This window comes from Pongo pygmaeus, chromosome 1 (assembly GCF_028885625.2).
Source record: "Pongo pygmaeus isolate AG05252 chromosome 1, NHGRI_mPonPyg2-v2.0_pri, whole genome shotgun sequence".
Lineage (NCBI taxonomy): Eukaryota > Metazoa > Chordata > Mammalia > Primates > Hominidae > Pongo > Pongo pygmaeus.
This window is the reverse complement of record NC_072373.2, coordinates 42,597,340-42,726,767: the sequence shown is the minus strand read 5'-3', so window position 1 is coordinate 42,726,767 and position 129,428 is coordinate 42,597,340. Positions and strand designations below refer to the sequence as shown.

Sequence of the window (129,428 nt, the reverse complement as noted above, 5' to 3'; positions counted from 1 at the left end):
CAGTGCACAAGATGAGAAGACTGAAGCCCAGAGCTGGGACTACGTGATGACTTGACCTGCAGCAGAGCCTAAAGTAGAAACTGGGCTACCTGCTCCGTTGCAGTCCCTCCGGGTCAGATGGGAAAATAGCACATCCTTCACTGTGTCAGCCGCATTTTCTTATGTGACCCTCAGAGCTGCCAGCAAGAGACAGTACAGGGCAGCAGCTGATTGCTGTTTAATGTGTGAGGAAAGTGACTGAGAAGGTGGGATGATGTGCCACAGTTGCATGGTGGGATTGGAACTCAGATCCCTCTCCCCGCTGGAGGAGAGACCTGCTTGTCCCCTTTGCTGCCAGAGGGACCATGTCTCCACCCTCAGCTCCTGGGAACAGCAGGCCCTGGACCTCCCCTTCATGACAGTGGGTTGCTGAGGTTGGTTTTCGCCTTGAGACACTACTCATCACTCTAAAATCACAGCTCAAAACAAACCAGCATGGGGGTTTGCTTTCAGAGAAATCCACTTATTTTGTCTGCACTTATGAAGGTGTTAGAAGCAATAACCCGAGAAGGAGGAATAAGGGGTGCAGGGAGAGAAGGAGAGGAAGTTGTCAGAGTTCTGCTATCTTTAGAAGCTGTATTAGTTTCCTGTTAACAAAGCATCTGCCATATTAATTTTATGGCTTAAAACAACACAAATTTATGATGTTCCTGTTCTGTAGGTCAGGAGTGTGATAGGGTCTCACTAGGCTGGCTGGAATCCAGGTCTCAGCAGGGCTGCATTCCTCTTTGGAGGGTGTTTCCTTGCCTTTTCCAATTCTGGGGACTTCCTGCATTCCTTGGGTCATGGCCCCCTTTCTCCATCTTCAACCACAACCTTGCATTTTTCTGATCCTTCTGTGGTCACATCTCTGACCCAGCTGGTGTGATAAGATTGAGCCCACCCAGATAATCCAGGATAATCTCCTCATTGCAGGGCCCTTAACCGTAATCCCATCTGCAAAGTCCCCTTTGCCATGTAAGGGAACATAGCCACAGTCTGGGGACCAAGACATGGGCATCACTGGGGGCCAGGATTCTGCCACAGAGGCCCGTCGCACAGCCTTCTTGTCCTCATGCCCAACATTGGCCCTTGTGTTTTGCTTCCTTCCCTGACTCAGCCCATTTCAGGAGGATGCTTTTGTGCTCAGCAAGGATTCAGGCTGGGGTTGGCTTTCAGGGAAAATGGCTGGGGCGAAGGGCCAGGAGGGGTCTGGCGTGGTTAGTGGGGTCTCACCACACCTTTTCACCCCCATGCCCATGTCCCTGACCTTCCATGCTGGCATGGCCCTGCGAGTCCCTGTCTCTAGGGAGAGCTTAACACCTCTGCTAAATGCCTGGGTGGGATGGCAATGGAAACTTTTGTCCCTAAGGGCAGATGCTGGCTTGCATGAGTTCAGGAGCAGGTGTGCTTCTTGAACACCCTTAAGTAGTGTGAGATGGAAAGAGGAGCATAGAGACACTCCTGGGCCCCTGCCAATCACCGATGCTGGGCTCTTCCCCTCCATCTCTTCATCAGAACCCTCTGAGGTAGTCAGTCTCGTCTCCAGCTTACCTGTAAGAAACTCCAGCTCGGAGGAATAAAGTGACTCTCCCAGCGTCACACAGCTAGTCAGGGATTCTCACCTGGATCTCCTGTTTCCAAGTTTAGAGCTTCTTTAAGAAAGCACGTGGACATCGTCTTGGTAAGGGAGTGCAGATGGGGCAGGGAGGAGAGGAGATATGAGGCTGGATTCCACTCCACTGAGGAAGGTCTAGTTTTCTTTGCTATGGAATGAGGGTGATAGTCCTAGGCCTGTGGCTGTTTTAAGGAATTCAGTGAGATGGTGGATTTATTTATCTGAGACAGAGTCTTACTCCATCACCTATGCTGGAGTGCAGTTGTGTGATCTTGGCTCACTGCAACCTCCGCCTCCCAGGTTCAAGTAATTCCCCTGCCTCGGCCTCCTGAGTAGCTGGAATTACAGGCGCATACCACCATGGCTAGCTAATTTTTGTATTTTTAGAAGAGATGGGATTTCACCATGTTGGCCAGGCTGGTCTCGAACTCCTGATCTCAAGTGATCCGGCCGCCTCAGCCTCTCAAAAAGTGCTGGGCTTACAGGCATGAGCCACTGTGCTCAGCCTAGATGGTGGATTTAAATGCTTCCTAAAATGCCAGCTGCCAGGTGGCCTTTGTCACCAGGAGGGTCCCACACCTCAGTGAGCTGCTCAGCAGTGGGAGCACAGGGAGCCCCAGGCTTGGAGTTGAGTCAGTGGCCTAGGCCTGGTCCATGCTCCTGCCCTGAGCTTCACGGCGGGTCTCTGTGCCTTGGGGTGAGCAGGCAGTTGGGTTGGTAAACAATAACAGTAAATTTGGGGTTTTCCTTTGACTGGGTTGGAGACAGGAAATGCAGGAGGCTGTGAGTGATGAGTGGGTAGAGTGGGTAGCAGGTAGGTCGGGTAGGTCGGGCCTGCTCAGGGTGTGAAGGAAATTCAGTTATTCAAGGGAGGAGGGTGAGGGCGGTGAGGCTGGGGAAAGTGGCTGGCCCACTTACTGGTGAATATAAACAAACCCTCTGGGCACTCTCCAGGTGGGGCAGAGTGGGGACAGGGGAGGCTTTGAGGGGCAGCCACCGCATCCTCAGCCCTGAGAATGCAGCTCCTTTCGGGCTGTGTCTCTGAAAGCCTACATTTAGGGGCTCCAGCCACCCCTGGGTCCTTTTGCTCACTTCATCTCCCTGTCATCTCCCTGCACTCAGTCAGAACAGTGTGGCTCCCCAGCATACTTGACCACTAGGTAATCCAGGCACTTGGTGTATGTCCTGTGCTTTGGGAGAAACAAATGAAGTGTAGGGCCCAGTTCCTGCCCTTGAGAACCTAGTTGGGGAGATACAAAATGCCGGTGCGCAGCAGCAAGTGGCTTTGTCTTTCCTTTCCCTGTACCCACAGGCCTGGACATATTAGTGGCTGTTCCAGACTGAGAACAATGTGTCATTCAAGCCCAGGTGGCATAGGGCAGCATCTTAGGGCCCCAGAGGTTTTCAGATGAGCATGAGTGAGGTGAAAAAACCAAAATGAAAAAATAAACCACGTCCTGGATCCTCATCCTCTGGACGAAGATCTCACATCCATGCCTTGTTGGGGAGGATTTCAGTCCTCCCCCACCCAGGCATGTGAAGATTAAATGAGGCTGTGCCAAGACTTGGAAAGGTGGGGGAAGCGCAACTCATGTGTGGAAAGATAGGACTGCCCCCTGGGCTCTGGGCCACCATTCAGACAGGTCAGTGCCTTGGCCTTTCCAGCCTAGGCTGTTCTTTAAAAAGAAGACCTTCAGCCACTATCCAAGAGTAAAAATGTCACATTTTCAACATTCAGCTCATCTTGAGCACCTCCTCTGTGTCATGCCCAGTGCTCAGAACTTTGGAGACAGACAGATGAGTCCAGAAGTGGGTCTAGCCTTTGTGGAGCTCAGCATAGAGAAGTGGCGGGCGTTGCTGTAACAAAAGGAGAACTGATGCTCTCCAAAACAAGAGCAGAGGTGGTTGGAGTGCATAAGGTGGAGCTATTCTGTTAGATACCCAGGAGAGCTTCCTAGCAGCCCTTCGAGCTGGCACCTGACTGACAGTTTTGATGGCAGAAAATGGAATAGCATGATGGAGATTTCCCCATTGCATTTCTGCTCTCACTTCTCTCTGCAAGAGCTAGATCCTTCCTTCTCCAACAGGTTCACCCCTCCTGTCTTTTGGTCTGAACTGCTGTCTGTCTGCTCATCTGGTTAGCTTGACCTTTGACCCCTCATGGGTTCTGCTTATGGAAATCTGATTTACTCCTCTCTGTGGGGTGCCCTTGGTGTTTTCTGTCCATTTTCCCTTTCCAGCCCCTCCAACTTGGATTCCCCTCATAAATGATGTTTGCTCCCTGAAAAACAAAATTTGGGGATGTGGTCTGATGGGGATTTTGCCACATTTCACTCAATTCATTAATTTTTTAAAAAGTGTTACAGTGGTACACTTTAAACTTAGATCTTTTGTAGTTAGGCACTTTATGAATCATCATGGAAAATGATGACATTACATGAAATTGAGAGCCCTCCTGGAAGAGCAGGATGAGCAATTGTTAGGGGCTTCCTTGCCCCTCTTCCCTCTGCCACTAAAAAGTCTTTCTCATCCCTTTGTCCTCATGGTTCTTACTCCACTCAGTTTGAAAGTGGAGCCCTTGGGAGCCTCCCTGGCACTCACACACAAAAATGTCAGTATACTTGGCGTCCACCCTTTCCATTTTTAACACACCACCATCTGGAACCCAGGATTACCTTGGAATTTACTTGTCTCCTCTAGAGGGAGTCATAATTGCCTGGAAGGTAAGTTACTGCCCAGAGCCTCTGGTCAGGAAGTCTTTCGGCTGTCAAGCCTGCAGGATTTCAGGTGGGGCTGCCAAGGTGGTGGAACCTGTGTTTGATAAGTCATTTTTAGGGACCAGGGCTGCCATGCAAATGTATTTGTTTGCATAACTTTCTTGCTCTGAGGGACAGTAAAGTTTCCTACTGCCATCCCACACCCCTGCCAGGATTTGCAAGTGAAATACCTGGACTGACTTTCCACTTTCCCCCTTCACGAGTCCTCCTCCCTTCTTAAGTCCTCCCCCACCCCTTGGTTTTGGTTTTGTCTCTGAGGTCCTGTGTGACCAAATACTAGTCTCAACCTCTCTGATCCTAGGGTAGTAGTGTTTCCAGGACCCTGATATGCAAAGTATCTGTACAAGTTATGCAAATGAGCATCCTGTCTGGGTGGCTCTGGTCCTAGCCCAGGGCAGTTACTAGCTCTGACTACTGCTGTCCGAGTGTGTGAAACGTGATCTTGCTCCTTCCTTTGTCAAGGCAGCTGTGGGTCTCTTGTTCCTCAAACAGCTACTGCCTCTTGGGGTAATAAGGCCTCAAGTTTCAGAATGAGCTGAGTTCTCCCAGCCCTTACCTTCTGATTTGGAGACATGTGGTTCTGAATTCACCAGTCAAAGGTTTACTTTTGAAAGAAACCATGATCTTATCTAAGTTTAAGACAGAGACCTTGGTTAGCTGGAGTCTGTGGTGCAGAGAGACCTGGTATTTGTAGTAAGACCTAGAGGGGCCTTTGGTTTTCTGGCACTCAGCTGTCTCCTTTTCTGGTCACAAACCTATTCTAAGGAAATGGTCCTCATAGTGAGACTCTAGCCCTACCCACCCACAGGAGGGTCGAGGACAGGAGGGGAAGGATGACAGCCAGGCATTCTTTGAGCCAGTGTGCAAGGAAGAGAAAGGGTAGAGGAGAAATTCAGTCTGATCGGCTTATTTCAGGCTCTGAAAATGACAGCTGACTCAGGGTAGGTGCTTAGTATCTGTTGGATGGATGACTGCATCTAAAGGAAAATTAACACAAGTAATTTTAGTAACTCAAACGAGACATTATATGTACATATACAGACATATAGAGTGAGGCGTGAACCTTTCTCTTTATAACGTCTCCACCTCAGTGATGCCAATTCTCTCTCCAGAAATAACTTCATTGAGCAGCTTTATTTTTTTTGAAATTTTTATCCAAAAAGTTTCTGTTAATTTATCTAGATACAAATATAGTTATAAGCACAACTGAGAAATTTCTTTGGCAGTTATAACAAGTATAAATGGAATCATTAGGCATATTGTTCTGCAACCTGCTTGCAAAAAATTGTGATAAAATACACTTAACTGAAAATTTACCGTCTTAAACATTTTTAACTGTAAACTTCACTAGTATGTTCACATTGTTGTGCAACTGACAGAACTTTTTCATACCCATTAAACAACATACAACTTGCTTTTTTCACTTAGCATATCTTGTGAATTTCCATGACCAAACTCATAGAACTATCATTCTTTTTTTAAATAGTTGCAGAGTATTTTATAGTATGATGTACCACAATTTATCTGCTGTGGATGGATATTTCCCACCTCCTTTCTTTTTTATTTGTCTTTTAACCTCATTTGCCCTAAAGGACTACCCTCCCCCCTTTTTCTGCTATTTATATAGATCTCACAAATATCTTGTACAATGTCTTTGAGCTTGCGTGTAAGGATTTCTGTAGTATAGATCCCTAGTAGTGGAATGGCGAGATCTAAGGGTATACACATTTTAGTTTTTGATAGGGACTGCCAAAAAGACCATATTGATTTGTGAATGAATGCACTTTGCATATTGCTTTCCAAGTGAGAGCTTTATGAAAGCGTTTGCTGTCAGCAGCAAATCTGGGGGTAGAGTCAGTCAGCCGAGAGTAAAAGGGCATTTGTAGCACTTCCCAAAACTGATAGATGTAGACCCTTGGCCACATTGTGGGGAGTGGAAAAGTCAGATGTAGAGGGGTTTAGGGGATTCCTTCAACATCTCCCCACGTCAGTGGCCCTGCTCACTCAATTATGGTTATTTGCATACATTTTGGGCATGTAGGCAGAATGGCTCAAAGACAAAAATCTGAGGTTCAGCCTTGTTCGGCCTCCTGGTGTTTGATCTTGACCGGGCTACCTGCTTCTCTGACTGGCATGCAAATGCCTGTGGGGGATGACAAGTGTGCACATAACATAAGTGACATAAGGCCGACTCTGGTGGGTGCTGTAAGAGAGGCCCAGAGTGCTGTGGGAAGTTACGGAGGAGGCACCCCTCTGGTTAGGAATAGCAGGGAGGAGGAGGCGGCTTTGACTCCGGTTCGTAGGTGTTGTGGGGCACACAGGACACATGCAGGTTCCACTATATAGGAGCTCACTAGACAGGAGCTCAACCACATTGCCTCCCAATGTGACACTGATTGTGTGCCCAGCCCTCTGCTGGGTACCGAATCTGAGGCGTCAGTCTTGGGGATGGCTTGGGATGTGGTGGTCAGTAGCTCAGTTGCATATGGCACAAGATAAATCTTTGGAGTTACTCTAAGCTGGGTCCCAACTATGAGCAGATGACTTGTCCTCTCTGAGCCTCAGCTTGTCAACCGGTAAAGTGGGAATTATTATTGAGGCACCCATGAACATGTGCCCCAGAGACCTCCTCTTATGGGGAGCTTAATTGTCCAAGGGCCCCAGCTACGGCACTCTGAAATTCATTGTCTCATTTGTGTGGAGGCCACACTTCCTTCCTCCTGCTCCCAGTCAATGACAGTACAACAAGGATGTGAAGACGCACCCATTCCTGGGAGAACCAGGACTCGAAGGATGGCCAGCTTTGCCCCTGGCAACTTCATAGACACTTGTGCCTGGGGCCCTTGTGCGCATCCTCCTCTCCCTCTTTCCTTAGTGGGGTCACACACTGGTGGTTCCCCAGCCTTGCTTCACACTCCCTATTTTCTCTCATAAAGAAATTTCCCCTAACTGAACCCTTGTATGTGTAATCCTGTTTTGGCATCTGCTTCTTGGAAAATCTAGACTACAATATTATCACCAACCTTAGAAGGTGGGGAGGACTAAATGAAAAATCAGGTAAAAAAATCATATGAAAGATTTAGCATAGTTAAATCATGTAAACAATTATGGAAAAGCCTCAGCCTGGCACATAGTTAGCACTCGTTATTATCATATATTCTCATGCATTATGTAGTGGGTACTGTAGCCATCATTGTACCGGTGTAAGCAGGTTAATTTAACTTAGGAGACTGCATTTAGGAGTCAAGAAGCCTGCTTTCCTGCCCCTTCCCTGCTCTATCTCCCAAGTTCTCTATCCCCTCACATGTGCCCTTTATATAAGAGTGGCAGTTGTTACTGTTAACTCCCTAGGCTGGCCCGGGACTCCTCTTTCTGGGATAAGGGTGATTAATGCTGTGTGGCTTTCGTTGAGAAGGGAGGCTGCTACAAGGATCTGCTGCAGGGACGTTCAGACCCAGTGGATTTGTAGCTCTTTAGCCCCTCAGAGAGGAGCCCCTGCCCTGCTGAGCCGTAGGCTTGCTGGGAGGTAGCAGGAGTAGGTGGGTGGGTCACTGAGGGGTGCTGGCAGCCGGGCAGTGTTGGCGGTGGGGGCCGAGGGAGGGTGATGGGAAGACAGTGAGCCTCCGAGTGAAACAGACCATGAGAGGCGAGGTGAGTCACAGGTTTCTCTCAAAACCCCCATGCCCATGGTCTCCAGAATGTGCTGAAAGTGGAGCCCGCCAGCCCCAGCCTAGGCCCCAGTTCTAAGAATGCCTCCCCTTCTCTCCCTCCCACAGTCGCCCAAATTAATCAGGCCCTCGGCTTTGGGGGGTATCGTTCTCTTATAAGAATGCGGCAGAGAAAACCGCTGGGTTGTATCCCAGCAAAGGAGGCCACAGAGATTAGGGCTGATTGGGAGGAAATGTGAGAACAGCAGTGTCTAGTTTAGGTTTTAGAACCTGGCTCTTCCTGCTCACACCACCAAAGAAAATTTGGCTTGAGAGATTCAAAAGAGGTTGTGTGGTGTGTAGGCTGGAACCCCAGATTCCTACAGATCTGGATTCATGGTCTTGCTCTAGCACTCAGCAGCTCAGAGCCCTCAGTGTTTGTATGCCTCAATTCCCCAATTAGTAAAAACAGTGATTTAAGAGCATCTTTGTCATAGCGCTGTTGTGAGAATGAGATAGCGAATCAGTGTTAACCTTTAGCCCAGTTCCTAAATTAAAGCCCTATGAAGAGCCTCTCAGCTCAGTTCAGAGACCGCCAGTTCCCCCTTGTGAGTCTTTCTTTTCGTTTGGATTTTTGATCTTCAATGACTCCATAAGGAAGTGAAAGAATTATCCCCATTTTATAGATTTGTAAACTGAGGCTCAGCTTGATTAAGTACCTAGGAAACAATCCTTTGTAGTACAGGACCCTGAGGTTCAACAGAGGTTTATCGCCTCCTTGGGACACCACCCAAAGGCAAAAGGGAAGCAGTGAAGGCATTTGAAGCTCAGAGAGGCTCAAGGCCAAGCCACAGCTTAGGGACCTGCAAAGTTCGCGGAGCTGCAGAGCTGGACGGGTGGGGCAGGGCAGAAGCCACTCTTTCCATCCTCCATGTCCTTGCAGTGGAACATTCCTCAGTTATCAGCAAAACTCATTTTGAGTTTTGTTCACATGTCACTTTTCTTTCTTTCTTTCTTTCTTTCTTTCTTTCTTTCTTTCTTTCTTTCTTTCTTTCTTTCTTTCTTTCTTTCTTTCTTTCTTTCTTTTCTTTCCCTTCCTTCCTTCCTTCCTTCCTTCCTTCCTTCCTTCCTTCCTTCCTTCCTTCCTTCCTTCCTTCCTTCCTTCCTTCTTCCTCCTCCTCCTCCTCCTCCTCCTCCTCCTCCTCCTCCTCCTCCTCCTCCTCCTCCTCTTCTTCTTCTTCTTCTTCTTTTTCTTCTTCTTCTTCTTCTTCTTCTTCTTCCTTCTTTCTTCTTCTTCTTCTTCTTCTTCTTCTTTTTTTTTTTTTAGAGGGAGTCTCGCTCTGTCTCCCAGGCTGGAGTGCAGTGGCGTGACCTTGGCTCACTGCAACCTCCGCCTCCTGGGTTCAAGTGACTCTTATGCCTCAGCCTCCCATGTAGCTGGATTACAGGCACCCGCCACCACACCCAGCTACTATTTGTATTTTTTAGTCGAGACAGAGTTTCACCATGTTGGCCAGGCTGGTCTCGAACTCCTGACCTCAAGTTACCCACCTGCTTCAGCCTCCCAAAGTGCTGGAATTACAGATGTGAGCCACTGCCCCCTGGCCACATGTCACTTTTTCAATGACACCTACCCTTATTGTCTGATTTAGAACTGCAATTTTCCCTCCCACCTTTGACTCCTCACTCTGGGCATTCTCCATAACCCTTCATGGCTCTATTTTAAAAAATCATTTTTATTGAATTACTCTGTACATACACACAGTTATCCTACTTAATTTTCCCCCATAGATCTGATCACCTTCTAAAAATCTGTATAACTTGTTTATAATGGCTGGCATGTAACCTCCACAAGGGCAGGGATTTGTGTCTGTTTTATCCATGGACACATCCCACTGCCTAGCATATAGCAGCTCTCAGCTACTTGTTGAAGGTTGGTGGGAAACTGCTGGCATCCAGTACTCTTTGCAGAGAATGAAGATGAACCTCCCTGACTTGACAGTTTTGTGGAGAACAACACAAGGCGCTGTATGAGTCAGTGCCAAGGGCTGTGGTAACGACAGCAGCACGTGCTGGGTGGGGCCAGGAGCAGGTCCCCAGAAGTCTGTGAGATCCAGGGAAGCCCTCCTAGAGGAGGTTAGTTGGCACTCCCATTTCTTTAGCTCCCCCATCAGCTGAGACAGCTCCCCCTGCCCTGATAGAGGGAAGGTTTCACTCTGTCAAACCCAGATCCCTCCTGCTCTTTCTGCCCATTTCCTCTTGTTCTGCCCTCAGTGGGTCCTGTGGTGGTAACCACACTAACCATTCCAGCCCATCTCATTCCTCACCCCACCGTCCCAGCAGGCTAAGTATGGGCTGCTGCAGACAAATTGCCCATAGGCTTGTGTAGCCTGGAAGGGGCAAGCAGCAGACAGCTTGCCCTTGGAGTAGGGTTGAACCCATGGATGCACATCCTGGCACTTGTCATGAAGCCGAACACATAGATGATGCTCAGTAAATATAGGATGAGTGGATGGATAAAGCTGAGAGTTAAAAGATGCCTGGAGGCCAGGTGCAGTGGCTCATTTCTGTAATCCCAGTGCTTTAGGAAGCAGAGGCAGGAGGATTGCTTGAGACCAAGAGTTCAAGGCTGCAGTAAGCTATGATAGTACCACTGCACTCCAGCCTGGGTGGCAGTGCCCTAAAAAAAAAAGAAGAAAAGAAAAATAAGATGCTCTGAGAAGACATTTAAACGACTCAGTCTCTGTCTAGACACAACAGTGGCATCATTTAAACAAATTTCTGGGGTTTTTTTTGTTTTTTTTTTTTACTTTACTATATGTTTGTATTTAGCATTTTATTTTATGCCACTTTTCCCAAATGGAAGCTTGCACTTGCATGATTGTATTCTGTGTGGCACAAAATCAAGGAAATAGGAAAATAACAATGAGAATGTAGGGAGAGGAGGATACATACCAAAAGCCCTCACTCAGTGGAGCCAGGTGGAGCTGAAACCCGGATAGTAAAGCCTGCTGTTGTCTAGATGTTCAGACCCCTGCTCCTCCAATGAGTCATTCTGAGGACAACCCTGGGCCACAACCCTATTGTGGGGGTAGGAGTATGTCCCTTGGTCCTCATGTTTATAGGAGAAGTGGAGTGTCACAATTCTTATGGGGTCCCAATTCCTCTCTGTGTTTATATTAATATCACATGTCCCTAAACAGGCATATTGAAGAGTAGGTTGAGACATGGGCATTCTGGGGTATTTCTGAGTCACAGAATCTCAGGGCTGAAGGCGCACAAAAGGATACTTTTGCTTATTTCTCAAACTTTCTAAAATCATAGATCACCAAATCATAATATTTGCCATGCTCCACCCCTGCAAACTTTTTACTTAAAAGATATACTGACTCCAAACCTCTGAACAGCCACATATAGAGCATAAACTAAGGGGATGGAATTGTTTTAGGTATTGTGGTTGCAAAGAGATAACATTTCATCAGTCTTCACTACCAGAACATAGAGAACTCTATTATTTTTCCCAATTCTAATAGCACACTTGCAATTGCTTTCATAGGAACTAGACTAGAGTTCCATGAACTCTATAACTGAAGTCACCAATCCCAGAATGTACTTACTCCTAAGAAGGAGTTCTGTAGCCACATTGGAAACCATACCCCTCTCTTCTTGATTTGTCCTCATAGGATATGAAGAGTCATTGGTGATGCCTCTTTAGATTCATTCTGTGATAACTTACAGCCCGAGGCTTTCATGGGGAAGCCAATGAATGCTGAACTTCAGAGCCTTGACTTGTGGCCGGATGCAGTGGCTCACACCTGTAATCCCAGCACTTTGGGAGGCGGAGGCGGGTGGATCACTTGAGGTCAGGAGTTTGAGACCAGCCTGGCTAACATGGTGAAACCCTGTCTCTACTAAAAATACAAAAATTAGCTGGGCATGCTGACATGTGCCTGTAATCCCAGCTACTCGGGTGGCTGAGGCAGGAGAATTGCTTGAACCTGGGAAGCGGAGGTTGCAGTGAGCTGAGATCGTGCTGCTGCACTCCAGCCTGGACAATAGAGTGAGATGCTGTCACAAACAAAAGAACAAAAACCAAACCAAAACAACAACAACAATAACAAAACAGAGCCTTGACTTGCAAGGACCCTTTGCTAATTTGGTATCTGTAATTTTTATTTTTTTCTTGAAGACAGCTTCCAAATTATTCAAGCTTTGGGCCCCAAAAAACCTGGATGAATTGCTGCTTGTATTCCATTGTGGAATAAGAGGCTGACTATACACTCAAGATTCCTTTCCCCTTTGGTAGTTGTTGCTGGGAAGTGACTGCCCAGCCAGTTACATTTCCCAGCCCCTTTTGCATCTAGGGGACTTGGTTCTAGCCAGTGGAATGTGGGCAGAAGGGACATGACCACCATTCCCAGGCCTGACTTAGGGAGACCTTCTGTGCAAACCTCCGTTGTCCCTCTTTTCTTATTGTCTGAATGTGTGCTGACATCTAGGGCAACCTTGGAAGCCATGCATTGATGGCAGCAAAGTATAGTGGAGTCTGACTCTGTTTTTGGTATTTGTTGACAGCTTTCAAGTCCACCACTCCTCTAACCCCATCTGCCCCATAAGCTGAAAAGAAGCCTGAGCACTTCCTTCTTTGGCACTGGCAGGATGTTCAAACCGTGCAAATCCAAGCCTGTACCCAGGGATCCTTAACCCTACCCCTTCCCCTAACCATCATAAAACCCAAGCCAGTTGCCCCCTCTCGTCTCTCTCTCAAGCCATTTTTGGACCTACCTGGGAACCTGCCCAGCTCTCCCTAGAAAGCCCCATTATGTGAGCAAAAAATCCTTTTATAACTTCTTGGTGCGTGCATAACATCATCTGTCTTGATGTTTGAAACACATTTGGGGTGTGTGCATCCATCCTGTTTCTGAAAGGTGACTAACCCAGAACCTCCATCAGCATGAGTGACTGTGTGGAGCAGAGCTCTTGCTCTTACCTCTCCCCACCTCCCCTCACTGCTGCCCTCTCCACATATATTCTTTCTGGGAATGAGAAATAAACTCCTGTGTGTTTACACTGCTGAGATTTCAGGGCTTATCTGTTATAGCATCTAGTGTTACCTTAACTAGCATACCTGATGACAAAGTTGTCTCTAGTTCTAATCATTTTCTGTCTAATTAATGCCAATATCCCCAGTAGCTTTTGGGAAATCAGAAAAAAACCACTGGGTATTTTCCTTTCTGGCTACAGAGAAGGTGCTGACTCTGTCTTGCCAAGAGATTGTGGATAGTGAAGACTTGTGATTTGGGACACAGGAAGAAAAGTGCCACAGTTCTGGAATGATGGATCATTTCTTTGGTTTATAGTAGTAATATGTCTTTATTCATTTGTAGTATTTTCCCATGGAAAAAAGAGGGGATGGAGGAGAGGGTTAGCATATGTTATGAAACAATAGGGGAAGGAAAGGAAGAACCCATTAGAGCAGAATCAACCATCAGATAAACATACTGCAGTGAGGGAGTCACCCAGGCCCAAGGGAGCTGCAAGTCAGGATGAAGGGAAGGGATGAATCCAAACAGGTGCACACTTCCCCACCCTCCTTCCTTCTATACTCAACATTTACACAAAGCTTTTGTTCCTGGCAATACACATGGAAATACATTTGTACCATCTTTGGCTTAACAAGCCTCAGCTTCTGTGACATGTTTCTCACATCAACAGAGTAGTTCCAATGCGCATGCACCTCTCCTTTCTCAGTCTCCCACTCACTCCCAGTTTCTTTGTGGAAGATTCCCTACTGCTTCTTTCTGTCATAGGAATGGAGTGGAGTGGACTGAAAGATTGTTAAACCAATGGCGTGTGAGCAAGCAGAAGAGAAGGCAACAGTTGTTAGGACCCAGTAAGCATTCACTGTTCGGGTTCTGCCTTTAAGGCTGTGAATGGTACCTGTTGGGACTGTGCTTAGCAGATACTGCTTCAGGAGGAGCCTGTAGATGTGGACACAGAGTCAGATTTCAGAGGATATGCAAAGTCATGCCTGGTGAGACAAAGCACCTCAAATGTGAAGGCTGAGGCAAGACCAGAACAAGTGGCATAGTTAGGGGGTCAGATTACGGAGGGTAGAGAAATTGAGGTTCACTCCAAATGAACAGATACTTTTGCCTGATACCTGACTTGTGTGGAGAGGGCAGACTTGAGGTCATTCTGGTCCAGACAAGTGGCTCATTTCATATGGTCACTGGACTGGTAGATGTGGATTTCCAGCAGACTTTTGATCACATAAGAGGTCATCAAGGTATAGCTGTCTTCTATTACTTCTGGTTAGGAGAAGGACTTTTTTTTTTTTTTTTTTTTGGGATGGAATTTCACTGTGTTGCCCAGGCTGGAGTGCAGTGGCGTGATCTTGGCTCACTGCAACCTCTGCCTCCCAGGTTCAAGTGATTCTCCTGCCTCAGCCTCCTGAGTAGCTGGGATTACAGGTGCATGCCACCACACCCAACTAATTTTTGTATTTTTAGTAGAGACCAGGTTTCACCATGTTGGCCAGGCTGGTCTCAAACTCCTAAGCTCAAGTGATCTGCCCATCTCGGCCTCCCAAAGTGCTAGGATTACAGGTGTGAGCCACTGCGCCTGGCCATCTAGCTAGGAGAAGGACTTTGATGTCTGATGTACTATGGCCTTGACCCACCATGTTTAATGTTTTGTCAACTTGGGCAAAGGTGTAGAAAACAAGTTTAAAAGCTAGATCAATTGTCCAAAATACCTAAGAGCAAAGCAAACATGGATGAGCATGTCATTAATTTAAAAAACTTCAGTGTGCAACACAGAATGAAAACGAGGCAAATAAATAAATAGTTCAAATAAAAAAGGCTTGAGATTTTAGCTGACCCCCAGGGTATTAGTTTCCTAGAGCTTCTGTAATAAACTACCACAAATTGGGTGGTTTAAAACAATAGAAATGGCTGGGCACGGTGACTCATGCCTGTGATCCCAATACTTTGGGAGGCCAAGGTGGGCGGATAACTTCAGGTCAGGAGTTTGAGACCAGCCTGGCCAACATGGTGAAACCTGTCTCTACTAAAAAATACCAAAATTTTACAGGCGTGGTGGTGCATGCCTGTAATCCCAGCTACTTGGGAGGCTGAGGCAGGAGAATTGCTTGAACCTGGGAGACAGAGTTTGCAGTGAGCCGAGATCAAGCCACTGCACTCCAGCCTGGACAACACAGTTAGAATCATCTCAAAAAAAAAAAAAAAAAAAGAAAGAAGTGTGCTCTGTCATAATTCTGGAGACTAGTGGTCCAACATCAAGGTACCTGCAGGCATGTTTCTTCTGAAGGCTCTGGAGAAGAATCCTCCTTACGTCTTTTAGTTTTTGGTGGTTGCTCGCAATCATTTGTTCATGGGAGTTTAATTCCAATCTCTGTCTCTGTCTTCATGTGGTTGTCTTTCCTGTGTGTGTATGCCTCTGTGTCCAAATTTTAGTCTTATAAGGCCTGGTCATCGGATTAGGGCTCACTCTAATCTAGTATGACCTTGTTTTAACTTGATCCCAACTGCAAAGACCCTTTTTACAAACAGGGTCACATTCACAGGTACTGGAGGGTTAGGACTTGAACATAATTTTGGGAGACACAGTTCAACCCACAACACCCAGTATGGTCAACAACATGGTGCAGCTTCCACTAAAGTATCAGCGATAGTAGTGAGGCTGCATCACAACAGATGATCCTGGAGAAGGAGGACGATCCTCCTAAGCTTCCTGGACCAGGCCAGCTCCAGGGGTGTCAGCAGGACTTGACTCCTCTGGCTTCCCTTGGCTCCATGACCTCACACTCTTATCTTCCCTTTCATCTTTCTGGCTGTTCCCCCTTGGTTTCCATTGCTGAGACCTCTTCCTCAACTCAACCATTAAATGACTGTGTTCCTCAGTGGCTTAAACTTTCTCTTCTTATTCTATATATATATATATTTTTTTTTTTTTTGAGTTGATATCCTCTCCCATGGCTTTAGTTATTTATATACTGATGACTCCAGAATCTTGTGGAGACATCTCCTGAAATCCAATTAGACATCTCTACTTAGGTATCTTAGAATAGCTCAGCTGAATACATTCCAAATTGGGCTCTTGTTTTTTTTTGAGATGGAGCCTCACTCTGTCACCCAGGCTGGAGTGCAGTGGTGTGATCTCAACTCACTGCAACCTCCGCCTCCTGAGTTCAAGCAATTCTCCTGCCTCAGCCTCCTGAGTAGCTGGGATTACAGGCACGCACCACCATGCCTGGCTAATTTTTGTATTTTTAGTAGAGACAGGGTTTCATCATGTTGGCCAGGCTGGTCTCAAACTCCTGACCTCAAGCGATTCATCTGCCTTAGCCTCCCAAAGTGCTGGAATTATAGGCGTGAGCCACCACGCCTGGCCTAAATTGGGCTCTTTATTGTAGTCCTTTTTAATTTAATCTGATTTAAATTTTGTTTTTTAAAGACTAGTCAAATGCAGTAGTGAGAAGCAGGGAAAGAGGATAACAAGGAGTTTGATCTGTACCTGATAGTGAACAATCAATCGAGATAATGCACTACCTTTGGACCAGCCAATTCCCACCCCCTCTGCCCCGACACTTTTTAATTTTTTTAACCTAGACTTCCTTCAAGATTTCCAGCCTCAGTAGGTGGCACCACCATCTGTCCATTTGCCTATGAAATCCTTGGTTTCTTCCTTTCCTTCACTCCTCACATCCAGCCAGTCACCAAGTCTAATTGACTTTACATTTGAACTAGCTCACAAATGTGTCTACATAATGTCCTGGTTATTTTGACTACCACTACCTTGGTTTCTGGCCACCCTCAGATTTTTTTTTTTTTTTTTTTTTGGTTTGGATTACTGTAACAGGTTTTGAAATGGTCTTGGTTTTATTCTCTTCAAATCCACTTTCCATACAGCTGCCTGAATGCAAATATGAACATATTATTTTCCTGCTTAAATCTCTCCAGTGGAATCCCACCCTCTTTAGGATATGAGTCAACCTCCCTAACATGGCCTGCTAGACACTGCAAACTCTGACCCCTACTTACTTCTCGAGCCTCATTTCTCTTTATTCCCTCTTCTTCCTGTCACTTCCCCTGCCCCCTGCTTTCTCCCCCACATTTTTCACATGCTGTTCTTTCAGCCCAGCACAATGTTCCTCCCTTGCTTTACATAATTAACTGACAGTCATAGTTCAGGTCTCAGCTTAAATGTCCTTTCTTCTAGGGAGGCCTTTCCTGACCCACAATTTGCTTGCTCCCATCAGTGCCCGGTCACCAAGTTGCACAACTCCAAGGGGTGAAATTTGCATTGTATTATGTGTGAATGGTGCCCCTGAAGTGGTGCAATGCACTAGCCAGTACACTTTGTTCCTCACTGTCACTGTTTAATTGTCTTCCCTCCTGGACTGCAAGCCCAAGTCAGATTCTCTGATGTAAGTCTTGTATAAAGTAAGAACTCAATTAATATTTATTGAATCAATAAATGAGATCTTAACAGAGAAATGGCTAATTGAAATGTGTACAAGAAATATGAAACAAATTTCTGGAACCCTCCCCTCTTGCAGAATAATTTAAGTAATTGAAGCTATTTAGTTTGGACAAATGAAGATTTAGAACAGATATAATAGCTGCTTTCAATATTTGTAGGGCTAGTATGTGAAAATAGAATACATTTATTCTTTTTTTATCCCAGAAAGATAAATAAAAGAGCTGAAGACAGGTTATAGGGAAGCAAATTGGGGCCTGATAATAAAATTGAAATAAACTTCCAATCCTGAGAGTTGTCCAGAAATGAAACAGATGGCACCGAAAGTAATGAGTTCTGCTTCACTGCAAAGATTGAAGTCTGTAGGATCGAACTCCATCTGTAGGATCATTGAGGGCAGCAGCCAGACAAGAGAGCTTTTGAGGCTCTAACTCAAAATTTTATCTGTGATTGTATGGCTGTGGGGAAAGTTTACTTTCTACTTAAACTCAAGCATTTATGTAATGCCTCTGTGTGCTGGGCACCACTGGAAACATGCAGAGGTCTGCACTCATCCCTGCGCTCAAAGGTGCACAGCCAGGTTGGAGGCACAGTGTCAAGTTCACAATCTGAAGGCAGAATCTTGCAGAGTATCATCGAGTGTCTAAAAGTTCAGTACAGAGTGTGGTCTGGCGTTATGCTGGAAGGCGTTACAGAAGAGGAGGGGCTTGAAAACGGTCACAGTGGACGGGGAAGAGCTGGAGAGGAGGGTCCACTTCAGGAGGAAGGGGCTGATGGTGGAGCCTGCTAGAGAAGCAGAGCCGGCGCGCCTCACAGCTTTCATTCACAGCCTCGGAGTCTGCAGTGGGCTTTGCAGCGCTCTGGTTTCCCTAGCTGAAACCAATGAGGAAGACGGGATGGGGCTGGCCTGAGAATTTGCTAAAATGCAGGAGTCATGTCCTGTGGTGAAAGGGAATGAACGCCTCGTCTATCCTGAACTCCTTTAAATATTTGGGGTTCACCGGATGAGTCGGAGATGACTTAGCTGCTCAGAAGAAGGAAGGGAGTAGGGGAAGCCCCGGATCGAAGGTGCCCAACAGTTTATAGCCTCAGACTTCACGTGTCTATTTTGTACATCTTTTGGCTGCAAGTAACTGAAAACCCAGTTATCAATGACTTAAAGGAAAAATTATTATCTTACATATTGAAAATGCTGATGTAGTTCTGATCTTGGATTGGTTAATTCATGGGTTTAACAAAAACATCAATGTCCTGCTTCTTTCTGTTATTTTGTTTGTTGCTTTCCACATGTTGATTTATCCTCTTTGGCTGAGTCCCCTCATGGTTCCCAGAAGACTTTGGCAATTCCAGGCTTCAAATGTGGACATTTAGAGGCAGAAAAAAAGTCTAGTTTCCTTGCTTTTAAGAGTAAGAAAATATTTCCTGATACTCCTTCGGTCCTGGAGAGACTCAGACCTCTCTCCATGTTTTATTATCCAGGTTATATCACAAACCCATTCCTAAATCAGTCACCGGACAGGCGAATTACCATGGAAGGGGCCCACTTCCCCTGAAGCACATGGATGCCTGATACCTGAACAAAATCAGGATTTGTTATCACGAGAGAGAAGGATGTCGTGTTTGCTCCTGAGTTAGGATGCTAAGTTCTTCAGGTATAATGGAGACCAGGGTAGCGATGACCTGGCCAGTACTATTTGCCTTACCTGAGCTGGGGGTCCCAGTCAGGATATGCTGGCTGTGCTGGGGTAGCTGTGGTTGGTTCCTTGGTGGGGACTGAGATTCTCACTGGAGCAGTAGGTTGTGGGTTCAACCAGATGACCTTTAAGGCAACTTACAATCCTTACCATGAGCCTCCTATTGTGCTAGGCCCACAGCACAGTATCTCTTACAATCTTCGTCTCAAATCTGCAAGTGAAGAATTATTATTCCTATCTTCAGGTAAGGGATTAAAATTATGTAACTTTGCCAAGGTCAATAGTAAGTGAGAGTGGGAATATGAAATCCGGTTAGTCCACGTATAACTAAGTGTTTGTCCAGTATATGTCTCACTATGTCTTTCTTCCAACTTAAAATCTTCCATGAGTCTGGAACAAGCTTGGGAGTGTGGCTTAGACCCGTACTTATCAAACTCTCTTTGGCTAAGAGCCAGATTTTAAAAAAATTTTAATCCATTATGGATCAACAGTTTTTGTAAAATATAAAAAAAGAAATACTGGGAAAATGAAATGAAAATATAATAAAGATATACAACATACAAGCCCTGTTTTAAATTATTTAGTGTAACACATACACACACACACACACACATGCACACACACACAGATAATCTGTCAAATTGCTATAAGATTTTCCAAACTCTTAATTTCTGTACTTACCTTGCCACAAGCTGGCAACAAACAGATCATGGACCAGCCCTGGTCTTCAGCCCATACTGAGTAGCACTGATTCAGACAGCTTTCTGCTTCCGTCCTCTTCCCTGGACTGCAGCTAAAGATATTCAACGATTGGATGCCTCTGCTGAGGTGACAGTGGGAGAATTACTGGTTGTAATGTTAAGGCAAACATCAGAGGAAGAGATTAGATATTGCCCTGTTGTTTTCATAGGGACTTCTGTTTTCTTTCTTCCTTTCTTTTTTTTTTTTTTTTAGAAGAAGAAGAAAATTTTTTTATTCAGTAAGCATTAACTAGAACGGGATGTTCGTCATAGGTAATTTGCACATAGATTGCAAAGTCAGAAAACAAAATCCACCCTTCTATACAGACAAGCCCATACAATCCTTTTTCCATACCCGTTCTCAAGATAAACATGACTAGTCCTCAACTTGACTAGTCCTCAAGTAAGAGGACTTGACTGCACTATTTGTTACACATTCTAGATTCACCTGGTAGCAGGGGTGACCGTCTGTGTTTGCTAATTGGATTTATGCAAAGGAAAAATAAATTTCTTCATATCTTTGTGACAAGAGGTGAGTTTTGGAGAGAGGTGCCTGCCCACGTTAGGCTCCTACTCTCCGGAAGAGATGGGAAATAGGGGCACTGTCTTCCTTAATGATTGCATTTCAAAGAGATGGCTCCCGGGTACTTGAGAAAGACGTTCCTGAAGGGAAGAAAGGTGGCAAGAGGCTTATTTACCTTTTAAAAAGATTTACATAATTTCAAACAGGTAGAGAAAGAACTTATAATTACAAGTTTTCTAAAGTAAATGCTCAGAGGGAAAGTTAAGCCTCTTTTTTGGAATTTTAAATTCAGAGGTACAAGTGCAGGTCTGTTACATGGGTAAACCTGTGTCGTGAGGGTCCACTGCACAGATTACTTCATCTCCCGGGTATTAAGCCTAGTGCCCATTAGTTATTTTTCCTGATCTTCTCCTTCCTCCCACCCTCCACCCTCCAGGACGTCTATTTTCTTCAAGAGGTTTATATTAGACTTGAGAAAACAATTTCTCCTTCCTTCCTTCCTTCGTTCCTTCCTTCCTCTCTCTTCTTTCTTTCTTTCTTCTTTCTTTGTTTCTTTCTCCTTCCTTCCTTCCTTTTCTTTCTTTCTCCCTTCCTTCCACTCTCTTTCTTCTTTCTTTCTTTCCTTCCTTCCTTCCTTCCTTCCTTCCTTTCTTTCTTTCTTTCTTTCTTTCTTTCTTTCTTTCTTTCTTTCTTTCTTTCTTTCTTTCTTTCTTTCTTCTTTCTGTCTTTCTTTCTTTCTTCTTTCTTTGTTTCTTTCTCCTTCCTTCCTTTTTATTTCTTTCTTCTTTCTTTCTCCCTCCCTCCCTTCCTACCTTCCTTCCTTCCTTCCCTCTTTCTTTCTTTTCTTTCTTCTTTTTTTTTTTCAGCGTCTTGGCTCTGTCACCCAGGCTGGAGTGCAGTGGCATGATCACGACTCACTGCAACCTCAAACTCCTGGGCTCAAGCGATCCTCCCACCTCAGCCGCTCAAGTAGCTGGGATTACAGGCATGTACCACCACACCTAGCTAATTTTTTGTATTTTTTTGTAGAGATGGGGTTTTGCCACATTGCTCAGGCTGGTCTTGAACTCTTGAACTCAAGTGATCCACCTGCCTTGGCCTCCCAAAGTGCTGGGACTACAGGCATGAGCCACTGTGCCCGGCCCCCTAGGAAATAATTTCTTGATGGTGATTTTCCATCTTTTTGCTGTGTAGGAAAGAGATTGAGCTCCATGGTAATATGTGAGAGAGAAGAGACTCAAGGGACTAAGAACCTGTGCCGCAAAAGGAAGGTCTGTTTTGGAGATTTGCTGGAGCTTCCCCATTGGATGTATCATTGAATGATGATTCATCCTGGCCAAAAATAAAAGCTTCTTAAGCTGAGTGACTCTAAGGTTGTGTGTGGTTTATGCTTGGAGATGCGTTACTTTTATGACATAAAAGTGACTTCAATCTGGTAAGATATATTTATAAACATAGAGGTCCTTTGATTTATTAGGAAATTCCAATTGTGTTAGGGTGTCTTCCCAAGAGATCTAAATCTATTCTCCTCTGAGATTTAGGAAATCTAAGCTGGGCATGGTGTCACTCCTGTAGTCCAAACACCTTGGAAGGCCGAGACAGGTGGATCACTCAAGGCCAGGAGTTTGAGGCCAGCCTGGCCAACGTGGTGAAAGCCTGTCTCTACTAAAAATAGAAAAATTAGCCAGATGTGGTGGCATGCACCTGTAATCCCAGCTACTTGGGAGGCTGAGACATGGGAATCACTTGAACCTGGGAGGCAGAGGTTGGAATGAACCACTACACTCCAGCCTGGGTGACAGAGTGAGACTGTCAAAAAAAAAAGTTTTAAGAAATCTGGAATGATCATTTGTCCAGTATATGAAACTCTGAGAATACTACACATGTGGAAACTAGAATCTATCAGAAACTCCAGGATGCTCAAATATCTTCTCCCTCTCTTCTTCATTCACAAATGATTTGAACACTTATATTTTTCCTTCTACTGCTTTCTACTGATTTCCCTTCTACTGCTGTGAGTCTGATGGGCTTCAGTACCATTGTGGTTGACTTATCCAAATGTGACTTTTCAATTCTGTGACTTTTATATTTCCAATGACCTTTTCTTTGCTTCTACACAGCAATTTGCTCTAATGGTTACAGCCTGGATTTTGTTATTCCTCAAAATGACACCACCTCCAAAAATCCCTTCATTTGGGCATTCCATTCTCTTGCCACAGCCTCCTCTCTTTAGTGATTCAGATACTCCCACTACAACTCTTCCTTGACCATGATCAACATGCTTCTTTTTCTTTTTTCAGCTCTCTCCTGCCTTTATTTCCTGCATTATTGAACTTAGACTGCTTGGTCCATCTTTTCATTCAAGCTCTTAGCTATACAGACATACCTTAGAGATATTGTGGATTTGGTTCCAGACCACTGCAAGACAGTGAATATCACAACAAAGCTAGTCCCACAAATTTTTTAGTTTCCAAGTGTATGTAAAAGTTATGTTTATACTAGACTGTAGTCTATTAAGTGTGCAATAGCAGTATGCCTAAAAAAGTACATCAATATACATATCCTATTTGAAAATACTTTATTGCTAAAAATGCTAATGATCACATGAACCTTCAGTGAGTTGTAATCTTTTTGCTGGTGGAGGGTCTCACCTTGGTGTTGATGGCTGCTGATTAAGGTGGTGGTTGCTGAAGGCTGAGGTGGATGTAACAATTTCTTAAAATAGACAGCAGTGAAGTTTGCTGGATTGATTGACTCTTTCACAACAGATTTCTCTGTAGCATGTGATGCTGTTTGATAGCATTTTACCTACAGTGGAACATCTTTCAAAAGTGGAGTCAGTTCTCTCAGGCCTGTCTGCTGCTTTACCAATTATGTTTATGGAGTACTCTAAATGTTTTGTTGTCATTTCAACAATATTCACAGCATCTTCCCCAGGAGTAGATTCCCTCTTAGAAACCACTTTCCTTGCTCATTCATAGAAGCAACTCTTCATCTGTTCAAGTTTGATCATCAGATTGCAGCAACTCAGTCACATTTTCAGTCTCCATTTCTAGTTCTCTTGCTATTTCCACCACATCTGCAGTGATTTCCTCCACTGAAGTCTTGAACTCCTCAAAGTCATTCATTAGGGTTGAAATTAACTTCTTCCAAACTTCTGCTAAAGTTGATATTTTGACCTTCTCCCGTGAATCATGAGTGTTCTTAATGGCATCTAGAATGGTGAATCTTTTCCAGAATGGTTTCAATTTACCTTTCCCAAACCCATCAAAGGAATCATTATGGCAGCTATAGTCTCACACAATGCATTTCTTAAATAATAAGACTTGAAAGCCAAAATTACTCCCTGATCCAGGGACTGCAGAGTAGATGATAGCAGGCAGGAAAACAACATTCACATTTTTGTAAATCTCCAGCTTTGTAAACCTCCACCAAGAGCTCCAAGACAAAGCTCTTGGGTGACCAGGAGCATTGTCAATGAGCAGTAATATTTTGAAAAACATCTTTTTTCTGAGCAGTAGATCTCAACAGTGGGCTTAAAATATTAAGTAAACCATGCTGTAAAGAGATGTGTTTTCATCCTGGCTTCATTGTTCCATTGATAGAGCATAGGCAGAGTAGAATTAGTATAATTATTAAGGGTCCTAGGATTTTTAGAATGGTAAATGCCCTCAAGGTGGGTGGATCACGAGGTCAAGAGATCAAGACCATCCTTGCCAACATGGTGAAACCCCATCTCTACTAAAAATACAAAAATTAGCTGGGCATGGTTACGCGTGCCTGTAGTCTCAGCTACTAGAGAGGCTGAGGCAGGAGAATCACTTGAACCTGGGAGACGGAGGTTACAGTGAGCCAAGTTTGCACCACTGCACTCCAGCCTGGTGACAGAGTGAGACTCCGTCTCAAAAAAAAAATAAAAATAATAAAAATAAAAAAGGACCTTGGCCTCAACTTAGAGTCACCAGCTGCATTAGCCCCTAACAAGACAGTAAGCCTGTCCTTGGAAGCTTTGAAGTTAGGCATTCACTTCTTTCTAGCTATGAAAGCCCTAGATGACATTTCCTTCCAATATAAGAATGTTTTATCTACATTGAAAATCCATTCTTTAATGTAGCCACTTTTATCCATGATCTTAGCTAGATCTTCTGGTTAATTTGCTGCAGCTTCTACGTTAGCACTTGCTGTTTCACCTTGTACTTTCACGTTAAGAAGATGGCTCTTTTTCCTTAAACCTCATGAACCAACTACTCATAGCTTCCAACTTTTCTTCTGCAGCTTCTTCTAATCCAGAGCAAGGACCTTGAATTGAAGAGAGTGAGGGCCTTACTCTGGATTATGCTTTGACTTAAGGGAGTGTTGTGGTGGATTTGATCTATCCAGACCCCTCAAACTTTCTCCGTATCAGCAATAAGGCTTTTCACTGACTTATCATCTGTGTATTCAGTGGAGTAGCACTTTTAATTTCCTTCAGAAACTTTTCCTTCACATTTACATCTTGGCTGTTTGGTACAAAAGCCCTAGCTTTTGGCCTGTCTCAGCTTTCAACATGCCTTCCTCACTAAGCTTAATCATCTCTAGGTTTTAATATGAAGTAAGAGATGTGTGAGTCTTCCTTCTCCTTGAACACTTAGAGACCATTGTAGGGTTATTAACTGGCCTAATTTCAATATTGTTACATCTCAAATAATAGAGAGGTCCTAGGAGAAGGAGAGAGATGGAAGAGCAGGCAGTTGGTGGAGCAGTCAGAGCACACACAACGTAAATGAAATGTGAAATTACTTGTCTAAACCCCCTGGAGGGAAATGAACAATTCCCTTTTTCCCTAAAATAATGCTACTAAAGCAATTAGACTTAGTCTAGACAAGACAGAAGATGTATAAGTGAAACATTACAAGATCCTTAAATGAAGAGTGAATTGTAGTTGTTGGTGAAAAACAAGATTAATTTTATATTTGCTACCATAAAGTTTTTGTGTATCACTTATATCAATAATGTTATCAAAAGCTTACAAAAACAAAAATAGATTCACTTTTTAAAATTTTGTTTTAATTTTAGAGAAAATTGACTATTTAAATTGAGTGAAACTGCATGCGACACATGAACAAAAGTGACAGCTCAATACAACATAAGAAAATCAGAGCAAGGAAAATATTTGCCTGAATTTGAAGGCAAAAATTCATGCACAAGTAATCCTCAAACTAATTTCAATAGAACCTATTTTCTTCTCATTATAGAACAAGCCATAATCTCAACTGTAGAGAGATTTGAACAAATTGGTAACTTTGAAATAATTTAAGATGTAGCGTATGGTTCTAGATATTGCTTTAAGAGATAAAAATTACAACATAAGTGATAGCAATTTATAGGATGAAATTAAAGCATTTTATATTTTGTGCAAGAAAATAGAATACACATGACATTGATCAGTTAAGTTCTCTGCCTTATATGGACACAGTTTGTGGTGCCCCAAAACAACTACAGTGTTAGCATCAAAGATCACTGATCACAGGACACCACAACAGACTGAATAATCATGAAAACTTTGGAATATTCTGAGAATTACCAAAATGTGACACAGAGACACAAAGTGAGCACATGCTGTTGGAAAAATAGTGTCGATAGACTTGCTTGTCATGGATTGCCACGAACCTTCAATTTATGAGAAAACCCTGCATTATCTACAAAGCACAATAAAGTGAAGTGTAATAAAATGAGGTACCCTTGTACTCTCAATTCCTCCTCCTTGTCTTTTTGTTATACTCATGGGGCAAAACAATTCTGCCTTCTATGTATTGCTCCTCAAGCTGCCAAAAGAATCCTGAGAAAAATAATACAGTCTGGCAGACCATTTCAATTCATGATCACCTACCTCAACTGGGCTCAACACTGCCTGGGAGTCTACTACATTTCTCTAGAGTCGTTTGTCTTCCGTATCTCTGCAAACATCATTTCAAACCTTTGTTTCTCTCCTTAAACTGCCCTGCATTCTCTCCTTATTCGTTCTCTTAAGAGTAAATATAAGTCATCTGATGAAATTAACCTCAACTTCCTGCCAACGATTCTTCAAACCAACCTGCTTCTGTACCCACCGTCTCTACTTTCTTCCTGTTATTATTCAGAGGAGGTGCCCTCTTCATTTCAAAGGTAGTTCTTTCCTCTGCTTGCATCCCACCCCGTCCTGCTTTCTGAGTAACCTGACTTCATCAGTTCTCCCATCTCACTCTTCTGTCTTCAACTTCTTCTCCTCCCCTGGCCCAATGTCTTGAAACCGTTGTCCACATTTGTCATCCCGTTATTATTATTTGAGATGGAGTCTTGCTCTGTCACCCAGGCTGGAGTGCAATGGCATGATCTTGGCTCACTGCAACCTCCGCCTCTCTGGTTCAAGTGATTCTCCCACCTCAGCCTCCTGAGTAGCTAGGATTACAGGCGTGCACCACCACGCCCGACTAAATTTTGTATTTTTAGTAGAGATGGGGTTTCTTCATGTTGGCCAGGCTGGCTGATCTTGAACTTCTGACCTCAGATGATCTGCCTGTCTTGGCCTCCCAAAGTGCTGGGATTGAAGGTGTAAGCCACCATGCTGGTATTGCAGGCATGAGCCACCCCATTTTTTCACCTCCTATTTCATGTGCAACCATCTGTCTTCCATCCCTACCGCTCTACATCCCTACAGCTCTACATCCTTACAGCTGTTCTTGATAAAATCAACAGTGCCTTCATGTGTTCCATGCACTAGGGGCTCTTTTGTCTTGATTTTACTTGACTTTTTGATAGCATTTGATCCAGCTCACCATTCTCTTTCTCGAAATGGTTTCTTTCCTTGTCCTCAGGGATGCCACTCTCTTCTGGTGTTTCTTTTTATCGCTCAGGCCACTCTTTAATGAGTTCCTTTGACAGCTTCTCCTGCTCTGGCTTATGAATATCTGGGTTCTTCGGAGCTTGGTTCTGGGCTCTCTTCTCTTCCATTCTGCACTGTTTTCCCTTGGTAATCTTACCCACTCCCATGATTTTACTCACCATCTTTGTATCAATGACCCCCACATAGTGATTTCCAGACTCAATCTTGATGTCCATCTGATCACTTGTATATTTTCACTTAAAGTCTCAGAGGCACCTCCAACTCAGCAGGGCCAGTGTAGACCAGATCACCTTCCCCTTCAAACCTGCTGCTTCTCAACCCAACTGCTCAGACCAGAGATGAGGTTCATCTTGGCCGTCGCCCACTCTCACCATTCTGACCTAAATAATTACAGACTATTTGAAACGTTGCACTTCTCTCAATTCCTGTTTATTACCACCTTAGTCCAGACCACAATTTCTTCCTGTCTGGACTGGAAGTAAATGGCTCCTAAATGGTCTCATACAGAAGGTATATATTATGTTCTCTGTTTAATAGCCTTCAATGGCTTCCCTTTGCTCTTAGAGTCTAAATTTTTGACCATGGCCTACCATCCCTGAATGATCAGACCCATGCCTGCTTCTTCAAGCTCATCTTAAATCTCTCCCCATCACATATAATGTCCCTTACTCTCTGTGATTCATCTTTTAGTTTCTCAAAGAGTTTAAGTTTCTTCTTGCCTCAGGGCCTCAGAACATGAGATGGGATAGAGAAGTCAGAGAGCTGTGAAGAGAGCCCAGGGTCCAGCTGGGTCGTGAATTGGTACAAATCTACTTTTGCTCCAGAGATAAACCCCTTCTCCCCCATTCTTTGCTGTTCTTAGTGGTCTTTAAATCTGCAAAATGCTCTGCTTCTTATCACCTCTCTCTTCATTGGGCCAGCTCCTGCTCATCCTTCATGTCCAGTTGAATGTTACCATCTCATGAAAGCATCCCCTAGCCCTGAGTCTAGGTTAGTTGCTTTCTTAAATCTCACACTTCTAATTAATAGAAATAATCATGATTATAATAACATTATATAGTTAACTTTATAGTATCTGTTTCCTCAACTAGCTATTAAATCCATGTAGCTGGATCCAGGATTGGTGGGAGGCTGAGGCAGGAGGATCACTTGCACCTAGGAGTTCAAATCCAGCCTAGGCAACATAGTGAGACCCCCATCTCTATTTAAAAAATTAAAAGAAATCCACAAGGGCAAGGATTATGTCTGTCTTATTCACTGCTTTTTCTTCGGCACCCAGCATAATACCTAGAGCATAATAGGTTGTGAGTGAATAAGTGTGTATCTTGTAAAACCTCTGACTTGGCTTGCCTCCAAGCCAGAGGTTTGGAGACTCCTTTCCAAAAAAAAAAAAGAAAAAGATGTAATAGATGACTGCCAAATAGAACTCTGATTGGCATGAGGCAAACTGTCTTTCCACACAAAGTGGATGGCTCCATCTTTGCAGACTATGGAGAAGCAATCTGCTTCTGTTTCGATTTGGGTGTCATGATCATCAGACATGAATGTGGAGATTATTATGTAGGGAGATTGAATTAGTTACTTAATGCCACATACTGACCAAAGTTACTAATTCAGCCTTGGTGAAGAGTATATAATAGGGTCAGTTTGCGGAAATAGCATCCCACTTCCCTGAGTAACGCAGGAAGCCTTCTTTAAATAGGCATAAGATTCTGGGTTGTATACTGGACACACAATGAGCTCTGTTATGCAATGGCTTCATGACCTTGGAAAATATTTTTTTCTTGAATAATAGTAAGGGAGAATAGAATAGTTGGCTGAATTCTCATATTTCATATTGCTAGCAGATCAGCAGCAATGATGGAGAAAGCATATTTGAGCAAAGTCCAGTGCTGTAATCAAATAAGCTTTCTACATGGTTAATCTAATCTATACTTAATAGTATGTGTAGCTATTATTGCTCTAAATGGCAGTTAGGCATGTATGCTAAGCTGTTCACTGGATTTATAGAACTCTAGGGGCTGTAATTCATAATGTGTATTTTTTTACTTCACCAAGCCAAGCATTTCTGAGGTCACCTTCAGGAAACTGAAAGTAGACACTCAAAAACGGTTGCTTCCTTTCTTTCCCTTCCAAGTGCAGGGACAAACCATTTACTCTTTCCACCCAGAAATGGTGGATAGGGAGGCAGAAGGCATTGTAAGGAAAAGCCCAGGTCTATGATTGGTACAAGCTCAAGGCATGTCCAGCTATTTTCCATGGTGTTGACACCTATTGTTCCATCTGGTTGGATGGGAGCATTTTCCCAAATGTCTACGATAGAGCTGCTTTTATTAAGTATTTACTTTGTGCCAGGAGACTTTTATGTATTCAAGCCTTTATTTTTTCTGACGACACCTTGAAAGAGTAATTACTCTCTCCATGTTACAGAGGAGAATACCAAGCTAGGGAATATCTCAAGGTCATGTAGCTGACAAGTAAGTGGAAGCCTGGGCTCAGACTCCAGAGGCTGTGCATGTCACCCTGTGCTGTAGAGTCAGAGGTACGCTGTGTCACTTTCCTTAGGTCTTTTATGTCTCCCTTGTCCTCTCCAGCCCGGGTGCCAAGGAGGCCTCTGGAAGCTAAAGGCTCAATGGCAGCTCAATTCTGCTGGGGGAGGGAGCTGTTGATAATACACAGATAAATGGGAACTGCCTGGAAAATTAGGAGTGCAGATGCTGTAGACACAGGAATGAGTCCTGGAGGAGAAGTCCAGTGGGAATAGGCCTGGTGGACTGGAGGAGTCAGTGGCTGGAATGAGGAACTACAGGTTCAAACAGAATTTAGAGGTCATCTAGTTTAGTGGTTTTGAAGCTTTTAATTGAAGGACTGCTGCTATTAAATTTCTCCAGAGACTCTCTGTTTTAAAATGTTTTGGCTGCTTAAAAACTTTTTAAATAAATAATTCCATTTTCTGATTGCCTTAATCGAAGATGTAATAGATGGGCTGGGCATGGTAGCTCATACCTGTAATCCTAGCACTTTGGGAGGCTGAGGCAGGTGGATCTCTGGAGGCCAGGAGTTCAAGACCAGCCTGGCCAACATGGTGAAACCACATCTCTACTAAAAATACAAAAATTAGCTGGGCGCAGTGGCGGGCACCTGTAATCTCAGCTACTCAGGAGGCTGAGGCATAAGAATTGCTTGAACCTGGGAGGCAGAGGTTACAGTGAGCCGAGATCGTGCCACTGCACACTCCAGCCTGAGCGACAGAGCGAGACTCCTTGGCAAAAAAAAAAAAAAAAAAAAAAAAAAAAAGGAAAGAAAAGAAAAAGATGTAATAGATAACGGCCTAATAGAACTCTGATTGTCATGGGGCAAACTGTCTTTCCACACAAAGTGGATGACTCCATCCAGACAGGGAGAAGTGCTTTTTAATGAGCTTGTGCAGACTTCTGAGAGGAGGTATTGTTAAATGCACAATTTCCATGAGGCTTTTTCAAATTTTGGAAATTGCTCAGACTACCCATCCCCTGCTATAAGCGCTGTCACTCTTGTGGCCCCAGGGGCGATTGGCTCCACTGTAGTGGCCACAGGGGTGAATGGTTTTCCCCAAGGGAAACCATTGATTCAGACCTATTTTCTTATTTATTGTTGAGGAAACTGAGTCCCAGACAAGTTAAGTAAAATCTTTGAAGTCACCAAGTGAGTTAATGCCTGGAAGGGGTATTGAATAATGGAACCCATGTGTCACCTGGGACCCACTAGCCCCTGAAGATGTGCAATTGACTGGTTCATTCTGTAGCCATTTCTGTCGCTTATGAAAGTTGAAAGATCTTCCTATCATTTAAAATTCTGGGTTTATGTTCTTACAATTCAGTTCCCATTTCCTTGGAGTGTTATGTATGGTTTTCCCTAAATCGCCCCAGGACTAAAGCTGGTTCCCACATTCCACAGTTAAAACTACTCATATAAGTGTTTTGAGGGGGACACATGTCACAGAATGGGAAGTTTTTGCCACTGAACTAACTTGCCTTTCTCCTTTCCTTTCCTTTCTCTTTCTTTTCTTCCTTCCTTCCTTCCTTTCTTTCTTTTTCTTTCTTTCTTTCTTCCTTTGTTTCTTTCTTTCTTTCTCTCTTTCTTTCTTTCTTTTTCTTTTTCTTTCTCTCTCTTTCTTTCTTTCTTTCTTTCTTTCTTTCTTTCTTTCTTTCTTTCTTTCTTTCTTTCTTTCTTTCTTTCTTTCTTCCTTCCTTCCTTCCTTCCTTCCTTCTCTTTCTTTCTTTCATTCTCTTTCTTTCGTTCTTTCTCTTTTTTCTTTTCTTTCTTTCTTTTTTTTTTTAAATTTCGCTTTTGTTGCCCAGGCTGGAGTGCAATGGCACGATCTTGGCTCACTGCAACCTCTGCCTCCCAGGTTCTAGCGATTCTCCTGTCTCAGCCTCATAAGTAGCTGGGACTACAGGCTCGCGCCTAACTATTTTTTTTTGTATTTTTAGTAGAGATGGGGTTTCATCACGTTGGCCAGACTGGTCTTGAACTCCTGAACTCAGGTGATCCACCCGCCTTGGCCTCCCAAAGTGCTGGGATTACAGGTGGGAGCCACGGCACCTGGCCTCTTCTTTCTTTTCATCTCTGATCTCTTCCCCTTCCTTCTGCCTTGTGCTTCACTCCCAGGTGGAAAAACCCATTCGCTTCTTCTCCAATTTCTGTCAGTGGCTGCATAGGTAACCACATTGTCATCACAGATTGCAGGGGCTTCTCACTGGTTCCACCTTCCTTACCTCCAAAGCCAGGATCACAGACAAACAGATTTTCATTCTCCACTGTTTTCCAAACTCAGGTGTAAGAGCACAGAGTAGACATGGAAGAGAGGAAATGGTTGCTTTTCTTAGAGAATAAAGGCTTGTTGAAAAAAAAATCCCATCAAAACCTCATCTCTGTGCTCCCTGTTCAAAACACATATGTACCTTCATACCTGAGATTTCATTTGGCAGTTATAGCAAACCTGGTATATTAGTCAGCTCAGGCTGCCATAGCAAAATACCACGGACTGGGTGGCTTAAACAACAGAATCTTGTTTTCTCACTGTTCTGGAGGCTGGGAAGTCCAAAATCAAGGTGCTGGCAAGGCAGGTTTCATTCTGAGTCCTCTTCTCTTGGCTTGGAGGTGGCCGTCATCTCACTGTGTGCTCACATGACCTCTTCTTTGAGCACACTTGGGGGTAGTGGGGGGAAGACAGCAAGCTCTCTAGTGTCTTTCTCATAAGGGCACTAATCTCATCCTGAGGGTCCTACCCTTATGACCTCATCTAACCCTACTCACCTTGAAAAGTTCCCCACTTCAAGTACCATCACATTGGGGGAAAGGGCTTTAAAATATGAATTTTGGTGAGACACAAACATTCAGGCCATAGCACCTGGGAAGACGTTTTGCTAGTATTCCAGATGAGAAACTAAGCCTTAGAGAAATAAATCTATTAGAGTGAGCCTATGAGAGAGGACTGAGGGTGGGAGTGTGCATGATGATGGCCTATCCAAGCACACTGAGGCCTACTCAACTCCTCCTCTTTTCCCTGCCAGCTCAAGAGCGCAAAACTATTTCTTCTAGATTCTTAGAAGGTTGTGATTGTTTTAAAATAGGTGCACAAATTCTTGGTCACTCCTTCCTTCAAAAGGCAGAATCTAATTCCTTTTCCCTTGAATGTGGGCTAGACTTACTGGTTCACTTCTAACAAACGGAATATAGCAGAAGTGATGGTGTGAGATTTCTGGAATTAGGTCATAAAATATACTGCAACTTTCTCCTTATTCTCTCTTGCATCATTGGGTCTGGTGAGGACAGCTGCCATGTTGTGAGGACACTCAAGAAGCCCTATGAAGAGGAACCAAGGCCATCTGCCAACAGCCCTGTGAGTGTGCCGTGTTACTTACGAATCCGCTAGCCCAGTCAGGCCATTAGGTGACTGCAGCCCTGGCTGTCCTTCTGACAAAGCCTCATTAGAAATCCTGAGATGGAATTCCTAGTTGTCACTCCCAGACTCCTGACTTACAGAAGCTGTGAGATAACAAATGAGTGTTGTTTTAAGCAGCTAAATTTTGAAGACAGCAATAGATAATTAATACAAAGAGAAAAGTATTTTATTCTATACTCAGTTCTCCATTCTCCATGTTACCCATGTGGCCAAGCCAGATTGACATTTCTCATGCTCCCAGACAGCCAGTGGGTCAAAGAAGAAATTAAAAGAGAAATTTAAAAACATCTTGAGACAAACAAAAGTGGATACACAACATACTATAAAACCTGTATCTTAATTTTTCATGATACAAACAGAATTATATTAGGAAAGAAGAATGATGCAGTAATTTACCTGTGAAAATCACTTTAGGAGTGTAGGATAATCATTAAGACCACGGACTGTCTTTTAATAGCTGGATGACCAAAGATAAATTATATAGCTTCTCTGGGTCTCATTTTCACTACATGAAAAAATGGAGATATTAATAGTGCCTTATAGTTTTACCTGATAATTAATGAGCTAATATATATCAAGTATTTAGCAAAGTAGCCAGCAAATGACTTTAGTCAATGTTCATATTGCCATTAACATAAATATCAGGTACACTGGAACAATTATACATACAAACAGATGATAAATTGGAAGTGCAGAGCCTATGTTTTCTCCCAGGTTAACCTGTGATCAACTCATGATTTAAAGAGCTGGGTTAATATGGTTGTTTAGAAACCCTGACTGTCAAATATGATCTACAGAACGTTAGATTATTAAATCCCAATAAAGCAAATGTAACAGAAAAAAATGACTATCAGCTTCCTCTTAGAGAAAACAGCAATAATGCCATCTTATTGCTACATAATACACACCAAATGGCTTAAAATAAGTGACTAGCTTAATAAACTGTAGTTGCTTAATAAATTGTAGCTATCATTAACATCTTATCAGCTGTACAGCTTTTTTTCAGCTTTTTTTCAGCTTTTTTTCAGGTGAGTTACTGTTTGTTTCAGATGCCCACTTCTCTCAAATGAAATGCCAGGCTCAAACTAAAGTCAGTATGCATTGCCTGGAAGGCTAATGGCCTAAGCTTTCCAGGCCAGGGGACTTGTGAACCCTGAAAATTTGAGACAGGTCTCAGTTAATTTAGAAAGTTTATTTTGCCAAGGTTGAGGACACATGCCCGTGACACAGCCTTGTGACACAGCCTCAGGAAATTCTGATGACATGTGCCCAAGGTGGTCGGGGCACAGTTTGGTTTTATACATTTTAGGGAGACATGAGACATCAATTAATATATGTAAGAAGTACATTGGTTCCATCCAGAAAGATGGGGACAACTCAAAGCAGGGAAGGGGCTTCCAGGTCACAGGTAGGTAAGAGACAAATGGTTGCATTCTTTTGAGTTTCTGATTCTTTTCCAAAGGAGGCTATCAGATATGCATCTATCTCAGGCAACAGAGGGATGACTTTGAATAGAATGGGAGGCAGGTTTGCCCTGAGTAGTTCCCAGCTTGACTTTTCCCTTTAGCTTGGTGATTTTGAGGCCCCAAGATTTTCCTTTCACAGACTCAGGATGTCTTCTTCAGTTCAGTATGGACAGCCTCAGAGTAGAGAGCTTCAGGCCCCCTCTCCTTATCTTCTGCTAACCTCCATTCTTACTCCTACCCTTTCATCTCAGAATTTTCGCTTTGATGTTTCCCACTTCCTTCCTATGGTTACTTTAACCGAAGTGAGTCAGGTCTTACTGAAAAACTGACCACAGCCTGTCCGCTCCCAGCCTTCCCCAGACAAGGGCTGCCCAGGCAGAGCGTGAGGGGGACTAGTGTTTACTCAGCCCATTTTTTCCCTCCTCTCTCCTCTAAGTCACGGGGCCTTGAGTAGGGCTTCCCCAGCCACCGTGCCCCTCCCAGCAGACCGCAGTCAGAAGCCAATCTCACATTTGTCTGGTGGCTCAGAGAGGGGACAGAAAGAGCAGCAGCTTATGTTCTTGGCTATCCTCTCAAGTGGACTAATTGGCTTATTTTCAACTCTGTTGGGTCCAGCCCTATTGCCTCTGATCTCAGCTCAGAGAGGATTTGGCGGGAGTTTTTGGTTGTGATGACCAATAACAACCAATTATATGCACTGCGACCATCTCCTAGTGCCAGAAGCCCTGTTAGCTCATTATCTTAATGCTCAGGATAACCCAGGCAATTCGTATTCACCCTAAAAACTTCCCCTGGCCGGGCGTGGTGGCTCACGCCTGTAATCCCAGCACTTTGAGAGGCTGAGGCGGGCGGATCACTTGAGGTGAGGAGTTCCTAACCAGCCTGGCCAACATGGTGAAACCCCATCTCTACTAAAAATGCAAAAAATTAGCCGGGCGTGGTGGCATGTGCCTGTAGTCCCAGCTACTTGGGAGGCTGAGGCAGGAGAATCACTTGAACCTGGGAGGTGGAAGTTGCAGTGAGCCAAGATCATGCCATTGCACTCCAGCCTGGAGACAGGGCAAGACTCCGTCTCGAAAAGCAAAAACAAAAACAAAAACAACCTCCAAAAAACCTTCCCCTGTTTACCTTTCTAATTTTGGTACCTACAGAATCTCCTCCTTAGCCTTGAAAATCAGCATGATCTTTAAGGATTTAGGAGCAAATCTTTAAAGGATTGAGTTGTGGGAAGACCATGGTGTCTTTGCTATTGGCTTTTGCAGTGAGAATAGCTTTTTCTCTGATCAGGTTTGGAGCCTTCCCTCTCTCCTGGGAGGGGGTAGCTGGCTTCCTTTCTCTGAAATGCAGAATTCATTCACCCACTCTTTTTTGTCTTGGGAGCTTTGAGAGAACAATTTTAGTCAGACAAGAGTCAACTGACACCAGAACATGATGTGAATAAGATACATTTATTTATTCAAAATTAAAATCTGCTATGAAGACAGACAAACAATGTAACATTCCCAGAGGAATTGAATAAATTCTAGTTAAAACTGAGTTCTATTAGAACCAAATTTATTTTTATTTTTATTTTTATTTTTTGAGACAGAGTCTTGCTCTGTCACCCAGGCTGGAGTACAGTGGCTTGATAGCAGCTCACTGCAACCTCCGCCTCCCGGGTTCAAGCAATTCTCTTGCCTCAGCCTCCCAAGTAGCTGGGATTACAGGTGTGCACCACCACGCCCAGCTAATTTTTGTATTTTTAGTAGAGACGGGGTTTCACCATGTTGACCAGGCTGGTTAGGAACTCCTGACCTCAAGTGATCCACCTGCCTCAGCCTCCCAAAGTGCTGGGATTACAGGCGTGAGCCACCGCGCCCAGCCTAGAACCAAATTTAGGTTGTTATAAATAACAAGCTGGCCACAGCTTTCAAGAATGAAGTGGCTGGGGAATGAGGTTAGGGGAATCCCTCCGAGCCACTGGAAGGTGAATTAATCATCAAAGGGGCTCCCTGGTTTCTCTTCCTAAGAGTATTTGTAGCAATTAGAAAGCCCCAAGCCCAGAGACAAGATAAATTAGAGGGAGGTCAGGGAAAACAGCTCAACAGCTAGAAAGCGTGGTCAGGCTTGGAATGGAAGCTTCTGTTGGCTCCCCAAAGAACAGTTTTTTTTCTCCCTTATGTAACTTATAATTTATCTTAAAACACTCAAATACCATAGTGTGTCACCCTATGGAAACAGCTTAAAAACAGGTGAAAATAATAAATATTGAAAAAAATTATAATATTGGGCTTCTTTCTAAATCGTTCACAGAGAAGCTCAGTAAATAAATAGAAATGGGGGTTGAGGTATCAGAGGTAATAAATATTCTATGAAAGAGGTACAATAAGGTTTCCCAAGGGGCTGGGTCAGCTATCCCAGAACCCCAGATCCGATTTTGGAGACCTCTAATTTATGTCCTAGAGTCTATAGAGTCGCCACCCTGATGTCTCAGTTTCGTATCTTCATTGTCATGTAGGCTTCTATGTAGTTGATGAAGATGTCAAACTCGCTCATGGCTTTGTAGATGCCTTTCTCTTGGAGCTGTGCAGAGAGATAAGAAACATTCAGTTAAAATCCCTTCTGGGGACTAAATAGGCTCCCCTCCCCCATGCTCATGGATGAGCATGACCTTGAGTGCAGAGGCTGCTTGTTCTCCCTCACGCTGGGAAGTAAAGCAGAGGATAAGCCTAGCTGCCTTGGGAAAGGCTGTGCATTGACCTTCATCTCCTCCAGGCCTCCCCCTAGCAAGGGGAGCATTCATTTTGCAAAGCACTGTCTTCAAAATGATGCCTTTTCAACAATTTTAAAGGTCACGTATTCACATGATGATTATGCAGAGTTTGATGAAAAGACATTAGAGGAAGCACTTCGACAGCAAGATGGTGAGAGGAGAGGAGGGAGCCTTTTAAATGTCTGTGTTCTCCCACCAACACACAGAGCAGGCCCTGCCCTGCCGCCCTGACCTACTATGAGAAATTCACACCCCCTGATGTTGGCACTCTGTGCAGTGTCTGTCCCCAGCCCACGAGGAGGACATAGGCCGCATGGTTTCTGGGAAATCAGACTGAAAAAGTTCATGCACAGTTGGAAGTGTGAAACCCCATTTCGTTTGGGAACTGACATTCTCAGGCACCTCGGCAGGTGCGAAGGGCAGATGGAAAGTGGGCTTGAACCAACTCCAGGTAAGTGAGAATCCAGCTTCCTGCTCATTCTGAGTTCTGGGGAGTCTGGGCTGAACCCCCAGGTGTATTTGTATGTGCACATTTATGTGCCAGCTTCCTGCACGTGTGGGTTCAGCCTAGATTCCCAACAAGCTACTTTCTGTACTTTCTGTTTCCTTTGTCACTCTCCCCAGCACACAGCTCACTGTGTTCACAGGCTGGCTGGCCAGCCTAACCCACAAGCCTGCAAAGGCAGTGAGCAGTCATTTAGAAACCCCCAAAGACACTTAACAGAAAACAAATACAATCAAGGCAGCAGCTCCTCACTGGTTGAGCAGGTCATACCATCTGTCAGGTTCCCACACTCTCTCCAATGAAGGATGGGGCCTATTGAGTCCCCACCACCTTCCACGCTTTGGCGTTGGGGAGTGGGCATGGGCTGTGCTCTGCAGACCCTCTCTGCCACCATCCAAGCTCACCTTATTAAAGGCATTCTTCACCTGCTGCACGGCCTTGCTCTTATTTTCACAGGGAAGAAATCGATGCTGTGGAAGAAAAGAGAAAGTGTTGGTGATCCTGGCTCCCAGCTCCATGTCCATCACACTTGGGGGACAAGCTGGTGGCATCATGAGGAGGCCAGATTTATCCAAATGCCTCGCCTCACAGCTCCCAGAGAGAACTGAGCCCTGCTTCCATGGCCCTGGGAGTTAAAAGTATTTCTCCAGGACTCACTTCAAGATGTTTGCAAGGCTTGGATGACAACCCAGGTCTTGGGATTCCTTCCTCCCCCAGAACTCTACAGTATCTCCTGCAGTGCTGAGCGAGGCATTCTTCAGCCTGTCCTTTTCTGCCTCTCTAACCTGTCCCTCCCCATCAGTCACAGCCACTGAGGACCACTTCTAAGCATCTGAGTAGGGAAGCTACTGGGACCAAACCCTTCACATAGCCCTGTCCTACAAATAGACACCAACTGATTTTCCAATATTGGTGACAGAACAGGGGAAACCATTAGTAGTGACGGCATCATTTCAGTTGGAGAAATAAATTACCTGGAAGAATTACTCATAGACACTAGCCTGGGGATGAATAGTCCCCTTGTCCCTTCTAAAATGCCAGGGGAAATCCTGTCAGTCAATTGGGCCCTTCTTAGAGCTTTGCTTTCAAAACATTGAGATTAAAAGAGGTGAATGATATTTCCTCTGCTTGGGAACCTTAGCTCCCGGCCCAGGGTCTAGTTACAAAGAGGCAGTGGAGGCCTGACTGAAGCTCTGGGCTCCTTTCATGAAGAGAGAGGGGAGTAGTTAATAACCCACAAATGACTCACAAATAACAGGAAAGCTGCCTTTTGCAAATTTCACATGTAAATGCCTAGCAGCCACCCCCAACGCCTGCTCAAAGAGAAATGAGCAAGAGATCTGACTCCAGGAGTCTTTCCTCATTTACAGCTAGCTCTGCCAGTCTGTGTCTTTGCTGTGTCTCTGAATGTGAGTGTCCCTGCTGGTCTGTAGGAGATGGTATTTTGGGGGCAGCTGCAAGGGAAAGAACTGATCTACTACTTACACAGCGCCGCAGCCTCAGCCTGAGGGTCTTCAGGTTCTCCCCCAGGGAGTTCACATGCTCCTTGATGTCTGGGTCTTGGTTCTCAGCTTGGGGCATCACCTCCTCCAGGTAAAACTGGATCATCTCAGACAAGGCTTGGCAACCCAGGTAACCCTAAGGGAAGGAGCCAAAGGTGAGTGAGAGATTGGTGGAGGTGGCTGGGAGGAGGGGCTGCTGCAACTAGCTTGAGAGGACAGCTTGGTTCCAGCGATCCTCCTTCACCAGAAGCCTCCCCCAAGGGACTGAGCCCTTTGTAAACCCTCTGGCTGCTGGATGTGCTGAGTTAACATCTTCCCACTTCTCCTTTTCAAAGCGAAGGAAACAGACCCAATTCCCTGCAATCAGGAAGCAGAGCCTCCCTTCCCTTAATCATGCTGCACACTCCCCCAGCACCCCACCCCTGCTCTCACCTTAAAGTCCTCCAGCAAGGACTCCTTTAACAACAAGTTGTCCAGCTGATCCTTCATTTGCTGCAGGAAGAACAAAAGGAGAATGAACTTGAGGTTTGGGGAAATAACTGAAATGCGGTCTTTTTGATGCCCTTTCATTTAGAGATTTTTTTTTTTTTTTAAATCAAATTGGCTCTGGCCCAAAAAATCAAAAGGGGAGTTTTAAAAACAGAGGATTCAACAGTGATGGGACCGTCACTTAAATCAGGTCCTCCTCCTCAGAGTCAAGTTATTTAAAAAATCTGGCCGATTTTGAAGGGAAAGCAGAAGCTTGACTCAGTCCTGGTCTTCTTTCTGCGGAGCTACATTTGGCTTTAAGGGGCACTTATGTCAACCCTTCGGTGCCTTGAGCCCCCTCTCATGTCCTGTTCTCTGATTTTCTTTCTCCCCACTGTAGACATCCAGTTTAGCTTGGAAAGATCCCAGGGATTAAGAAGCTCCTTCTGATGCAGGTTTCCCTCATGTAGAGTGCTTCCCCAAACCACTGGTCTTTCAGGTCTGGAAACGCTCTAAGCAGAGGCAATTTAAGTTTCCCTGCTGCAAGACATGGGGAGCATCTTCACCTCGAATCAGACCTTTCTTTACTTCTCCTAGCCAATAAAGTATAGAGCTCCAGCAGGATCTTATAAGTTTCTCAGCATGAGAGAGAACGCATTTACTTTATAAGGCAGCTTTTCCTGCACATTTACTGTATCATCTGGCTTAGCTTAACTCACCAAACCCATGGCTTGATCTAGGATTCTCTTAAGAATTTAAGTTTGGGGGAACAGGTGTTGGGGATGGAGGTAGAGGCACAGGAGGAGGGTTCTTATAGCTCCAGGAGAATGCCTAGTTCAGGCAGTCCCAGGAAGAGAGAAAGGACAGGAAGGAATCATACTCACAAAGAAAGTCTTCACTCTGCTGAAGGCATCTCGGAGATCTCGAAGCATGTTAGGCAGGTTGCCTGGGAAGTGGGTGCAGCTGTTCTCAGACTGGGTGCCCTGGCCTGAGCCGGCCCTCACGCCAGTCAGGAGGACCAGGCAACAGAGCAGTGCTGAGCTGTGCATGCCTTCTTTTGCAAGTCTGTCTTGTGGTTTGGTTTTGCAAGAGCAAGCCCCTGATGTGTAGACCTTCACCTCTCTGTCCCCCTTTTATATTGTAAGCTCGGGGAGGCCTCTTCATTCATTAAAAAGCCACAATCAAGGTTTCCCGGCACAGGATTTTTTCTGCTTAGAGCTCCTCCTTCTCTAACCTCTCTAATAAACTTAGTTTTCAATTTTTGCATCGTAAGCAAAAATGATTGGTTGAACATGAACTTCTGCATCACAGCTATTTTTAGGATGGGCTACCTCTCTTAGAATAATTTTTTAGCTTCTCAATTAAAAAAACTTGATTTCCTGGGGAGAACAGCTGTTCTGTGCGCAGAGGCCCACAGTTGTGGGTTCCCATTCGCGTGTTCCTAGGTCACAGTGACGTGGACAAATTGCCCATTCCAGAATACAATGGGATTGAGAAATAATTGGGTCCCCCCAACCTGGGATGAATACCCAAGACTTCTCCTTGCTAACTTAGGCAGTCACCTTAGGTCTCTGGGCCTTAGTTTCCCCAAGTAAAAATGAGGGGGTGGGCTAAATATCCTCAAAGTTCCCAAGCAGCCCTTCCATTTTACTTTCCAGAGACTGGCTTCCTACAGGACAGGCAGGGTCACAGGATATGTTCCAGGCTCCTTTACCCCGATTTCATTTGGATTCTCAGGCACATGTTTCCACCTCTTCAGCTGTCCCCCACCCCAACTGTGCTTGGGGGAAGTGGGTAAGAGTAGTCTGCACTTGCTGAAAGCTTCTTATATGCTAGTCAGGTAGTACTCACCATGACCCCTACCATCTCTATTTTATAGTAAGCAAACTGAGGCACAGAGATGTTACATCACCTGTACAAGGGTACACCAGTGCCAACTGAGAATTTGGTTCCCTCACCCTACTGTACACCATCTCTAGCACGTAGAATGAAACCTTGGATTAAATTGGCCTTACAGTTTCTTTTAGTTGTAAGCTTCCGTGGCTGGAGTCTAAAGTTTAAAAGATGGGGAGGAAGAAGTTGAAATAACAAGGAAAAGAAGTCAGGATTCCATGGAGGCTGGATAGGAGGTCCCTTACTTTCCTCTTACCTATCCCTACTTCCCCTTCCCAAAGAAGCTTTAGTAGTATTGTCTTGGATTTGTGTGTGTGTGTGTGTGTGTGTACAAGGTAAGGGGAGCCAGTTGGGTTGCGGTGAGGAGTGTTGCTCTACCTGGGGAAGGACCAGGGCAGTGACTTCAGGACTTCTTCAGATATCTGGAAAGTCTCTGGGGATCCTTTGATTGAGCCTTCACCTTTCCCTTCCACAGGGGCTTCGCCTGCCATTCCAGTTTAGACTGTAACTGGGAGGAACACTGGCCTAGGTGCAGGAGGCCTGGGCTCTGCCTTGGCCCTGTCACTCTATACTCAGGGAAAATCACTCATTCTCCCTGTGTCTGTTTTTCTTCTGTCCCAACAGGGCAATAGCACCTGTCCTCCTGCCTGCCAGGGAGCACTCAGCTTAAGTAGCCATGGACCCAAATGGAGGGCATTTCCAGTGTTCTGCTAGTTCTTCACCTTTCTGCATCAGCAATGGGACACCTCCAGTGGCAGCAGGTTCTGAGCTTGCTGCACTAGAGAAGGTCACTCACTGCAAGGGGTGCAAACACCTTGAGGCCCAGCCAGCGTGGAGTGAGTGGGAGGGAGGGATGAAAGGGCCCAGGCCCACCCTGTGGATGTCCCTGCTATGTGACCTATGGATCAGGGTCAGGGGACTGTGGTGTCTCTTCCCAACTCTTCAGGGAGTGTCAATGTAGAAACCTAAGAATCAGGAAGTGAGAAAGAGCCTGCTAGAAACTAGTATGGAGCTAACTCAGAACTTACTGGTCCCGCCAGACTTACACTGGCTTAAGGGTTCTGTCTGAGTTCTGCTGCCAGGAAGCAGAGAGGAGGGGACCAGGACCTGGGTTTCCCCTGCTTGCACCTTTCTCCTTCCTCCGTGGCTCCTGGGTTTTCTGGGCTGTGTCTGTGTTAGCCTGCAGGGCTAACCCCCTTTCTGAGCTGGGTGTTCCAGAAGTGGACTCAGCATAGACACCAGGCAGGCCAGGGGTTCTGAACTCTGGGTGAGGCTGTGAACCCCTCCTTCCTTTGTTTCCCATCATGCCCTGTGCTTACCTCACTAGGAAACCTACAACCCTACGTGGTTGTCATTCATGTACACACCATGCCTTGCCGAATCAGCTTTGAGCTCCCTGAAACAGGTCATTGTTTTATTAATCTTTGCGTACTTGGTACTTAGCACTGAGTCTGGCCCGTGGAAGGTATCAGCTATACTTGGGATGGGCACAGAAGAGTGCCCTGTGAGTCTGGAAGGTGCGAGGCTAAGGAGGTGGTCTGGGCACAGGTAAGCATTCAGAAGGAGAGGGAGAGCGACTCAGGGAGGCAGGCAGCCTCCCTTCAATTTTCCTATATGAGATGTGTGTGTAAATACATACACACACACACACACAAAATGTCAGGGAGAAGGGAGGTGTGTAAAAGCCATTTGTACCTTTCTTTCATCTATAATCTATTAAATAGGGTTGAGGTTAGGATCTGACTTCTTTTTTTTTTTTTTTGAGACGGAGTCTCGCTCTGTTGCCCAGGCTGGAGTGCAGTGGTATGATCTCAGCTCACTGTAAGCTCTGCCTCCTGAGTTCAAGCCATTCTCCTGCCTCAGCCTCCCAAGTAGCTGGGACTACAGGCGCCCACCACCACGTCCGGCTAATTTTTTATTTTTTTTATTTTTATTTTTGTATTTTTAGTAGAGATGGGGTTTTACCATGTTAACCAGGGTGGTCTCGATCTCCTGACCTCGTGATCCGCCCGCCTCAGCCTCCCAAAGTGCTGAGATTACAGGCGTGAGCCACTGTGCCTGGCCCAGATCTGACTTCTTTATTTGTTCTGAAATGTGTAGCTAATTATCTCAAGCCACTTGCTGAAGAGTTGATTCTTTCCCCATTGATTTGAAACTACTATCCACTCTCATTTCAAAATTTCAGAATTTAAGTGGTTGGAGAGAACCATAGGCAAGTTCCCTGGTGCAAGTCCTCATTTAGCATATGGAGATAACAGCTTCTCCATCAATATGTCTCATAGTATTGCTGTCAAGAGATAGATATGAACATTTGAATAAAGACCCTGTGCCCTTATATTGACAAAGCAACAAGAACAACAAACAAGACTCCTATTTCTCAAGTTTTTGAAGATATCTGTTCATCTGAAAAGTCACTGGGGTCCACGGGGAAAAGTTCCAAGCCCATAGGTCATGTCTGAGACATGAATGCCAACACTCACATGTGAGGAGATTTGGGTTTGGATTTTGGTACAAAGCAAGAGCCCATGCAGAGAGGGAAGTGAGAAGGCAGGCACCTATGGATGGTTAGAATGTCAGTCTGGGCACAATTTAGTCCTGTGAATTTCAAGAGGACACAAATGCCACTCTCACACTGTGAGCTTCTTGAGGCCAAAAGGCCTGGGTCCAGTTTGCCCTCAAGCCCAGATGCATAGTAGGCATCTAATCAATGCGTATTACACTGATTTTAAATGAATTTTTCCAGTGGGGGACATACTGGGAAATCAGAAGGTTGTGGGAAGGGGAATACCTCTCTTCTTCCATCCCTGCTCCAATATATTCTCTCATTTCTGTATTTAGCGGCTAATGAAGGAAAACCTGAGTAAGCATGGCTTTTAAAAAAGGGGATTTTATTTTATTTTCTGTCTCACTCATCAAGAAGCCCAAAGCAGGCACCTAGATGTCATCCAGGACCCGTTTTTTCTGCGTTCTTGTTCTCCTAACCTTTGTTGCAAGGAGATAGGAGAGATAGGGGGTGGTAAAGTCCAAAGTTTTAAAGGCACACCAACCCAGGAGACCCTAATAATCTTTTTAGGAAGCTGCGCCCAGTAAGTTTCACCACTTTAGCTGCAAAGGAATCTGGGCAGGCAAGAACTGCTGGGGTGTGTGTGTGTGTGTGTGTGTGTGCGCTTATGCAAATAGATTTTGGAGGGTGCTTTCTACAGTTCACAAGATCTTATGAAGAATCTGCCTCCTGTTAGAGCAGTCATTGGCCAACCTTCCCAACAGCACTTGGGCTTTCCCGTTGAGAGCGGGGACTGAGAGACAGGACTAGCTGGATTTCCTAGGCCAACTAAGAATCCCTAAGCCTAGCTGGGAAGGTGACCGCCTCCACCTTTAAACACGGGGCTTGCAACTTAGCTCACACCCGACCAATCAGGTAGTAAAGAGCGCTCACTAAAATGCTAATTAGGCAAAAACAGGAGGTAAAGAAATGGCCAATCATCTATTACCTGAGAGCACAGCGGGAGGGACAATGATCGGGACATAAACCCGGGCATTTCAGCCGGCAATGGCTACCCTCTTGGGGTCCCTTCCCTTTGTATGGGAGCTCTGTTTTCACTGTATTAAATCTTGCAACTACAAAAAAAAAAAAAAAAAAAAAATCTGCCTCCCTTGTCGGGCACGGTGGCTCAGGCCTGTAATCCCAACACTTTGGGAGGCCGAGGTGGGCGGATCACGAGGTCAGGAGATCAAGACCACCCTAGCTAACACGGTGAAACCCCGCCTCTACTAAAAATAGAAAAAATTAGCTGGCCGTGGTGGCAGGTGCCTGTAGTCCCAGCTACTCGGGAGGCTGAGGCAGGAGAATGGCGTGAACCTGGGAGGCGGAGCTTGCAGTGAGCCGAGATCGCGCCACTGCACTCCAGCCTGGGTGACAGAGCAAGACTCCGTCTCAAAAAAAAAAAAAAAAAAAAAATTTAGCCAGGTGTGGTGGTGGGCGCCTGTAGTCCCAGCTACTTGGGAGGCTGAGGCAGGAGAATGGCGTGAACCCGGGAGGCGGAGGTTGCAGTGAGCCGAGATCGCGCCACTGCACTCCAGCCTGGGCAACAGAGCGAGACTCCATCTCAAAAAAAAAAAAAAAAAAAAGAATCAGCCTCCCAGCTACTCTCATGCTAAGCAAAATGGCAGCCTTCTTGGTGTAGTTACCCCATGCCTTACTGCAATTCTGCAGCTCAAACCCAAGAGTGGGGAGCAGGCTAGGAGCCCTGTGAGGGTGGCTCTGGAGCTGCAGAGGGAAGGTTCAGGGATCCGGGCTTGCTGGACTCTGGGTTTAGACAGCTTGTTGGGCAATAGGGTCAGCCGGCAGAGAGCAGGCAGGCTGATGATGCAGGCAGAGAAGGTGAGACTGTTCCCATCTTGGGGATGGGTGACAATTGTCCTGATGAAGAAGCCCCTCCGGGCTTGACTCCTATTTGCCATTAGTAGTTATTTTTTAAGGCTGATAATGGGAGTTTCATTTCTTCTTATCCAGGACATTTAGTGTGTAAAATAGCTTTGCCAGCTTGAAATTTCTAGTATTCCCTTGAATAACCTTCCTCAGCTCCTAGGACAGAGGCTTCCTCGGAAGCTGTGCTGCAGCAGACCCCATGCATATCACACACCCAAAGTGTGGCCAGTTTGGGGTGCAAGGGGACAGGAGTCTGTGAGCACTGTATTCCTCTGGGCTCTCCTGACATTGGCTTTGATCGTGTCTGGGGTACTTCAGAATAAACGCCTGGTGGGCCAGAAGTTTAGGAGGAGCCCAGGCTGGGGCTGGCCCTTAGGTGGAATGGAACAAGGGTTATGCAAACCGGATTAAGCGCCCTTCCGAGGATCATGGCTGGCAGACACTGCAAACCACAGATGAGCGGAAGGGCTGATCTTTGGGCAGCCAATGTGGAATTCCCCTTTGTGCAACTGTGGCACCAAATCAGGCAATTTGGATTTTCCTTAGGGGATAGAAACTGTGCTCTGTAACTTGTCATATGAGAAATTTGGCTTATCAGGGACCAGGACACCAGGTGTTGGAGCCTTGGCCACCCAGAGGACCATAGTTGTTTCTGCTCTGTCTGCATGACTACCTAGGATAACTAGTGGGCTCCTGAGTGTGGGGCACAAATGGATTCTTTTAACTCCAGGACTGTCCCTCTGGTGGGATTTAGTTTGCTCCAGTCTCCACTGGATGGCTGGCACCTCCAACCCAACATATCCAAGCAGGGCTGGGTTTGTAGATAAGTGACTTCTGCAGTTACACAGGGTCCCATGACTAAAAAAGTCCTCCCCTTGCTCTGCTATCACCATCTTGAAATTCTCAATAACTGTTGAGCAGGGGATTCCACATTTTTATTTTGTACTGTCTTCCCCTGCCAATTTATGTAGTTGATTCTGTATCTGAGAGTAAAATCATCTCTCTCTGGTTTCACCTTCATCCAGTGCACCCTCGCTCAGTAAATGGAACTATCAATTAACTCTAGAAATGATTTGTTGGTCTCTCCCTCTTCCTTGCCAATCTATGTTCAATCTATCACCAGAACCTCCAGATTTTTCTTCATAAACATTTCTCTAATCTACTGATTTTTCTCCATTTCCATCATCACCAGCAATGACTGTCTGGTTCAAGCTACTATCTGTTGGTAGAAGAGCTGAGGCAGGACTGGCTTGTCTGTCGTAATATAAAAGAGTCTTGGGAGATGTCCGGGGTCCAGGGTCTAAAACCGCTCGTGGCCTTTGGAACACCAAGCTCTGTGCCAAAGGGTAGAAGGCTGCCCTGCTGCACCACAAATCTAAGCCCAGGGCATAAAATCCCTAGTGGCTTGGATGGAATGTGCACAGACTTGTTGGTTGCTCTCCCAGGCTCGTAAACATGCTCTCCATTATCTCGAGCAGCAGAGCATATTCTATATGTGTCAAAGAAAATGCTAAACCATTACAGCTATGCTTGATGCACCACTACCTTTCTATCCCCACATCCTCACGCCCTCACCTGTTTACCCCACTTCTTCACCAACTGCTTCTTTGTTTGATCACCAATAAATAGTGCGGGCTCCCAGAGCTCGGGGCCTTTGCAGCCTCCATACTAGTGTTGGCCCCCTGGACCCACTTTATGCACCCTTAACTTGTCTTTTCTCATTCCTTTGACTCTGCTGGACTTTGTAGCCCCCATGGCCTGGTGTTGGGTCTGATCACCCCAACACTGTCTTATCTCTCCTGGACTCCAAAATAAATGCCAAATTGTTATTCTAATGTCCATTTTCTAGATCATTCTCCATGTTGTAGCAAGAGTAATTATTTCCAAGCACCAATCTGATCATGAATCTGTTGCTACTTGAACCTTTCCATGGCTTCCCACTTTCCCTCTCTTGGTCAAATAAGGACTCATATTCTTAATGTTTTCTATAACTTCCTTTATCATCTGACACTGCCTATCTCTTCTGCTTCAACTTGCGGCACTCTCCACTTTCTACTTCCCTCTGCACTCCAGCCTCATTGACTTTCTTCTTCTTTTTTTTCAAATGATCCACATGCTCTCTCTTTTTTTTTTTTTTTTTTAAAGAGACAGGGTCTTGCTATGTTGCCCAGGCTGTTTTTGAACTCCTAGGCTCAAGTAATCCTCTTGCCTCAGCCACCAAGTGGCTGGGCTTACATTGTACCAGCCACTATGCCCAGTGATTTATCCCCTCTCTCTCCTATCACAGTGCCTTTGCACATTTAGTTCTCCCTTCCTGCTCTCCTCCTGTCTTCATCCTTCAGCTCTCAGCTCAGACGTTCCTTCCTCAAATGAGTTCATCATTCCCCAGTCTAGGTCAGGCCCCCTGGGTGTATCTTCTCAGAACACCTTGCTCCCACCCCTCTATAGTATTTATGTCAGTTTGTAATTAGACATGTGGCTATGTGATCATTTGATTGATCTCTGTCTCTCTTGTTAGACTGTGACCACCTAGAGGGCAGGGCCTGTATCTGTTTTTGATGAGTGTTGTTTGCGCAGTACTCAGCATGGTTCTGGGCACATCCAAGGTTCTCACTAAATATTTGTTGGCTGACTGGGCAGCTGAGCATGTGCTTCCTAAATTTTTTGTAGTGCTGCATGGCTATATGTCTGTTGTTCTTCCATCTCTTATAAAGTAGAAGTAGAGAATGGATTCGTCTGAAGAAACCACTATCCTTACAAACTATATGCCTATACCCATTATAGCCTTTCCAGTTTTTAAAAGAATTGATCTGATTACTAATTAGTGCCCTTCCAGGCAGATGTTAACTCCTCCATGGCTGCTGGAATGTTAAAATTCTGTAGGATGTCAGAAGAGGAGGGGGTCTTAGACATTATCAAATTCATGTGTCTTATTTTACAAATGGGCAAACAGAGGCCTAGAGAAGAAGACTTTCCCAGGTCCTAGAGGTAGTTAATGGCAAAGGTAGAATCTGAATTCTTTTTCAAATTAGTACCTAATTCCTTTACTCACGTAAGTATCAAATCACTCTGGGTTCTCTGGGCCTGCAGCAACAATTAGGGGCAGCTGTCTAAGATGTGTGCATCTTAGGTTGTGGTGGTAAGAAGTTGAAAGTCTGTGACAATACGTTTCCATCCATTGAACAGTTATGAATCTATTTTGTACTCCTTGGGTACCTTAAGTTTAGGAATTGGGGATGATAGTGAGGGTGGCTTAGATATTTTTGTCTTAGGGGAAGATCGCGAGCCTTGGAGTATTTTCAGACAGAATGGCGTTTCTATTTTGTCTCTGATCCATGAGTGGCACAGTGTTATAAGGCATAGTTTGCCCTGTCTTCCCACTGCAGTACCCCTACAGGAGCAACACCTTCCAGAAACCTTATAAAAGAGAGGAGAGGGGCCAGGTGCGGTGGCTCACACCTGTAATCCCAGCACTTTGGGAGGCCGAGACGGGCGGATCACTAGGTCAGTAGTTCAAGACCAGCCTGGCCAACATGGTGAAACCCTGTCTCTACTAAAAATACAAAAATTAGCTGGGCGTGGTGAGGCTGAGGCAGGAGAATCGCTTGAACCCAGGAGGCTGAGGCTGCAGTGAGCAGATATCACGCCACTGTGCTCCAGCCTGGGCAACAGAGTGAGACTCTGTCTCCAAAAAAAAAAAAAAAAAAAAAGAGAGAGGAGAGAAAGTTGAGCACTTCCCATCATCTTGCCCATTCTGGTCCTTACCTCTAAAATGTGCCACTGACTCTCAATCCTCCCCATACTCCGTGTGTTTTGTGCATTTTGGATGCACAGTTGCATCACACTGAAGATGCAGGTGCTTCCTCCCATCCTGGATTCATGCTGCTTCCACTATGACTGTCATTTACATGTGCCCCTCTTAGCTCATAGACTAAGGAAGAAGGGAAAGGGAGTGGGTGCGAGCAACTGCGTCCAGCCTTGCCCTCAGTTCCCTAAGTCAGCTGCTGTTGGCAAACTATGTGGATCCAGGACCCCTTTACACTCTTCAAAGTTATTGAGAACCCCCAAAGAGCTTTCACTTATGTGGGTTATATATACATATATATATATATTTATACATATATATATGTAAACATTTATCATATTAGAAAGTAAAACTGAGAAATTTTAAAAAATACCTCCTATGACATCATTTTGAAGTCATAAACAATAATAAACCCTTACATGTTAACATGGCATTTTTAAATGAGATGTAACTATTTTCCAAACCAAAACACATTTAGTGAGAAGAGTGGCATTGTTTTGCATTTTTTTCCAAGGCTTTTTAACCCTCTGGCTTGATAGAAGCAGGATCCTCACAACTGCTCCTACATGAGGTCTGTTGTAATACGCTGTTTTATTTGGAGCATAAGAATTTTCCTTTGGAAAAGGGAAGACCTCTCAGTGTTTCTCAGACCACCCTTAGAGAATGAATGCTGTAAGTGTTTCACAGAAATCTCTGGGTGAGGACAAGTAGGAGGAGAATGATCAAAGTGTGGCCTTGGAGGCAGGTGCAGAGGATGTACCCACAGGGCACCTGGTCTGGGTAGATAAGGGAGAAGCCCACTGCTGTCTTCTTTATTCAGAGTTTCCAAATAGCCAGGGTGGTCTTTCAGTTTAGCAGCTCCTGTGAGCCTCTCACATGTCACGGAAGCGACAGTGCCTCACAAGCGGTGTTTGTGGTTTCAAGTCAAAACCCATGGGAGTTCTGGGGTTGATTTGCCAGTGACCTGTCATTACTGTAAACCCCTTCTCCAAGGGGCCCCAGGCCTAGGACTAGGTTCTAGGGGCTGGGTGTGGTCAAGGGGCACAGAGCTGTTGGACAGGCTCTTCTGCAGGCTTATTTTGGGCTCTGCTTTCTTATTCTGCCTTTTATTCTCCTCTCTCCCTCCTCTTTAATTCTAAGGGGCATTAAAAACCCTGCTTAGTCTTTGGTAACTCTTGTGCTTTCTCAGTTTTTAGAACAACATTGAAAATAAAAACAGACATTTCCTAGCCCCACTGGCCAGAAGTTATCCAATTAAATCAATATCATTGGCTTGCCATTCTCTTCTCATCCCATGCAGATTTGCCTGGCACACACAGTAGGTGGGCTCTAAGTGCTCTGGTGAACTTAGAAATCATTTTATAAGGAGGCCACCCTTTTAGGAACTGGATCAGACATTGTGTGGTCAGATTAAAGCTCAATCCCTGGTTGCCCACCTATTTGTGGGAGACCATCTATAGAAGGAGGGGAAAAAGAAACTCTTTTTCCCCTGGTGCTGGACTAAGAACTCCAGAGGCCCTAAGTTGTCTCGACCTTCAGATGTAGTTCAAAATAGTTTAAGGAGGCCCAACAAGGTTCTAATACTCTTTTGATGATTTTAAAAGTATTCCTTTTAAGATTAAAATACTTACGTAAAATACAAGGAATATTTTCTAAAAAGTATTATTCTTTCAAGTAATTAAGGAGAATCTGTTTGTACCTTGGCTTTTGGGTGATCTGAGACTGTTCCCAGCAAGAACCTTGAATTCAGGTGCCTCAAGCAGTGGGTTGGATATAAATTGGTATCAGGTAGTCAATTGGTTTCACGAAAGCGGCTAAGGGTTGTGCACTTGAGCCTCTCTTATGTGGCAGACCTTATATACCTCTGACAGCAAAGGCTGGAACTGCCTTCCCCACTTTGCTCAACCCCCAGCCCTACCCTGGGTCCAAGTGTTCTGTTGTTGGAAACCCCAAGATGTGCTCTGTCTTTGGGCTTGTCTTTGCAGCAGAGCATGGTGGTTAAGTGTGCAGGCCCTGGAGTCAGACTGGGTTTGCAACCCAGCTCTGCCCTTCCCCATTTGTGTGACCTTGGGCAAATTTCTGAGCCTCCCTGTGTGGCAGTATCTATATACAATTGGAGATGATAATTGGTGCTGTTGTAGTGTTGCAAGGGCGGAATGAGCAACTGTATACAATGCTTGGATGAATACTTGACATACAGCAAGTAGTCAGCCCATCAGAAGTGTAGTGGTTGATGTTTTTCCTTGGGAATACTCAGCTGCTAAAAGCTAAGTATGTCTCTTCATGGATCTGAAGACTTGGAACAGACCAATTTCAACTCCAATATTCTGAGGATGTTACAGGGAGACAAAGAAATCAGTCTTATAGTAGAAAGACTGACTGGCTCAGGCAGTTAGGAGGCCTAGTTTCCAGCCCTGGACCTTCTACTATGAGATCCCAAACAAGTTCCTTTTCATCCCTTGGCCTTGCTTTCTGCATCAATAAGCCAAGGGCTTGCCAGAGTCGTTTTTCTAAGAAGATTTCCAAAGCTAATGCCCTTAAATTTTGTGTTTCCCCTATCTCTCCTCCCAGCCTGCCCCTTCTGTTCCCCTTGGCAGGAGTGAGAGAACATGAGTGGTTCTGATACATATTTTCCTTCCTTTCCAAATCCACCAGGTCAGCACAAGACCAGGCCCTGTCAGCCTCTTGTAGCTCATAGCTTCTGCCCAGCCCTGGAAGTGCCATTCTGTAAGAGAAACAAAACCTTTTCCTCCGGCAGCTTTTGCGTGTGTTCACCTGTATTTCCTTCTTGCAATCCTGGCCCCCAGCACTTTGAGGTTGCAGTTTCGTTGTGAGTCAGGCCTGCTGAGAGCAGTGGAAATCAGAAGAGCCTCCACTTGGTAGGGGAGGACGTGATGCTGCCTTTTCCTCAAGAGCATGGCCCCGGGGGCGGCGGGGGTGTGGAAGGGAGGTGGTCACCTTCCGGAAGTGGATTTCTCACATTGACTGTTTCAGGGAGAAAAGAAGATTACTGGAAAGCCCTAGAAAGCGCTTCACATCTCTTTCAGAAAGAAGTTTGCGTTCTCAAGCAATTATCTGCACCACGCAGTAAAATGTCTGTGTTGCGTTGATGCCTGAGCGACGCAGGCCTATGCCCAGGAGAAAGTGTTCTTGGTGTAGTTGGCTCCTGACATGGGACTCAGATAATAAATTCCTTTGAGAGAGGTGACCATGGGATCCTGGATTCCCATGGCAGAGCACAGTGAGGCCAGTCTGGGTGCTGGTTCAGTACCAGGAGTTGCCAGCTGCTATGGGCTTTGAAGTCTTAAAGTCCCCCAAGGCCTCCATTGTATCCCATGGGAAAAGGCGAGCAGGCAGGGAGGAATGGCCAGTGCTAGAAACAGGATATCTGACCCCTGTGAAAACCACTGTGGATGAACACTCAGATCATGCAGGCTCTGGATCAGCAGATTCTTGGATCCTTGAAGGAGGGTCCATGCAGGTAGACTTCAGATAGACTGAAGACCCATGGAACACAAACATATAGATAATGCAAAAGAATGCATACACCACTCCCAATTTAGAAGTGCCTGTTTTCTATGGACTTCAGTGGTAATCGTTGGCACTTCCTTAACCCTGCTTGTGAGAAATCCTTTACGAAATCACCAGCAACTTCTAGAGAGCCAGGAGGTCAAATACAGTGGTGGGAAAGAAGCCATGAAAATGACACTGAAATCCCTGGGTGGTTCTAATCCTGGAGGCTGAGTTCCTGTGGGGCTGATTTGTGAGCTGGGGCAGGCGGGGAGGAGAGTAGGTCATCTGGGAGCATGTGGTTAAGCAGGGCAGAAGGTTAGCACTTCAATGGAGGGCCTACAGCCCCTCAGAGGGGAAAGTGCAGAGGGACTTCCAGAGAGGCCAGCCAGGGAGAGGGAGTAGAGTGTGACAGAAGTTGACCCAAGATGACCTTGACTATTTCAGATGTTGCCTGAGGCTGTTCATATGTCCAGTAGGAGAAAGAAGCTGTCCTTTGTAAATCTCATAGACCCCCAGCTCCCAAGAACCTGAACTAAGTTTGGTGCTATTTATAGTGTAACCCCTGCTTTGTGAATGAAATCAAAGGCTGGGAATGAATCAACATTTATAAGTAGAGTTTCTACAAAGATGTTGCTCCAGGTTCCAAAAAAGTGACTTACAGACATCTGTGCAAAATTGGAAAGCTACCTGCACCGAAGTGTATAAACATATATCTGGTCAAAGGGGTCACAAGATGTAAACTGTGTGTTAGGGATGGGTGGTGACGGGGACTTGGGGTGGGGAAGTGAAAGGGGAGGGATACAGGACATCCTTAGAGGGTATCATGAGCAAGCTGGCCTCACCAAAGCTCTGCCATTGCAATCCAGAATCCCATGTACATCTTTACCAAGGATACCCTATCATATCTGTAAGATGGAAAACATAATGATACTTACCTGCTGGCTATGAGAAAAAAATGGGAAAAATGCTTGTCATAGTGCACGGTTCATAGCAAGCACTCAATGACTTTTACCTGACAAGCCATTGCTTACTCTACAATGACTGTAACTGTACTGAGACTACTACAGCTGCTACGGCCAGTACTATCAGGACAGCTATGACTGTTGATATCACCACAATTTCTCTTTCTCTTCTGGGCTTCCTGAAATGATTTTGAACATCTAAAGATTGGTGCACGTGGACGGAGAGTTAGTGTCCCCACAGTCCTTTCTGTGTGAGTGAGGGTTGGCTGGGGACTACAAGGCAAGGTTCTTGGTGGAGTGGGACGCAGGAGCTTCTGGTCACTGTGAGCATAGCTGGGGCTGCTGTTTCATTTCAGGTAAAATCAGAGGGCTTTAGAGTAAACAGGAGGGGAGGAGGAGAGACTGAGTTGCAGCAGCCCACATTGAGCCAGAACTTGCTTCTCTATAGGCTGCAGTGGTGGGAAAATTGGGGTTGAGGCTGCTAGTGCCACTGTAACCAAGGTGCAGGCCTGTGGAAATGGTGTGAGGGATGCTGAGCTCTTCATATTGACCTCACCCTTCTCCCCAGTACTTCCCACCCTAGCTGAGCTAAAGGCCACATGGAGGTTTATTCAGCTGTAGTTACGGCCATCAACATTCTGAGAACAACCAATTAACATGTTAAATTCTGTTCTCCAGCCCCCAAGCCACCGGAGAACAGAACGCATTCTTAAAGTCTTAGTTTTTCCAAACCACCAAGCCAGGTTCACTTTTCAAAGCACTCATTTTATCAGCAAAACTCCACTCTCACAAACCATCAGTGGCAGCCCAGGGCTTTCAGAGCACAGCCCAACCTAGCTTGACATTTGCACTCCCAAATGCCTTCACAGCTTTCCTTCCCACAGGTTCTCTCCACAAGATCTCTGACCAAAACAAGGGGGATCTCACTGTTGCCAGAATATGCCCTGTACTCTCCCACCTCCTTACTTCCACTCATGGCTTCACTGGCCTGCAATGACCCCCTTTCCTTTTCACCAACAGAATTCTTTCAATTCAGCACTACCTCTTCCATGAGCCTTCCTTTAACAACCTGACCCCACTGAGATTTCATTTTTAAAAAAATCCTCCAATGCTTATGACCATCCTTGGCAGTACTTTGTGTACCCTGCCTTAGAGTTGTGAAATGTCTTTGCCTGCATGGATGCATGTGTGCACATATGCATATGTGTGAGTGTATTGTGTGTATTTCATCCCTGTGGACTGGACCCATGTTTTATATATGCCAGAGATAGAGAGGAGACACAGTCTAGCTTCTTGTGCATATTTTGCTCATTTTGACTAAGGCTCATGTTTACGATTCTCAAATGGTAAAGACCTAGGGCTGGGAAGAGGAGGGCTGGGTTTTGGTCTTTCCTCTGTGTGACTGTGGAGATGTCTTCCACCTTCAGTGAATCTCAATTTCTGTCTCTGTGAAATGGAGAGACTCCTCAGTTCTTTCTCCTGCTTTACAAAGGATCAAAGAGATTTGTCAATAGGGTGAAATACTTTAAAGCCACAAAATAGCTAAATGCATGAAAGAGCCCCTCTGTGGTCTTGTCTTTGACTCAAGAAGGGAGGCTCTGGTGGCTTTTCTCAGAACCAGCAGTAGGACTAGGATCCAGGAGTTTCTCCTCTCCAGCCATGCCACAAACCACCAAGCCACACAATCTTTTCCTGGGCTGCGTTATCCTTTCCACTGCACCATGTGGTGCAGCCCCGTCAGGTCTCGCTTTCCTTTCCACCAGCCACATTCATAGCCATGGGAATCCGTGTTTTTCAGCAAGCTTCCTTCTAAAATCCCCCTCTGCCCAGAGTTCCTGGGGACCCTGTGGACCTTCCTTCCTTGTGACATGGTTGGGGAAACACACTGGTCTGCAGACCTCTTATTCATCTTCACGATCCCGGAGGTGGCTTGAGCAATCTTATCTGTTGTGTGAGTGTGCTCACGTGTGTGTGCGTGTGTGACTCTTTGCAGCTGTTCTATGACTAAGTGATGCCAGCTATCTGATACTGTATACTGTGTGCCCACCATATGCTATAGACTAAGACATGTCCTGACCCAAGCCCTAGACCCCAGGCAAGGCCAATGGCAAACTACTACCTGTCTTAGTTGGTTTCCCTTATTGCTCTTTGACGTCTTACTATGTACAAGACAATCATATTGCTTCATTTTAAGTTTTACAACAATCTAAAGATTTGATCCAATCATTAAATCTATTTTATAGTAGCGCAAAATAAGGCTCAAGTAACCTGATAATCAGTTCATTCCTTTACCCATATCTCCACGCAGAGACAAATAATGTGACTCTAACAATTAACTTTTTTTTTTTTTTTTTTTTTATCTCAACAGCTTTAGAGGTACAAGTGATTTTTGGTTACATGGATGAACTGTACAGTGGTGAAGTCTAGGATTTTAGTGCACCTCATCCAGGCCTCTGACACCTCATCCCCTTCCCTCATTGCCCCTCACTGCCCCAGGACCAGATTAGCTGAGGCAGAAGCAGTTGGAGGTGCTGGAAAAGCATTAGGGTTTTCATCATCTCCAGAATCTGCTTAGCACATGCCTCAGCCTAAGGCAGTGCAGGCAGGACAGAGGCAAGAGCCTTGATTCCATAGCGGTTTCTCTTAGCACAGATTCCAGAAAGTTGAGGATGACATGATAGATGACCTTTGATATCTTTCTTCATTCCTTTTTGCTAAGTTATTCTTTGTTGTGCAGTGCCTGTGTGTGTAAGGCATTTCTAGGCAGAGGAGCTTTCCTGGGTCTGATCAGTTTTACCATCTCATCTGCTGATCAAGATATAAAAGATGGACAGTGTCTGTTGTTTCCACCAATAATCAGATACCAGTCAGAATGCCAGAGTGATCTTTTCCTTTTCCTCCTTGGAAAGAAAGAGATTGTTTCAAGGAACAGCTGTAGGGTTAGATAGAGAGGACTGACTGGAAAGTGATTTGATGATCTGAAGTCCTGGCATTCCATGAAGGTTGCTCTGGGCTTATAGTACAGTACGAGAGATCTTTGTTGAACTGAAGAAGATGCTCTGACCATTAGTGCCATTAGGCACTATGGAACCTTCTCACTGAAGTTCCCTTTTTGGAAACTTCTAAACATTGTACCCAACAGGTAATTTTAAATCTCTTATCCCCTGCCCTTCTGAGGATCCGATGACCATTATACCACCCCTTATGCCTTTGTGAACCCATAGCTTAGCTCCCACTTGTAAGTGAGAACATGGGTATTTGGTTTTTGATTCCTGAGTTATATCACCCAGAATAATGGCCTCCAGTTCCATCCAAGTTGCTGCAAAAGACATTGTTTTATACTTTTTTATGGCTGAGTGGTACTCCATGGTGTATATATGCCATATTTTCTTTTTTTATGTTTCAGTAGGTTTTTTCGACTTTTAAGCTCGGGATACATGTGCAGGTTTGTTACATAGGTAACCTTGTGTCATGGGGGTTTGTTGTCGTCTTACTAATAACTAATGGGTATTAAGCCTAGTACCCATCAATATTTTTCCTGATCCTTTCCCTCCTCCCACCCTCCGATAAGCCCGGTGTATGTTGTTCCCCTCTATGTGTCCATGTGTTCTCATCATTGAACTCCGACTTACAAGTGAGAACATGTGGCATTTGGTTTTCTGTTCCTGTGTTAGTTTGCTAAGGATAATGGCCTTCAGCTCCTTTCATGTCCCTGCAAAGGATATGATCTCATTCTTTTTTCACTAATTTGTTGGTGGGCACTTAGGATAGTTCCATATCTTTCCAATTGTGAATTGTGCTGCAGTAAACTTATATGTGCAGTTAGTTGTCTTTTTGATATATATAGTGACTTCTTTTCCTTTAAGTAGATACCCAGTAGTGGGATTGCAGGATTGAGTGGTAAATGTACTTTTAGTTTTTTGAAAAATCTCCATACTCTTTTCCATAAAGGTTGTACTAATATACATTCTTACCAGCCGTGTATAAGCGTTCCCTTTTTACCACATCCACACCGGTATCTATTGTTTCTTGACTTTTTAATAATGGCCATTCTGGCTGGGGTAAGGTGGTATCTCATTGTGGTTCTTCCAATAATTTTTAAAAGGCTGAAAAATGTCATCAGGGCATGGTCCTCTCATTGTGCCATCCTCTCAGTATCCCAGAAAAAAAACTGAGCCCCATGGCATGTTCTGTTTCTGTCTCTGATTGTGGCCTGCTTATGGTCATTCCTTCCCCGTCTACTGCAGGGGAAGGAAAATACCCAGCACCTCCCAGGTAGAAAAAGAGGGAAATAATGTAAAATGTAAAAACCCAAGCTCGGCAACTATAGAAGATAAACAATGTTGAGTCTCAGTATGGTTCATCGGCAGAATTTTCCCCAGAGCCAACGGCCTGTGTCAGAGCTATATTTTCCACTCCGGCTACTGTGATTTGGTTGTGGCACTCTTGGTTTCTTTCATTTTGGTGGAGACAGACTCTGACGCAAGTTTAAGGCTCTGGCAGGTGTCTGGGGGTTTACTAACTTGTCCGGGCCTCTGACACCTCATCCCCTTCCCCCATTGCCCCCCACTGCCCCAGGACCAGGTTAGCTGAGGCAGAAGCAGTTAGAGGTGCTGGAAAGTTGTTAGGGTTTTCACCATCTCCAGAATCTGCTTAGCACATGCCTCAACCTAAGGCAGTGCAGGCAGGACAGAGGCAAGAGCCTCGATTCCATAGGGGTTTCTCTTAGCACAGATTCCAGAAAGTTGAGGATGACATGATAGATGACCTTTGATATCTTTCTTCATTCCTTTTTGCTAAGTTATTCTCTGTTGTGCAGTGCCTGTGTGTGTAAGGCATTTCTAGGCAGAGGGGCTTTCCCAGGTCTGGGCAGTTTTACCACCTCATTTGCTGATCAAGATACGAAGATGGACCATGTATGTTGTATCCTCCAATAAACAGATACCAGTCAGAATACTAGAGTGACCTTTTCCTTTTCCTTCTTGGTAAGAAAGAGATTGTTTCAAGGGACAACTGTAGAGTTAGACAGAGAGGACTAATTGGAAAGTCATTTGTTCATTATCAGGACGGAGCTGGGCAAACTCCCAGCAGCTCTGCTGCTGGGTATGACCAGGAGGTCCTTAGGTTTTTTTTTTTTTTTTTTTTTAGATGGAGTTTCGGTCTTGTTGACCAGGCTGGAGTACAATGGCATGATCTTGGCTCACTGCAACCTCCACCTCCTGGGTTCAAGCGATTCTTTTGCCTCAGCCTCCCGAGCAGCTGGGATCACAGGCGTCGGCCACCATGCCCAGCTAATTTTTGTATTTTTAGTAGAGACGGGGTTTCACCATGTTGGCCAGGCTGGTCTCGAACTCCTGGCCTCAAGTGGTCTGCCTACCTTGGCCTCCCAAAGTGCTGGGATTACAGGTGTGAGCCACTGTGCCCAGTCCCTAGGTTTTGACTTTGGCTCTCTGCACACTGTGCTCAGTCCCAAAGCTTCCTGTGCCCCATGCCCAGGCCCAGTGCCCTCTCACTAGCGTTTTGGCTTTCAAAGCCTCAGTGTGGTTTCCTTCACCAAGAATTTCACCCTCACCAGAGGCTCCTTTCTCCTCCCCCTGTAAAAGCCCCATTTTCTTAAAGGTAACTGGCCAACTGAACACTTTTAAAAATAGGTTGTAACTGCACCTCTCACCCTCCCAGAAAAAGACTTGTAGTTTTCACTGGTAATATCCCAGACAGGGTGTCTAAGTAAATTGGAACGTTCCTGGCCCTGTGCATGTGTGCGTGTGTGTGCATTTAAGTGTGGGTGGGGAGGCCCTGGGTCTTCCCAGGCTGGTTGGATTTATCATCTCTTCTGCCTTTCCCAACATTTAAGATGGGCAGTGCCACTCACGGGCAGATGCCCACTTCTCTGGAATTGCCCCATCCTGGTAATATTTGTGGCTTCTGAAGGCTGAGTCTGAGATGCCTTCTCTTGGTTCCAAGATTCTGAGAAAGCCTGGGGAACAGCATAAAAAGTCTACCCTGGAAATAGTATACAAGCAAACCAACTGCCCATCCACTTCCTGAGTGAACATTGCTGAGTGTTCCTGAGTCAGGGGCAGACCTAAATTCCTTAACCATCTTTTTCTTCCCTTTCCCAACCTGGCATGACCTCATACCTCTCCACCCCTCCATTAAAGGCTGTATTTATGAGCAGTGATGGATGCTCCCTGACAGGGCCACCCTAGAAAAAATTGTGTAACGACAAAAACATGATGCTCTGATTGACCCTTTGTGGTTTAGCACATTCAAAATCCCCCCACCCCTCCTTTTTTTTTCTGAGATGGAGTCTTGCTCTGTCGCACATGCTGGAGTGGAATTGCATGATCTTGGCTCACTGCAAACTCCGCTTCCTGGGTTCAAGTGATTCTCCTGCCTCAGCCTCCCGAGTAGCTGGGATTAGAGGTGCATGCCACCACGCCCAGCTAATTTTTGTATTTTTAGTAGAGACGGGGTTTCACCATGTTGGCCAGGATGGTCTAGATCTCCTGACCTCATGATCCACCTGCCTCAGTCTCCTAAAGTGCTGGGATTACAGAAGTGAGCCACTATGCCTGGCTAGATGTATGTACCTCTCTTAAGCCCATCTTATAGGTGAGGAAACTGAGCTCAGAGAAGTGATGTGCCCAATCCAAGCCTACACAGCTGATAAGTTTCAGAACCAGGATTTGAATCCTGGGCAGTGTGGCTGCAGAGGCCACACTCTGCTGTCCCTTAACAGAGCTATGGGGAACTAATTGACATATAATTAGCTGAAATGAAGTACTTCGTGGTACCTGGCACAAAGGTACCACAATAAATGTTAGTTCCCTTGCCCCAAAAATGGTTTGCATTTTAATGACTGTGGAATGAAGGGCTTTCAGGATCCATTAGGGTTAGAAGGATTTGCATCTGAGTGCATGAATGCGCTTGTGGGACACCCACGCAAGCCACTGACAATCCTCAGGGTTGGTCAGCCCCATCCTCAGAGGTTTGTACCTGGAGCTAAATCCCGACGGGGACTTCTGCCGATGACTTTTATAGCCTCTGACATTTCAGTCTCTTCATCTCAGGGAGTTGGTTCTCTGAGGACTTTGGGGGTAACAGTTTTAAAAATAATGTAAGGCAGCTGGTGATGGCTGCTTTAGGGGCAGCATGTGAGCTGGGCCCCAGGAGGGGAAAGCCATGAATCAGGGGTCATGTAGCAAGACAGGGCTTTCCTACGGGCTGGATTTGGTCAGCATGGGTCCCTGGTTCCCTTGAGGGATTCCCCGACTGTGCGGCCTGGCAGTCGCGCTCTGGTCGAATGCCTCCGATTCCCCCAGCCGGCCTGACTCACCCTGCATCGCTCAGACCTTCTGTCAAGGTGCTGCTCAGAGAGTCAAAGAGGCTGCAGCAGGCAATCCCCTTGCCCACTGCAAGGCTGGTTGGGAGGCTGAACAAAATGGCACATCATCTCAACTCCAGAAAGGTTGGGCCTTCCTTTCACCCTCCATTTCATGCCTGGAACCTCAAACAACAGAAAAAAACACAAGGCAGAAAAAAATAATTATAATAATTATTAATGCTTTCTGAACCTCTAACACCACTCGATTAGTCATAGTCATAGTTCGAGTGCTTGTTATGATAACACCTCAGTGGCTTCCTTAACTGTTGGTAGTGATTAATGGCATCATCTGGTCGAAGGGCTAGGGAGGAGTGTGCCTGTTGACAAGAAGGAGGGGCTGAGTAGCAGGGGAAGGAGAGTGGGGACAGGGAGGTGGGGGTGGAAGCCTGGGCTAAGGCTAGCGTTACTGCACCTGAGTCAAGAGGGCAGATCCCTAAGTTAGAGACCACCACTTAATGTTCCAAAGACATCTAGGGGCTCCTGGGTCATGGCTCTTCAGGTGGTGGATGGGCAATGTTCTCTAGTACCTTGGACACCATGGCCAGGCCAATCTCATTTCATCACCATCACCTTCAAGTTATTCCCCAGTTTGGTCACTGGGAGAGACTTCTCATTGGCCACCAGAACAACTCTAAATTCATATGAACCTTTCAGTTTCCTCACCTGCAACTTGGAAATAAAGATACTGCCGCTCTTATTGGGAGGATAAAACGAAATAACAGATGGAAAGTTCCTGGCACGGCATACAGTAGGCACTCAATACGTGGTGGTTTATTTCACTCTATTTCTGTCTACGGTCCGTCACATCTTACACTTCATTGTCTGTCACCTGTTCCATGACTCCTGCCCTGCCTCCCACACATTCACTGATTCCCATGACCCCGCGTCCCTCCTTTGTGAAGCCTCTTCCCACTGTTCCAGCTCACGTCAACACCCCCTCTCTGAGCTCTTATACTATGGTTGGCCCCGGGTCCTCCTGTTGGGTCCTCCCTACTTGTAGCATGGGTGTAAGTTTCATCTTCTCACGTAGATTTTAGCTTCTCAAGTTCAGGAACTGGGCTCATTGCTTCTTTTGATTCTCATGCCTGACAAGTCACAAGGTGAGCAATAGGTTCTTTAGAAGAGACCTGCGAGGTGGGTAGGGGTGGGTGTGTGGCAATGGAAAGTTACCCAAAGTAATGGGGAAACCATCTGGAGCACTTCTGTTTGGGGATTTCCCTGGACCACGTTTCGTGACCTGTACCAAGCCCGGTGCTTTGTCAAGCTGGAATCCTGCTATGCTCCCCACTTTCCATACCTATTTCTGCCCATGGCACTCATGTGAATTGGCAAAAGTGCTGTGGGATGGAAAATATTGGAATCTCAGGGAAAAGGGTCAGTGAGTGCATCCTTCAGGGCAGGATGTGGGGTCCCAAAACTGCTTTGTGCCCAGCAGATCACCCAAACACTTCCTCCATTTCCCCATGCCAGCTAAAGCAACCTTGGCTGTTATGCTCTGGCCCAGGTGTCTCTCAGGGCCTTTCATTCTCCACACAAAAAGCTTAGGCATAGGGGACAGTCTAGATCCAGACACAAGGGCCAGCCGGAGAACTGGGAAGTAGAGTAACACCTGGCCACCAAGGCTGGTACAGTTCAGCCTGACAACAGTCTGAGGGCAGTAGTCTGTTGTGAAAGGGGACAGACATGTCACCTTGAAGCTGCAGCACTTTTCTAGACCTAGCCCACCTTCTTGAACATTTCAGTCTCTTTGCATCCAGCTGGGTGTATTCTGTCATATACACAAGTTGCCTTCGGCTCTGAGGCTGCTTTATAAGAACTAGTCCTGGATGGTGTTTGGTCAGGGATGAGGTTTGAGTTTGCTCAGCCCAAGCAGATATGCTTAAATTACTCTTAGATTGGATGCCTCAAGAGCCTGGCCTACTCCCCTCCTACTGACCATCTGTTTTCTACTCAACCCAAGCCAACTCACCGTTTGACTCCTTCCCACACTTTTAGGATTGTGAACTGTAGAATGCTGGAGTTGGAAGGAGCTGTAGAGACTAGCTAGTCTACCTTCTTCCTCATTCTATGGATGGGCAGACAGACCCAAGACTTGGGGGCGATTTGCTATGAGCTTCTTACAGCCTCTACATACTACACATGGAAAGCTGTTTACCTTCCTGCTCCTGGATCAGAGCCTGCCCTCAAGTTATCCCCCATAGCCCACTCTTGTTCCATCAGTTGTATCTGAATCAAAGACTCCCTTCTTTTTATTCCTTGTATTAACAGCCTTAAAACTCACCTTCCCCAAGAAGAAGTCTTCTTTGATTTATTCAGTTCATTTTTGTATGAGGATTTTCCAGAGAAACAGAACCAATAGAAATACATATATATATATATGTGTGTGTGTGTGTGTGTGTGTATATATACATATATGATTTATTATAAGGTATAAAGTATGGCTCACGTGATTATGGAGGCTGAGAAGCCCCATGATCATCTGTCTGCAGCTGGAGACCTAGGAAAGCTGATGGTATAGTTTGAAGGCCAGTTGGAGAGTCCCATGGTCTAGATTCTAGTTCAGGTCTGAAGGCCTAAGAACCAGAAGCTCCCATGCAGGAGAAGATGGATGCTTCAGTCCAAGCAGTCAGGCAGAAAGGGGGAATTCTCCTTTCCCCCACTTTTTTGTTCTACTGGAACCCTTCATAGATCAGACCATGCCCACTTACATTGGCAAGGGCAATCTGCTTCACTCGGTCCACAACTTCAAATGCTAATCTCTTCCAGAAACATTCTCACAGGCACACCCAGAAATCATGCTTAACCAGACATCTGGACATCCTGTGATTCAGTCAGGTTGACCGTAAATTAGCCATCACAATCCTCCATTCTTTACGAGGCTGGTGGCTTGTACTATGTTAATTTTCACTTACCATTGTTTTTCCCCCATGAGTTCCTGTAGGATTACAGCCATACACCAAGTAATGGTGTTTCAGTCAATAATGGACCACATATATGATGGTGGTCCCATAAGATTATGATGCTGTATTTTACTATACCTTTTCTATGTTTAGATATGTTTAGATACACAAATAACCTACCATCATGTTACAATTGCCTGCAGTATTCAGTACAGCATCACTCTGTACAGGTTTGTAGCCTAGGAGCAATAGGCCTTACTGTATGGCCTATATTATTGTGTAAATACACTCTATGATGTTTGCAGAATGACAAAATCGCCTAATAAGGCATCTCTCAAAACATATCCCCACCGTTAAGTGACACATGACTGTATTTTAATGTGTTCTATATCACCTTCGTTAGTCTGGCAGCTTCCTCCACCATTCTGGGAGGCCCAGACAGTAATGGCTGTCTTGTGATCTTTGGATTCTCACCCTTTGTCCAGCCCAGGACTACAGACTCAGGGATGTTCACAGCCCAATAAATGGGAAGTATTGCTCGAAAACCAGATCACAAAGCCTCCTTGTGCTGAGGCTGGGGTAAGACTTGGAGGAAGAAGAACCTTCCCTGACTCCTTCGCTGGGGTCAGCCTCTAAGGGTCAGGGCTCACTCCCTGCAGTGTAGAGACTTTGCTGCTGGACAGGATGTGAACATCCTTGGCTTTTGCATGGTCAAGTTAAGTCACTTGTCCGGGGTCATAGTGACACAATCATTGCCAAACCTGTTCATTTCACCAGGGCCCCATGGGATTTTGCCAAGTCAGTCCTCCTTTGTACTTTCTTGCTCAACTGGTGTAGAATTCTAGAATTCTCAGGCAGGAAGGGAATTTATGGAGGAGGGTGGGGTGAGGTGGAGGTCATGTCGTACATCCTCCTAAGCAGACACATGGACGTCAGAGGCACCAGAGGGTTTCCACACTGACCTGCAGTCACCCATTTACACATCCCCCACCTCCGAGAGTTCAGGTATTCTTGCAAATGTCTCAATTTCTGCTACTGTAGCTTATCCTGAGCCCTTTACTGTTTTTCCTGGAAAACAAGAAAATGTTTGGGAATTTCTATATTGGGAATGGGCAGGTGTCTACGTTCATTTGCCTTAAAAAATTATTTGAAACATTGCCCTTTAAATGGAAAAATCATTTTCCTGATCTTTTTTCTCAAGGACATTTCCTGCTGCCTCCTCCAGACCTACTCTTATTACTCACAAACCCTAGAGGTTCCTTGGCCAAAGGAGGACAGCAGCTGGCCATTTCAGACTATGTCCCCACACGGATCAGGACTCCCTGGGACATGATGGGAGTCCGGAGAAGGTGTTGTGGTTGGCAGGAAGTGCCACATTCAGGGATATTGGCTTCTGGCTCTTTCTCCACGTGACTATGAGATGAAGCAATTTCTGAAGAGGTTTAAGATAAAAATCTTAGATGTCATCCAGCCTAATCCCTGATTTTACAGGCAGAAGAAGTGGATTTCAGAGCTAGCTAGTGGCAGAGCTATGACTCACAGGCCACAGACCTCCTGACAGCCAGTCCTTTCTCAGAGAGCCCAGCACCTTCTGTGTTTGGTTGTGTTGAGGTGGAGTTGAAGGAGGAAGCAGGGCACACCTGCTGTAGGTCATGGGGACAGATGACTTTCCCCAGACCTCTTGCTGCCTATTTCCTCTTTTAATTTTTTTTGAGATGGGGTCTTACTATATTGCCCAGGCTGGAGTGCAATGGCTCTTCATTCATAGGTGCGATCATAGTGCACTGCAGCCTCGAACTCCTGGGCTCAAGCAATTCTCCCCCCCTCAGCCTCCTGAGTCACTCAGGGTGAGCCACTGTGCCCAACTACCCCTCTTCATTAACAGAGTACCAGACAGAGTGGTGGTGTTCCATGAGACAACCCCACCTCCTTCCCTGTTCAGAGAATACTACTGAGAGGCCATGAGGCCTCAGCTCCACTTGTAGACACGACTTTACTTTTCTCTGAGCCTTTGGCCCAGCCCCTAACATCTCTGGGCCTTATTTTGCCTGGCTGTAAAATGGGGAGAATTGCCCGAAGTTCCTTGTCTTCTGCTCCAAGGCAGTATATCTTAGAAATTAAATTTTGAGTTCCTCACAGAAAGGATTGAGGAAAGAGACTTGTCCAACAAGAGGTCACGATCCTCACGAGGTTGGGAGGCCAGATCATTAAAATCCAACAGCTGCTGGCTGATGAGTTATGACCCATAAGAGTCAACCTCGTCAACCCTACTGTGTTAGACATTTTTCCTGAATTATTTTCACATAACCATATGAGATAGGGCCTAACTTTATTTCAGTTTTACAGAGGGGAAACTGAAAGTCAGAGAGAACGCTGAAATAACTTGCCCAAAGTCATCCAGCTAAGTGGCAGAGCTGGGCTCCACACCCAGGCAGCCTGGTTCCAAGCTCCCATTGTTAGCTACATTGCCTCCCAGACCTGGAGGCAGTACTACAGAGTAATGTACATCTCCCTCCTGCCTCCACCCGCCCCACCCCCCGACCCCCACCAAAGGAGGGGATTGTGTGACTTGGGGATCCAGAGAGGGGGGATGATCTGTGAGATGTAGAAATAAAAGGATCAAGATGAAGTTTGGGAATTGCCAGGTCAGAAGAGTGGCACATTTCTCTCTCTCCAAGCTGCCTAGTTCACATTCTTCACCTGGCCTGTTGTTCCATCCAGTCTTGACCTCGCTAGCCTGCAGGGGGCGTGTGCAAGCCCACACTACAGCCCAGGCATCCCCTCTGCAAGGGAAGTGGTGCTGTTGTGGAACTGCAGTCCTTGGGGGCTTCAATTTGTATAGAAATGACAAGGACAGAGCAAAGGAAAGTGGGATTTAATTTTAAGCGCCCACCTTCCCACCCCCAAGTCAATTTCCTGTGACGCTAATAAAAGCTTCAGGGTCTCTTACTTTCATTAGTCCTTTCCACAGCCAAAGTAATTATATACACATTTTTTTTTCTTAAAAGACAGTTCTCCCTTCCATTATATATGCCTCTGGGCCCCATAAAATCTGGCCACCCTCTTCCCCGACCCAATTTACCAAATGTCAGAGTCCCACAATGCCCTGAGAAACACCACTGTCCTCCTGGAGCTCTCCCACACAGTACAGACCTTGATTGAGGGTGTGATTCGGTTCAGAGTAGCTGGGTTGAATTTTTGTAAAGAGGTTGCCGTGTGTGCACTTTTGCCGACCTCAAAGCCACCAGAAGGAGGGAGCTGAGTGCACCTTTTTGTAATGATGACTCTCTATGATTTTCTCCATAGAGCAGTGCTTGCACACACTGACAGGATTCCAAGAATGTGCACTGAGGGAGCATTTCCACACAGATCTGCACGTTCCTTAACACTCACACGTGTGCACACACATATCCATGTGTGTGTGCCAGTGCTTTGGGGCTCTGTTCCATGGGGTGAGTAACTTCTGCTATAGGGTTCCTGGATGTGGAGCCATTCTCTGGGACCAGAGATATCCAGTTTATTTCAAGACTCTGGAAGACTGGGTTTCCAGACACCTATGAACTGACAGGACTGCCTTTGTCTGTCATAAAGTTCCTTGTTGCCAGACTGCTGGCCAGGTTTAGGGGAGATGGAGGGGTCACCATACTGGAGATGCTGAGGGTGAGTGAGGGAGTGTAGGGTGGAAAGGCAGACAAATAAACCATATCTGCATACCCCTTCCCCACCAGCTCCCATACTGGTCATGGACCATTTCTTCACACAACAAGAGTCTTCACCAAGGTTGCTAGCTGCAATGGTATAGTCCAGCTAGCTGCAGCAAAAAGGGGGAATTTACTGTAAGGAGTCTGGGGTGTCTCAGAATATCCATGGAATGGAAGCTGCTGCATGACACAGAGTGACTGGAACCAGGAGCAGAAGTCATCAGAAAGCCAGGACTCAGCTTCTCGCTCTCTGAGGCCACGTGGTCACTCCTTTCTGCTTTTCTTGGCAGCTTTCTCTGCATCTCTGAGCAGTTTGCAGAGGACTGCAACTGCACAGCTCTAGAGGCTACCAGTCTTTAATTCAAGGGACCAGCCAAGACTGACTAGTGCTCTAAAGTCCCAAGACCAAATTACTGGGAGACAGAGACTAACAGCTCAGCTTAGGTCAGTTGTCCACTTTCCAATCAGCTATAGCCAGGAGACCAGGGTCACATGGCTGCCTGTGGACCAAGGTCAGGGTGGAAAACATCATCAATGGTGTCCCAAGTTAAATGACGTGTCCTCTGTGAAGACACCCTGATCAATTCTATGGAGGAAGTGACCTCTCTCCTGAATACCCACAGCACTTTCTCTTCTTGGCATGTATTGCTTTCTATCTTGTGTACTATTATTTTTATAAACATCTCCTCCCCTCTCCCACTTATCTATAAGCAAGTTTGTTTATCTCCATATATTTCACAACTTGCACAAAGAAAGATATATTTAATAATTATCCAAAGTCATCGATAATCTTCAGATAAATCAATTTTCAGGAACTTAAGCAACTTGGCCAAGTGTTTCATTTCACTGAATTGTCCTGGCTTGATTAAATGCAATTAATTAAACCAATTTTTATTGAGTGCCTTCTACATACCAGACTGCTGAGGACACAACACTGAACAAGACAAAGTCCATACCCCATTGAGCTTCCAGTGTAGCAGTGAAGACCATCAATCAGTCAACAGCGTTTCCTCTAAACTAGGCTTTCAGCTGGGTACCGAGGATAGAAATGTGTTAAGTCTCCAGCATTGCCCTGGAGGAGTTGTCTCCCTGGGGCAGGGCAGTGGTGGGGTGGGGGGAAGGTCACAGATGAATGGTCAGATATGTTGCTGTGCAACATGACAGTATTATTAGTTAAGGGTTGGGGAAGAAGTGCTGCAAGACCCCAAAGAGAGAGTGATTTACCACCTGGAGGAGGAGGGTGTGGTCAAGGGAGGTTTTGCTAAGAATAGTGACACATGACTGAACTTGAAGGGTGAATAGGAGTTTGCCAGGGAGAGTGGGAGTCGAGTATGTGAGTGTGCGTGTGTTTAGGGAACTGGGATGGGGAAAGGAGACAGGAATGATGGTGATCAAGCCCTTCCAGATGAAGTCATTTATCTGGAAAAAGATTTTAGGCATTGTGAAAGAGCTGCTATGTCTGGAGGAAGGTGAGACATTTAGTATACCTGGAACACAAAAAATATGGGGAAAAGAATGGGGAGATTGGCCCCGGCCCCTCCTGGCCGTGTGTGCTAAGTCCTGGAGGCAGTGTGTAAGTAGCCACTACCAGTTGCCTTGGGGTCTGGAAGGCAATGATGTTGGCTGGGCATGAGGACCAGGCACAGCCTGGAGACCAACCACCTCTGGCCAGAAACATATTCCAGAAGGCCTTAGGATGAGACATTACTCCTGCCTGAGGTCGTTGACCTCTGGCTCATGGAGTGAGATGGCTGGATGCTGAGATTCTGGTGAAATTTGTCACTCCCAAATTGCAACCTTCCTCAGAAAGCACTGGATCTTCTAACTTTCACTCTCTCTTTGGTGGAGTGGGATTTTCTAAATTTTGCAATTGAATTTAAGAAATCAAAGAAAGTTGTCTATTTGTAGTTGGGAAAAAAAAAAGCAACAGAAGTCTGCCTCCAGACCTCTGTGTCCTTTGAATTACAAGCCTGTAGCCCATGGCCTTCTAGCCAATGATATAAGGGGGACTAGAGATGAGGGATTACCATGGACTGCTCCTGCTCTGGAATGTTCCTTGGAGTTGACAGATCTGCTCTCCACTGTCCTCATGTGCCTAGGCGGGGGTGGAATGGAGGCAACTTCCTGGACTTTTCCCTGGCCAGACTCAAGGCCATTGGCACCTGGTCCTCTTCTCTTTCCAGCTCTGTCTCTGTGCCCTCCCCATGCCTGGTCAGCCTCCAGCACTGTTGGCCCACCTGCCTATCTCAGACCTCTACGGCTCTGGGTCGGTCTTAGACAAACTACTCCCTCTTCTCTCCCTCTCAAACTCACTTATCCTTCCAGTCAAATGTCTGTGTCTCTATAAAGACTTCTCCGTCCCACCTGAGTCAGACCCAAGAGCTCCCTCTTCTGTGCTGTCCCAGCACTTTTGAGTCACTTCTATTATTACCCCCACTTCCTTGGACGACAGTTATTTGTTCTTATGTTCATATTGTTCTTATGTTCTTATGTTAAGTAGACTGAATTTCTTGGGGATTAGACCTTAATCATCTCTATATCCCTGGTCATGAGCAACAGTGCCTGACACATCACAGACTCTCAATACATACTCTATATGTCAATGAAGGGTGATTATCTGGGTATCTTGACTGTTGGGGTTGAGGTAGGATGAAGGCAGCTTTGGGAAGAACTCCAATGAGCAGAAAAAGGGAAGGGACATTTGGGTGGAAGAAACAGTTTGAACAAAGGCACCGCCATAGAAAGGCATGGACAAACATGGGAGCTTGCAGGGAAGGAGGGGAAGGGGAGGCTGCAGCACAGGGGGCTCCAAGCATGGTCCTGGGCTCCTTATGTGCATCAGTGAATGCACCAGGCCTTTGCAGAAACTTGATGTATTGGCACTGATCCATAGAGAATGGAACAGAGGCCCAGGAAGGAAGGTCACACAGCTTATGAGTTGGTGATGGAGATGGGATTAGACCATTCCATTAGACTTTAAAACCCATGGCTTATTGGGGCCCTAGAGAGCACTTAGTAATTCAGGTTGCCTGGTGCCTAGAGTAAGTCAGTAGGTTGTAAGAGGAAATGTGTGGAAAGGCGTACATGACAGAATTATATTATTCATAATATCTGGGTGTTTTTTTTTCTGCCTTCCATGTGCCAAAACCTGGGCTAAGCATTTTTATATATTACCTCATCAAAACGAACAGCACCTTTATCAAGCGATTACCTCTGTTTTACAGATAAGGAAACTAAATGTCAGAGAGTTCAATAATTTTCCCAAGATCACGAAGCCAATAAGTGATGGAGTCATGACTTAAATTCAGGTCTTTTGATGACACAACCCAGACTAATTGGGAAAGAGCTTCACGGGTAAGTCATGAGTCATACTTAATTTCAATTCCTGGTGACATAATGAGGGTACAAATTTTCAATTTTTTTTTTTTGCCATGGGCAAGTTCCAAGCCTGGGCTTCTCTTCTAACACTGTCCTTCCCTTCCTTGTATAGTTCTGCTCACTTGTCCTGTCTTCTTGCTCTGTCCTGTATGCCCACATGTATAGAACTGGATCCCCAATCAAGGCTAACTGCTAGCCTTAAAGAAAGACCAATCTTCTGGCAGATAAGAAGGCCTGTTAAGGAAGACGAGGGGACAGGAAAGCAAGGGGAATGTCAAAGAAATAAGGGGCCTGGCCAATATCTCAAGAACAGAAGCAGCAGTAGCCCTGGAAGGGCGGAGGGGATGTCATTTCCTTTTCCAGATCCCTTTTTTCCTTTGAGGTTCAGTCCCAAATGGGTAAAGTTCAAATACTAGCCTTACTCAGAATTCCCTAGTCCTGCTTGCTCAAAAGGTGGATTTTCTGGCCTCACTCCAATCTTCAAAACATCTTTTTGTGGGGCTTGAGAGTCTGCCTTTTAAAATAGCACCCCAGAGAGTCTACACATTGAGGGCCTTGCCTTCTGTAATGCAGTTACATCCATGGGCTTTCGCTGTTGCTGCTGAGAGAACTTGGGGTGCCAGGAAGTTGGGGTTGGATGCCTTCCAGTTCCCTGACCTAATCAGAGGCATTGACCTGGAGGCCCTGTGTAGGAGTCCCCATCTTTCGGAATTAGTGATGTGGTTAGAGTAGCAACGTGACTCTCTGTGGACGGAAGAAGGTAGGTCGGATGTGAGAGTCTCCCTCCATGAACATGTGTGCGTCATCTGAGTCAAAGCTTGTATCTTTACTCTCAAAAACAAGTCATTTTTGTTCCTGTCAGCATCTTGGCCAGCCCACAACAAAGAGTACAAGCTGGATGCTTGTACTCTGCTGCAGTAAAGAGGCCCAGACACAGGCATCAGGTGATCCTATAGAGCATGGCTGGAGAGAACAGGAAAGGATTATTCCCCCAGGGGCTGATGGGGCTGCCTTCAGCAACACAAAAATATGCTTACAGAAAACTGCTGGAGGACATAGGAGTGATCTGCTTGCATGAGGTTTTTCAACCACCAGGAATGGGGTGACCTAGTCCAGAGCCCTCTAATAAAGTGACTTTCAAACTGACTGCACTTCAAAATAATCCGAAGCTTTAACAAATAGAGATGCCCAGGCCTCATCCCAGATGTACCAAATTCAACTCTCAGGGACGGGGTCTGGGACTCTGCAAAGCCCCCTGGGAATTCTGGAACAACTAATCTTGCATTGCTCCAGGAAATAGCACTTGGAAAGCACTCCAGCAAGGTGGGAGGGAAAATTATTCCAGCTTGAACACTGCAATATCAAGTCATCCTTTCTCTCTTTGCCCTGTCTCTTCCCTTCTCTTTCTTGCTCTCTATAACATGGCAAGAGGCTCAGAAGAGCTTCTTCTCTCACGCTTCTTGTAGGGCAGTACAGGGAAAGATGTAGCTGTGTAAATTCCAGGAGGGCTTCAGGTATATTTAAATATGGGTTGCTTGCCACATTCACCTGCCTATCAAGTTTGCAGATGACAACTGCAGAATGTGGCACCCAGGTCTTGAAAATCATAAAGCAGAATTGGATAACATCTGTCCGAGTCATGACAAAGAGGGTTCCTGTGCTGGGAGCGGGGGCTAATGAACCTGGAGATCCTTTCCAACACAGACATTCCCTGATGCCGATGATAACCTTTTCAAATTGTTGTTTTCTTGATTTTTATCTGTTTCTGGCACCTCATTTGATTCCCTATATGACGATAACCCCCAGGTTGAGTGCACTGAAATAATTTAGGTAATGAGAAGCTGAAAGTTACTAGAGATGGAAGCAATTAGTGTACATAAAGTGTGCATTGTGTGAGTCATAGGCTGTGTCTTTAAACAACAAGCTTTTATTGGTGTCAGCATCTTTCTAGGCACAATGCAAACCCAGTGAGGATGAGATTTGGGGTTTAAAATTGTTTCTGACCAGAGACGCCTGAGAGAATGACCCAGGGATCAAACAGAGATGCAAGAGAGCAAGGCTCCAAGGAAACTCACCTCAGCCTGTTTCCTCAACTGCTTTCCGCACCTTTGTGTGGGGGTGGAGGAATAGAAAATGGGCTTGAATTTTTCAATCTAAAATTATCTGTTCGAGCCTGAAATTCTCTTACCTTATAGGAAGAGCAGCTGTATCTTTCAAGGATAGAATGGGTGCTAACTGCAAGGGTGAAATTATCTGAATCCCAGAGAAATGCTCTTTAGAAGAATCCACCAGACTCCTTCCTTTCTAAATCATACCCTTCTTCGAAGTTCCTTTCAATCCTTGGATCCTCTGTGGACACTGTTCTGATCATTCAAGCACTAAATGATCTCCTGCTTTCTGCATACCTGGCTCTGATTCTAGAGTACACACCTGTATCGGCACAATTTATTTAGCTATTAATCATGTATGTGTTTCTGATAGCTCTCAGTTAGCTGCCTGGGATGGTTATTTACCTTTTTGTGCTAGTTTTACCTTCTCAATGGGACTTTGAGCAAATTAAGAGTGAAAACACATCTGTACTGATCCGTTTACATGTCCAATAAATAGATTTTAGTGCCAATTTGTGAAGCCATTGTTCTAGGTCTTGATACAGATATACAGCAGGTGGTAGAGGCTATAAAGACAAAGGAGGCTAAGGGGAGTTAAGTGATAGAATCAGGAAAATCATTGACCTGAAAAATGAATAATAACATCATTCACTTTTTTCTGTTTATCAAAGAATGCCATATGCTAGATGCTAAAACAATTTACATCTGTGTGACTAGAGCAAGCCATTATAAAAAGGAAACAATCCAAATTGAAGAAATATTTTATCAGGCTGGAAAACACAGTTATTGAATTAAACTCCAAAATGGAAGCCATAGCTTACAAATGGACACTGCAGAAAACTGAATTAATGAGTAAAAGGCAAACTGAAGATAAATTTCCTAGAACACAAAAGCAAAAGATAAAGAAATGAAAATGAAAGAATAGAGTAAACGTGAAATATAGATATCAAAGAGCTAACCTACACATAACAAGAATTCCTAAAGATAATGAACAGATTCTTTTGGAGCAGAAGCCGTATGTAGAAAATATAATGGCTTTAAGTAAAATCTTATTTTAAAAACTGAATGCACTCACTGTATTCATCAGGAGTCTGGGTTGTGTCAGGCTCAGTTCAAACCAGCTTAAACAAAAAAGGAATTTTGCTGGCTGACTTAATGAAGTCCAAGGGTTCACTAGGAATCCATCCCTGATGCTCTTGCTTTTCTCTGGGTTGCCATCATTCTTGGGAGGGTTGTTCCTGTAGGGCAACATTCAGTATCTCCAGACTTACATTCTCCCAGTTTACCAAACCCAGTGGAAAAGAGAGTTCTAATACATGTGCCATTAACCTTGGGTTAATCCTCTTTGATTTTGATTGGCTTGGCTTGGGTCATGTACTCACCCTTGAATCAATCTATGCAATTGAGAAGGGTTGTTACCTTAATTTCACTGGCAGCACACACCCACTCCTGGGATGAGAGGATGGGTCAGCTTTACCTAGAGTCATATGGACTGCAAATAAGGGAGAGATCATTTCCCAGAGGAAAATGGGGTTGCTACTTCCAGAAGAAAGGGGGATGAATGCTAGATAGGCTAAATAACATCACATTGGGCAGATAGAAAAGACCTACTACTCTCAAATCTATTCAGGTAGAACTTTTACATCTAAAATACTACAAAAACTCAATAAATAAGTAGGCAGGGAGAAAACAAGTCAAGCATTCTTCAGATTTATATTCCATAACTCTAAATGTGAGAAGACAATGAAATAAAGTTTTTAATCTGCGAAGGAAAGAAGTTGTGTGACCTGAGAATTCTATGCCTAGGTAAATTGTCACTCATAATGTATGCACTCAGAAAATACAATTCCCGGAACTCTCCCTGAGCAAACTAGTAAAAAATATATCACAATAAGGATAAATTAGAGTTGGTACAAATTATCACCCAGTCCTATCATTCTACCTGTGAAATATACCACAATTTGGTCCCCTTTCCACTATCAATCTGGTATCGTGTTAGTCCAAGTCAATATCATATTTTATCTAGACCATTGTCACAGCCTATTAACTTCCCTGTCTCTTCCACTCTCAACCCTTCCAATGGTCTAGTAAACCAGATCATGTCACTTCCTTGCTCAAAATAATTTTACAGCTTCTTATGGGTATTAGTTCATTCTCCCACTGCTATAAAAACATGCCCAAGACTGGGTAATTTATAAAGGAAAGAGGTTTAATTGACTCACAGTCCTGCAGGGCTGGGGAGGCCTCAGGAAACTTACAATCATGGCAGAAGTAGAAGCAAACTTGTCCTTCTTCATATGGCGGCAGGAAGAAGTGCTAAGCAAAGAGGGAAAAGCCCCTTATAAAACCAGCAGATCTCATGAGAACTCACCATTACGAGAACAGCAGCATGGGGGTAACTGCTCCCATAATTCAATTACCTCCCACGAGGTTTCTCCCATGAAGTGTGGGGATTATGGGAACTACAATTCAAGATGAGATTTGGGTGGAGATACAGCCAAACCATATCCTATGGCATGTAGAGTCAACTCAAGTTCCTTACTATGACCTTCAAGACCTTGCCTGATTCCACCTCTGCAGTTATTCCCAGCCCAGCCACACTATCCTCTACTCACCATGCTATAGTCACATAGCCACTGATCAGTTCTTGCTGTGCACATGCTAAGCTCCTTCTTCTCTCAGGGCCTTCACTCATGCTGTTCCCTCGACCTGGAACTCTCTTCCCTCAACCCTTTCTTTTGCTGGCTCCTTCTTTCTCATTACATCTCAGCCTACTGATATCACTTCTTCAGATGTTCTCTGGTCTCACAATCTGAAAATATTTCCTTTTATTTTTTTTTGGCACCCTTATCTCAGACCACTAATCACAAATTGAGGCTATATATTTATGTGTTTACTTGTGTTACATTTGTCTTCTTTTAGAGTATGAACCCCACAAAAGCAGGGACCATGTTTATTTTATTTGCCACTGAATTCCCAGGTCTTAAGCACTGTGTATGACACAGAAATGGTGTGCAATTTATATTTGTAGGAGGAAGGCAAGAAGAAACATTGAAATGGGGTAACTATATATAGAAGCAAATATATAGAAAGAAGTTATGGGAATTGATTTAGCTATAATTTCTAAGATGATGGTAAACATTTTTTTTCTATTAAAGAGATGAACTATGATGTTAAAAAATGGAGCAGAAAGCATGTTTAAAAGAGTAAATAAGCACATTCATTATATAGTGCTTTTGGTTCCTAATTCAGTGCCATAAAAATTGATATAGGCTGGGTGTGGTGGCTCATGCCTGTAATCCCAGCACTTTGGGAGGCTGAAGCAGGCAGATCACTTGAGGCCAGGAGTTCGAGACCAGCTGGCCAACATGGCGAAACCCTGTCTCTACTAAAAATACAAAAATCAGCCGGGTGTGGTGACACATGCCTGTAATTCCAGCTACTCTGGTGGCTGAGGCATGAAAATCACTTGAACTCTGAAGGCGGAGGTTGTGGTGAGCCAAGATTGCACTACTGCACTCCAGCCTGAGAAACAGAGCGAGACTCCATCTAAACAAAAACAAACAACAACAAAAAACAAACCATACCAAACAAAAGATATTGACTGATGTGATGTGAAGCTCTGAGAGTAGAATTAACTGTGCATGTAGAGTGACTGCGGCCTTGAAGGAAGAATAGAATTCAGAAAATTAGGGAGAGGTATGAAGGGAATTGTGTGTGTGTGTGTGTGTGTGTGTGCGTGCATGTGCATGCATGGTGGGGTGAGGTAGGAAAAAACTAGGTGAGCAGAGATCTGGCACTGAGACAGAGTAAATGGAGTGAGGTGGGAGGGTGAGGAGCCCCTAAGACTTCCAGGTACAAGAAAACTCACGGTAGGTTAAACTCACAGAGGGTAGTGTAGAAAGTGTTGCCATGAGGACAAAGCACCCACCTTGGAGGGGCTTGTTGCTATGTATGTGTGCCTGCAGTTGACACAAGTCTTAGCAGGAGTCCTAAGAAAAGGCTCCCAGCCCATTTGGTCTGTGGACAATAAGGACCCCTTGTGGTGCAACAAAGAAGGTGAGAGACAGATGTAGTGAAGAGGCTGCAGGGGCTAGAGATGCTGGCCAGGAAAGGACAGCCTGGGTGGGGCATCATGAGTGAAGAGGGTGCTTGAGGATTCTGTATGACAGAGAAGGAAGGCAGAAGGTTCTGGAAACAAACTTGTATTACTCCCCATGAACTCAAAAGCAGGTCTTGTTTAGGGGGAGAGAGCAAAGCTGCTCTCTGTTCATGGCAAACAGTCTTTGTGTATGTTGATCATGATGTCCCTCAAAGCAGCCCCCATGGGCGTTGCCCCCACTGCTTCACCTAGGAGCTGTGAAGAGTGGTAGATACAGCATTCGTAGGCAGCAGACCTGGGCTGGAATACCTGTCTCTGCTATTTGCTATCTGTGTAAACCCAAGCTGGTTCATTATCTTAAGACTGCTCTCATCTGAAAGGAAGGGATAATCATGCATGATTTCCACATCCCTATGTGAGATCTCCACATGTGATAGGCTTTGTAGTCTGTACTGTTAGTTGTACTTGGTGTGGGGTGGGTGGGCATGAACTTCAGAAGATGCTGTGTGTGGGCCTAACCTCCACTGGCTTTTCCTGCAGGTCTTCACTTTAGCTCAGCCTCAAGGGAAGACTGTTGGCCAACTGGGTAGAATATTTCTCTGCCCAGCCCACAGCTCTGGTAGGGACTTTAAAAGATGATTTTATACTGCACCACAGTAGACTGAAAAAGTACCATACCAATCTCTGGGCATCTATCTAGTTTCAGGAAAATCACCAGAAAAGGTGAATCTGCCCTCTTGATCTACTGTAAGTAGCATGTAAAGTATAAGGCGGGTTGTGCAATTGGCACTAGATGGCACCGTAGCAGCCTGGGTGCATTAGATGAGACCTGTCTCAAACAAGAAATATAATAGCTGGGAGGTGGGGTTGGGCCCAGGATAATGATAAGGACAAATTTCTATTAAATGACTTGCAAGATACTGTCCTTCATTTATAATGAGTCTGACAGGAACTTCCCCAGATTCATCAGTAGATTGCATGTTGCAGCTCAGCAATCACCACCAGGTGTGGAATCAACCATCCCATCCACGTTTGTGAAAAACCTTATAACAACTTCACTTGGGGCAGTTTCCTTCAAGGGAATGAATTCTCCTTCTTCTCAAGACCCATCCCAACCTCTCTTTATTGCCACTCGTCTCACCATTAGGGTCGGATCTCACCCTTCTTTGGGGGTTGGAGGGCATGGACAAAGTCCGACTCAGAATAGTTTATAGACTAAAAGAAGTGCAAGACTTTACTAATAAATACTGGCAGAATCTTGGGAAACATGTGTGAGAATAGATTCTAAGGGTGTTAGACCAAGGAGGATAGAATATAGCACTGGATTGGATTGAATTTATTGGGTGTATTTATGAGACATTCTGGGTTTAGTGTGCTAGCTCTTGCAACTGGAAGTGGCTCTAAAATTTCTTGGTTGGCTGACTAAACCTTGGACTCAATGGTGGCATATGTTCAATAAGGCTGGAATGCCAGAACTTCCCTGACACAATGTAGAGGAAGGCATCCAATACTTAAGGAGGAAGGAATGATGGAGTGACTTTATCACATGAAATCTCTACATCTACCCACCTCAAATCCATCCCCCAGAATGCCTAGAGGACAATCCCTTCATAAAGACGTTAAGAAACACATTGACGAAGGTAGCACTTGCATCTCTGAAAAACTCTGCGGTGGCTGTCTTCTATAAGCCAGGTATGATGGTGAAAGACACCTCCATTGAGTTGAATCTCTGATTTTAATAGAAATGATGAGATGCCCATATAGCAGAGGCCAAATGCTATAATTTAACCATTAGAGACATGGGGACTGCAAATACTGACATAGTTTGGATGTCTGTCCCCTCCAAATCTCATGCTGAAATGGGATCCCCAATGCTGGAGATGGAGGTGGGGCCTACTGGGAAGTGTTTGGGTCAGGGGGACAGATCCTTCATGAATGGCTTGGTGCCCTCCTCAGAGTAATGAGTGAGTTCTCACTCTATTTGTTCACATGAGAGCTAGTTGTTTAAAAGAGCATGGCATCTCTCTTGCTTCCTATCTCACCATGTAACATGCCCCCTTTGCTTTCCACCATGATTGGATGCTTCCTGGAGCCCTCACCAGAAGCAGATGCCAGTGCACTGCTTCTTGCACAGTCTGCAGAACTGCGAGCCAAAATAAACCCCTTTTCTTTATAAAGTATCCAGCCTCAGGTATTCCTCTATAGAAATGCAAAATAGACTAAGACAAATACCATAAAAAAACAGAAAGGGCATAGTGATAATCAAACTGTTTTGAAACCTAGAGATTTTTAGTGAGGCGAATTGATCATGGTGCATCTAGGAATGAAAAAGATGGCCAGCTTACTAAAATGTCATCTGAGCTATATAAAAAGTTTAGTGACCCCCACCTCTACTAAAAATACAAAAAAATTAGCCGGGTGTGGTGGCAGGCACCTGTAGTCCCAGCTACTCAGGAGGCTGAGGCAGGAGAATGGCAAGAACCTGGGAGGCGGAGCTTGTAGTGAGCCGAGATCTCGCCACAGCACTCCAGCCTGGGTGACAGAGCAAGACTCTGTCTCAAGAAAAAAAAAAAAAGTTTGGTGACCAAAAACTTGAGCAGCCTTTCATTCTATTTCCAGACCTAGGCCAGTTCCAGACTTAGAATCTCTTGATTGAAGGTGGACAAATGACGCATCCTGTGGATTTCAGTTAATATCTTTCTCCAGCTATTCCTGTGCTTGCTCAATGGCCCTGAGCATAAAGTGGCCATAATGTCAGGGATGAGGACTATGCATGGATTCAACAACATGCACTTACCCTAGTCAAGGCTTTTTTGAATACCAACACTGCTGAATGCCTAGCTTGCCAACTAAGCTAAGCCTCTGTTATGGTACAACTCCCTAAAAGGCCCAGCCAGCCCCCAGGGGCAGATTGATTACAGTGCAACCCTTCCATCATGGAGGGAAGGAAAAATGTTTCCTTAGTGCAGGAGATATGAATTCTGAGTACAGATTTGCTTTCCTGTCCAAAAATCTTCTGGTAGCTGTGACTACAAAATATGGTGTACTGCATACAACATTTCTTCTGATCAAGAAAGTAATTTCAAAAGAACTACAGCAATGGGTTTATGCCCATGGAATTAACTGGTACAACCACATATGCTAATCCCCAGAAGCAGATGGCTTAATAGAAAGATTTGATGGTCTACTGAAGATTCAGTTATGGTACCAGTTGGGAGATTACAGTCTGAAAAGATGGGGTTCTACATCACAGGATGTAGATTATACTTTGAATCACAGAACCAACTATATGGTTCCATATTTCCCATAGCCAGACTACACAGGTCTGGGAATCAGGGGTGGAAGGGGGACTAGCTCTTCACACTCTCACATCTCATAGCCTACTCACAGAATTTTTGCTTTTCATCCTTGTGCCTTTGAACTCTGTTGGTTTGGAGTCTTGGTTCCTAAGGAACAAATGTCTCTACCAGGAAATACATCAATGTCCCATCGGTTTGGAAGATGAGACTACCATTTGGCCATTTGGGGATCCTCATGATGCCAAACCAACAGGCTAAGAAGAAGGTTACTCCATGACTGGGGCGACTGATTACCAAAGTGAAATTGGATTGCTGCCACTCCATGGGCCCAAAGAGGACTATATCTGGAAATCAGGGGGATTTTCTGGGGTGCCTTTTAGGATTTTCATGTCCAATAGTAAAAGTTAACGGAAGATGACAACTTCCCCAGCCCCTGGCTAAAGGCATAACCACTGATGATTCAGACCCTTCAGGCCAGATGGATTACCCCACCACATAAAAAACCCCAACCGTGTGAGGTGCTGGATGAAGGCAAAGGAAACATAAAATAGGCAGTGGAAGAAGGAAGTTGTAAATATAATTATGGCCTCATGACTAGTTAGTTGCTTACTGTGTGTATTTGTATATATTAATTATTTTATTCTTTCTTCTTATTCATATCATTTTATACAGGTTTTGTTGGAAGTTAACTTTACAATTTGGTTTTTAGAAATCATATTCAGATGGGACTGTGACTGAATTTGAGAAGTAATTAACATTTCTCAGAGATGGATACAATGACTTGAGACTTTATAATCCTGAATTTGGGAAGAAGGTGATGCTCGCCTGTTTTATATGCTGAATAGTTGCATTTTGTTGGGAGGGAATGAATTGTTTTGTGGTTGTATCAAAGTTCAAATTTTTGTGGTGCAGTGTAATGGATGCTAAATAGCCAAAGGGGTGGACTGTATCAGTTATTGCCTTTCAGTTCTAAACCCACCCTTCTATAGTCTGCTTTGTGATCCTAGAGCCCGGACCCTAAAAACCACATTTCTGCATTGCCAGTTGGCTTTGCCAATAGGGGCACTAGCTGGAGACTTCAAAGCTGGAGGCAGAAAAAGGGGTTTTCTCCTTTCTATATGCTTCCTGAGGGTTTGTTTCCTGTCTGCTTGTGGTTCCTGTGAGTGTTACCCCAGAGAAGCTCCTTCATCATCACTTTTTTTTCCCTTGTAGCTGCAGCTAAATCTAGTTTTCAGTTTTTCTAACTTGCAGAATCAGCTTCATCATGTGTCCCTTGGGGACACCAGCAATAGCCAGCCAGTGTCCCTTCTGCAGAGATTTGGATCCTAATCCCCTGGATCCCTCCCTGTGAACTAAGACAACAAGCACTGGCCAAGCAATGCCTCTTACAGATCTGAGTTTCAGTTCCTTGGGGCTTCTCTACTAAGTTTCTAATTTTTAATAATTTTAACCTTTTCTCTTTGCCTCTTGGCTCTCAGCAGTTGCAACCTTTATGATATTTTAGAGTTCTCTTTTAACTTTTTTTAGTTACTGTGGTTGTTAGTTTTGTATATCAGTTTGGCTTGGCTGTAGTACCTAGTTATTTAATTAAGCACTAATCAGGTATTGTTGTGAAGGTATGTTGCAGAGCTACACTAAATTGACTTTAAGTAAAGGAGATGGCCCTCAATAGTGTGGGTGGGCCTCATTCAATCAGTTGAATGACCTGAAGAGCAAAAACTGAGGTTTCCTGGAGGAAGAAGCTATAAAGACACATGCACATGTATGTTTATTGCGGCACTATTCACAATAGCAAAGACTTGGAACCAACCCAAATGTCCAACAATGATAGACTGGATTAAGAAAATGTGGCACATATACACCATGGAATACTACTATGCAGCCATCAAAAATGATGAGTTCATGTCCTTTGTAGGGACATGGATGAAATTGGAAATCATCATTCTCAGTAAACTATCGCAAGGACAAAAAACCAAACACCACATGTTCTCAGTCATAGATGGGAATTGAACAATGAGAACACACGGACACAGGAAGGGGAACATCACACTCTGGGGACTGATGTGGGACGGGGGGAGTGGGGAGGGATAGCATTAGGAGATATACCTAATGCTAAATGGCGAGTTAATGGGTGCAGCACACCAGCATGGCACATGTATACATATGTAACTAACCTGCACATTGTGCACAAGTACCCTAAAACTGAAAGTATAATAATAAAAAATAAAATAAAATAAAATAAAATAAAATGCCAACACCGTAAAAAAAAAAAAAAAAAAAAAAAGAAAAGAAATTCTCAAGACTGCAAATTAGCTCTTGCCTGAGAGTTTCCAGCCTGCCAATCTGCCCTACAGGTTTCAGGCTTGCTAGCCCCCATGGTTGTATCAGTTAATTTCTTGAAATAAATCTATTAGTATATAGTAAGAGGTGCTGGCTCTGTTTTTCTGAAGATCCCTGGCTGATATAGTTATCTAGTTAGTATCTTTGTACCTATTTACATATATTTAAATAACTGTTGTGGTTTCCATCACCTGATTGAACTCTAACTGATTCAAGCAATGCACAATTGGAAGTTTTCAATAAAGACTCCTATACTAAGTGTAAGTTTGAACGGCAATTATGAGCAGAGATTGCAGCCAGTAAATATTAATGGAACATTGCTTACACAGAGAATATGCCAAACCCAAGTATGTAGGTTAGAAGAGCAGCAAGAGAAAATGGTTAACACATAGAACAGATAAACAGCATTCTGCAGAGGATAATGGAGGGAATCAGAATGCTTTGGGCCTGCTGCGGTGGCTCACACCTGTAATCCCAGCACTTTGGGAGGCTAAGGTGGGCAGATCATATGAGGCCAGTCATTCGAGATCAGCCTAGCCAATATGGCGAAACCCTGTCTCTACTAAAAACACACAAAAAATTAACCAGGCATAGTGACAGCCCCCTGTAATCCCAGCTACTCCAGGGGCTGAGGCATGAGAATCACTTGAACCTGGGAGGCAGAGGTTGTAGTGAGTCAAGACCGTGCCACTCCAGCCTGGGCAACAGAGTGAGACTCTGTCACACACACACACACACACAATTCACTTTGAACATATGCAGAGTGGAAGCACAACTACTTTCTATGAATAGCAGTATGAGTCCTACTAGGACAGGACTGTGTCAATGTAGAAGAAAAAGAGAATGGAACCCCTTGGGTCAAATAGAAGATTAGAAGTTGGAAAAGAGGAAAACACCCTGGATCACAGCAGAAGTTACTTACTTGAGACAGTTCTGTGTCACTAATCATCTGAAACCTTAGAGACCTAAAACAACAACAATCATTTATTTTGCTCACAAATATGCAATCTGGGCAGGGCTCAGTACAAATAGATCATTTCTGTTCCATATAATTTTAGCTGAAACAGCTCAATGAGGACTGCCAGATCCACTTTCAAGATATCTCATTCATATGGCTGAGGCTGGCTCTCTGGGAGCTCTGCCAGAGCAGTGGGCTGTGAACCTCCTTCCCATGTGAGTCTATCTCCAGGATGTTTGGGATCATTTATGGCTGGGTTCCAAGAACAAACAGCCAGAGAGAGAAAATGAGAAACTGACAGAGTCTTAATGTGTGGACCAAAAAAACTTTGTTCTGCTGCATTCTATCAGTTAAGTGGTCACAGAACCCAGATTCGAGGGCAGGAGATATAGATGTCATGTCTCAGTGGGAAAAATGTCAAAGAATTTTGGTACCATGTTTTAAGATGGCCACAGAGGAAATATTAGAACAGGCAGCCAAAATTTTACTCTTGAGAATTCTTAACAGGCCAAGTTAACTGCTAAATAAAGTGTATGTAGTTCTCTTTGGATTGGGTGGATTTAGTCACACAAGTTCTTTTAAAATCCTGAGTTAAAAATATTCCTTTTTTACTATTATTTATGACTCTGTTAGTTAGGTCAATCCTACCTGGTTATCCACCATGATTTTAGAGATTAACATCAGCAAAATAGGAGTAGCATGATCCTATATGAAACATAGTCTTGGTAAGAAAATGACACCAAACAAGTCATAACCAGACATATCTTAAAAGCAACTACATAAAAGAGACATCCATGGGGAGACGAAGAAAGATAAAAATGATAGCAAATTTCTCATTGGAAGTAATGCAAATAAGAAGACAGCGAAGCAGTATCTTTAAAGTACAGTAAGTCCTCACTTAACATGGTAGATAGGTTCTTGAAAACGGCAACTTTTAGCAAAATGATGTACAGCAGGCCCTCGAATAACATTGTTTCCTTCGACATTTTTTCATTACAATATTGATGAGAAAAAAATGCTTTTATTGTACGTTGTTTCGTTTACAGTTGCAGTTTCCAAGAACCTACTGATGACATTAAGTGAGGACCTACTGTACTGAAAACAAAACAAAACGAAACAAAACAAAAAAACCTGCCGGCCTAAAATTCTATACCCAGTGAAATTATCTCTGAAAAATAAAGATGAAATAAAGACTTTTCAGGCATATAAAAGTTGAAAAAATGCATTGCCAGCAGACCTGCACTACAAGAAATGTTAATGTCCTTTAGGCAGGAAGAAAATGATATCAGATGGAATTCTGAATATACACAAAGAAATAAAGGGCACTGGAAATGGTACTACATGGGTAAATGTATAAGATTTAAAAAATATCTTTAAAAGATAATTTTTTAAAAAAATAATGTACTTTGGAATTTATAAAATAGGTATAGATAAAATGTATGAAAATAATAGCATAAAAGCTGGGAGTGAAGAAATGGAAGAACACTGTCATAAGGCTCTTATACCTTACATGAAATATATAGTATGATTTGAAGGCAGACTGTGGTGAGTTAAAAGCGTATGGTGTATATGAAACCCTAAAGCAGCCACTGCCACTAATATAATAAAACAAAGTTATATATAATAAGTCAACAAAGGAGATAAAATGGAATAATGAAAATAATGAAATCAAAAGAAGGCAGAAAAAGGGGGCAAAGGTATTTAAAAAAAGATGGTACAAATAGAAAACAAATAGCAAGAGGATAGCCCCAAACCTAGCCATATCAATAATCACATTAAATACAAATGGCCTAAATATGACCATTAAAAAGGAGACATAATCAGATTGAATTTTTAAAAAAAATACATGAGGACAAACTATATGAGAGACATACTTTAAAAACACAAATAGGTTAACAGTGAAAGAATGCAGAAAATGGAGAAAGATATACTATGCTAATGAACTGTCCCTCAGTGAGTTAAAGAAACCAATGACTAAATTCTTGGGCTTATAGGATAGCAGATAAGAAAAGAAATAACTTGCTGAAAAGCTGAAACTGAAACTGTGCACCAAAGAGTAAGAAACCAGTAACTAACAGAAATTCTTGAGCTGGCAGGATATCAGATAAGAAGCAACTTGCTGAAATGCTGAAACTCCCTTGGCTTCTGATATGAAGAAAAAAAAAACTGGCTGAAATCAGTTGCAACCAAGATGGCCTACTGGAGTTTGCACAGAATGAGCTTGCTGACATCACAGCCTAAATTTCCACCGTATGTTTCATACTAACTCCCCCTGATTTGCACATATGACCTGTGAGCTAGCATGAAGAGATAACTGCGCATGCCTAAGGACTTTCCAGACCTCCTCTTTCCTTCCGCCAATCACCTACTGATCTCAGAATCCACCCCCTGAACTTTTCCTAATAAAAATATTGTCTTGAAGCCAGCACAGGGAGACAGATTTGAGCTTGACACTCTTATTTTCTTGTGAGTCAACTTGCAATATAAAGCTTTTCTTTTCTCAAAAACTCAATGTCATAATATTGGCTTCTAGCACATCCAGCAGCAAGCCACTTTTGTGCAGTAACACTAATAATGGTCAAAAGAAAGCTGGCTATCTATATATGTCTACCTATTTATCTAGAGGTATAAATCTTATCTATATCTATATCACACATATTTCAGAGAGGCATATTACCAGGTATAAAGAAGGTCATTTCATAATGATAAAGAGGTAAATTTATCAGGAAGACATAACAGTCTTAAGTGTTTATGCATCTAATAACAGAGCTTTGAAGTAGATAAAACTTCACAGAATTACAAGGAGATATACAAAAATTTACAATTATGGTAGAAGATTTTTTTTTTTTTTTTTTGAGACAAAGTCTTTCTCTTTTGCCCAGGCTGGAGTGCAGTGGTGCAATCTTGGCTCACTGAAACCTCTGCTTTCTGGGTTCAAGTGATTCTCCTGCCTCAGACTCCTGAGTAGCTGGGATTACAGGCGTGTGCCACCACTACCAGCTAATATTAGTATTTTTAGTAGAGATGGGGTTTCACCATGTTGGCCAGGCTGGTCTCAAACTCCTGACCTCAAATGATCTGCCCGCCTCAGCCTCCAAAAGTGCTGGGATTGCAGGGGTGAGCCACCACGCCCAGCCGGTTATGGTAGAAGATTTCAATAGCCATTTCTCAATAATCCATAGAATAAGTAGGCAGAATTAGCAAGGATATAGTAGACTTAAATAACACTGTCAACCAAGTTGACCTAATTAACATATATAGAACACTCTACCTAACAATATTAGAATGTTCATCCTTTTTGAGTGCAAACAGAATCTTTACCAAGACAGACCATATTCTGGGCCAATAAACTGGAAATAGCTCAAATGTCCATCAGAAGGAGAATGGGCAAACAAATTGCGGCATAGCCATATAATGGCTACTACTAAGCATTAGAAAGAAATCAACTGGTCATACATGCAACACCATGGACAAATCTCAAGATAATTATGTTCAGTTGAAACCAGACAAAAAAGACTACATACTGTATGATTCTATTTACATAATATACTAGAAAACCCAAATTAGTCTATACTTTCAGAAAGCAGATTAGTGCTTGCCCGAGCAGGGTTGGTGTGGGGATGTGGGTGAGAGGGCAGGAGAGAAGGATTAAAATGGAGCAGGAGAAACTGCTGGGGCTACTGAGTATGTTCACAGTTTAATTGAGGTGATGGTTTTATGGATGTCTGGATATGCCAGAGCTTATCAAATTGTACACTTTCGTTACAATAAAAAGTCAGCCCATTTAGAAGTTTATAAAGAAAAGTGAAAATTGTTTCTCTGCTCCAGATCTTACTTAGGTTTAGAGTTTGGTATTTCTTTCTTTCTTTTTCTTTCTCTTTTTTTTTTTTTTTTTTTGAGGCAGAGTCTAGTTCTGTCGCCCAGGCTGGAGTGCAGTGGCATGAGCTTGGCTCACTGCAACCTCTGCCTCCCAGGTTCAAACGATTCTCCTGCCTCAGCCTCCTGAGTATCTGGGATTACAGGCCCCCTCCACAGCACCCAGCTAATTTTTATATTTTTAGTAGAGATGGGGTTTCACTGTGTTGGCCAGGCTGGTCTCGAACTCCTGACCTCGTGATCTGCCTGCCTTGGCCTCCCAAAGTGCTGGGATTACAGGCATGAGCCACCGCACCCAGCTTTTTTTTTTCTTTTAAGGGATGGGTCTTGCTGTGTTGCTTGGGCTGGCCTCAAACTCCTGGGCTCAAGCAATCCTGCTGTCTCAGAGTTTAGCATTTCTTAACATCATCTTAACCCACACTGTTCAATAAAATAACCTACTAGCCACAAGTGGCTATCCAAATTTAAATTAATTACAATTAAAATGTAAAACTGGGCTGGGTGCAGTTGCTCACCCCTATAATCCCAGCACTTTGGGAGGCTGAGGCGGGCAGATCACGAGGTCAGGAGTTCCAGATCAGCCTGGCCAATATGGTGGAACCCCATCTCTACTAAAAATACAAAAATTAGCCAGGTGTGGTGGTGTGCACCTGTAGTTCTAGCTACTCGGGAGGCTGAGGCAGGAGAATCACTTGAACCTGGGAGGCGGAGGTTGCAGTGAGCCAAGATGTGACACTAACTCTACCCTGGGCGACAGAGCAAGACTCCGTCTCGAAAAAAAAAAAAAAAAAAAAAGGAAAACTCAGTCTTTACTTGCAATAGGTACATTCCAAGAACTCAATAGCCATTTGTGGCTAGAGGCCAACATATTGGAGAGTTCAGATTATAGAACATTTCTACCATTAGAGAAAGTTCTTTTGGATAGCTTTTTCCTTGGCTATGTAGAGACTCAGCACTATTACAAGCAACTTAGATCTTTCACTGGCCAGTTATTGAGCACTTACTTTTGCCAGAAACTGCCAGTTCCTTTATATGAATTATCTCTAATTCTTGCAAAGAAAGACTAAGAGAAGCTTGAATAATTTTCCAAGGGTCACAGTTACTAACTGGTATATCTAACATGTAAACCTATGTCTATCTAACCCCAAAGCCTAAATTCTTACGTGGGTCTCATATCTCCTGTGACTGGGCCATACCCCTTTCTTTTTATACTTGTGAAGGATTCTTTTCATATTCAACCATGGAGTCTTATATTTATCCCTCCTAAATTTTATCTTGTTGGATTAAGCTTATTGCTCCAGATTGTCAAAATATTTTAGGATCCTCATCCTGTCATTCCATATGCTCACTCGCCTTCCAAGCTTCATGTATTTAGTGACTTTGATAAATATGGCCCCCCTAAACTTCATCTGAGTGATTGATAAAAATCATTGCTAAGACAAGGGAAAGGATGAAGGCCTGTGGTCGGCTATTAGAAACCCTCTCGCTTGAGGTTGACATCAGTTTACCAGTCTGTAACCTTCGCGATACCAGCATACCAACCCATTTCTATTCTTATCTCCAGATTCTGAGGGCTATGTTCTATATTTGGAGCCTAAAGACCTACTAGCACCATCTAGAATCACATGCTGGTTATAACTGACTTCCAGATGTTAGCCAAACAATGTTTGCTTCTAACCAAACATAAGGGCCAGAAGGATCAAGATATTGGCACCAGTGTTGATGCTTGCCATTGCCACTTAGCCCTCCTTGCTGCCCTCACCTCTAAAGTGGTTGTTTGATAATTTGTTGCTGAAAAACAAACCATCCCACAACAGCGGCTTCAAATAATAGCAGTCATTTATTTGCTGATGAATTTGAAATGTGGACATGGCTGGGTGAGAACAGTGGGCCTCTACTTTATTGTGGCATTGGCTGAGCTTAAAGAACAGCTGTGGACTGGCACAGTGAGGTTCCTCTAGCACAACTCTGAGAGTCTTGTCAGCTTTTCTCATGGCTTCCTGCCGCCCCCTCCCCACCCCGCTTTCAAACTCTGCCCATATTGACCAACATGTGTTTTCCACAATGTGCCATCATTGACCATCTCTAGGGCTCCATCCAGTGTGCCTGTCCTTTTCCATGTATCCTCAAAGACTCAGCCAAGGTGTCACTTCTACCTAGAAGCCTTCCCTGATATCCCCTGGCCCCACACAACTTGGTTTGCATTACAGTCTCTCTACTGTGTTCCACAGCACGCTTTATTTCCCCTTTTCAAAGCACTTATCCCACTGTAATGGATTATCCTCTTTGTTTGCCTGTCTTTCCCATGAGATTCTCAGCTCTTCAGGGGATGAAATTGTTGTCATTTTGCATTCCCAGATCATAGCATAGTGTGTAAGATATAGTGGGTGCTCAATCTGTTGAGTCAATGAGTGATATGATGATGACAGGTTCTGGAAGTTAAAATGATACTATCGAAATACCAGATTAGCAACAGGATCTGGCACCTGTAAAGAGCCACAGTGAAGCAGGTTCTACTGGACACAAGATTAAATGAGTTCAAGTCCATAAATCATTTGGAACAGTGTCTCACACATAGTAAGCACCATATAAGCATTCGTTGTTGCTATTATCATTGTTACGATGCCTGCGGCTTTCAGGTTTAGAGCTGTCTTTGCCAAAGGTTCTTTTTGCTCTCCCATTAGGGTTTTTCTTTAACAGGGACCTTGGAGGACCTTGGCACTTCCTCCTCCTCTGGGAGTTCCCTGGGAGGAATCCTCTGGAAGAGAAAGTGTGTTCAAGACTAACAGAGTCTGCATGTGTTTTTCTCTTGGCAAAGGCTCAGTCCCTGCTCTAGCACCATCAGCTTTGCTCCTATTGGCTTTCACTGCAGCAGGTGGATGCAGGGATCACCACCTGCCAGGTGCTTCTAAGCTTCCCCAGGCACAGCAGGGTTAAGGAAAGGGAGAAGTGAGTTCAGGGACAGAGTGCTCTGGTATGCCACCACCCTGGGATCAACAGCTCCCATCCCCCAGGATGTCCTTTGTGGGAATGCTGGAAGGAAAGCCGCCCACTGAAATGAAAGCTCCTTACACTTTGGGAGAGGGTTTGGTCTGCACCTTAATTTGGAGGAGGTGTCCAGGTTCTTCAAGTTCCCACAGGCCTTGTTCTTGCCCTGCCTTTCTGGGGTAGCCAGAAGCTGACAAGTCCTAGAGTTCTCTCATCATGTCCGTGCCCCACCCTGCCTGGAATTTGGAGGAACTTGAGCACGGCAGTTTTAGCCTGAACTGTGATTAATATTTGGTGCTGGGAAAACTGGGGGTTCTGGGCTAAGCCTGAAATTATTCTGGGCAAGGGGGAAAGGGGAATTTCCAAGATGCCCTCGAGAGAATGAGCGGGGCAAGGTCCTGGGTAAGAGGCTTGCAATGAAGGGGGAAATGGAGAAGGGCGACGGGGAAACACTCCTGAGTAGAAGGGCTGAGAAGCAAGACAAGTGGGAATGGCAGCTGCAGGGCCCACGAAGAGCCATAGCTATGGGCAAAGTTGGCACAAGAATCCTGGAGGAGAATGCTGGAGGCTGGTGGGTGATATGGAGGAAAGAATGGGGTTGTGATGTTCTACTTGTGCTCCTCCTCCATGTCTCAGGTTAAACCTCACTTCCTTAGAGAGGCCTTTCCTGATCCTCATAACCCTCATTCCATTCCGGAGTCAGTCTCCGTGGGTCTGGATCTCAGCTCCTCACTTACAAGCTCGACAACCTTGTCCAAGTGTTTAAACTCTTTTAACTTCAGTTTTATCAATCCGTGTTATGTGGCTGAAGATAGTACCTTCTCACAAGGTTGTAAGGATTAAATAAATTAATATATTGAAAATGCTTAGCACAGAGCCCAGGTCTTGACTGGTGAGAGTGATCATGACAACTGTTTAATGGCCTGTCGGGCTGGGACTATGCTGTCCACTTCTGTGTCCCCCAACTCTTCGGTGTCCCCCAAACCTAGTGCAGGGCCTGGCTTGTTGTAGGGGCCCAGTTGAATGAACGTGTAAGTGACCAGGGTGGGCTTAGGTGGTTGCAGCCTTGTGGGGGTTAGGGTCTAGGGTTATATTTCACTGCATGGATCCTTTCTTTTTCTTTCTTTTTTTTTTTGTTTGAAATGAAGTCTCACTCTGTTGCCTGGGCTGGAGTATAGTGGTGTGATCTCAGCTCACTGCAACCTCCACCTCCCAGATTCCAATTTTTCCTGTCTCAGCCTCCTGAGTAGCTGGGACTACAGGCATGTGCCACCATGCCTGGCTAATTTTTGTATTTGTAGTAGAGATGGGGTTTCTCTATGTTGGCCAGGCTGGTCTCAAACCCCTGACCTCAAGTGATCCACTAGCCTCGGCATCCCAAAGTGCTGAGAGGCATCTGCCACCACACCTGGCCTAAACATTTTTTTTCTAGGTGATCCAAGTTAGACAAGACACCAAGATGGCTGGGTGTAGTGGCTCACGCCTGTAATCCCAGCACTTTGGGAGGCTGAGGTGGGTGGATCACGAGGCCAGGAGATTGAGACCATCCTGGCAAACATGGTGAAACCCGTTCTCTACTAAAAATACAAAAAAAATTAGCTGGGTGTGGTGGCGTGCACCTGTAGTCCCAGCTACTCGGGATGCTGAGGCAGGAGAACGGTGTGAACCTGGGAGGTGGAGATTGCAGTGAGCCAAGATCAGGCCACTGCACTGTAACCTGGTGACAGCGAGACTCTGTCTAAAAAAAAAAAAAAAAAAAAAAAAGACACCAAGACACCAAGATTATTCCTGGATAGAATAACTGTGGATGACCATTTTTCTTTCCTTCTAGTTTTTTATTCCATTACCTATTTTATTTTTGTGTTCTCTATAATTTTTCCATACCAAAGCAAGGATTACTTTTATAATGGCTGAGAAAAGAAAATGTTATTAAACAAACATAACACTCTCCATTGTCTGGAGGTGAGAAGCCATTGCTGAAGGATAAGAATGGGTAAGAAATGCAGGGAATAAACAATGTGTGATGGGAAGGCTTCTCAGCCTTCCAAGGCCTGTTGGAGGTTTCACAGGATGTTCCTGCCAAGTGAATTTTCAAAGCTCAAAGCCATGGGGGTGGAGGCCCTGCTTCTCTCCATCTTAAGAAGGATGTGACTGGGGCAAGTTTCAGTTTTAGCAGGATCACCGTGTCTTCAGAGGGAAAGAATGTTCTCGACCTTAAATCTTTTGCCAAGAAATGGTCCTGAGTGTTTTGAGGGGCAAAACTGCTGCTCCTGCTGCTCACTCAAGCACTGTTACTTGATATCAGTGGATTATTTCTCTCCAGAGGCTTGGGGCCCCTGGATGGAGGGCAACCCTAGCTGTTGCCCCAGGGGGAAGGCAGGGAGGAGGCTCAGACCGAGTTAAGATGCCTAGGTAGGCTGAGTTCTAGCTCTAGTTGGCTGCATGATCCTTCAATCACTGAGCCTTAGCCTTCCCATCTGAAGAAAGGAGGACATCTTCCCTATTGATATGGAAGATCTTTCCTGTTGACATGGAATTCTGAGTGTGAAGTAATACTATATGTGAAAAATGCCCTGGAGATCACAAAGTGATGGACAGATGCTATTTGTGAATGAGAAGAGTATTAGTGGAATAGAGGAAAACATAGACTCTCTTCAGTGAGTTGTTTATGTTTCTTGCATCTGCCAATTCAAAAACATGTATGGCATTTCCTCCTTCTTCTAGGAGTTTCCTGTATGTTATGCTGTCTGTTCCTCATTTGCCACACGTTATAGATGAGAAAACTGGGGCTAATGGAAGATAGACTGACCTGGTTTTCCCAAGATCACAGAGCTAGTAAGAGTAGGGGAGGAATTATCACCCCCATTTCTCTGGATGAGGAAACTGAGGCACAGAGAGATTAATTCATTTGTCTGAAGTTATAGAGCCAGCAAGTGTGAAAGTTAGACCTGAGTCTAAAAAAAAAATCTTTTTTTTGAGACAGAGTTTTGTTCTTGTTGCCCAGGCTGGAGTGCAGTGGCATGATCTCGGCTCGCTGCAACCTCTGCCTCCTGGGTTCAAGCGATTATCCTGCCTCAGCCTCCTGGGATTACAGGTGCCCATCACCACGCCCCGCTAATTTTCTGTATTTTTAGTAGAGATGGGGTTTCACCGTGTTGGCCAGGCTGTTCTCGAACTCCTGACCTCAGGCGATCTGTCCACCTTGGCCTCCCAAAGTGCTGGGATTATAGGCATGAGCCACTGTGCCAGGCGCCCTGAATCCAAGTCTTTTAATGTTACTAATTTAGGGTTCATGGACTCTTGAGGGGGTTCTCAGAAAGACATTAGAAGGAAAGTTTGCATATGTGTACATTTTTGGGGGGAGAAGGATTCCATATATTGAATCAACTTCTCAAATAAATGAATCAGAAATCTTGGACCTGTAGTTGGTGCATAAGTAACCCTTTCTGTACTTAAACATTGATCATACTACAAGAAAAGCTTTAGTGATGGCAAGTTACTCTGGCACTTAAAATGTGCTTAATTGTTACTGTGCTTCAAGGCTGTTAGTCAAAATGATTGATTTGCCTTTGATGCAGCTGGCCAACTTGAATTTTTCTTTCTCCCAGCTTAATAACTCTTCAATATCTATAAGATGTCAAGATCAAAATTTTTTCTTCTGATACCACATTTTGTTTAATTTTCAACCTAGGTGCATACCCTAGAAGAAAAAAGACTGTAATTCAACTCTTCAGCAGCCAGGATTGCCTGTCTCCAACCCCTTCTGAATCTAGTTATGTTGGATACTGGGAGAGAAGCATGTAGACTCTTTGGGCCTGACCTTTCTGATTTTTCTCTAGAAGGGCTTCACTGAAGGGGCACAGAAGAATAATGTTTCTACAGCATAGATCCAGGGGCTCCTCCCCACCAGGAACCCAGCTTAGCAGGCAGGCTCTTCATGTGGAACTCGCCAAAACCCCATGCAGGTGGATGTGCGGAAACACCAAAGAACTACACAATTGTCCCTGCCTTTGGAAAGTCTCATTCCCTGTCATTCCTTCATTCAGTCAACAAATGTGGAGCACCCAGTGTGTGCTACGTTTTGAGGATAAAGTGATGAACAACACAGACAAGATCCCTGCCCTTGTGGAGTCTATATTCAAACCAGAGCTTGACCTTCAAACTGAGAGACCAACTTAACAAAGGGGCCATCTGGCCACTAACTGTTATACACCCTCGGCTTGGGACACATGGCCTCAGCCTTCCTCCACCTTCAAGTCTAATAGGAGAGAGATTTCAGAGTGGCCCAAACAATCTAAAGTAAAAGTGAACAGAGTTCAAAATAAGTCCACAAGGGCTGAGGGGAGACCAAGGAGAAGATAATGCAGTGAGGGCAGTGAGAGAGGGATTCCTAGAGGAATTGCACCTTGCTTTGAATTTTAGCCCTAAGCTGCAAATCCTAGCTAACTTCTAAGTAGATGCTGACAGCTGGCTTCTATTTGGCCCGCCATATTGAATGACTGTCCCCAGGACATGGTGGAGATTTAGACAACCCAGGGCAGAAAATCCTCTAAGAAAGGAAGTCTGAACTACACCACTGGCTTTCTGAATGGACAGGATTTGAGGAGCTGGGATGGTAGTAGGGGAGAGGGCAGCTGGGTGGGGTTTCTTCCAGGAAACAATGTGGATGCAAGATGCAGTCCTCATCTCTGGCCTGCCCTTACCACTTTAGTATTTCAGATGAGTCAGCTCTCACTTTGCCACCTGCTTTCTGTAACTCTGCAGCATGCCAGCAGCCTCCAGTCCACCCTCTCCTCCTCGCAGGGCTCTGGGGTGAAGCCCTCCCCGGGAACTCCCTGGCTCCCAGTACCCATGGGAGAAGCTCTTTTCAACTGACATGATTTATTTTAACAATAAGGGAAAAAAACCACATCTGATTTCCACAGAATTAGAGTTCCTCCTGACACGCCTGGACTTGCCAGTTGGGAAGGACACTCTCAAGGCATCCTCTATGCCATTTGCCGTTCTGCTGTTCCTTTGCTTGGAGGGAAGAGATACCTGTTTCTATAGGGAGGAAGTTTGAAGTGAGAAGAGAAGATAAAGATTCTGTGAATGGAAAGAGCACTGGACTGAGAGTTCAGGGATGTGGCCTCCGGTCCCAGCTCCACCACTACTCAGTTGTCTGACGAAGAAAACAAAAAGTTGTGATACAATGTGGGTGACACATTGCCTAGAAAGAAGTGCCATTGTGATACATTTATGTTGGTGGGATGGGGGAAAGAAATAACAGGTTTGTATGGAGTGTTATGAAAGAATTAAATCTTAACCTTCCATTGGGGTAAGCTGATGGAAACAACCATAGCAAAGCACAGACTGAATATTTTTTTATTCAGTCAGTATTTTTTATACAGTAAAAAAAAGTATTGACATAGGAGAAGGAAACAAAAAGTTGTCAGGAGTTAATGAATAGAAATATAGAAATATTGTTTTTTTTCTGGATTTTATGGTGTTTGTGCTATTTGTTAGCTTTTATGAATTTGTAATTTGTTGTAATTTCTCTTTCTAAATAAGTATTTACTTTTTTCTCTAATTTTGTCCATCTGTTTTTGAATTCAATTTTCAAATTCAAAATGCTTCTCTCTGGGCCTCAGCTGTTTCCTCATCTGTAAATGAGAAGGCTGGGCCAGATGCTCTTTCATGTCTGGTGTAATGAAGCCCTGGAGTGGGCTGCCTATGACTGCACCCAGCTCTACCACACCCCACCTGGGTGTCTTTGGGTGAGGTACTTAGTAGCTCCAAGTCTCATCTTCCTCATCCAAAATGATGGGCACAAAAATAGTATTGACCTCATGGAATAGGTGTGAAGATGAAAAGAGACAATGCATATAGATGCTTCACACAGACCCTGGGGCGGCAAATGTGCTCAGTACTTGTTAGCTATTAGTGTGAGTCTACTCTTTTAGTCTATGAATTTTGTTAGAGAAACTCCTGCTTACCAGGCCTCTGGTTTAATAAAACATGACTGGAGTGACTCCATCCTGAAGTGAGTAGGCTAGGCACTCACAAGTCACCTATAGAGTTAATGCTTTATGGTCTGAAAATAGCCACATTCTAAGCTCACCACCACTTATAATTACAGAAGATTGATGGCCATATAGGACATCTCCCACCAACCCTGCAGAATGTCCAGATGTCCCAAGTACAGCCCACTTTACTCAGAGATAACGTCAATGAGCAGACTCAAGTTGAAGGATTAATGGTCACTAGAGCACCAACAGCCCCTACCTTTAGTGAGCACATCTGCACATTCCAAGTTTAATCATAGGTCCTTATAGTTTCTTACAAGCAGAGATGTTCCTAAAGGACAGGGGTTCCTCCTCCTGCTTTCTGGGCATGCCCTACTCTCTAATGGAGTAGTTTCCAATAAATTTGCTTCTTTGTCTGTGCTCCAATTCTTTCCTGTGTGAGATCTAAGAACCCACTCTTGGGGTCTAGATTGGGATCCTCTTTTCTGGCAACATCTTGAGTATGTGACCATGAGAAATGTTAGAAATTGGAGTGAAAGGTACATAAACATTTGAACCCAATACCATTCTCTGGTTCTCCCAGAGACACAAGGCTAAGGAGAGTAGGACTCTGCCTTCTCCCAAAGCTGATACCTCCCTGGGCCAATGTGGGTGACACGTTGTCTAGAAAGAGGTGTCATTGTGATATGTTTATGTTGGTGGGATGGGGGAAAGAAATAACAGGTTTGTATGGAGTGTTATGAAAGAATTAAATCTTAACTTTCCATTGGGGTAAGCTGATGGAAACAACCATAGCAAAGGACAGACTGAATATCTTTTTATTCTCTCTATAGAAAATAACAGTAAAAAAAGTATTGACATAGAAGAAGGAAACAAAAAGTTGTCAGGAGTTAATGAATAAAGATGTATTTTTTTCTGGATTTTGTGGTGTTTGTGGTATTTGTTAGCTTTTATGAATTTGTAATTTGTTGTAATTTCTCTTTCTAAATAAACATTTACTTTTGTCCCTAATTTTGTACTTCTATTTTTGAATTCAATTTTTTTTCCGCAGACAGGGTCTCACTCTGTTGCCCAGGCTGGAGTGCAATGGTGCAATTATAGCAGACTGCAGTCTTCAACTCCTGACCTCAAGCAATTGTCCTGCCTCCTCAACTTCCTGACTACAGGTGTGCAGGAGGACTACAGGCAGGCATGTGCCAACACACGCAGCTTTTTTTTTTTTTTTTAGAGATGTGGTCTCGCTTTGTTGCCCACGCTGGTCTCAAACTCTTGGCCTCAAGGGATCCTCCCACCTCGGCTTCCCAAAGTACAGAGATTACAGGTGTGAGCCACTGAGCCCAGCCTGAATTCAATTTCTTAAAAGGACCCTCCCCACCCAATTGTATGAGCTATGCATGGCCAGATTTAGCAAATACAAATAGAAGACACCCAGTTAACTTGGAATTTCAGGTAGATAAACACTGAGATGTTTTCTTCTGAAATTCAAAGTTAAATATGCATCTTTTATCCAGTGGGAATATAAAAAAGGAAAGTAGTGGTCAATTCAACCAGGGTTGAAGTGGGGAGGAGGAGGGGAGTAGGGAGAGGAAAGGAAGAGGGGAGAAGTTTCACAAAGGAAGTCACACTGGAGCTAGGTTTTGAACGTTAGGTTGGTGTTTGCAAGGTAGAAGAGGCAGGGGGGCTTTCTAGGTGAGATGAGCCTGTGAAGTGTGGGAGATCTGCAAGAGAGATGAGGCAGAAAATGTAGGCGAAGTCCAGGCTGTGATGGGTCTGAATGCTGTGGGGAGCAGATTTTCTGCTATTGGGAGGCCCCATGGCGTTATGCTGGGAGTTTTAGACTGGAGAGTTCCAAGACTGGGTTTGCATTTTAAAAAGTCCATCTGCCTAGAGAAGAGTGGATTGTTCAGGAGAGGAATGGGGAGGCATCAGTTGGGCTCTTTCCATTACTATCCCTCCATCCCATCACCACTGGGGCTCTTTCACAACATTTGAACCACAGAGCCCATTGACATAAGATGTGTCGCCCAGGGTCTGAGGCTTTGAACAGACTTTGACTGAGATCCCTGTGGGCAAAAAAGGAGGAGGAGAAGGGAGTCCAGGCTGAAGTGGCATAGGTGCCCAATGTGGATTTGTGCTTCCCTTCCCAGGGGCACAGGTGTGGCCAGTTTGGATTTCCTTAAGTCATAAGCTTCCTGGGTAATGACAAGTCAGAACAGCGTGGCTTGGGAGAGTTATGTCACCTCCTCTGCTGAACGGGCTTGAGGTTCCTCACAAGTCTAGGTCCCTTTCCACTCTACCTAATCCTAGAGTGAAAGGGCAGCATGGGGTTAGAAAGGGCGCTGAGCCAGAGGTAAGGAGATAGAGGTTTGAGAGCAGTCGTGCCACTTCCTTGCGATGCCATGGAGGGCTGGTTCACTTCTCTATTTCTTCATCGCTGTAATGCGAACATTGAACTGAGTTATCTCTGTTATATTTTCTGACTCTCATTTCCAAATATCACAACAAAGGAGAGCCAACTCCACTGAAAATGAGGAATAAAAGAGAGAGAAAAGATAAAAAACAAAAACAAAACAAAGGAGAAACTTTTTTAGGTTTAAATTTCCCAGTTCTTTTTCTCATCTTTTTTTTTGTTTTATTTTCAAAGCTATACACAAGTTCACACGTATCATTATGATCTAGATATATTTACCAAGACATTTAAACATTTAGGTATTCTGTTTTAAAATCCCTATTAGCTTCCCAAATAAAATACCCATCCATCATTATCAGTTTTATATATATATATATATATTTGAGATGGAGTCTTGCTCTGTTGCCCAGGCTGGAGTGCAGTGGTGCAGTCTCAGCTCACTGCAAGCTCTGCCTCCCGGGTTCACACCATTCTCCCGCCTCAGCCTGCCGAGTAGCTCGGATTACAGGTGCCTGCCACCACGCCTGGCTAATTTTTTGTATTTTTAGTAGAGACGGGGTTTCACCACGTTGGCTAGGATGGTCTTGAACTCCTGACCTCGTGATCCACCCGCCTCGGCCTCCCAAAGTGCTGGGATTACAGGCATGAGCCACCGCTCCCGGCCTGTATTTCTTTCTTTTACAAATTTGTTCTCAGTCATACTTCTTAGTGTTTTATAGTCCTCATAATGATAGGTTCTTTCTCAAATCTAACCAAAATTACTCATATAGATCTAATGCATTTCATCCAAATCCTGCAATGGGCCACACATTGCTCAACTCCATGGAACCTCATTCCCATAGAAGGCAATAGGCATGGTACCCTCTGGAATTATGCAATTTTTGTATGCGCTCAAGACTCAGTACTTAGGAATGGCCAGGATCCACTCTTTTAAGGGAAGGAAATTGCCCTGGCATCATTATGAAAAATTCGTGAGGTTGGAGTGCATGTTAGGCAGGGATAAGGAATTGGAAGACATGAGAGAGCTGTGTCCAGAACATGTCAAACTCAAAGCATTCTCCATTCTGGCTCGCCAATCTTCCCTCACATTCTTTCTGCTTCCCTACCCAACAAGTGGAAAATTGAGCTCTGATATCTCAATGGTGGGTCCATTGGTCCCAGAAGTCCTAATTCTAAGGCAGATGCAACCTTATGTCTGGAGACCAGATTTATAATTTAATTGCAATCCTGGGAAAGATGCCATTCTATCTCAATCTATATTCCTATTTTTGATATTAGGGGTCAGGCAGCAAGGCTTAAGATGAAGAGAACTTATTTTTTACTGTTCCGCCTTCTTCCTGATTTAGGAGCTCTAAAGGGAATTGTAAAATTGATAATAAATGTCATCATTTTCAAGTTGCTTATTATGCGCCAGGTACTGTGCTGAGGAATTATGTGTAATCACTTCATCTTCATGCTGTGCCTACATGGCGAATGTGCAGTAGGCATGATGTGTACCATTTTACAGACGAGTAAACAGGCACTGAGATTAAGTGGCTTGCCTTCAGTCTGACAGCCGTAGAAAGCAGAGCCAGTCAACCCAGCTTCCAGTACCAGCGATTATGGTACACCACATGCTGGAAGCGGAGCTATAAACACATCACTTATTTCCCTTTCCCTGCAAGCTTCCTGATATGACATATTTGCCCTGAAATGAAAGCTAGGTCAGAACATATAGTCTGAGCACAAGGAGTGAATGTGGGGTGAGACTCAGCATGGACAGTGTTGCAAATCCCCTTACCTGTGCGGCTGGGCTCTGAGCTGCTCTTCTCACATGTGCAGAGGGGCTCTGAGCCAGGCAGCTCAGGCCCTGCTGGGAAAATAGCACTCACCTCCATCCATCTGACCCCTCTGGGGGAAACAAAGGTGGGGGTAGGGGAGATTCCCGAGGTCAAGAGTAGCTCTTTGCCCCTCTCCAAAGGAGCAGAAAGATATCCATTAGCTCCTAACAAAGGTGTCTTCTCCTTTTCCAGGCGCATGGCACACAGGATAGAAACACATAATATTTATTAAGGAGTACTTACTATGATACAGGTCCTTTAGCTCATTCAGATCCTCACAGTTTATTTTACCTATTTTATGGAGCTTCAGAAAGGCTTTAAGTAGCTTTTCCAGTGTCTATTGACCTAATGCGCTTCATCCAGACTCTGCAATAGGGTCACATATTGCTCAACTCCATGGAGCCTCGTTCCCATAGAAGGCAATAGGCATGGTATCATTTCTGAGCCAGGCAGAGAGAGTACCTGCCTGGCCATACCCTCGTCTTATTTTCTTAATTGTTTTCTTTCTTCTTTAAGATATAGCTGATTAATCATTATTATGAAATGCCTCTTTCTTCTGGGTCTTGACATGCAGCTTCTAGGAAAAATGATAAACTCCCCATCTCCATGCAAATGAGAATTTTTTTGCAATTCTATGTTCATACAGAAAAATCCAAGTTAGGTCACTTTCCTGAGAGCTGTGGCATGCTACCAAGAAGAGAAGGGAGACAAGGGAGAAGAGAAGAGAGAGAACCAGGGTTTAAATCCAGAACTACATTGTGAACCACTATAGTCTACCACTTCCCTCAACACTTATCATTTTATTATGTCCAAGATGCTGGACCACAAGACACCAAGTCCCTGGGGTTTCTTTCCCTTGCACCTGTCCCATAAAAGGCCCTGATCCTTCCTGTCCCTTTTCCTTCTCTGCTGGTGCCCTGTGGGCCTTTCTGTCTCCTGAATCTGGCTACAGGAGCAGGATTTGTACCAGCCCAATGGGGTCTCATAATTGCACCTCATGCTGAGGTCACTTCATTTGGTTAAAAATAAGCTCCATTTATTCTGGGAGTCTGTGTTTGGGGATGTCAAAAGACAAAATTACAACACATTTAGTTTAAAGATCTTAATTGGCTTTTATTTGCAATTCTAGAATCAGGCAACATCCTATTTTATGAAAATAGAATGAGTGGTCCCATGAGCTGACAGAGGAGAGTGGTTTTATAGGCAGACAAGGGCTGGAGGAAGCAGAAACAGAGAACAAAAAGCAGACTGGTCATTTTAAAGTTACTTTCCTTGTAAAGGTTACAGCAGAGGAGACTTCCTTATATGCTGGCTAAAACTGGCTCGTTTGAGGATTTGGCTATTATCTTTCTCTCTCCTGATTTCTCAGAAGGTTAGATAAACAATTTAGTTTCAGCTTGGTGGTGTGGAACTTCATTCAGCATGAGCAACTCCATTTAGGTTTGGCCTATTGGCCTAGTGCAGTAACTCAGTCCAAACCAATCACCCCCTGGAAATTTTATTTAATGGGAAGAAACTGTTTATACCCTATCTTTTCATTGCCCCAAACCTGATCCCTACAGAACTTCATGGTAAAGAGTTTATGTAAAAAGGTAATTTAGATAGAGAGTCTTCCAGCCCAAGAATAAGGATTTCAGGTCCTGGCTCTGCCACTGGCTGCTCTTAAACCTCTCTTCTTTCCAGTCTCATTTTCTCTCTCTCTGCATTAATCAAGAATGAGAGAACCCTCCAGGGGACAAGATGAAGGGGAAAGAGACGACGTGCAAAGAAATCCTTGCTTTATGAGGGGAAAAAGTGTTCCTCATGAAGTTCAAAAAAATGATGCAGGTAAAGCAGTTAGCTAGCATCTGGCACATGGCAGACACTCGTAGCTGCCTGAGGCATTGGAGAACTGGATCATGCTGGAGCCAGAGGCACCTGCAGAGCCTCATGGGCTGGCTGCTGCAGGGTGTGGCTGATTGAGAGTGCTTTTGTGAGCTGGCCTGCAGGGTGCAGTTGGTAACGTGCCACAGCTCTCAGGAAAGTGACCTAAGTTGGATCTTTCTGAATGGACACAGAATTGCAAAAAATTCTCATTTGCATGGAGATGGGGAGTTTATTTTTCCTAGAAGCTGCATGTCAAGACCCAGAAGAAAGAGGCATTTCATAATAATGATTAATCAGCTATATCTTAAAGAAGAAAGAAAACAATTAAGGAAATACGATACTAAGAAAACAAGGGGAAAAAACAATCTCCCCAAGGTGGATCCACCCAGCAAACCTTGACAGCATTTCCTCTTATCCACCTGAATAAAAATGACCAGCCCTTTCCAAATGGCAGAAAGCACTGAGAGGAGACACAAGGAGCAACCCGCAAGCACCAAGTGAGAGGTGAGGCTCACGCAGTCCGTCGTCAGGGGCTGATATGCACCGCCATCCTAGCCCTCCTCCTTCACGGCCGCAGGGAGGTGACCTGTTACCATTGCGTATGGCTATGATGTTCCAGATGCTGGGCAATTGGTAGAATGGGAAGGGGTACTCTATAGAAGAGGTGTATTTTCTAGTATCTTATTTTCAATGAGAAGAGATAGAGAGTGGGAAAGAAGGAGCAAAGTGAAGGAAGGGTCAGGGATCTAATGTCTTTACTATTGCTTTTTTTGTTGCAAGAACTGTGTTGGGCACTTTATAATGTGTTATTATTGTTTAATCCTTTGCAATGTGAAATATCTTTTTAAATGTAAGGAGCACCACTGGTTCAGAAATGGGTTCCTGTCTGTCTGGTGTCAGGGGAGCTACTGGGATCCTAGGCTGTGATGTCAGAGGTAAACAATGTTGTAAGTGGGGTGGAGTAGCAGTAAAGACAGCCAGCTGAGGGACTCGCCCGCCTTCTCTCAAACCCTGGCTTGGGCAGGTTACTTCATTTTCTTGGTAAAATTGGAACAGAAACAGAGCCTACTTCACAGGGTGGTTGTGGGCATTAAATGAGAAAATTACGTAAAATTCTTGGGACAGTGCCCAATGCACATGGCACGCAGGATAAATGTTACCTACTACTAATATCTGAATTAGCCAAGATGTCTGGAATTGCCTCACCAAGCTAAGGGAGACATCTTTCTCCTCCACAAAATGCTCAAGTCTCCTGGCATGGGATGAGCAGGCAATATCCCACTGCTTCTGAGAGTTATCTTGTCAGAAGAAAAACTACACTCTCTTTCTTGGCTTTCTAGAAGCACCCCAGTAGCCTTTTGGGGGGACAGAGCTCTGGGGGACTCTCTATAAACTTCCCTGGCAATGGGGCCCATCCTTGTTTAGCCAGAAAGAAAGGTTGATAACAGAGGAAAGGAGCTCTTTGGCCTAATGCCTGCCACGTGGTAAGGTCTCGACATACACCTGTCTATTCCCTGGGAATGATGCCCAATCAAGGAGAGACAGGCAAAAATGGTTTCTAAACAGGATTTTCTGTTTCCTGGCTTTCCAGACTTTCCAGAGAAGGAGCTGGGAATCCTGAGGAAGGCATGGGGAGTGGGGTCAGCTGCAGTTCACACTCACACGTGTGAGTTACAGCAGCTTTAACTATAGCTCTGCAGTCCTCGCACTGGCTCCCTGTGTCTGATGCCCTCTTCTCCTCCACGGCCACACATGATACACTTACCTTGGCACACACAGCTGTAAATGGGAGATCTCCGTGGGCACCATGCAAAGTGCACAGCAGAGGGCTACTCTCGTCACATGTGTTGTCATAAGACGTGCGTTAAGGCTAAGCTCTATTTATAAGCTTGTGAAATGTGGGTGAAAACAGAGATAACCCCATAAGCTGTACCATTATATTTTACGCACTTTTCTCTGTGTGCATTATATGGCACAATACAAAGTGGTTAAATGAAGAGGCAGCAAGAAAGACAGATGCAAGAAGAGTAAGAGAATGAGAAGAGGTAGCAAACCTCTCAGGGTCTGGCCCTGGCTATGAAGCAGCTAGCTGCAAACATGCCCCTCATACCCTTTGGCTCAGCAGGTGACCGACGGGAAGTTGCCAAGCTGCCCTCTACCATTGGCTTCTTCCCCTAGCTCCTCACTGTGGCTAATTAGTTCTTGAAGATGCCTTGTGCCTCCCTTTCCCATCCTCTCCAGAAGGTGAAATCTCCACAGCTGGCTTCAAACAAATGATTTTAAGCAGATATACTCTTGAGGTTTATAATAAAAGGGTGTTACTTATTTCAGGGGCAAACATCAAAAACCAAGTGTGTTTTTATGGTTTTTCACATCTGTTGCCGAATTCCTAGGGCATCTTACCAACCCTGCTTTTCCTATTTAATTTATTAAAAACAATGCTTTTCACCCCCGTTGACAATGTAGGCTATGTTGAGTCATAGGAGAGTGATATGCACACAAGTATGCTTTCTGGGACTTAAGAGAGTGGTGTATCGTGTTTTCTGGGGTGGAGATGGGGGCATGGGGTGAGGGTGGGGAAGAACTCATATCCAGTTGACTCAAGAAAACCAGAGGAGATACATACCCCTGAAACTCCTCAAGGCTGAAGTGTTTAGTGTTGTTTTCTTGTATTCCGCCTGGGCTGCCTTCGAGGCTGGAAGGGGGCATTAATCAGGGGTCTTCTTTTTCATTGCCCTCCACTCTTGGCTGGACAGCTGACTTCCTCCCCTTTCTGCAGGCATGAAGTTACAGTCTGTTTCCCTTTGGCTCCTGGGTACAATACTGATATTGTGCTCAGTAGACAACCATGGTCTCAGGAGATGTCTGATTTCCACAGACATGCACCATATAGAAGAGAGTTTCCAAGAAATCAAAAGAGCCATTGTGAGTATGGGTTGGTTTAAAGGTGTGGGTGACGGGGTATGCCTCCCCTTACATCTTAGCTTGAAAATGAGTTCCTTCTCATTACCTTTTGCATCTCAGAAGAATATAGGATACTGATTGCTTATGTCTGTTCTTATGTTTCCCTCCACAGCAAGCTAAGGACACCTTCCCAAATGTCACTATCCTGTCCACATTGGAGACTCTGCAGATCATTAAGGTATTGGCCTGTGTCTGCTTTTTCCAGTATTTTTATCTTCATGTCTAAATGGCTCTGGGCTGAGAAAGAAATCCCTACCTTGTCCCCTTCTCTTTCCTAATCTCTACTGTACTCTAAATGCACCAGGCTTCTTTGTCAGATGATGTATTAGGGCACGCTAGTGTCCCAGGGACATGTAACCCCTGGGAGGAATTAAAGAAGTGCCGCTTCCTAGAGAGTGATTGGGGGTGCCAAGTGCTCAGAGGGGACAGGATTTCTGTGGCTTGGGGGTAATTTTGGAAGGTCCCATGGAGGTAGCTAAGAAAACAAACAGTGACTTAAAACCCGAGGAGGTTGTAGATCAGTGGATAAGAGGGAGGAAGGTATTTGGGCAGGATAAGAGAATGGGTGTAAGATCAGTGAAGGTCGGATATAGAGGTGACCAGGTTTGTGACCCGAAGGACATACAAGTGAGTGGTGAGAGATGAGGTGAAAAAATACCCTGGAGTCATTTTATAAAGATCCCTGGAGCCAGGCTGAGCCTCAGGCTTATAATATAGGCAATAGGCTGGGGGCAGTGGCTTATGCCTGTAATTTCAGCATTTTGGGAGGCTGAGGGGGGTAGGATTGCTTGAGGTCAGGAGCTTGAGACCAGCCTGAGCAACATAGCACGACCTCATCTCTACAAAACAAAACAAAACAAAACAATTAGCAGGGCATAGTGGCATGCAACTGTAGTCCCAGCTACTTGGGCGGCTGAGATGGGAGGATTGCTTGATCCTGGGAGGTCAAGGCTGCAGTGAGCCATGATTGTGTCACTGCACTCCAACCTGGGTGCCAGATTGAGACACCCAAAAAGAATAAAAGAATGTGTGTTAGGGCATGCTAGTGTCCCAAGGACTTGGAACCCCTGGGAGGAATTAAAGAAGTGCCACTTCCTAGAGAGTGACTGGGGGTTCCCAGTGCTCAGAGGGGATTAGGATTTCTGTGGCTTAGGGGTAATTTTGGAAGGCCCCATGGAGGTATAAAAGAATAAAAGAAAATAATAGCAGCAATAGAGAGTCAATGAGATTTTTGAGCCCAAAGTTATATGACCATAAATTGTTTTAGAAAGACAATCCGGTGCTGTTCTTACAATGGACAACGTGAGGCAGGAAAGCCAGTGACAAGATCTGCCCAACCATCTAGACAGGAGGTGATGAAAGTATGTTACGAAATAGCTGGCTTACCAGGTGATCATTGATTTTACAAAAAGGCCCATGAGAGATTCCTTTAAAAGTGAGCTCCTCCAGTCCTGGGAAGTATTCTAGACAGATCCAGTTTTGGGAAGGATTTTATATGACAGAGTGTAAGGTATATTTGTATTGTGTTACTTTTTTCTCAGGTTTCTCTGCATACGTGAGAGAGACACACACACACCTCTTCATAATTCTTCTAAGCAGTGATTTATTTGTGGTGAAGAGATGTAGCCACTTACTAAATAATATTCTAGCCAACTGTATTATAGACACATAAGATATGACAGATGGAAGGGACCCAAAAGACCATCTATTCCAAAACCATCATTTTCAAATGAGGACAGTGAGACCTTGGGAGGGAGCATGACCAGTTAGTGGCAGAGTTAGGAACAGACCCCCAAATATATGCCCGCATCTTCAGATTCTTTCTCCTCTCAAGGTTGGGAAGTAGCTCATGTGGAATAAGAAAAGGTGTCAATAAGGATTCAGGTCCCTTCCCTTTCCCTTCCCTTTCCCTTCCCTTCCCTTCCCTTCCGTTCCCTTCCCTTCCCTTCCCTTCCGTTCCCTTCCCTTCCCTTCCCTTCCCTTCCCTTCCCTTCCCTTCCTCTCTCCTTCCCTTCCTTTCTCAACCCCACCTTCCTTTTTTCTGCAGTGTTCCTTTATCTAGTACCACAAGTCTTTCATAGTGCAGAGGGGTGTAACATTTTGCCCTTCTGGTTAAGGGAATCAGCAATAGTGAAGGAAGAGAAGGGTTTTTGTGTTGCCATCTAGGAAAAGCTGACACTGGGGCCAAGGAGGCTTTGCTTCTTGAAGGAAGAGAAGGGTTTTTGTGTTGCCATCTAGGAAAAGCTGACACTGGGGCCAAGGAGGCTTTGCTTCTTGAATGAAGATGGATGTGCTGTCCCACCGTTAACCACTCCCTGCTTAGACTGAACAGTTAATCTTCTGCAGAGTAACTGGCTCTCAGGGCAGATGGCAAGCAAACTTCTAGAAGGAAACTGTCTAGCCAACTTCTCTGGGCTGTGCCTGGGAATTTAGAGGCTATTTCTTTGGGACATCTGCACTCTGCAGGCTGCAGACCTACCCAAATATGCCCATTTCTGCAGCTGTCGGTCTCTCTTGCAAATCTCAGCCTCATTCCAATGATCTTTCTGGTTTTAAAAGGACAGACTACAGGAGAGATGAGCAGTGTGGCCCAGAGTAAGGTGGCCAGAATGAATGCAGTGTGATTACAGTTGGAGGAATGCATACTTAGCAGGATGACTGGCATGCAACAGCCCTTGCATGTTGGCAGATGGGAGACATAACAGAGAGGCAACTTCAGCCCCTGTAGTGTAGGGAAGTTCTTTTCAAGAAAGCTGCTCAGCCATCAGTCCTTTTAAAAAGGAGGCAACCGGTTCCTGGAAAGATTTCAGTGGAAGTTAGTGACGACATGTTAGGGATACTGTAGAGAGAATTAGCCTATGATGGATTCTGGGCCCCATCCTTAGTAAATGTATTTCTCGGCCATTCAAAAAAAGGGGAGAACTGGAATCTCTTCTCACTATTTTTGTCATAAGTAGCTTTGATGGGAATAAGAGAGGATGAACACTCTGAGACTATTACGAATTTTTCCAAAATGACTTTTAGTTCTCTCATGTGTTGCTGCCCCTACCCAAATGGACTGCCCTGGTCTCCAACATAATGAGAAAAGAGGCCTCTAGTGTTTCTCTAATTTGTGTTTGTAGCCCTTAGATGTGTGCTGCGTGACCAGGAACCTCCTGGCATTCTACGTGGACAGGGTGTTCAAGGATCATCAGGAGCCAAACCCCAAAATCTTGAGAAAAATCAGCAGCATTGCCAACTCTTTCCTCTACATGCAGAAAACTCTGCGGCAATGTGTGAGTCACTGGGTCAGGATTCCAGCATCTGCTCCCCGTCTGCCCCAGGAGAGGCCAGGAAGTGCTGGCCCCCATCGGCCTCCTGATATGGTGCTTGGAGTCAAAGGAAATTCTCTGCTCACGTCCACGGGGAGAACTGTTGAGAACCTCTCCCAGTGGTCACTGCTTCCCCAGGGCTCCCTGCCCTCTGACAACTCCTCAGATGGTCTCCTCCTAGATAACCCTCCTGGGGTGACCAACTTATGTCAACATATTCCTTAGTAAGAGGCATGGCAAAGACTCCAGTTCTACTATAAGCATACCCCTGGTTTCTTTATTTTTGGCCCTTTGGTGTCTTTACATCAATAAACCTCTGGGTAGTTCCTTGGTATGGCCTATCCCTAAGGGTTGCCTAGAAATTCATTGCGATCTATTCAAATCCAACATCAGAAGCAAAACCAACAGAAACCAACAAAAACTTAGACCAGGAGAGAACCTGGGCTCTAGCCCCATTCCTGTGAGACTTTGTGGCAAGTGATTTCACCTTTCTGTGCCTCAGATTCTAAAATTGTTAGGAGAGTTGAGGGCCCCTGTTCTACTTGCATTAATATGATAATGATAATGGACTCAAATGAATTCACCTAACCAGTTGTTTAATTAATAATTTGTTAAAATTAATTATATAATTAATAATTAATATTTAACAAATGTTTGTTGAGTGCCTACCCTGTGGGATGCAGCACTCAGAGTGGTGATAAGACAGATATGGTGCCTGCTTTCCTAGTGCTGACAGTCTGATGGGCTCTAAATGCAGAAAAAAGAAATGGCGTGGGCAGAGGCAGGTGACTCTACAGACAAGCTCTATTCTTCTGTGGCCGCTCCCACCTGAGTTTACTCATCTGACTCTCACTGTGGGAGGGAGAAGAAATGTCACTTCTCATGTGGGGAGGTAGGAGTAAGACAGGGCCAGACTGGAAATGTCCTCTGATAGGAGCTTCCTCCACTTTATCACAGCAGGAACAGAGGCAGTGTCACTGCAGGCAGGAAGCCACCAATGTCACCAGAGTCATCCACGACAACTATGATCAGGTAAGATCTGGGAAGAGGTTGGGGAAGGTGAAAGATGAGAGGTAGATCAGGAGGGTGCCAGCTCTTCAGCCTCCTCTCCACTTAAATTCATGCATTCACTCTATAAGCAGTCATTGTGGGCAGGCCTCAATTCTCTGTGTCTGTAAAGAGAGTTTTGATCTTACCTCATTTGCTAATCTCTTGGGCTCCCCATCTCCATCATTCCTCCACCATTTTCTCATACCCTCATATATCAAGCCTGACCTGTATGATTTGGGGAAAGCACCCACTGCTTAAGATGGGATGACACAGAGAGAGCAAAGATCCCCCATGAAATGTGAGCTGTTACGCCTGAAACGTGTTACCTGCACGCTGTCACTGCGATCACTACCTGCCCCACTGTATTGTGTGTAGTGATGAAGACACGGTACTTCTCACGTTAATGTTGGTGTAAAATGCACATCTCACGTGGATGTAGAGGAAGAAGCAGTGTTTCTCATGAGCATCAGTTCAAGATCTTGTTAAAATGCAGATTCTGGCTCAGCACGGCTGGGGTGAGCCTGAGTTTCTGCATTTAGATCACACTGTCAAATGATACCAGTGCTTTGAATAGCAAGAGTTAGGGAGTCTGTTATGGGCTCTGCTTCTTTGTGGAGAGGCTCTGTAAGATAATGTTATAGAAATAGCTAAGAGTTACATGATTCTTACTATAAGCCAGGTATCGTTCTAGGCACACAAGTATTAACACACATTTGTCCTTCCCAACAATGCTATGAGTCATTATCTGCATTGGATACATTAAGAAACTGAGGCTCGAGCAGGTGAAGTAACTAAACTAAGTTCACACTGCAACTGCATGGCAGAGGTAGGATTCAATTCCATGCTGGCTGGCTCTACAGGATGTGCTAAAAGCATGAACTCAGTCTGCCGAGGAAGGAGGTGGAATAAGGCAGGAGACTTGGGTTTCATTTCCAGCTCTGTTACTAACTGGCTGTGTGACATTGGGTAGGACACTTGCTCTAGGGGCTTTAGTGCTCTAATATGTCAAATGAGGACAACATGCTCTCCCTACCCACTGTCCAGCACCCCAGGGACAAAGATGTTCTGGGATAACAGAAGCACTAAAGCAAGCTGATGTGGAGAAGAAAATCAGCAGAACTGGCCAGTAAGGCAGATTTTTTTTCCTGTGAAAAACAGAGGAAAAAAAAAAACTTGAGGGAAAAGAATGAAGAATTTTAAAGTTCTGTTTATAAGGAGCTGACATGATTTAACTGCTTGCTTGTGGGGAAAAAAATTGGTTGCCTGCGAGGAAAATAATATTGAGTCTGTATGTTATGCAAATATATTTCGTGACAAAAAACAAAAACAAAAACAAAACCTTGTGGGAACCAGCATATGAAGAAAGTGACTGGAAAACCATTACACAGTCTAGAAAGGTGGGTTCTTACAATGATCTCTGATTTCAGCTGGAGGTCCGCGCTGCTGCCATTAAATCCCTGGGAGAGCTCGACGTCTTTCTAGCCTGGATTGATAAGAATCATGAAGTAACGTCCTCAGCCTGATGACAAGGAACCTGTGTAGTGATCCAGGGATGAACACCCCCTATGCGGTTTACTGTGGGAGACAGCCCATCTTGAAGGGGAAGGAGATGAGGAAGGCCCCTTGCAGCTGAAAGTTCCACTGGCTGGCCTCAGGCTGTCTGATTCCACTTGAAAATGGCCAAAAAGTCTACTGTGGTATTTATAATAAACTCTATCTGCTGAAAGGGCCTGCAGGCCATCCTGGGAGTCAAGGGCTGCCTCCCCTCTAATTTATTGTGAATTTATATAGTCCATGTCTGTGATGTCAGCTGAGTGATATCCTGTAGTACACATTGTACTGACTGTTTTTTCTGAATAAATTCCGTATTTTACCTATGAATGGAGGGATCTTTTCATTCAGGGAGAGTCAGTCAAGACTGAGGACAGGGTGTTTCTGACAGAGGGATGGTAGTCATGGTGACAAAGCTGAACAAGCACAGACACAAGTAAGTAGAGCGGCCACTGGGTAGAGAGGCCAAAAAGGGTACCAACATCTAGATGGACACTGCATAGATGATTCAGAGCACAAATGCGTATCTTTCAGATTTCATATCACATGCTTTAATGGAAAGAACAAGACCTCTGAAGTCCAACTGATCTGGTTCCAATCCTATGTGACTTTGAACAAAGCACTTAATGTTTCTAAGACTCAGTGTCCTCTATCGTAAAGTGGAGATATTAACACCAGTCCTGTAGTGTTGCTGTGAGCATCAAGTAAGGAAAAGGTCCCTCATGACCTCAGCAGGGTGGGAGACAGCAAGGTACAATATAAAGACTGCCAATTCAGGGGCCACCTTCTGGTTCTAAGGCATCTCCTGCCATGAATTTCCCAGGGCAGGTCAGTACATTTCTTTGGTCCTTAGTTGTTGGTAGTGTGGATACTGACCCTTCTGTACTACCTGCTCCATATGATTATTTATTTATTTATGAAGACAGGGACTCACTCTGTCACCCAGGCTGGAGCACAGTGGCATGATCGTAGCTCACTGTAGTCTCAAACTCCTAGCTCAATCAATCCTCCCTCCTCGGCCTCCCAAAGTGCTGGCATTACAGACATGAGCCACCACACCTGCCTCTATATAATCATTTAAAAGCTGGAGTCATTATGAGGCCTTTGACAACCCTAATATCTGCACACACACCCCTCCTGGCTGTTTCCCCCAGCTGTGTCCCTGCTCCTTCCCCGGGCTCACTCTGACCCAGCCATAGTGGTTTGCTCTGTGTTTCTCAAACACACCAGGCATGTTCTCACCATACAGTGTATGCACTTTGTGTACATGCACACTCATAAACTGAGGTAGGGTTAAAAAATAAAACAAACCCTCCACACATTATGCGTTAATGGGATTCATAGGCTATTAGGGAGTAGGGTTGTTTGCTGAGGACCTAACCTTTCCAAAGTGACCTTGGATGGGCACCCACCCTGAGCAGGCTGGGTGATGGCAGTTATAGCATTTCTGACCTTTTATCACTGCCCTGGGATGTGCTTCCTCTGGACACCTGCATGGCTTGCACCTCCACGTCTTTCAGACCTTCACTCCAAAGGTCTCCTATTGGAGGATAACCCCCCATTTCCACCTTCAGCACACCTTGTACCCCTTTCCTGTTTATCTAGCACCCTATTTTGTTTATTAGCTGTTTCTCCACATGAATGTAAGCTTCATGAGTATAGGGATGGTTTAGTTTGTTCACTGCCTGGCACTTAGTAGGTGCTAAATTCACAATTCACCCAGATTATTTATTCAAGAAATGTGAATAACCATAAACATGTGTATAGTGCTTCCTATATGCCAGCCGATAGTCTAAGAAATATACTTCTTGTAATATAATATAAGTACATATATATATATTTCATTTAATTCTCACAACAATCCTATTGTAGGGTTTTTAGAATGAAATAAAATGAAAAAGGCCACCTCATTGATTGTTAGCGGTACTGATAATTAAACCCTAAGAAGGAAACTAGGCACAGAGAGGTTAAGTAACTTACCCTAGGCCACACATTGCATAAGTAGAAGAGCTGGGCTTCCAATTCAGGCAGCCGCATTCCAGAATGAACTATAATGTCCACAATAATGTACATATGTTGAGTTCATCATGTGCCAGGCACCAAGGTGAGAACTTATGGCTCCTCCTTTACTCCTCACGATAGTTCTCTAAGGTAAGATTATAATTATAATGTGAAGAAGTCTGCACTTTGGGAGGCCGAGGTGGGCGGATCACTAGGTCAGGAGTTCGAGACCAGCCTGGTCAACACGGTGAAACTCTGTCTCTACTAAAAATAGAAAAACTAGCCAGGCATGGTGGCGGGCGCCTATAATCCCAGCTACTGGGGAGGCTGAGGCAAGAGAATTGCTTGAACTCGGGTGGCAGAGGTTGCAGTGAGCCGAGATTGCTCCACTGCACTCCAGCCTGGGTGACAGAGCTAGACTCTGTCTCAAAAAAAAAATTGTCTGGAGATTAGTGAGGTTTGACTATACACCTAAGGCCGTGTTTCTAGTTGTAGAACTGAGATTCAAACTCCGGGTGTCCTACTCCAAAGCCTGAGCCCTCCATCATGATGGTTTGTGGCTTGTGCATCTTGCTCATGTGACAAGAAGCCCACAAGAGAAGGTGATTTACTGGCATAATGACCTGCACCTGTAGGAAATATTGTTATCATCAATGGTAGTAGAAGTACTAGTAGGAGAGGAGGAGGAGCAGGAGGAAGATAATTGAAGAAGAGCTCACCCTTTCTGAGTGAAAGGGTGTATCTTTAGTATCTTGCTTAAAATTCTCCTAGGTCTCTTGTTTGCTTCCTTTCCTCATCTACTTTTCCTTTCTCTTTTTTCAGACTTGAAGAATATGTCCCAATGCTTTTTGAGTTCGCAGTAGGTCTGGCATAGTGGGGTGTGTGTGCGTGTGTGTGTGTGTTTGTGTGTTTTTCTTCACAGAGCTGGTGCTTAAGAAATAAATGCTAAGAACCCAATAGTAACATTATCTCCCAAACCATGCTGAGTCCTCTGTCAGCCCCTAGTAGGTACCCTTGAAAATTCTGGAGCTCACTTCCACTGCTAAGGTGCAAGGGGAGGGAACCTATGTCATGCACCAGGGCCATGACAGGTACTTTACACATAGGACCTCATTCAAGCCTCAGAGGAAGCCAAGGGGGTTGGAGTTCTTATCCTCACACGGTCAGTGAAGGCATCTTAGGCTCAGGGAGGTGGGGGAGCTTGCCCAAGTCCACATAGCTTTAGGATGGCAGATCCAGAAAATGAATCCAGGCCCCATCTTCCTGGCTTTGGTGCCCTCTCCTTTTGCTGCTAGGGGAGTTCATTTTACCCTGGACAAGACTGTATAACCTAGGACGCAGGTTACCACGTCGAATGCCAGCAATGCAGATAACTAAACCCAGATGCACCAAAAGGGGCTTGGACTAACTAGCCACAAGCTTCTGAAGTTACACATGAATTTATGGACCTACACAGAGCAAAGGAGCAGAGGCCAACTTCTGAGTGTGTCACGCAATGTTCCCGGCCCAGCTGAGGCCTGGGCTCCTCCTGGGGATGCTCTATCCTCCTTCCATCTTCCAGAGCAAATTGTTAATAGCCACACATGTTCATACTGCTGAAACTTCATACTGCTGAAAAAGGCACTGAAGAGGTAGGAAAAACTGTCTTGAATCGCTGATGCCACCCTGTCCCCAACCCCCAGCAGTGGCAGTGTGGTACAGAGAGCAGTTTTGTGTGCTGGGGAGAGGGAGAGTGCAGCAATTGTGAGGTATTAAAATCAGTACTGTCCTTGTTATAGGAGAAAGCAAAACTGGAACACATTCACCTGATGCCCACCCGTGGAGGGAGATTTAAACCAGCCCTACCCAGAGGGGAGTCACTGACCCCAACAGTCAGAACTTGAGTTTCTGCAAGCCTTACCACTGTGGGCTAAAGTGCACTGGGGTTCTAAATAAACTTGAAATTCAGTCTAGGTCACAAGGACTGCAACTCCTAGGCAAGTGCTAGTGTTGAACTGGGCCCAGAGCCAGCAGACTAGGGTGTGAATGCACACAATATACTGAGACACCAACCAAGGCAGCTAAAGTGGTACCAGCATTACCCCTCCTCTAACCCCAGGCTGCACAGCTCATGGTTCAAAATAATGAGACTCCTTCCTTCCACTTGAGGAGTGGAGACAAAAGAGTAGGGAGGACTTTGTCTTATATCTTGGATACCAGCTCAACCACAGAAGGATAGGGCACTGGTCAGTCATGAGGCCCCCTTTCCAGGCCCTAGCTCCCACTTGACATTTCTAGGCACCCCCTGGGCCAGAAGGGAACCAGTTGCCTTGAAGGGAAGAACACAGTTTTGGCAGGATTCATCACTGGCTAACTGAAGAGCCCTTGGGCCCTGAATAACCAGCAATGATATCCAGGTACTATGTCGAGTGCCTTGGGTGAGACTCTGAGACTTGCTGGCTTCAGATGAGACTCAGCACATTCCTAACTATGGTAGCTATGGGGTGAGACTTCTTCTGCTTGGGAAAAGTGGAGGGAAACATAAAGGGGACTTTGTTTTGCACCTTAGGTACCAGCTTGGACACAATGGGGTACAGCACCAACTGGGCTCCTGGGGTCCCTGATTCTACAACTTGGCTCTTGGATGGCATTTCTGAACCTGCCCTGGGGCACAGTGGAGCCCACAGCCCTGAAGGGTGAGTCCCAGGCCTAGAAGCATTCACCGCAAGCTGACTGAAGAGCCCTTGGGAACACTGACAGTAGTGTGGCAGTATTCTCTGTGGGCCTGAAGTGGCGGTAGCTATCCGATGAGGCTCTCCTGCCTTTGGAAAGGGGTGGAAAGAGTGGGAAAGTCTACATCTTGTGATTTGAGTGCCAGCTCAGGTGCAGTACAATAGAGAACAGAACACAGGGTAGACTCCTGAGGTTTTTGACTCTAGTCTCTGACTCCCAGATAGCACCTCTGGGGGCCTGGGGGAACTTGTCACCCTGATAAGAAGACTCTAGTCTCTGACTCCCAGATAGCACCTCTGGGGGCCTGGGGGAACTTGTTACCCTGATAAGAATAACACAGGCCTGGCTGGCTTTGCTACCTGTTGATTGTAGGGCCCCAGGGCCTTGAGCAAACGTAGGCAGTAGCTAGGCAATGGTTACAGAAGGCCTTGGGTGAGACCCAGTGCTGTGCTGGCTTCAGGTCTGACCCAGCACAGTCCTTGGTGGCCACAGGGGTGCTTGTGTCACTCCACCCTGAGCTCCAGGTGTCTCAAAACAGAGAGATAGACTGTTTGGGAGAAAGTAAGGGAAGGAAACAGGAATCTTTGGCTGGTAATCCAGAGAATTCTTCTGGATCTTGTCCAAGATTGTCAAGGTGGTACCTCTACAAGTCTGCAAGAATCACAGTGTTACTGGGCTTGGGGTGCCCCCTAAAGCAGATAGAGCTTAGATCACAACACTCAAGTCCTTTTGAACATCTGGAAAGCCTTCCTAAGAAGGACAGGTACAAACAAGCCCAGACTGTGAAGATTACAATACCTCTTACAATTAATAGCTAAATGCCTAGACACAGACAAACATCTATAAGCATCAAGATAATCTAGGAAAATATTACCTCACCTAGTGAAATAAATAAGGCACCAGGGACCAACCCATCCTGGAGAAACAGAGATATGTGACCTTTCAGGAAGAGAATTCAAAATAGCTGCATTGAGAAAACCCAAAGAAATTCAAGATCACACAGAGAAGGAATTCAGAATTCTATCAGATAAATTTAACAAAGAGGTTGAAATAATGAGAAAAATAAAGCAGAAATTCTGGAGCTGAAAAATGCAATTGGCATACTGAAGAACACATCAGTTTTGTGTGTGTGTGTGTGTGTTTTTTTTTTTTTTTTTTTTTGACAGAGTCTCGCTCTGTCGCCCAGGCTGGAGTGCAGTGGGCGATCTTGGCTCACTGCAAGCTCCGCCTCCCGGGTTCACACCATTCTCCCACCTCAGCCTCCCCAGTAGCTGGGACTACAGGCACCCGCCACTGCGTCCGGCTAATTTTGTTTTTGTATTTTTAGTAGAGACGGGGTTTCACCATGTTAGCCAGGATGGTCTCAATCTCCTGACCTCTGATCTGCCCGCCTCAGCTTCCCAAAGTGCTGGGATTACAGGCGTGAGCCACTGCGCCCGGCCACATCAGAGTTTTTTAATAGCAGAATTCAGCAAGCAGAAGACAGGCTATTTGAAAATACAGAGCAAGAGGAGACAAAAGAAAAAGTAATAAAAAACAATGAAGCACGACTACAGGATCTAGAAAATAACTTCAAAAGGGCAAATCTAAGAGTTATTGGCCTTAAAGAGGAAGTAGAGGGGTAGGGGTAGAAAATTTATTGAAAGGAATAATAACAGAGAACTTCTCAAGCCCAGAGAAATATATTAATATTGAACTACAAGAAGTTTATAGAACACCAAGCAAATTTAACTCAAAGGAGACTACCTCAAGGCATTTAATAATCAAACTCCCAAAAGTCAAAGATAAAGAAAGGATCCTAAAAGCAGGAAGAAAAAAGAAACAACGTACACCGTAGCTTCAATACATCTGGCAGCAGACTTTTCAGTGGAAACCTTGTAGGCCAAGAGAGAGTGGCATCATGACCTATTTAAAGTGCTGAAGGAAAAAACTTTTACTGTAGAATATCAGATCTAGTGAAAATAGCCTTCAAACATGAAAAAGAAATAAGGCTTTCCAAGACAAACAAAAGCTGAGAGATTTCATCAACACCAGACCTGTCCTGCAAGAGATGTTAAAGGGAGTGCTTTAATCAGAAAGAAAAGGATGTTAATGAGCAGTAAGGAATCATTTGAAAGTACAAAACTCACTGGTAATAGTAAGTGCACAGAAAAATACAGAATATTATAACACTGTAACTGTGGTATGTAAACTACTTTTATCTTAAGTAGAAAGACTAAACAATGAAAAATTATGAAAAATAGTAACTTCCACTTGAGGAGTGGAACAAGTTTTCGAGACACAGACAGTACAATAAGATATAAATAGTAACAACAAAAAGTTAAAAAGTGTGGGAACAAAGTTAAGGCATAGAGTCTTTATTAGTTTTTTTTTGCTTGCTTTTTGTTTCCTTGTTTATGCAAACAGTGTTAAGTTGTTATCAAGTTAAATTAACGGACTATAAAATAGTATTTGCAAGCCTCATGGTAACCTCAAGCCAAAAAACATACAATGGATACACACATACACAAAAATGAAAAGCAAGAAACTAAATTCTATCACCAGAGAAAATCGCTTTCACTAAAAGGAAGACAGGAAGGAAAGACAGAAGAAAGGGAAGGTCACAAACCAGACAGAAAACAAATCACAAAATGGCAGGAGTAAGTCCTTACTTATCAATAATAACATTGAATGTAAATGGACTAAATGCTCCAATCAAAAGACATAGAGTGTTTGTTTTTTTGTCCTTGTGATAGTTTACTGAGAATGATGATTATGTATACATATGTAACTAACCTGCACATTGTGCACATGTACCCTAAAACTTAAAGTACAATAATAATAAAATAAAAAAAAGACGTAGAGTGACTGAATGGATTTTTTAAAAAAGACTCAATGATCTACTGCCTACAAGAAACATATTTCATCTATTAAGACACACAGAGTAAAAATAAAGGGATGGACAAACATATTCCACGCAAATGGAAACCAAAAAAGAGCAGGAGTGGCTACACTTAAATCAGACAAAATAGATTTCAAGACAAAAGCTGTAAGAAGAGACAAAGAAGATCACTACATAATGAAAATGGGTCAATTCAGCAAGAGGATATAACAATTTTAAAGACATATGAACTTGATACTGGAGCACCCAGATATATAAAGCAAATATTAGAACAAAAGAGAGATAGACCCTGATACAATAAAAGCTGGAGACTTCAACAGCCCACTTTCAGCACTGAAAAGATCTTCCAGACAGAAAATCTACAAAGAAACTTAGTCTGCACTATAGACCAAAAGAACCTAATAGATATTTACAGAACATTTCATCCAACTGCTGCAGAACACACATTCTTTTCCTCAGCACACGGCTCATTCTCAAGGATAGACCATATGTTACGTCACAAAACAAGTCAAAACATTTAAAAAAATTTGAGATACCAAGCATCTTCTCTGACCACAATGGAATAAAACTAGAAACGAACAGCAAGAGGAATTTTGGAAATTATACAAATACATGGAAATTAAACAATATGCTCCTGAATAACCAGCAGGTAAATGAAGAAGGAAATTGAAAAATTTCTTGAAGCAAATGATAACAGAAACACAAGATGCCAAAACCTATGGGATACAGGAAAAGCAGTACTAAAAAGTAAGTTTATAGCTATAGTGCCTACATGAAAAAAGAAGAGAAATGTCAACTAAATAACCTAACAATACATCTTAAACAACTTGAGAAGTAAGAGCAAACCTAATCCAAAATTAGTAGAAGAAAAGAAATAATAAAATCAGAGCAGAAATAAATGAAATTGAAATGAAGAAAACAATACAAAAGATCAACGAAACAAAACGTTGGTTTTTTGAAAAGTTAAACAAAATGGACAAACCTTTAGCCAGACTAACTAGGAAAAGAGATTCAAATAAATAAAATTGGAGACGAAAAAGGAGACATTACAATTGATACCACAGAAATTCAAAGGATCATTAGTGGGTTACTATGAGCAACTATATGCCAACAAATTGGAAAATCTAGAAGAAAGGAAAAAATGAAAAAATTCCTAGACACATATAACCTATCAAGCTTGAAGACACATACAATCTATCAAGCTTTTGAAGAAATCCAAAACCTGAACAGACCAATAACAAGTAACAAGATTAAAGCTGTAATAAAAAGTCTCCCTGTGGAAAAAAAAAGCCCGGGACCCGATGGCTTCACTGCTGAATTCTACAAGCATTTAAAGAACTAGTATCAATCCTACTCAAACTATTCTGGAAAATAGAGGAAGAGGGAATATTTCCAAACTCATTCTATGAGGCCAGTATTATCATTGGCTCATTCTCAAGGATAGACCATATGTTAGGTCACAAAACAAGTCAAAACATTTAAAAAAAAGGAAATATCAAGCATCTTCTCTGACCACAATGGAATAAAACTAGAAACCAATAGCAAGAGGAATTTTGGAAATTATACAGATACATGGAAATTAAACAATATGCTCCTGAACCACAGAAATTCAAAGGATCATTAGTGGTTACTATGAACTACTAAAGACAAAACCAGGCAAAGACCCCTCAAAAAAAGAAAACTACAGGCCAATGTCTCTGATAACTATTGATGCAAAAATCCTCAACAAAATACTGGCAAACTGAATTTCACAATACATTAAGATCATTCATCATGACCAAGTGGGGTTTATCCCTGGCATGCAAGGAGGTTTCAACATATGCAAATGAATCCATGTGATACATCATATCAACAGAATGAAGGATAAAAACCATGTGATTATTTCAATTGATGCCAAAAAAGCATTTGGTAAAATTTAACATCCCTTCATAAAAATCCCCAAAAAACTAGATATAGAAGGAACATACTTCAACATAATAAAAGCCATATAGGACATACTAACAGCGAGTATCATGCTGAATGAGGAAAAACTGAAAGCCTTTCCCCTAAGATATGGAACACCACGAGGATGTCCACTTTCACCACTGTTATTAAATGTAGTACTTGAAGTGCTAGCTAGAGCAATCAGGCAAAAGAAAGAAATAAAGGGCATCCAAATTGGAAAAGAAAAAGTCAAATTATTCTTGTTTACACATGACATAGTCTTATATTTGGAAAAACCTAAAGACTCAACCAAAAACTATTAGAACTGATAAAGACATTCAGTAAAGTGGCAGGATACAAAATTAACATACAAAAATCAGTAGCATTTCTCTATGCCAGTAGTGAACAATCTGAAAAATACATCAAGAAAGTAATCTCATTTACACTAGGCACAAATAAAATTAAATACCTGGGGATTAACAGAAGAGGTGAAAGGTCTCTATGATGACGATGATAAAACACTGATAAAAGAAATTGATGAGGACACCAAAAAATGGAAAGATATTCCATGTTCATGGATTGGAAGAACCAATACTGTTAAAATGTCCATACTACCCAAAGCAATCTACAGATTCAACGGAATCCCTATCAAAATACAGACATTCTTCATAGAAATAGAAAAACTATCCTAAAATTTATATGAAACCACAAAAGACCCTGAATAGTCAAAGCTATCCTAAGCAAAAAGAACAATACTGGAGGAATCATATTATCTGACTTTAAATTATATTTCAGAGCTATAGTAACCAAAACAGCATGGTACTGGCATAAAAACAGACATACACATGAATGGAACAGAATAGAGAACCCAGAAACAAATCTACACACTTACAGTGAACTCATTTTTGACAAAGGTGCCAGGAACATACACTGGGAAAAAGACAGTCTCTTCAATAAATGGTGCTTGGAAAACTGGATATCCATATGCAGAAGAATGAAATGAGACCCCTATCTTTCACCATATTCAAAATTCAAATCAAAATGGATTAAAGGCTTAAATCTAAGACCCCAAACTCTGAAACTACTACAAGAAAACATTAGGGAAACTCTCCAGGACATTGGCCCAGGAAAAAATTTCTTGAGCAATATTTCACAAGCCCAGGTAACCAAAGCAAACATAGATGAATGGGATTACATCAAGTTTTTCTGTACAGCAAAGAATACAATCAACAAAGTGAAAAGGCAATCAACAGAATGACAGAAAATATTTTAAAACTACCCATATGATGAGGGATTAATAACCAGAATATACAGGGAGCTCAAATAATTCTCTAGGAGAACATCTAATAACCTAATCAAAACATGGGCAAAATATTTGAATAGACATTCTCTAAAGAAGGCATACAAATGGCAAACAAGCATATGAAAAGGTGCTCAACATCACTGATCATCAGAGAAATGCAAATCAAAACTACAATGAGATACCATGTCGCTCCAGTTAAAATGCCTTATATCCAAAAGACAGGCAATAATAAATGCTGGCAAAGATATGGAGAAAAGTGAACCCTCGTACACTGTTAGTGGGAATGTAAATTAGTACAGCCACTATGGAGAACAGTTTGGAGGTTCCTCACAAAACCAAAAATAGAGCTACCATACAATCCAGCAATCCCACTGCTGGGTATGTACTCAAAGGAATGGAAACTATATTGAAGAGATGTCTGCACTCCCATGTTTGCTGTAGCTCTGTTCACAATAGCCAAGATCTGGAAAATAACCTAAGTGTCTGTAAACAGATGAATGGATAAAGAAAATGTAGTACATAAACACAGTGGAGTACTATTCAGCCATAAAAAAGAATGAGGTTCAGTCATTTGCAACAACATGAATGCAACTGGAGGTCATTATGTTAAGTGAAATAAGCCAGGCACAGAAAGACAAATATCACATGTTCTCACTTATTTGTGTGACCAAAAAATCAAAACAATTGAACCCATGGAGATAGAGAGTAGAAGGATGGTTACCAGAGGCTGAGAAGAGTAGTAGGGGGTTTGGGGGGAAGCGGGGATGGTTAATGGGTAAAAAAAAAAAAATAGAATGAATGGGACCTGGTGTTTGATGACCCAACAAGGTGACTATAGTCAGTAGTAATTTGTTTGTACATTTTAGAATAACTAGAAGAGTATAACTGGACTGTTTGTAACATGGGAGATAAGTGCTTGAGGGGACGAATGCCCCATTTTTTATGATGCGGTTGTCACACATTGTATGTCTGTATCAAGTCATCTCATGTGCCCCATAAATATATACACCTGCTGTGTACTCACAAAAATTAAAAATTTTAATAAATGTTGATTGTCCTATTTAATGATTCTCAACTTTCCGATTTTATTTCCCATGTAACAGTGTTGTTTTAGGAGAGTTTTACTTGTACATGTATTTATTTATTTATAACTAGCAAGTATGAAGGCAAGAGACTCTGGCCCAGAGCAGCTGTACTTTCCTCTAGGTCTGCATCTCCAGATGGCTCTCTGCCGTGTCCTGGCAATGGCTCTTGTAGTTTCTGCATGGCCAACCAGGCTCCAGGTAGCCTTCCTGGTTCTCCCTGCTACTCAGGTACCCCTCCTGCAGGCTGGTCCAGTGCTCTATTCTTCCCCTGTCACAGTACTCATCAGTGTAGGACTCTTCTCTTGACTCTATCCGGACCCCTGCTTTGTTCAGCACTGATTGTCATGCCTAGAACAACCGTTGGCTCATAAGATGCACTCAATACTCCCCATGCAGCCATGAGCAATGCCTGACTGTGGGTGGCAGGGCAAAGCAATTATTCCTGGATGTAGGTCCATAGCAGGAGTCAGCATATCACATTTGGCCAAGGACTTTGGGAGAGGATAAATTCTTAAAAAGTTGCTATGAGCTCAAGTTACATTGGTTTTTTTGTTTATTTTTGTTTCTTAAGTAGCAGGTGAGACAAGGAATTCCAGGGATAGAGTGTTCTTTTTTTTTTTGAAATGTAGTCTCACTCTGTGGACCAGGGTGGAGTGCAGTGGTGTGATCTTGGCTCACTGAAAGCTCCACCTCCCAGGTTCAAGTGATTCTCCTGCCTCAGCCTCCCGAGTAGCTGGGATTACAGGTGTGCACCACCACACCTGGCTAATTTTTGTATTTTTTTAGTAGAGACGGGGTTTCACCATGTTGGCCAGGCTGATCTCGAACTCCTTCTGACCTCAGGTGATCTGCCTGCCTTGGCACCTCAAAGTGCTGGGATTACAGGTGTGAGCCACAGCACTCGGCCCGAGATAGAGCATTCTCTAGAGCAGCAGTCTCCAACATTTTTGGCACCAGCGACTGGTTTTGTGGAAGACAATTTTTCCACCAGGTCAAGGGTGGGGAAGGCGGACGGTTTTGGCCTAGATCATCAGGCATTAGTTAGATTCTCATAAGGAGTGCAAGCTAGATCCCTCACATGCGTTGTTCACTGGAGTTCACATCCTATGAGAATCTAATGCCACCGCTGATCTGACAGAAGGTAGAGCTCAGGCAGTAATGCTTGCTGGCCTGCAGCTCACCTCCAACTGTGGCCTGGTTCCTAACAGGCCACCAACCGGTACTGGTCCATGGCCTGGGGGTTGGGGACCCCTGCTCTAGAGCATTCTAGAGACATCTATATACTTGGCATTCTGTTACTGAAAGACATTCAATTAGTTCAGTTTCAGAGCTCTGCCACAGAACCACCTTCAGCGAAGATTCAAGTGCTGTAAATGAGGCTGGATCCAGCACCAGGTCCCACGGAAGGACCATCATGGGAGTGGGAGTGGGTTCAGAATCTAGCTTTCATATCAGGAGATAAGTATGACTCAGCACACTCCGGTCTGGATGCCTCTGCTGAACACTTCCCTAGACACTGTAAGAGTACTCTGTCCCTCAATTTCCTTATTTGGAAAATGAAGAGAATAAGCACACATACTTCATGGGGTTGCATGAGAATTAAAGGAACTAGTATTTCATGAAGTCCATAGTGCTTGGCACACAGTAAGTGCTACAAACAAACAACAAAAGAGCCCATGGTCACCTTCTAGTGCATCTTAACTCTACCCCCAGCACAGGCTTAACTTCCCAAGAACTGCAGGGCTTCCCCCAGGACAGAAAGCAGTCTTCCTCTTGCTCCTTCCTCTCTACCTCCACTCCTAGTTGTGTTCCTTGGGACCCAGAATGGTTTTCCAGTTCTTGACAAGTCAGAGATATCTCAGTATCCATTTCCTGTCTCCAGATTCTGAGCTTCCGAGGGTACAGCTACTTTGTGAATGGCTGCACTCAGTATATAAAAGTTCATTGAATGAATGAATGCATGCATGAAGCAAAGGTGGAGCCCACTTAAAGGAAGCCTGTGGCTTTGTCATTGGTTTCGGAACTTCTCAGCCTTCCTTTTATCCTCCACTTGGATCCTCTGCCTCTGTTCCATGTCCTTGGTTTCTAGCTCCATGGCAAAGGAGTCAGTTTTCTGTCTGTCCTTCTTGCCTTTCATTTCTCTTTCACCTCTGATTATTGTCCTATGGTCCTTAACTTCACATCCTGAAGCCTAAAGATTAGTGTCTCCACTCAACTCCTTGGCTGGCCAGGGCTCTGGGTGTCTTGCTAACTGGGGCCCTTCTCACCTAGGAGTGGTGCAGTCCCAAGCCTGCAGGCTAGAGGGCATCATCTGTTCCGACAAGGTCAGTAGTGGCAGAAGCATCACCTTCTCACTTGGGCCAGAGGTTCTCAGCTTTTTCAGACCAGCCGCCCTATGAGTGGGGAGAAAGAACTCAAGACTTCACCTCTTCTTCCTCACCTCCTCAATGGCTCCAAAATGTCCCTCACACCTCGCTTAAGAAGAGCAAGGTGTAAGTCTAGATGAGGTACCCCTGAGGCAGAGTGCAGGCAGGGTCCTTTCGGTACCACTAGGTGGCTGGAAGTGGTGTCTAATGTGAAAGTTATTGGATAGTAGAAAGCTCAGTCTCTCTGCAGGAAACCAGTGAACGAAAAAGTACTTTGAAGGCCAGAGTTTGAGACCAGCCTGGGCAAAATAGCGAGACACCACAGCTACAAAAATAAAAAATTAGCCAGGCATGGTGGTGAATGCCTGTAGTCCTAGCTACTAAGGAGGCTAAGATGTGAGGGTTGCTTAAACCCAGGAGTTTGAGGTTACAGTGAGCTATGACTATACCACTGCACTCCAGCCTGGATGACAAAGCAAGACCCTGTCTCTATATGTCTCTCTAAAAAAAAAAAGGTGCTTTGAATTTGAAATTAGGGAAACACATCAGTAAGCAAGTCAGTTGACCTATTATGATGTATGATGTTGGTCTAGATTCTGAGTGGGTTACCAAAGGAAAATAGTCACTGATTCTTAGAACATCTCAGAGTGTAGTTTCTCAAGTTCTTGCTCACAGTTCATTGCAATTCTGCCGTTTTTTTCAACTTTCTTCAATACCTGCTCCTGAACCCCGCCCAGCATCCACGGGTCACCATACCTCAGGTACGGGAGGTAGAAGTGCTCTCTGGCCTCAGGAATTTTGTTCCATTTTTCCTTACTGGAAGGGGTAAGGGTTCTTCTGACCCTACCACATTCTCCATCCTCAAAGCTCACAAACCCATTAGTCTGTCAATGGGTTTGTGACATATTAACCCTTGCTCAAACCAGACTTTCTCTAAGAAATCTCGGATACCCTCCTTGTCCCTCAGAAGCAATCTCAGTGCCTTTCTCCTCTCCTCACCCAAATGCGTATTATGAACGTAGACTCTGAATTTTTTAGGAATGTCCTGATAACAAAAATCCTTCCCATCATCCCCTTTATGTTGCCTCATTTTTCTCAGACTGTGTGTCACAACTGGGGAGTTGTGGTCACCATGCCCACAGGTATTACAGCAAGGCCTCTTAACCTTTTGTGTGCCGTGAATTCCTTTGGCATGCCAGTGAAGCTTATGAACTCAGAATAATACTTCTAAATGCATAAAGTAAAAGAAATAGGGTTATAAAGGAAAGCGGTAGTAGTAAAATATAGCTATCAAAATGTGGAAATGACAAATAGGTAATATATATGTGCTTCTTTATTAATGCATTAATGCATGATCTAGCAGTAGGCCTACAAACTGCTGACATTTCTAAGTAGTAATGAATATAAGTGATATTTTGAGATACCTGAAACCACTGTAATGTGATACAAAAATATTTGTGATTTCCATCAGTGGCAAAGTCATTGGTACTGCTAATACTATTGTGGTTTGTATTTGTTGCCTATCCTTATAATTGAAGAAAATGCTGAATTTCAATTAGGGGTTAGCAAAAAGAAAAGGCATAGTGTCTTCCCATCTACCTTCTCCCAAGTTAAGAACTCCTGCATTAGAGGGTCTGTTGCCTTCATGATGCTATGAGGTCCCATGGAGAGGGATCCCAAGAGACCACATCTTTTCCATTTTGGTAGCCCTTGAGTCAATCCAGCTCAGTGCTCACACATGGGAGACTCTCTGTGCTTGTTTGTGAAATTAAAAGGAAAAGAACTGTCTGGGTGTGGTGGCTCACACCTGTAATCCCAGGACTTTGGGAGGCTGAGGCAGGTGGATCGCTTGAGCCTAGGAGTTTGAGACCAGCCTGGGCAACACGGTCAAACCTTGTCTCTACTAAAAACACAAAAATCAGCCAGGCATGGTGGCGTGCACCTGTAATCCCAGCTACTTGGGAGGCTGAGTCATGAGAATTGCTTAAACCCAAGAGGTGGCGGTTGCAGTGAGCAGAGATCACGCCACTGCACTCCAGCCTGGGTGACAGAGTGAGACTCGGTCTCAAAAAATAAATTAATAAAATCAAATAAAAGGGAAAGAACTGGTACATCCCTGCTCTCTCAGGTGAAGAAACTGTTAAGTCAAGTCCTTGTCTGGATTTTTGTTCCCAACTCCAATTCCAGAGGAGGAAATAAATGCCCAGTGTCTCTTGCTCTGCAGGCATGGGGCAGGAGGAATTAACCAACTTTGGGGATCCAGCTATGTCAGAAGAAGTCTCAGAGAAAGCCTGGAAACAAGTTGAGCTGGTTAAACAGAGCATGATGAAAAAATGCAGGAAAGGGAAATGATGTCACTCATGCTGGCAGCTTTGAGGACAAGGAACCGAAAATGTACGCTTCTGATAGTCAGCTACCCCGCCTATTCCACCCTGCTGTCTCCCAGGAAGGTAGCTGGAACTGCAAGTGGGGCAAAGCTCCCAGCACTACCAGCCAGTGGCAACGGCCTTCACCTGCC

At 44.3% G+C, this 129,428-nt stretch overlaps 2 protein-coding genes and 1 long non-coding RNA gene across 9 annotated transcripts; 2 read left to right on the top strand and 1 right to left on the bottom strand.

Moving 5' to 3' along the window:
- Window positions 1–36,259: 36,259 nt before the first annotated feature.
- On the bottom strand, window positions 36,260–43,164 carry IL10 (interleukin 10). Of its 3 annotated transcripts, none has more exons than XM_054479181.2 (6): window positions 42,945–43,164; window positions 40,908–42,073; window positions 39,988–40,047; window positions 39,539–39,691; window positions 38,458–38,523; window positions 36,260–37,358 (listed from the first exon to the last, which is right to left on the bottom strand). In XM_054479181.2, exons 2-6 carry the CDS (start codon window positions 41,070–41,072, stop codon window positions 37,266–37,268), a joined length of 537 nt encoding a protein of 178 aa, XP_054335156.1. In that variant the 5' UTR covers window positions 41,073–42,073; window positions 42,945–43,164; the 3' UTR covers window positions 36,260–37,265. The 3 variants fall into 3 exon arrangements, with proteins under 3 accessions (XP_054335156.1, XP_054335076.1, XP_054335256.1); XM_054479101.2 differs by having other exon boundaries at window positions 42,963–43,164; XM_054479281.2 differs by having other exon boundaries at window positions 43,045–43,156.
- Window positions 43,165–43,260: 96 nt separating this feature from the next.
- On the top strand, window positions 43,261–98,833 carry LOC134740368 (uncharacterized). Its single transcript, XR_010127789.1, has 3 exons — window positions 43,261–43,321; window positions 71,838–71,967; window positions 95,354–98,833. It is a non-coding gene; the product is annotated as an uncharacterized LOC134740368 (long non-coding RNA).
- A 60-nt stretch (window positions 98,834–98,893) lies between these two features.
- Window positions 98,894–112,969, top strand: IL19 (interleukin 19). Of its 5 annotated transcripts, XM_054478983.1 has the most exons (7): window positions 98,894–98,988; window positions 103,581–104,267; window positions 106,543–106,688; window positions 106,840–106,905; window positions 109,850–110,002; window positions 110,996–111,070; window positions 112,516–112,969. In XM_054478983.1, exons 3-7 carry the CDS (start codon window positions 106,545–106,547, stop codon window positions 112,609–112,611), a joined length of 534 nt encoding a protein of 177 aa, XP_054334958.1. In that variant the 5' UTR covers window positions 98,894–98,988; window positions 103,581–104,267; window positions 106,543–106,544; the 3' UTR covers window positions 112,612–112,969. The 5 variants fall into 5 exon arrangements, with proteins under 5 accessions (XP_054334958.1, XP_063528689.1, XP_063528695.1 ...); XM_063672625.1 differs by lacking the exons at window positions 98,894–98,988; window positions 103,581–104,267 and having other exon boundaries at window positions 106,268–106,688; XM_063672627.1 differs by lacking the exons at window positions 98,894–98,988; window positions 103,581–104,267 and having other exon boundaries at window positions 106,290–106,688; window positions 110,999–111,070.
- Window positions 112,970–129,428: the final 16,459 nt, after the last annotated feature.

Coding starts and splice junctions, on each gene's coding strand:
- IL10 (XM_054479181.2), bottom strand. CDS start 41,072: ATGCACAGCTCAGCACTGCTCTGTTGCCTGGTCCTCCTGACTGGCGTG. Junction 40,048..40,907: donor GCAGAGTGAAGACTTTCTTT/GTGAGTATGATT, acceptor TTCTTCCTGCAG/CAAATGAAGGATCAGCTGGA. Junction 37,359..38,457: donor TGAAGAATGCCTTTAATAAG/GTGAGCTTGGAT, acceptor CTCTCTGCACAG/CTCCAAGAGAAAGGCATCTA.
- IL19 (XM_063672619.1), top strand. CDS start 106,545: ATGAAGTTACAGTCTGTTTCCCTTTGGCTCCTGGGTACAATACTGATA. Junction 106,689..106,839: donor AAGAAATCAAAAGAGCCATT/GTGAGTATGGGT, acceptor TTCCCTCCACAG/CAAGCTAAGGACACCTTCCC. Junction 106,906..109,849: donor AGACTCTGCAGATCATTAAG/GTATTGGCCTGT, acceptor TTGTGTTTGTAG/CCCTTAGATGTGTGCTGCGT.